This window comes from Vigna unguiculata, chromosome 3 (genome assembly GCF_037176805.1).
Source record: "Vigna unguiculata cultivar grain cowpea cultivar isolate G323 ecotype 2 chromosome 3, ASM3717680v1, whole genome shotgun sequence".
NCBI classification, from domain to species: Eukaryota; Viridiplantae; Streptophyta; class Magnoliopsida; order Fabales; family Fabaceae; genus Vigna; species Vigna unguiculata.
The window spans coordinates 63,002,628-63,108,375 of NC_140794.1; the positions used below are offsets into that span (position 1 = coordinate 63,002,628).

The 105,748-nt window shown below is 29.6% G+C and overlaps 9 protein-coding genes across 13 annotated transcripts; 4 read left to right on the forward strand and 5 right to left on the reverse strand.

Annotated features, from left to right (window-relative positions):
• Nucleotides 1-8,574: 8,574 nt before the first annotated feature.
• LOC114178139 (protein CLAVATA3 INSENSITIVE RECEPTOR KINASE 2-like) lies at nt 8,575-13,997 on the forward strand. The gene is made up of 11 exons (XM_028063870.2): nt 8,575-8,971; nt 9,046-9,178; nt 9,269-9,340; nt 9,531-9,674; nt 9,940-10,011; nt 10,137-10,196; nt 10,309-10,409; nt 10,498-10,629; nt 10,722-11,066; nt 11,820-12,199; nt 12,969-13,997. Exons 1-11 carry the CDS (start codon nt 8,863-8,865, stop codon nt 13,359-13,361), a joined length of 1,941 nt encoding a protein of 646 aa, XP_027919671.1. The 5' UTR covers nt 8,575-8,862; the 3' UTR covers nt 13,362-13,997.
• A 5,779-nt stretch (nt 13,998-19,776) lies between these two features.
• On the forward strand, nt 19,777-25,402 carry ATG18B (autophagy 18 B-like protein). 2 transcript variants are annotated; one of them, XM_028064604.2, is made up of 11 exons: nt 19,777-19,945; nt 20,031-20,104; nt 20,185-20,258; nt 20,349-20,458; nt 21,382-21,473; nt 21,672-21,784; nt 22,225-22,344; nt 23,686-23,834; nt 24,277-24,390; nt 24,610-24,675; nt 24,825-25,402. In XM_028064604.2, the coding sequence occupies exons 1-11, from the start codon at nt 19,887-19,889 to the stop codon at nt 24,943-24,945; spliced, it is 1,092 nt and encodes a 363-aa protein (XP_027920405.1). In that variant the 5' UTR covers nt 19,777-19,886; the 3' UTR covers nt 24,946-25,402. The 2 variants fall into 2 exon arrangements, with proteins under 2 accessions (XP_027920405.1, XP_027920406.1); XM_028064605.2 differs by having other exon boundaries at nt 23,689-23,834.
• Nucleotides 25,403-30,094: 4,692 nt separating this feature from the next.
• Nucleotides 30,095-31,626, forward strand: LOC114175540 (aspartyl protease UND-like). Its single transcript, XM_028060295.2, has one exon. It carries the CDS (start codon nt 30,189-30,191, stop codon nt 31,509-31,511), a length of 1,323 nt encoding a protein of 440 aa, XP_027916096.1. The 5' UTR covers nt 30,095-30,188; the 3' UTR covers nt 31,512-31,626.
• Nucleotides 31,627-31,916: 290 nt separating this feature from the next.
• On the reverse strand, nt 31,917-34,175 carry LOC114176440 (uncharacterized). The gene is made up of 5 exons (XM_028061483.1): nt 34,000-34,175; nt 33,701-33,894; nt 33,289-33,373; nt 32,413-32,478; nt 31,917-32,280 (listed from the first exon to the last, which is right to left on the reverse strand). Exons 1-5 carry the CDS (start codon nt 34,081-34,083, stop codon nt 32,188-32,190), a joined length of 522 nt encoding a protein of 173 aa, XP_027917284.1. The 5' UTR covers nt 34,084-34,175; the 3' UTR covers nt 31,917-32,187.
• A 5,083-nt stretch (nt 34,176-39,258) lies between these two features.
• LOC114179082 (AFG1-like ATPase family protein) lies at nt 39,259-44,854 on the forward strand. 3 transcript variants are annotated; one of them, XM_028065291.2, is made up of 15 exons: nt 39,259-39,581; nt 40,063-40,354; nt 40,450-40,535; nt 40,718-40,812; nt 40,940-41,062; nt 41,249-41,318; nt 41,735-41,821; nt 41,918-41,983; nt 42,087-42,179; nt 42,389-42,445; nt 42,531-42,659; nt 42,744-42,834; nt 43,102-43,190; nt 43,807-44,000; nt 44,405-44,854. In XM_028065291.2, the coding sequence occupies exons 2-15, from the start codon at nt 40,117-40,119 to the stop codon at nt 44,499-44,501; spliced, it is 1,515 nt and encodes a 504-aa protein (XP_027921092.1). In that variant the 5' UTR covers nt 39,259-39,581; nt 40,063-40,116; the 3' UTR covers nt 44,502-44,854. The 3 variants fall into 3 exon arrangements, with proteins under 3 accessions (XP_027921092.1, XP_027921094.1, XP_027921093.1); XM_028065293.2 differs by having other exon boundaries at nt 39,261-39,581; nt 40,456-40,535; XM_028065292.2 differs by lacking the exon at nt 39,259-39,581 and adding an exon at nt 39,704-39,856.
• Nucleotides 44,855-47,626: 2,772 nt separating this feature from the next.
• Nucleotides 47,627-56,675, reverse strand: LOC114176711 (HAD-superfamily hydrolase, subfamily IG, 5'-nucleotidase). Its single transcript, XM_028061839.2, has 14 exons — nt 56,467-56,675; nt 56,356-56,389; nt 56,013-56,183; nt 55,785-55,921; nt 55,556-55,705; nt 55,171-55,272; nt 52,504-52,668; nt 52,129-52,239; nt 50,602-50,699; nt 50,090-50,213; nt 49,838-49,927; nt 48,765-48,809; nt 48,067-48,387; nt 47,627-47,985 (listed from the first exon to the last, which is right to left on the reverse strand). Exons 1-14 carry the CDS (start codon nt 56,515-56,517, stop codon nt 47,956-47,958), a joined length of 1,629 nt encoding a protein of 542 aa, XP_027917640.1. The 5' UTR covers nt 56,518-56,675; the 3' UTR covers nt 47,627-47,955.
• A 4,980-nt stretch (nt 56,676-61,655) lies between these two features.
• On the reverse strand, nt 61,656-65,512 carry LOC114175837 (Metal-dependent phosphohydrolase). Of its 2 annotated transcripts, none has more exons than XM_028060658.2 (8): nt 65,201-65,512; nt 64,790-64,914; nt 64,625-64,662; nt 63,903-64,013; nt 63,728-63,807; nt 63,249-63,285; nt 62,465-62,501; nt 61,656-62,061 (listed from the first exon to the last, which is right to left on the reverse strand). In XM_028060658.2, the coding sequence occupies exons 1-8, from the start codon at nt 65,387-65,389 to the stop codon at nt 62,046-62,048; spliced, it is 633 nt and encodes a 210-aa protein (XP_027916459.1). In that variant the 5' UTR covers nt 65,390-65,512; the 3' UTR covers nt 61,656-62,045. The 2 variants fall into 2 exon arrangements, with proteins under 2 accessions (XP_027916459.1, XP_027916458.1); XM_028060657.2 differs by having other exon boundaries at nt 62,465-62,506; nt 65,201-65,510.
• An 11,088-nt stretch (nt 65,513-76,600) lies between these two features.
• On the reverse strand, nt 76,601-78,558 carry GAE1 (UDP-D-glucuronate 4-epimerase 1). Its single transcript, XM_028063504.2, has one exon. The coding sequence runs from the start codon at nt 78,223-78,225 to the stop codon at nt 76,930-76,932; it is 1,296 nt and encodes a 431-aa protein (XP_027919305.1). The 5' UTR covers nt 78,226-78,558; the 3' UTR covers nt 76,601-76,929.
• A 19,003-nt stretch (nt 78,559-97,561) lies between these two features.
• On the reverse strand, nt 97,562-98,338 carry LOC114176628 (glycine-rich protein). The gene has a single exon (XM_028061727.2). The coding sequence runs from the start codon at nt 98,238-98,240 to the stop codon at nt 97,830-97,832; it is 411 nt and encodes a 136-aa protein (XP_027917528.1). The 5' UTR covers nt 98,241-98,338; the 3' UTR covers nt 97,562-97,829.
• Between the last annotated feature and the right edge of the window lie 7,410 nt (nt 98,339-105,748).

Below are 105,748 nucleotides of genomic sequence, written 5' to 3' on the forward strand. Positions count from 1 at the left end.
AATCTATTTTATTTTAATTCAAAATCCTTCTAATTCATTTCTTTGATATTCCAAATTAAACCCTAAGCAGAGGATTTTCAGCCACGAATAAATATGATTTTAATGCAGTATCTGTTAATTTTTAACACATGTTTAGGACTGTGATGAAATGCAGTTGCATTTCAAAAGAATTTGTCAGGGCATTAAGGATCCATTATTGAATTTGTTGAGCTAGTTGTCATATCCTAACTAACTTTTACTTTACGTCACTTTTTGTTTAATGAAATGTTTGCTTAGAGAGATTTATGTTTAAAAGAATGAATCAACCTTATTTGTTTTAGGACTTCGAATTTATTTGTGTAAGAATTTGAGGAAGAATGGAATTTCATTCTTATGAAAAAATGGAAATGGAAAGACAGTTTAGCAATATGTATTTATTTAAATATCTTTCGGTTTTTTTAAATTATAACTTAATAAATATGTCTTTACTTAATAATAATAATAATAAAATTAATAATGATTATATTTTATTTTATTTTATTTTATATATCCAGCTTGAATAAGCAGTTGGATGAACTACCTGCATATAGTAGATATTAGAACATGCCTAATACTATGTGTTTTTCGGAATATATCATATAACAACTAATTTATATATTAAAGATGCCTAATACTATGTGTTTTTCGGAATATATCATATAACAACTAATTTATATATTAAAGATGTTTATGTTGATCATTAAGAATGTTGTTGAATAATATTTTTATCTTGTTAATAATACACCGGTAACCCGTTATTTACTTTCATTGTGTTTGAATTATTTATTACATATATTGTTATTAAGATATGATATTAATATATGAAGTTAATGATTGATGTAATTGTGCTTCATACAAATATATATAATATTTTAAATGATAATGACATGTTAGCCTAGTAAAGAAAAAAATGATATTTACATTTTGTATTAATATATATATATATATATATATATATATATATATATATATATATATTTATTTATATAGAGTAGATAATAAACATTTTCTAAAGAGTGCATAATTGTATAATAAAGAAAACATACATATATTAAGAGTTATGTGAATACTGTATTATTAGTCATTAGTCATTAGTCAATATATACAAAGTAATGGCGGAACATTTACAATGAACTTAATCAAAATAAAAGGAAGACTCCAAATTAATATATATATATATATATATATATATATATATATATATATATATATATGCTCACATATTATTTATTACATAAAAATATTTAATTAGGAAAAAAAATCTTAAAACAACTCATCATGTAATGATTTTATATCAATAATTTAAAAAAGTATAAAAAAAATAAAAATATTAAGAAAAGAAAAATTATCCAGCTATTTAGTCGTTTATTTTCCTATATTTTTATTGTGTTATTTATTTTGATTTCATAACTCTCGTTGATGGAATTAGAAAAAGCAAAAGAAGAAAGAAGGAGGGACCCACTGGACGGAACAATTGGCTGCGCAATGCAGTGAGGGAGTCTTTGTCCAATCAAAACAGCTTTTCTTTATCAGTATCATCATCACTTCCCCATTCCCCTCTCCATTTATTTTTCTAATTTACTTCAAATCTTAATTAATTTATTCGTCTATTTCGTTAAACATTATATTCATTTTTAACCATTTTTACCAAGCTTCTATGTCAAGAATAAGGATGAAAAACTTATAATTCACCTCACAATAATTTTAATCCTCATTCTCATTCATTTCATCTTTATCTGTTGTTGCTATCTACGCTTTCTCACACAAACACACACATATACATATATATATATATATATATATATATATATATATATATATATATATATATATATATATATATATATAATAAATGAATAAAAATTATTACAAGGTGAAGATGTAATTGATTTTTGTATCTTAGACATAGTACTACTAACACCATATTAAAATAATTTTTATTAACGCACATAATATATTTATATTTTTTGTCATATTTGAATTACGTGCGTATAAGTATTTGTATTTTGTAAAATAACACATATTATAAGAAGGAGCAAGTTAAAATATTTTATTGGTCCATGTTTTTATTCAAAAATCTCAATTAGATTATAAGATTTTTTTATTTTCAATTAGGTCTATATTTTTTTAAGTGTGTAATAATTAAGTTTCGTTAATACGGGGTAGTAATGATGTTAATGATAGGTCACGTGTTAGTTCCTCATTCTTTCTTTTGACACGTGTCAAGTTATTGTGTGAATCTCAATTTAGTTCATATATTTGTTATTTTGATTACATTTCAGTTCATTTATTTTAAAATTTTAAATATGTTTATTTTAACTTTTCACAAAATTGTTTTAAAATTTTATATTTAAATTTATAAATTGTTATTTTTAAACCAACTCTAACATTTGTATATAAATTATTTAAAACAATTTTGTAAGAAGTTAAAATAAATATTTTAGGGTTAAATATGTTTTTGATCCCTTAACTTTCAGTAAATTTTGGAATTAGTCCATTTTGAAACTTTAGACCAATTTAGTCCTTCATCTTTCGAAATACGTGGATTTAGTCCTATTAATCAAATTTTGTTAAGTTTATTTGATGTTTCGTAAGCATTTCAGAATTGTATTTGAGTTGTTTATACTTTTTGACACATTTTTGCTTTAAGGATAAGTCAAATATTATTATGAAACGCGTTTGAAATGTCAATTAAACTTAACAAAATTTGATTAAAATGACTAAATTCACGTTTTTCAAAAGATAAATGACTAAATTGGTCAAAAGTTTCGAAATGGACTAATTTCAAAATTCACTGAAAGTTAAGGAACCAAAAACATATTTAACCCAATATTTTAAAACTTTAAAACAAAATATAAGTAAAGTTGAATGTAAAATAAAAATTTAAATAAACTAAATATTATTAAACTAAATATTATTAAAAATTTTAATAAAAATATCATTATAAAATTTATATAAAGTTAAATTTGGTCTCAATTTGGGGAGGATGAAATTGAAAATTAAAAAAATTGACTGAAATATAATCAAAATAAAAAATATATGAACCAAATTGAGATTCCGACAATGACTTGACACGTGTCACCTTGACTTGACACGTGACACAATATTGACGTGACACGTAATATGAATAATTTTAAAAAATAAAATAAAAAAAAATCAAAAAAACAAGGAGCTGACACGTGACACACTTTAACACCGTTACCACCATACTAACAGAATGAACCTAATTGTTACACATTTTCAAAAATATAGATCTAATTAAAACTAAAAAAAATCTTAAGACCTAATTGAGATTTTTGATCAAAACCGGAGATCAAGAAATTATTTTAATATAAGGAATACTAATTAACGTATGAAAAGAAAATGTGTTTTAGGTAATCATATGAACCATGTTTCATGCGATGACAATGCTACCTTGCTATTTTAAAAGTTATGATACTTTAGTTTGTTAAAGTGTATATAAAGAGTCATCTTACAATCTGTATTTATATTTTTATCTGTGTAGTTTGATTAAAAAAGAAAAAGTATTTGAAATTTTCAACCGATATAAATTCTTCACCTTCTCAGGTATAGTCAGTTTATGCAGATTGTTACAGAGCAAAAAATGGTTTGAAGAGTGAAAAAGAGTAGCACAAACACAACACAACTCGTTCTTTTTGTGAACCTTAAGATAAGAATGAATAAGATTGACAGAGGAAAAAAATGATTATATAAGATTCAGTTCAAGAAATCCAATAATTTTAACGGTTCTGGCAAGATTGACATGTGATTTGTTATCACAAGGTAAAAACACTTGATTTTTGGGAGAGTATGTTTAATCATATAAATATTTTTTAAGTTTTAAATTGATCTATTAATAATTTTAATTGAATAAATTAAAATAATTATTATATTTATATATTAAATTATTTTATTATAACTAATAATTAGAAATTAATTATATATCAATTATTTAAATTATATAATATTACATATTTATATTTGTAAAAAAAATTAATATAAAAATTTTAATTTTTTAATTATTTTTAATTTATTTAAAAAAAAAAACAAGACAGTGGGTCAAACCAAAATGAATTGGTGAATTAAAAATTTTAACCCGTCCAACCGGTTCCTTTTTCTTAACTGGTTAACAGGCTAAACTCACTTTAACACACCTACTTATGAGTTAATATTGTTTATCGCTTGTATACTGTTTACTAAGACTTACATATAATTGAGATTTATTTATAAGTAAAACAAACTAAGGAATGAAAACCGTAATAGGATTTTCATTACGGTAAATGTAATATGCCGTTGTTGGAACATTCAAATGTCCTATTTGAATTACTATGTACCTAATCCCTTGAGGAAAATGATAGTAAAAACGTTTATGAACTATAATTCTATAAAGTTATGATATCATGTTAATAATTTATTCTTCTACAGTATAAAATAATAATAAATAAATAATATATAATAAAAAAAATTATTATTTTTCATAAAGAGTCAAAATTGTGCTTTTATTGTTTATTAAAATAAAGATGGAAACAAAAACAAAAATATAAGATTCTCTCCTTATCATTACATTTAAGGTATTTAGTGACCAATTTTGACCAATATTTTTTAAGGAACTAAAATGATATATGTAAATTATATATTTCATTGTTTCCATCAAGATAAAGATAATGAGTATACAATTTAGTACAATCATAATTATAAAATAAATCATAAATTTTTACATGATTGTCATTCATTCCTTTATATTGTTGAACTCACCGATAATTAAATCAAAACTAAAATTTTTAGTTATTTATTTTTTAATGTAAATAACTATATTGTCAGAAATAAATTCATCTTTCATCTTATTATGCAATATTGTTTTGATAACAAAAATGACGCACTTGTAATCCTATGAACCTTACGAAAAAGCTTATATGATTGAACAATTTGATCATTAGTATCATGGTTGAGAAAATATGTGAAGAAGTTGAATTTGTCCTCTTTTCATCTCACCATAATAATACAAAAAATTGAAAATTGAGACGTAAATACTAAAAGATAAATTTATGATAATAATCAGGCCACAATTAAAAATCGGTTATGAAAAAAACACATAGTACATTACTTTTACTTCTGTATTCATACAAATTTAATACAAAAAAACTCATGAGAAAAAAAATGTTAATTATTAAACTAATATTTCAGTATCAAGTGAGAAAAAATATTTTTTTTTTCAAGAATAAAAGAGAACAAATGAGATATGAGAGTAGAAAAAAATGATTTTTTTATAACTTAGAGAAAATGAAAATGAAAATGAAAGAAAATATAAAAAATATTTTGATAATTTTTTTATTCCTTATTATATTTGATTATATATTTTATTATTAAGTAACATTAAATATTAAGCTTTATTAAAAAATAATAATTTAATTCTTATCGATTCTGGTATACTCTACACGTAATTTTTTAAAATTCAAAATGCTATACATAAATAAAAAAATTTCAATAGTTTTAAATACTTATAATTAAAAACAAAAATCAAAATTTTGGGAGGCATGACTCCTCCTATCCCTCTTAGGCTATTGTCTATTTTTAACTATTGGATAGATAGGAACAAAAATAAAATTTAAACTTCTAAGATTTTTTAATGAATGCTAAAAGTATCTAACTTTCATTCATATTAGTTTAAGAATATTTGAGATAATGTTTAATTAGGAGTTGTATTTCTTCGTTTTACATATAAATTATGAAGTGCATTATTATTTGGAACGTGTGTGATTTATTCATAATATATATATATATATATATATATATATATATATATATATATATATATGTTGAAAAAATAATTCAAGATAACTTAAATATGATTGTAGTTATTTTGGAAATAATATAATATAAAGATTGAGATAAGAGTTTAAAGTAAATGTAAGAACTTTATATTGATTTACTTTGTAATTAAGAGAATAATTTGTAAAACGCACACACACATATATTGGTACTTAATATAATTATATATTATTGATGGTTACCATCCATAATATATAATTATGGATGTTACAACCATAAATATAACTATATAAATTTGAATTTTACTTTTTAAGTCTGTGTTTGATTATTATCATGTCATATAAATGTGAAACTCTCTTCAACATTTTATATATATATATATATAGGGTTTAAAGTAAATGCAAGAACTTTATATTGTTTTATTTCGTAATTAAGAGAAAAAATTACAAAATGTACGTATACATATAATCATGCTTTATACTAGTGAAAATGTATGTGTAACATGTGTGCCAATATTTGTTTATATTAATAAAGAACAATAAAACTATTATTATAATTATAAAAAAAAATATAAATATTTTTTTTAATTTTATTGTAAACGGTTATTTTAGTTTAAAAAATATTAAATTTAAAAGAAGTCAAATAAAAAAATAGTTATAAATTGATTAAGAAATGATAAGAGAAATGTGGGTCATGGATTTAGAGTGTGAATGGCAATGTAAACCGATTCGGTTTATTTATACATGTTTTGTATTAGGCTCACAAAATTAGGACTGGATTGTTCTATTTTACTGTATAAAAATGGGTTGAAAACTCTAATTCGTTTTCTCATTATAATTGGTGGATTTGTTGGATGACTCGCATTTCTGCTACATCATTAATTTAATTTTTTTTTCTTCATTATATATTTAATTGTGTCTCAATTTAGCACATTTTTGTTTAGTGTACCATGAATCCAATAGCCCGATTTAAATGTTATTCTATATAATGCACCATGAATCAAATAACAATGTGGTTTTTAAATTAAAACTTTATAAATTATAGTGAAAAAAATGGCTATTCATTTTATACTAATGTCCTCCCAAAAAAAAATTAATTTTACATTTTTACAAAAATTATACATCAGAGGAGAGAAGTTGAGTTTGTTGTTGTTGGAAATTAAAAATCTTAAATATAAGAAATTTTTTGTCAAAGTGTTATTTTCCTAAATATAATATGGAAGCCTAGATTGAAAAAAACCAAACTTTAGGAACCATGGGTGATTAATATTTTTAGGTGTTATAAACAATGTTTTAGTTAAGCAAACTCAATAATAATAAGCGGTTAAACATGTTTGTGGTGTCTCAATTTGGACTCGGTCACTTTTTGAAAATTTAACTCAATTTAGTTTTTATATTTAGAAATTCATAGATTTAGTCTTTTTTATCAAATTTTGTTAAGTTTATTTAACGTTTCATAAACATTTCAAAATAATATTCAAGTTATTTACACTGTTTGGCACATTTTCGCTTCAATGTTAGTTGAAATGTTATCATAAACACATAGAGCCATCAAAGTGGATTAGAACCAGTGGGTCAATCCGACCCACCACGAGTTTGGGCTGTGTTTGGTTGAAATTTGTTTACAAATGTAAGTACGGGTCAATTTTTGACCCGGTCCACCAAAAATCCGGCTCACCCGGGTTGAACCCGTGGTGAGGCGGGTTGGCCTACCAATTCGTATGGTCATACATGATATGTTGGACTGCTTTTTTAACTAAACACATTAGTGGGTTGACAAGTGGAAACCTAGCTTCAACTCCAAATAGATGGGGATAAAGAAAATGCTTCAAGAGATGAAAATGTTGTGAATTTATCCATTCAAAACTCTAATATTATAGTTGGATAAGTGACAAGAATGCTTTGATCTTAAATAGTGATTTTTTTTTGTTTGTATTGGAGTTTAACATCATTTTGGATTGTACTTAGATTATCTTGAAGTTTATTTAAATTTTAATCTAAATTATAATTTACGACTTAAGAAAAAAATTATATTTTATTTTAATTAAGTGGGCTAGTGAGACAAATCGTTTAACCTACCAACCCGTAGTGGGCCGATTCAGGTTCAAAATTTTTCGGCTCGCTTATAAGTGAGTCGGGTTGGATTGACCCACTAAGTGGCCAACCTGTGGTGGACCAGACGACTCATTTTGACAACTCTATAAAATATAGTTAAATTGACTAAATTAATATATTTATAAAATTTAAAAACTAAATTATTTTAAAATTTACAAAATGGACTAATTCTAATTTGATTTATAGTCAACAAATAAAAAATATATTTAATCTTAATATAAATAAAAATAATTATATTTAATATGCGTGATTGTTTTTTCACAATATATATATATATATATATATATATATATATGCGACAAATTCAAAATAAAAATATATTACGTAGTTCATGAAATTAACACCAAAATCTAATACTTGTTCAAAGATTGACTTAAACATGCAAAATACTTAAAATATTTTAATGTGATTAAATAGGTTACAACAACAAATCCTCATGATTGAACTTGACATAAAATTTCATTGAATAGTTTCCCAAAGCAATCATAAAAATGAAATATGGTTTATTTTAATTTATACTTACACAGTAAACAAATAAATTTTTATAGATTATTGTAAGTAAGTTGGTTATATTATAAAAAATATCACAGAGAGTGAGTATCGACAAGACAAGAGCAGTGACATATATATAAAATAGTAAAATGAAAGTAGAAAAAGAAAAAGCGGAAGAAGGAAGCAACGCACAGTGTAGGCTGGGACTGCACTGCAATGCAACATCTGATGGACGTTTTGATTCTCGCGGCCTCCTTCACGTTCTTCTGCTGAGTAAAAAAGCAATCTCACGGAAGAGAAGAGAGAGAGAGAGAGAAAGCAAAAGGGGAAAGAGATATACCAAAAGAAGGAAGAGGAGAGAGAAATCCAAACATAAAAAAAGATTGGTTTGGTGTTGTTGCCTTCGTCTAGTCTCATTCCTAGCACCAACCTTTCTTTCATCTCAACTCAACCTTCCTTTTCAAATACCATGCTCTTCTCTCCCTCCTCTTCCACTCCCCCGCTCATGGCTCTGCACTTCCTCTCTCTCCTCTTTTTCCTCTCTCTCTCCTCTGCTTCTCAGCCTCGCAATCCCGAAGGTAATAATAACTAACCATTTTTAAGCTTCGCTTAATTCATATTGATTCTTTGTACCGATACCGGTGAATTGCAGTGGTGGCTTTGATGAACATAAAAGCAGCTCTCAATGATCCTCACGGCGTCTTGAATAACTGGGATGAATACTCCGTCGACGCTTGCAGTTGGGCCATGATCACTTGCTCTTCCGATGACCTTGTCATAGGCTTGTTAGTGCTTAACTAAACGCTTTCTTTCGCCAGCTTTTTTTTTTCACTTTTCCTGCATTTACTTTCTCACTTTCGTTTTTCTTTCTGCAGTGGAGCGCCTAGCCAATCTCTCTCCGGCACTTTCTCTCCGGCAATCGGAAATCTAACAAATCTTCGACAAGTGTTAGCACCTTCTCCTCTTTGCAACCTCTACAACTTTTTTTTTCGTGTTTTTCGTGTCTCTAATCGTGTAACGGTCATCTAATGCTAGCTGGATAGCTGGCGTGATTATCTTTTAAGCGTGTTTTTAGTCTCTTTTGCTGTGTTTTATGTGGTTTGAGTGTTCTAAAAGCGGTTTGGTGGTTGAATGCAGATTGCTGCAGAATAACAATATCTCAGGCAATATACCACCGGAACTTGGAGCGCTTCCCAAGCTTCAGACATTAGACCTTTCCAATAACCGATTCTCAGGGGTGATTCCTGCATCTCTTAGTCAATTGAATAGTCTCCAGTACCTGTGAGTAATTATTGTTTCCTTGATTTTAGTCCTCTTTTGGTAAAGAAAGTGCGGGAAATTATTTAAGCAACGATTGGCTAATGCCCACTATCTGTTCTTTAGTTGTTGACTTGCTTTCTTCTTTTTTTTGTTGAGGTGTAAAGTTTATTATTTTATTTTTTGTGTTTTTGGATTCTGTTACCTCTTTTTCGGATTCAAATCTTGTTGTGTAAATTATGTAGTGCAATTTATTAATTTACTGTTTCTTTGTCCATAATGGGAGCAGGAGGCTCAACAACAATAATTTGTCCGGATCCTTTCCCGAGTCACTGGCAAAAACCCCACAGCTTGCTTTCTTGTGAGTGTAGTTCCCTCTTCTCACACGTCAGTGTCTTGAAAATCGAAACAACCTGCCACTTGGTTCATTTCTTACTGTTTGTCAATTTCTTTGCTGAAACTGATATGCTAAATCTATGCACTCAGGGACCTGTCTTATAACAATCTCAGTGGACCATTACCTAAGTTCCCAGCCAGGTCATTCAAGTATGCTTCTCTCTTTATTGCTCATCTGTTTGTTTTGTGGACACGGTATTAAATTATTTCACAGTGTCAACTGTGCTTCTGTCCTGATTCACTGTTTCTTCTGTTTATTTAGTATTGTGGGCAACCCATTAGTTTGTGGGAGCAGCACTACTGAAGGTTGCTCTGGGTCAGCGACCCTAATACCAATTTCCTTCTCGCAAGTGTCATCAGAAGGTACGTCCTTTTACCCTCCCACCTTCTCGGTTTCTTATATTTTCTTTGCTCAACGTTTTTATAATATGTATTTCATTTTTGTTTACAGGAAAACACAAATCCAAAAAACTAGCAATAGCACTTGGGATCAGTCTTAGTTGTGCTTCTGTCATCCTCCTGCTTGTTGGGCTATTTTGGTATAGAAAGAAACGACAGCTGGGAGCCATCCTGTATATCAGTGGTGGGTAGTATTGTAACTAAGGTTCTTAAATTATATGATACTGGATTGGTATTATCAAGGTATTAATATTTATGGCTTTGGTATTGTTGCAGATTACAAGGAAGAAGGAGTTCTTAGCTTGGGAAATCTAAAGAATTTCACTTTCAGAGAGCTTCAACATGCAACGGATAATTTCAGCTCCAAGAATATACTTGGTGCTGGAGGCTTTGGCAATGTCTATAGGGGGAAGTTTGGAGATGGCACGATGGTGGCGGTGAAAAGGTTGAAAGATGTTAATGGCAGTGCTGGCGAATCACAGTTCCAAACAGAGTTGGAGATGATCAGCTTGGCAGTTCATCGCAATTTACTTCGCTTAATTGGCTATTGTGCTACTCCTAATGAAAAACTTTTGGTTTACCCTTATATGTCTAATGGCAGTGTGGCCTCCAGGCTTAGAGGTTGGATATTCTCTCCATGCCAGCGCTCTTTCTGTGACCATATAATATGATATATTTTATTAGGTGCAATATCATCTACTTGTCATCTTGCTTGAACCCTGTTTTAATCTATGATCTGTCCATATTTTGGCTTTCTTATTTTTGTGATCGAAGGGCCTTAATTTTCATTTCAAATTGCAATTTAATATCGCTTGGGACGTTGGGCATTATTTCTTTCCTTTTCTTTTGTTTTAGTTAAGTAATTTGCAATGTTACGCCTGCTTTTTAGTGTTAAAACATGTAGTCATGCATTCATGCTTACAATATGTCATTGGTGTTCGCTATGTTGGTGCATTCTATCAGATAAACATTCCCAAATTGTTGTAATTTTGGATGATAGGCTAGAAAGGTTCTGAATAGTCGATAATCAGGGGTACGCCTACAAACAGTAGTTGGGTAATTGATATCCTAATAAAGCTCTGATTGGATGATTTCTTGTCAGGTTTTCAATAATGTTTATCTAGGCTTCAGATCCCTACTTTTGTTACAATGATAGATTCAATATTACTTTTTCTTTGTGGCTGTTAGCAAGAGTGGCTATAAAGCCAATGGTGTTTTCCTTTAAATAGCACAATAAATGAAAAGTGTGGGAGGTTTTTCTTAAACTAACTGTTTTACCTTCAAGTTTTTCTTTGTTACCAGGGACGATTTAGCTATTGAATCTTAGTACTTTCAGACTCCTTGTGGTTTAATATCATGTATGTTATATGATAGGCAAACCAGCTTTAGATTGGAACACTAGAAAGAGGATTGCAATTGGAGCTGCCAGAGGCCTTCTGTATTTGCACGAGCAATGTGATCCAAAGATAATACACAGAGACGTGAAGGCCGCCAATGTGCTTCTGGATGACTATTGTGAGGCTGTTGTTGGAGATTTTGGCCTTGCAAAGCTCCTTGACCACGCTGATTCCCATGTCACCACTGCTGTCCGTGGCACTGTTGGGCACATTGCACCTGAGTACCTCTCCACCGGCCAATCATCTGAGAAAACAGATGTATTTGGGTTTGGCATTCTCTTGTTAGAGCTCATAACCGGAATGACAGCACTCGAGTTTGGGAAAACGGTGAATCAAAAAGGTGCTATGCTAGAGTGGGTAAGTCTATTCTCTCCAACCTAAACAAAACAATCAGCATTCTAAAACATTTGACATAATAATCTGGTAGTTAGTAATATCTTTTAGCTTATTCAATATTTAACTCTCCATTGGAAGTTCCTCATGCATGGTTTTTTCTGAACATGGTCTTTTTAATAATTTGCTATGATCTGCACTGGGCTACAGCTTCTACCAAAATGTCTTAATTTTATTTATGCATTTCTCTTAATGTATTGAATGCCCTAGTATGGAAAGGGAAAGGAAACCCCGTTCTTAAAATTTGTAGATTTGTTTACTGAAATGAGTAGCAACTGTGATAAAAAACCATTGTCTACACTTCTGTTGTGTGGTATGTGCATTGTATTAGACCTGGCTGTTTTAACTAATTGCTCTTAATAACTCAAACAACATTGTTAGTTATGTGTCGCTGTGACTGGTCTGGTCCAATATATCAGTTATTGTTGTTGAGCAGTGGATGACTTCTGTGCTGTAGTTACTAAATTACGAGAGGAACTTTTCTATCTGCAGCTGATGATGAATGATATTCGTTTTTTTCTTCAATAGTTAGTATGATATTATTGGAATATATAATGAATATAGTTAGTTGCTACCTGTAAACCAAACTTCCCGGTCCCCCCTTCTCTCAGAAAAATAAAAAAAAAGCTACTGAGTGTTGAGTAGTTGTTGAAATAGGTATCTGAAGTTTGGCTGAAAGAATTATGTACACTTCAGAGACCAGAGATGAATATTTGTCCGTATGTTGTGACAGGTTAGGAAAATACTACATGAAAAGAAGGTTGCAGTGTTGGTGGACAAAGAGCTAGGAAACAATTATGATAGAATAGAGGTGGGGGAGATGCTGCAAGTTGCTTTACTGTGTACTCAATATTTGACAGCCCACCGCCCTAAAATGTCTGAAGTGGTTCGAATGCTAGAAGGTGACGGGCTTGCTGAGAAGTGGGCATCATCACATAATTACGGTAATCACGACATGAACCCCAGCCACAGCAACAATAGTTGCAATAGTTCATCCCTCCCTATCTCTGCTTCCAAACATGATGATGATGTTCATGACCGTTCCAGCATGTTTGGCATGACAGTGGATGATGATGATGAACAGTCTTTGGAATCCTATGCCATGGAACTCTCTGGTCCTAGATAAACAATAAATGGGGAAAGGAAAACAGGAAGAAGATAGAAAAGGAGACAAAAGGAGTTATATTGGTCATGAATCTTAAATTAGTTAGTTTTGGTTATTCTAGGATAATATAATTAAATCAAATGTATATATATTCCAAAAAGTTTTGTCATATTGGGTCTGTGTTGTAAATAAAGAGGTTAGTACCAGTGCAGTTGTACTCGTGTTCCTGTGTATTTGGGTGCAAAATATATTTATAATGGTGGAAAATGTGGTAGGTGGGTGCGCAATACGCACATTAGACTTTTTATAGGGTTGGACAGGGAACATCATCAGATTCTTTGCTGTGGAGTGTGAAGCAGCAGAGACAAGAGGGTGTGTTCCGCAGAATGATATTTGACTGAAGATGAAGATGGGCATGCATATCTCGTAGAGTCCTCTCACATGTCTTGTTCATGTATGTTCAAACTTAGAAGTATGAGTGTGTGATGGTCACAGTCCGAGCTTTTGAGCTGTTAGAGGTCATTGTCAATCTGATGCTTTGCAGGGTCACGCTTGCTCTTTTTCTCCATTTAGTGTCTTTTCGTGTGTTCTTTTTTACCTTTCTGTCTGTCTTTGCTACTCCTATAGTATAGTGTTGGAAATTTTCCTTTTTCTCCCTTTGTATGATTTTCTTTGACTCCAATACCTGCTCCAAAATATATCTCTTACTAACATGGTCTAAATGAACATGGTTGATTCTCAAAGTATGTTAATTCTAATTATTGAGGAGTTTTTGGTTGGTAAAATGGTGCTTAAACACTCATTCTAGCATACAAACTCAAGAGACAAGAGAAGGACCAGAAGACAACCTCGTTAATAGAATCTCCACCTCCTCATATACTTTTAAACTTTAATAAAGAATCAGCGCCATTGTAATGCAATTTTCTCGCTTTTTGCACTGTTCCTTTTTTAAAGTGACACCGGTCTATGTTTTTAACCGTTATCTAAAAAACAACCTTTATTATTTTTGGTACAATGCTAGATTTTTTTGAGATTTTACTCTTCCTTAACGTTGGAGATTTTACTTCTGAAATTTAATTCCTTAATTAATATAAATTGTTTTAAAAATTGTAATACTGGGTTAAATTCTCATTTAGAAATGTGATTTCTATAGTGACTAGAATGTCATTACTTGAAATATAATTTTTGGAATGTTAGATTTCTGTTTCAAAATGTCAATTCATTAATGATTTAAAAAATTAATTTCGGATGACCCTGGTACACTCCAAAATTAAAATTTCGGAAAAAGTAAAAGATCCTTTAAACGGCTATTTTTGTTATAACAAAAAAGAAAGCAAGTATTAAAACCATTACCAGAAAACGGAGATGCGAAAGTCAATCTTCGGTCACCAGATTGCAACAGGTTGAATTTTGTTAAAAAATGGGAAAATAATATTTTATTTTTAAACTAAAAAAATAACGTTGATAAAAAATAAATAAATTTAACATATCAAGTATAGAGAGAAAAAATGTTGTGTACTGAAAATGTAAAATAGTTTTACATTATCATCAATTACAAATGTATAACAAAATTATTATTTTTATTAGAAATTTTACGTTTAAAAGAAATTATAAGAACAAAACGAGCTCTCCACTTTTTTTTTTTTAAACCTATTAGTTCTTCTTAAAAAGTAGTGTTGGAAGTTCGAGACTAAAGTAAAATTAGTTCACCATATATAACTGGGTATAAACAAGATTGTTTTATATGATTGATCATTTTGTTTCTTCCGATCCATCCATTAATTTTTGCAAATAAATTAATAGTTATTATTAACATTTGATATATAATCCCTATTTTTTATGGCTTACTGTTCACGTTCTTATATTCCTCTTTACAATTCAATTTTACTTTTATGCATATGATATAGTGTTTTACTAATAAAAGTACAAACACGACAATCCTGTGTGTCCATTTCTTCAGGCCGTAATAAAATAAAATATTTAGCACAAATAAAAAAATCACCACAATACATAAAATAGTAAAACAATACCTATAAACATGATAGTTTTATCATCTTTATTAATTGTATTCACTTTCTTTCATAATAAAAAAAATAATGAAATTATAATGATAAAAATAAATATAAATAATTATTACAATATAATTATGAATATTTTTATTTATTTTGTAGATGATTTTTATAATTTAAAAAATGATTAAATTTAGAAAAAAATGGTTAAATTTAAAAATGTGTTACTTACAATATAAAATTAAAAAATAATATGCACACCAAAGAGAAAAATTCTCTTCATACAATAATTTATACAATTTATTATAAGAATCTTCATCTATTTTTTTAATTATTTTTAAATCACTTTTTTTTGAACTAAAATTATTTTTGTATTATTTTTAATTTTTAAATGATAATTAATTTAAATTTAACAGTTTCTTAATGTTATAATTTGAGTAACTTTTTAAAATTAAATAATTAATTATTATTTTTATTCTTTAAGTAGTCGTTAATTATAAATTTAACTACTCTTAAAATTAAATTAATTATTTTATCATTTAATTTTTGTAATGGGTGTTTATTTATATTTAATAAACTTTTAAAAATAAATTAATTATGTACTATAAAAAAGAATAAACAATTTAATAAATGACAAGTAACAATAAAAACTTGATTTCAAATATATATATAAAGATGGTTAAAAGCAGTGGTGGAGGTTAGAAGGGGCAGCGGGTCCACGACCATCTCCCCAAATTTTTTTAATTTTTTTATATTATTTTTATATTTTAAAATTTTTAAAATTATTTAATTTTTAAATTTTTTAAAATTGTATGCATCTTTTTAAATTAAATAATATTATATTAAAAATTAATAAAAATTAAGTTAAGTATTTATTTACATATTTTATAAAGTACAATAATAAATAATAAAATATAAAATCAAATATATAAAGAAATAAAATAATTAAGATATTTTTTGTTTTTTGTTTTTTCTTTCTATTGTCTTTTGAGTTTTTCATATCTTGTATTTTCTTTTAATTTTATTTATTTTCTTTTGTTATTAAAAAGAAGTTAGACAAAAACTCATCATTTCTGTCATCATATTTTCATATCTTCTCTTCCATTATTAAATAAATGAAAAAATTATAAATGAAAAAAAGAAGTAACTTTCTCTTGTTCACTTATAGTGAACTAATAAGTGAACTATTTGTTTAATATTTAACATTATTTTTTATTTCATGACCTTTTTGTATATTAATTTTTTATTAATATAGAAAAAGAAACTTGTGAATTTATATACTCACCGAAATTAATAAAAAATGAATATACAAAAAGTTCACGAGATAAAAAATAATGTTAAATATTAAACAAATAGTTCACTATCAAGTGAGACAAAAGAAAATTACTTATTTTTTTCATTTATATTTTTTCATTTATTTAAGGGTTAAATATGTTTTTGGTCCCTTAACTTTTAGTGAATTTTGGAATTAGTCCATTTTGAAACTTTGGACCAATTTAGTCCTCCATCTTTTGAAATGCGTGGATTTAGTCCTTTTAATCAAATTTTGTTAAGTTTATTTGACATTTCAAGCGCGTTTCATAATAGTATTTGACTTAACATTAAAGCAAAAATGTGTCAAACAGTATAAACAACTCAAATACAATCCTGAAATGCGTACGAAACATCCAATAAACCAACCAAAATTTGATTAAAAGGACTAAATCCACATATTTCGAAAGATCAAAGACTAAATTGGTCCAAAGTTTCAAAATGGACTAATTCCAAAATTTACTAAAAGTTAAGAGACCAAAAACATATTTAACCCTTTATTTAATAATGGAAGAGAAGATATAAAAAAATGATGAGTTTTTTTCTAACCTCTTGAATATGTTAAATAGTCATTTTTAATAAAAAAAGTATTAATATAACATTTATATAAATAATAAATTTGGTGTAAAATTGGAGAAAAACAATGTAAATATCAGTACTCAATTTTATAAAAATATTTATACTTAATTAGTTTTAATCTTATACAAAATGGATTAAAAAATATTTTAATTATTAAAAAAATTGGGACAAAATTGAATCAAAAATACATAAGTAGGAACTAAATTGAATCAAAAAGACATATATGTGGACTAAATTGAAATCAACACAATGACAATGATATTGGAATGTCACGTGGCATTGACAATGTCACATGTCACACAAAGAACTGTCTGAGTAATTAAACCTAATATATAATGATATGTACATCGAATTTGGTAGTTTATAAGGACTGATAAATTATATTATAGTATTGTTAAGATGGCTAGGTGGATCGATCTAACCTGCAGTTCAAAAACAGTTTTACTTTTCGGGCCAATCTTGTTCCGTAAGTTGAACCGCATTTGTGATGAGCAAAATAAGCAAAATACAAACTTTTTTATTTTTGCATAATAATTGATATTCATTTTCTATCGAAATAATTCAAATTAGTTTAACGAATCAAAAAATAAGAAATAATAACACCGAAGATTATATAGCTAAAGTACAATAACAACATGTCACCTTACAAGACAAACACAAGTTTATTAACCTAAAAATGTATAAAAAGATATTTCATATTCAATAACTAAAATCATTATCTTACATACAATGATTATACATAATAATAATAATAATAATAATAATAATAATAATAATAATAATAAAAGGAACTTACATCAACAATAATAAATGATACAATGAATGATGTAGGGATTGAAAAAGAAAAATATTAATTTTGTAAACAAATCAGTGGACTAGCCTGTTCTACCCCACCTTTAACCCACATAAATTGTAAGTCTCTGCGGGATAATGAGTTTAATATCTCAACTTGTCTCATATCTTTTTTTTGTGAGTCTACTCAAAAATATTATATTAGTTTTTTAGATAGTTTAGAACGGTAATAATGTACAACTAGACATGTCAAAGTGAGCCAATCCGGCTCACACGGGTTGGCTAACTACGAGCCGGGTTGAAAATAAGTGAACCCAACCAGGCTCACTTTATGGTGAACCAGAAATTTTGTAACCCGGCTCAACCCACCACGGATTGATGGGTTGAGTGGGTTGGCTCACCAACCCACCTAAAAAAAATATTTTTTTTTTAGTATTCAAATATTTAAATAAATTTTTAAGTAACCCATGAAATGACAATCATAAAAATCAATAACCAATATTTTGATCATGCTCACCACCAATATATGAAGAATTATTTTCAAGAAAATATCCATATAGTCTAAGAAAGCATGACTAATATTACAAATTTTCTGTCATGCTATTCAACAAAATATAAATAAAAAAACTATACATCTTTTTCATGCTAATTTAGAAAAAATTGTTTATGAGACGGTTATTTGAGTAATTTACTATAAAGATTATGGTTAAAGATTAAAGTATCAACATATATAACTTGACAATCAAATTAATTAAACATTCAAACTATTCAAATATAATTAAGCAACATTCTAGCATTTAAAAATATGAAATTGTGAACAAATATAATAGAAATAGTAAATAATTATTAAAAAAATTAAAAATAAATTAAAATAAATTAAAATAAATTGTAAAAAAATGTTGATAGGTTAAGTGAGCCAACCCACCTTCAACCCGGTTCGAACCCGTTTAACCCGTGGATTAAGTGAGCCGGGTTGAGTTCAACCCACTTTTGAAAAAGTTAAATTTTTCTTAACCTAACCCAGCTCGAACCCGTGATGAACCTGATTAATTCACGAGTTAAAATCCATTTGACATCTCTAAGTACAACCTTATTATAGTGTAGGAAATGTGATGCAGAGGTAATTTTAACATTTTGGATTAGATTGGTATTTAATTATTTGGTTTTTAATGCGGATAAATTTTAAAAAAGTTTAATTGAGCTTTTATTAAATTTTTATATCTATCGACTATTTAATATTTAAACTTTTTTAATTGAACTCAGTTAAATTGTTTTCTAAAAATGTAAGGTGACTTTAATGGGTGATATAATTATTATCTGTACTCATCACCTTATTTATTATCTCGACTCACTATTTTATTTAATTTTATAACATGTAACTTTATAATTTTATATTTTTATATAAAATTAGAAAATTAGAAAATAATATTTGACGAAATAAAATAACAACAACATAAACAGCAATGCTTAATTATCAGAATGAACTAATAACAAGAATTTAATAGAAAATTTTAAATTTAAAAAAAAAAACTGAACAAACTAAAAAAAATTAATGATTGAAAATTTTAATATTTATGAAGAACTAAAAATTAATTAAACTTATATTTATTAAAAATTTATATAAACTTACAACTAACGTGATATATATTTGATTTGAAGTGAAAGAATATATTTTAAATCAGAGATTTGCCTTAACGGTAAAATATAAAAATTGTTAACCATCATCTATAAATACCTATCAGAAAACAATCAGAAGAAGCGAGTGGGACAAGGTACCTATTTGTTTTGGGAATGATGATCATAGGTAGGGTTTAGGGAAGCTTCGGAGCAGCACTTGTAATTGAAACTCAATTCAATGGCCAACCACTCTTCTACTTCCTCTATCCTATGCGCTTCTTTCAACCAAGACCTTAGGTCAATTCATGCTCTTTCAATTTCTTCCAATTCCTCCAAAATCCATTCAAAATCGCTCACTTCATGTATACATATTTCGTTGTAGTTACTTTGCTGTTGGCACCAGGGATGGTTTTAGAATATTTGAGACCAATACAGGAAAACTCTGCTATGAAAGAGGTAAATTCCATTTAATTGATTAAAAACTTCTTTTTTTTCTTTTAATTCAATCTCTTAATATTCATACTTCTTTCTTGCAGCTGTTGGAGCTTTTGTTATTGTGGAGATGCTGTTTAGCTCCAGTCTTCTTGCTATCGTTGGTGCTGGTGATCAGGTACTATACTCATGATTACTCAACAAGCTTTGCTATTGGGCATGGACTTGAGCTTCTGCTTTTTTTGTTTAATTGTCTATTTACATGCAGCCATCTTTGTCCCCTCGCCGTCTCTGTTTGTTCAATAAAACCACGGGTGCTGCTCTTAGAGAATTGAACTTTCTAACGTCCATACTTGCTGTTCGCATGAATAGACAAAGGTCAAAACTCCATCTTCACTGTCGGACATTTTCTTTTTTTGTATAAAATCATACTATGCTGTGTTTTTAATATTAGAATATGAAATGGGCATCAAACATTCTTGAAGCCTGGTGGGGGGTTGATCACTGAAACAATGATTATTTATGCATACATGTGATGAAGGCATCATGATATTTTCCTAATACTCAGTGTAGCACTGCCAAATGCTTATTTTTTGTAAGGAAGTATGTTGCTGTTATAATTATGCTGACTAGTGATATCTGTGGCTTACTTTATGAGGTTGCGGTTTGTGTTGGAACTTATATTTCATATTGTTGGAACAGAAAGGGGCAACTTTTTGTACATTAGTTAGAAAGATTGGTTACATCTGCAGGGGAAACTAAGACTCAGATTAGGGGCTTCATTCTGAATTTGATAGTTTGTGAGTGAATGGAGTAATCCTTTTTGAAAGTGGAAATCGTGCTGGATAGACTCTCCTCTGTTCTATTTTCAATCATCTAACAAAATCGTTGATTTCTTTCCGTTTGTTTCCATCTATCATTCCCTCTCTTCTCACTTGGTTTGTAACATATAGAGTAGAACTAAGGAGAAAGTTTGGGACTTGTCTGTGGGTTGTTTTTGTCCAAATTTGCTGATCATTCAGGTGACTCAAATGAGAATGTTTAACAAATTGGTGTTCTGTCTGTTTCTGGAGCTTTGTATGTGTTCATTGTGTAGTAGAGACATACGATCAGATTATTATTTTGTTAGTTTATATTTAACATTAATGCATGCTAGTCTACAAGTTTTGGATTCAGCCACTTTCCTATATATCTGAATTTCTTTAGTTATTATTCTTTTCTCAATAAAGTTTTTTGTCAAGTCCTATTACCTTCTTTGACCACTAATATTACCCTAATCTCTCTGTTTCTCCATAATGCAGACTCGTTGTCATTTTACAAGATAAAGCATATGTATATGAAATAAATAGTCTCAGTATTGTGGACATTATTGACACAGTGCCAAATATTAAAGGTGAGGGTGGAATCACTGTGGGCCTTAATTTCATTTAATTGGATACTTTAATTGTTAATTGTAGTTCTTACTTTTTAGATTATGACTATATTATTCTATTCTCATCGGATTGCCACAAACACGGTGAATTAAACTTTTAATCATGCCAACAAACTGCTATATCATGATATAATTTTCTGAGGCAATTTTTCCCCACAGGGCTTTGCGCTTTTTCCCCTTGTTTGGATGCTTGCTATTTGGCTCTTCCTGCCAGTACTACCAAAGGATCTGCATTGTTGTATAATGTCATGAATCGTCATTTACACTGTGAGGTTATACATAAATTTCCTTCTGAATGCTAAACGACTATGTTACTATAATTTCATGAATTTTTACTTTTGTATCATCCTATCTTGTAGCCTCAAACTAGTGAGATGATAAAACTTACAATATTATGCTTTACGTTTTTGAATGTTTAGTAATAATCAATTTTATTTACTGTCGTCATGATTTGGCATATCTTGTTTGTTCTAATATGTTTAATATACTAACCAGTTACATGCACGGTATGCTAATGCCTACTTGCATTATGGGATTTCCTTCTTTAGGGAGCACAGCAGGAAAAAGTTTTGAGTTTAACTACATATCAGCAATTGAGTTATTTTATCTTCTGACAGTGATATTTTCTTTTTAATGGTTGACATATGAGCTGGTATATGGTTGTTTATATTTTTTACCTATATTCATAAGCATTATCAAACATGATTTACAGATTGAGGCTCATCGTTCACCATTGGCTGCAATGGTTCTTTCTTCTAATGGAATGTACATAGCTACAGCATCTGAGCAAGGTACCATAATCAGAGTTCATTTGGTGTCAGATGCAACAAAGGTGATGAATAGAAGTCAATATTTCTAAATATTAATTGGGAATATTGGTGGTATAAATCATTGTTTCTTACATCTCTCAGTATTCTTTCTCCTTGAAATTATGGTCATAATATTGGTACTGTTCTCTGGTAGGTCCCTTCAAGTCATATCAAAACACAGTCCCTTAACTAAGAATGTTGGCTCAAGTGTGTGAATTCTCATAATATTAGCTAGTGTTCCTAAACTGTTTTTGCACCGTGGACATATACCCTCCATTTTATATTTTGCATGTGTACTTTCTCATAGGAAATTTATGCGACGAGTCTTTACATAGTTATGCATTTGTGCGGCGGTTTCTGTATTCGATGGGCATTTGGTATTGATTGTGTTTGAGGGAGAAACCCTATCTGTTAGGGGGCCTTTATATTTGTAAACTGAGAGAGTGGTTAATTGGTCTTGTGCAATTCCTTGATTCTAACTCTCTCGCTTCTCATTCTCTGTTCAATTGTCTTCTATGTTGGATGACTCTTAAAGATAAAAGCAGTTGTATGTTTTATGTGAATAGGCTGTCGATCCTCCTGTTGTTTTTTCATATCCTCATTTAAGGTTGTGTACTGTCTGTCTACCAGATGAAACTTTGGATAGAACACTAATTGATAAACCAATTAAATACATTCATGGACACATAAATCATATATGATACATTAATACAATTGCTATCCCAGAGACAAAGAGTCCTACCAAGGGCATTTTTTGCCCACAAACTTCAAAAAACAACACACTTGCCTAATAATACATACTATCATGTTGGTTTTCTTACGACTCAATGCCTCGGCTATTATTTTGTTAAGGTTTTCTGGATCACTTAATTCGATTTATAATTCATCAACACCTATTTTGGTAATATTTAGAAACTTAATGATGTTTTGACTGCTTTCTTGCTTCATCGAGAATCTCTTTTGCTTGACACAAATCCTGATTGACAATCTCAAAGACATGACTATATTTGGTGGCGTGTGTTGAAATTTTGGTTACATTCAGTAGATAGTAGATGATATTCATAACTTTGGATTTTTACTGAATAATATGTTGACACAGATGTGGTGACCAAAGACTGGTTACATTTTTTTTCTAACCATGTTAATGAAGGTAAACATGTAAAGTGTATAGCATTAATTGAACCATGAAATCAAATATTTTCCTCTAACGTAATGCTCTTTTTTTCTCAACTGTTATTTCTCGGAAGTAATTCATACATGAGTTATATTCATTGTGGATTATAGACCTAGTAGCTATTTTTATGCTTTTAATTTTATGTGTTACTATTTTACTTCAACTGTTGAACTGACATGTTTTTTTTCAGCAGTCATATAGCTTTAGAAGGGGGACATACCCGTCTACTATATTTTCACTGTCATTTGGACCATCAAAGCAGCTTCCAGATATCCTTGCAGCCTCAAGTTCTTCTGGTTCTATTCATCTTTTCACTCTTGGATTTGCTTCACATCCAAGGCGAGAATTGCAACTTAAAATATTCTTCCCCACTTTCCATCTTTTTGGCTACTTTATTGTTGTATTCAGTGAATATTGTCATATAAGTTTAGGTTTCTTAAGATCACTGATGTATTGCCAGCCTAACTTAAATTTAAAGCAACGTTATTTATCTTGCTTGACTCAGTCACCACTCAAATGGACCAGCAAGCATGAGAAACCTCTCATAATGAAAACTTCAAATTTGATTCTGATTCATATAAAGGAAGATGTGGTTGCATAATAGTGATTTCGTGATAAATGTGTACAACCTCTGTGGCTGATTTTAGTGTTGCATATAATCTTGATTACCTTCCTTTTCTCTTTGAGAAAAATTATTTCCGATGTTTTTTCCCTTAATTATCTTGCTTTCTCTGAAATGGATTTTGGAAGTCATCTCATGCATATTTGGTGACTTTAGCAGGAGCAAGAGTTCAAGTGGCTTTCTAGGATCAATAATTCCTGGTGCTGTGAGTGATGTGCTTGATCCTGCTTATCATCACGTACTTCATGATACTGTTCCTGCTGGGGTGAAAAGGTGAAGTATTGTTTGGCTATGTAGCTTTTTATTATATTGACCATTTTAAAACTTGGAATTTTTCATATGATCTTTATTTTCCATAATCCGAAAAACTTTCTATACCTTGACATCTTATGGTGTTATCCAAACGAACCTTGTTGAGGATTTATGATTTCGTATTTGTATGAAATTTGCATATTTAGAATTATTTTTTAAAATCTTGTGTTTGTCTTTCAGCTATGTAGTAATTCGCAAGGTTGAAAATATGACCAACTCCTCATCATCTGACCTCCTAGCTTGTAGGTGAGTGCTCATTATTGATCTTGATCTCAGATGTTGATAGTATTTGATCTCAGCTGTGTAGCATTAAGAATTCATCACACATAATTTTTCCAGAAATTTTCTTCATAGTTTACCTTTTCCGTGTTTCATATAATTTTTCCATTTTCCAGGGCAATTTTGTCGGTAATAACATCTAACGGATTCTTCAAGGAATACAACATAAGCATTAATGCCCGTAATGAATTATCTTGGGCCTTAGGTCGTGAGTTCAATCTTTTGACCGTGACCTAGGACAAGCTACCAGGAGTGACAAAACACTGTTTATAGCGAACCATCTATAACTCAAAAGCTTGATTGAGGAATTGCATTCTACACTCAAACTTCTAGAACTACCACTGCTACCAACATTCAAGTGTTACTCAGAAATTCTCAGAGCTGTCATGGCTGCCATCAGACGAATCAGTGATGCAAAATTCCGTATAAGTTATGTGTACAAGTAAGAACTTCATTTACTTTGTTTCTGGCACAATGCAAGGGAAATACGTTAAAAGTATATTTAATCTGGATCTCTAAAAAGTGTTTATAATCTGAGTCTCGTATGTTAAATTGGTTTATCAAGTGGCAAGTGTCTTGCACAACCCAAATTAGTACTCATGTTGAACATACTGACTATTTAGGTCATCCTCGAAAATGTAATTATCAAAATTTGAAATAAATGGTAATTGGAGGCACAGTTAACTTTGTCAAACTCTTTGACGTATTTGTATTTTGTAGTATTAATTAATAACAAAATGAATAGGTTAAGAAATATTCTTAAGAATGTATCAAAAGTTGTGCGCTTAATTTTTTTTCAAATAATAATAATTCAAACATTTTCATCTTAATTGAATTGATACACTGACCAATTACATTTTGTAAAAATGATACTTTAATTATTATATTATGATCATGTCAATGAGACTTTAATTTGAGAAACACTTGCATGTACATGTAGGGTTTTATATGGAATGACGCGAGCAATAAATGGTGGTTAATCACAGGAATGTATAATTTGGAGTATTTATTCCTCAGTTAGTTCCACATAAAATTGCTTTAAGAAAATGATTAAGATATCGGTGTACAAAAATCAAAATAAAGATATACAAAGAAATATTTTAAAATTCATGAATACGTTTCAAATTATGTATTTGTTATTATACGTTCTGTTTAAATTTGTGGTACTAAAAAAATATGCAACTAAAACTATATTTGATATTTAAACAACATAAACATATTACTCACGAAATTTCATCCAAAATAATAAAAATAGTATCTAAACGTATCCATGTGAACAATTTTTGAAAACAATCTTAAACTCATCTAATATATGCGCTTTTATTTTATATCTAAACAAAAAAATCTTTGAATGTTAAATGCGCCGTAATTAATTTGATCAAATTTTGTTTAAGATAGGAATAACATCAAATTCAATATGATTCATAAGAGGATTGACATTTTCCCGTGACATGACCAGCAAATTTCAAGCAATTAGTAAAAATGTTGACAGTACTCTGATGTTTTGATCTCAATATATTTATTTATTCATTATTTTAAGGTAACCATCATTTTATTTAATATTATTACTTTGTGATATTTGGACATTTTTTTATTTCCTCAAAATATACTATTTTTTTTTACCATCTAAAGACTAATATATAATTAAAAAATTCTAACAACCAAATAAATCTGTGTACCACTCTGGTCGACTAATTGGTTCATACGAATAGAAAAAAAAAATTACAATGATTTTTTTGGCCTAATATTGTGATTCTTTTCTATTTTCATTTTCTAATATTACTCTCAATTTAAATGCTCATTCTTTTTTAATTATGCTAATACAATAATTTTATGATTAGATTCTCAAATATAAGACAAAATACACTTAAATACAGTGGCGGAGCTTAGGACCAGAAGGGACTTTGACCACATCCCCCAATTTTTTTATATTAATTTATATATAATTTAATTTTTTTTAAAACTTTAATATATTTTTATATATTTTGTATTTTAAATTTTTTTATATATTTATATAAAAGTGTTAGTATTTTTAAATGTTTTTTCATAATCGACTTTTAAATGTGATTAATTATCGTATATTTTTTTTAGTAATTACATTTCATAAATTATTGTTTAGTTTCAATTTTTTAAATAAGTAATTGATGAAAGTTAAAAGAATAGATTTATTTTTTAAAATTGATCATATATTGAAAATATGACAATACAGTTATGTATAATGAAAGTTTGTGAAGACTTGTTGAATCAATATATTGACATTAGTAAAATAAATGATGAATTTCTTGTCAACAATATAGTTATGTACATTGAAGAAAAAAGTAGCTGAAATTTTTAATTTTGATTCAGTTATAGATGTGTTAAAAAATTTAAAAAAACGAAAGACAATCTTTATATATGTGTGACTTAGTTTATAGTTATAATTATATTAACGTATATATTCGTTTTTATTACATCAGTGTATTTAAATATGTAAATTTTGAATACATTATTTTTACTCTCCAAAACATATTGTTCAAGATCCGCCTTTACTTAAATACAATAACTTTTTAAATTAACAAATATTAAATTTATGCTAATATAATTAAATTCACGTTTTGTTGTTGTTTAAGTTTCGAGAGACTTGTCGTCAATCCTAATATTATATATATATATATATATATATATATATATATATATTATGATTATTTCTAGCTATATCTTTAATTACAAAATACGTGCTAAAATAAAATATAAAAAAATGAAAAATAACTGTGGAAAACGGAAGCAACTCTTATCAAGACCAAGTTTCAATTCTGGAACTGTGGGTTATGGGCCACCACATTTTCGCTGTTCCACAGTTAAACATTATTTATCATCTTAAATAATTAGCTTACAGCGAATTAAGGTCTATTTCACCAACCAAATAATAATCCTGACACCCCTGCACATTGACGGAAAATTATAGAAACTATCGAGAAAAAGTAAATTAAGATATTACTTGTTAATTATCATCTTTTTAACAGTATTGTTTCGTCTGATTTCTTACTCTTTTTAATTATATTCTTGAGAAGTTTTTTTAGAATATAACCATCAGTTTTTTTAAGACTACTTTGTGATATTTTAACATTTTTATTTCTTCAAAATATACTATTTTTTTTTTACTGATATATAATTAAAAAAATCTAACAACCAAATAATTTTGCGTACCACACTGGTCGCCTAATTGGTTTATACGATGGTTGTTTTTAGTCTAATATTGTGTTTTTTCTATTTTCATTTTCAAATATTACTCTCAATCTAAATGTTCATCCTTTTTTAATTATGCCAATACAATAATTTTATGTTTAGGTTATCAAATATAAGACAAAATATACCTAAATACAATAATTTGTAAATTAATATATATATATATATATATATATATTAAATTTATGCTAATGTAATTAAATTCAAATTTATTTGTTATTTGAGTTTGGAGAGATTATGTCAATGCTAATACTCTATATCATATTATGATGATTTCTAACTATGCTTTTAGTTACAAAATACACTAAAATATAACAATTTTTAAAATCAATATACGTTAATATTAATATAATTTAATTAATTAATTTACGTAAATTTATGATAGTTTTAGAAATCAATACTGTTATCTTATGTTATAAGAAATCCATTTTAAAAATATTTCTTTAACTTTAATTTTTGAAAAATTATTTAATTACTTATGAAATATTTCATACTGGTTACAAGAGGGATAATAACATGCTAAAATACGTATAATTTTGGTTATATTTGTTGTTATCCACTAATTAAAAGTTGAGATAAAAGGTATATAAGTGATCATTCAAATACTTATTAAATAAATAATTTATAAAAAAAATAAACATCAAAGTAAGAAAATATGAGAAAATTAACGTTCAAGTGTATGATAAAAAAATATGCATTTGTTTCTTCTCAATGTATTAAGTGATTATAAAAATAGTCAACTGATTCAATTTTTTTCTTTAGTTTACATTATAAAAATAAACTTAATTATAAGAAAAACTAACTTCAACCTATATTAACAATAAAATTATTTAGATATAAAATTATTATAATTTATTTTATCTATTTTGAATTATTTTCTATCAATTTTTTAAAATATAATGTTTAAAAACAAAATTTGAAAAATATTATAAAAATGGAAGCTACTCATATCAGAGCCAGGTTTCGATCCTGGGACCTGTGGGTTATGGGCCCACCACGCTTCCGCTGCGCCACTCTGATTTGTTGAAAATAATTCGTTCTCTTTAGTTTTTGATTATGTGTATTTTGCTGGCAAAGAAGTTTTTTTACCAGAAAGTCCTTAAATTCTTTATCAATTGGAAGAAAGTTTATTGTGAAATTGTATATCTAACAAGTTAAGAATAAAAATAAAAAAAGAGAAGAAGAGTATGCTGAAATAAATTCTCACACACAGTTATTTTAGTTAAATTGTTTAAATTATCATTAAGCTGATTAGAGAAACTGCAAGAATATAAATTCTACAACAATGATTTTTTTTTACAATCTTTGAAAAATTACTTATTTAAGTAAAAAATTACTATTTTATTTCTTTATTTTGGTTAAAAAATAAAAAATTAATATATTTTAATTGTATTTATAGAAATTTTGTCAAATTTATAAAAAATAAGATTGTCCAAAAATAATTTTCCTAAATTCTTAGAATATGTTAGAAAGGTAAGGTTATATAATGTCAGATTTTAAATGAGTTAGAAAAATCCATGTTAGAGATTATAAGAGATAACATAGCTCTCAAAATGGGTCTAACCCGTGAGCCAACCCGGCTCATCACGGGTTTGGGTCGGGTTGGGTTGAAATTTTTTTACAAATTTTAATACGGGTTGATTTTTGACCCGGCTTATTTAGAGTCCGGCTCATTCGAGTTGAACCCGTGGTGAGCCGATAAAAGGGTCACACAAGTGTTTTTATTTATTTTGATTAAGTTGGACTTTACATTTGGATCATGTTAGGTTGTTTTTTTATCCAACACATAAATAATTTGTATTTTTTTTTTATTTTGGTTTGTATTTGGATTGTATTAAAGTTTATTTAGATTTTAATTAAAATTACAATTTAGTTAAGTGAACCCGTGAGCCAACCCATTTAACCCGCCAACCCGTGGTGGACCGGATCGAGTTCGAATTTTTTTGACTCGCTAAAAAGTGAACCGAGTTGGGTTAACCCACTAAATCATCAACCCGTGATGGGTCGAGCCGGATCGGCCCGGATTACTCATTTTCACAGCTCTAAGAGATAATGTTAAAATATGGAGATAAATTTGACCATACAAGTGATTATGCTACGGATTCAATACAAAAAGAATTGAGTAACTAACCTTTTGAGTCATGTAAAAATAGTTCAGCAACTGTTTTTGATTCATGAGAAAGGTGTTTTTCTACGTAAGGGTCAAATAATAGTCACTACTCCCTAACCAGTCAAAATAAGCAAATTTCTCCATAATGGATTTGAAACTTGCTCAAGAAATTGCAGTCATGGCGGCAGCACTTGTTTCGTTGCCTTTCCTTTTTCATTTCACCTTAACCATACATTTCACCACTGCCACCACAGCTTCATATAACCTATTCATTGTTCAACTCTCACCATTATCTCCCCACAATTCGAAACACACCATTTGGGATCATAACTCGGATAACGTGTTAAAGCAAGTTCCCACCAATGATTACGTTTCCAATCTCGTTCCTAGCTCCAGAAATGTAGTGTTCTTGATGAATGTCTCCATTGGTGAACCACCTGTTCCACAACTTGCTGTGATGGACACTGGCAGCAGCCTTACATGGTTTATGTGTGAACCTTGCACATTTTGTTCACAGCAAACTATTCCAGTATTTGATCCTTCAAAGTCCTCCACATATGCTAGCTTGACATGCAGTGAATGTAACAAATGTGATGTGAAGAATAATAATGGTGAGTGTCCATACAATTTAGAGTATGTTGGGAGCGGTTCATCACAAGGAATCTATGTTAAGGAACAGTTAACTTTAGAGACAACAGATGAAGGCACAGTGAGAGTACCTGGTTTGATATTTGGCTGTGGTCGTAAGTTTACTGTAGCTTCCGACGGTTACCCATATCTAGGAATCAATGGGGTGTTTGGACTTGGAAGTGGAAGGTTTTCTCTGCTTCCTAGTTTTGGTAAGAAATTTTCATATTGTGTTGGAAGTTTGAGAAATAGTAATTATAAGTTTAATAAATTGGTGTTGGGGGATAAAGCCAATATGCAAGGTGACTCAACTGCTTTGCATGTGATTAATGGTTTGTATTATGTTACTCTAGAAGCTATAAGTGTTGGTGGGAAAAAGCTTGATATAGATCCAAGTATATTTGAAAGATCAAGGATAAATAATAACAGTGGAGTGATAATAGACTCTGGAGCAGACCACACTTGGCTTACAAAATATGGATTTGAAGTGCTGAGCATAGAAGTTGAGAATCTTCTTGAAGGGGTTTTGGGCGAAGATAAGCACAACCATTATACTTTGTGCTATGATGGGGTAGTAAGCAGGGATCTAAGTGGGTTTCCGGTGGTGACATTTCATTTTGCTGAGGGTGCTGTTTTGGATTTGGATGTAACAAGCATGTTTACCCAGACATCAGAGAATGAATTTTGCATGGCTGTGCTTCCAGGGAACTATTTTGGAGATGACTATGAAAGTTTTTCTTCTATTGGAATGTTGGCCCAACAGTATTACAATGTGGGTTATGACTTGAATGGGATGCGTCTCTACCTTCAGAGGATTGACTGTCAACTTCTTGATGGGTGAGTGTAAATTAGTGTTAACTCTCTCCACCACCCACTGTCTTCTTTTTTTATTCTACTTCTAGCAGTTTTCAGGTCTTAATGTAGTTTTTTACAATCTGACAAGTGCAATGACAAGTTTAAACATATAATTTTACATACAAACTACTTTAATTTTCGCACTGACTTGAAAGAAATTAGTACCGTCAAAAGATTAATGTTAGTGGATTAATGATTTTGAACATTGAAAATGACACACAAAATAGTAAAAATATTTTAAACAGACAACTAAAAGGTGACTAAAAGTGAAACATGAACATCTTTGTGCTATGTAGTTTTTATGTGCAAGCTACCAGTCACACATGATACTAATTTTTACACGCACCTAGGATTTCAAACACCACCGTTCAAGCAATTCCACATCGTTCAATTTAGAAAATGTTGAGACGTTTGATAAATATGATGAATCCCGAAATTGACAACTCTTAATCTCAATATCCCACAAAGGTTAGCTTTTCCAAATACTTCTTCTAAACTGTGTAAAATTACATGTTCTTGGAGGGTATAAAAGCGGAAAATAATGTTATACATGAAATACAACTCAGACTTTGTGCAGCATGTTCTCCCAATAAGGTTGGAAGTTTCAGGGCTATCTCCATCAATATTGGGTTATAGTAACTGGGTGCGTACACTGAAACAAACTATCTAGTTCTTGTCTTGACAAACTTGGGTCTCGATGCCTTCTTCTCCATCTTTTCCCTCTTCTTGCGGGTCTTTTCATCTTCAAATGATTCCTAATTCACAGAAATACAGAATTTACGTTATTATGGTCTAGTTCTTTTGTGGTTCGAAAATAAACACTGATCAACAAGGTCTATGGTTCTCTTTTTGGTCTGAAGTGAACATTGATCATCAGGTGACCGTACCTCTGAACCTTGTGGCAAAAATCCTTTAATGAAGCCAAAGGACTTGTATGCTCCAAAAGCCGGGATCTAGAAAATGCCGAGCAAAGGCAAAATTACGTCACACACTTAGTTATGTTTGATTTCAAATTTAAGAAAATGTTTGATTTATATACAATTAAACAAAAGTTGTTCAGATAGAAAGAGATACAATTCAAGAACACGAAGCCAGGTGTGGAATTGTTGAGAAAAAATGAAAACTGAAATTAATGATAAAACACACCTGCTTTTGATTTTTGGTATCTAAAATACTGGCTTTGGAAACAATGTAGACTTCACAGATTTTGGATGAGAAGAAAATGACTGATGGGTAGTGTAAAATTATTTGTGTATGGGCACCAAGGACATCGTTAGCTAACAGTTGTAGACTAATCTTTGCAGAGACAGAGACCACCAAAGTGAACTTTGTCTCTCATAACAGTGTTGTTTTCTATACACATGACTAGGAACTGAACCTTGGCCAACCTGCAATTATTTGCCAATGTGCTTCGTTGGTGGATTAATGATAAATGACACTATTTTTGTCAACTCTTCTCTCTAGCATTGATTGTTTTCAGGTATAAAGAATACACAACATGCACTTAAAAGGAACTTGTTCTCTCTGGCTTCCTCTCTTTCTTGGAAAGTACTCTTCCCTAGGGTATAAGCACTCCTATGTCTAACTACAGAACAAGATGGCGATAGTACATACAAATGCACACAACTAAGGATAGAGTACAGTAAATCTCTCTTCACAGATACGAGACTGTTTGAAGTAGCTCTAGCGCAAAAACTATATAACATTAAAACTTAGAAAGCCTATATTGTAAAGCTATGACACATTTGAGAGCAGAGTCTTACCACAAGATATGTATACCAGAACTTTCCAGAGATAATGGACATGACTTGCACAAAACATGTTATGTAGATAACATCGTGTAAATATCTGCAAAAGATTAATGAACATCATACACCAACTCAGAAGATATAAAGAGAGTGAATTTAATGGTTTCACAGTGACAGCGTAAAACAATTTTACCCATATCACAGTTCATGTACTTATACTTTTAGGTCGTTATTATAAAAAGTAAACAAACTAAGAACACAATTTGTTCTGTGATCGGATGACAGTGTATTTTTTAGTATCTAAGAGGGGCCTAATCCCAACAACAAAAAACACAAAACTAAGAAGAATCATGAAACATAGCCATCCCAAATACATCACCAATTAACAACGGAAGTAGTTGAAAACGATACAACAATAAAGACATACCCACAAACTCCACCGGTAGACATATCAAACCCACCATCTAAAAGTTCACCATCTTCAGCGTAAGCAGGAGTTGCCATCCTTGCGAGCTGTTGATAGGGAATAACATATGCCAAAGAAGTCAAAATCAACCCAATCCAGTGCTTCCAGGTGAAACTCGAATGAAACACCAACATTCTTAGCAACACATAGATAACCTATACATCAATTCAAAAGTAAAGATAGAATTAAGTCCTCAATCGACAGTATCGAACAAAAAATTGGTTGCAACAATCACAATTTAAGAGAATAAGAGAGAGCACGTTGCAGGCGATGATGACTTGGCGTAGCCTAGCCATGTGACGAGCATTCTCTTCCTTGCGTTTCTTAGCGCCCTGATTCGCCATTGTTCTCTTCCTCTTCTTCCCCAAACGACCACACGCTACTGCACTTCTGATTATGTTTCTGCGTTTGCGTTTGCTGGAACAGAACACAATGACACCCGAACTTCGATAGTGGGCCTTCTGGCCCATCACACTGAATTGGGCTCTATAATTAAACAGTACTGCCAATTGCTTCCTCCACCCAATCATTTTCTTCACCCCATCATTTTATTTAATTCCGCTTTTGTCCTTGGGGATTTTATTACAAACTTGTTTCTACCAAGGAAACACAGTAAAGGTTTTGTGTGGCCGTGCCGTTTGTGGAGCTGTTCCATTTTCTGAAAATATAATTTCGGAAAATGATATCCGAAATAGTTGGACGGTGGAAAACGAATTCCGGAATATGGTTTCCGGAGCAGAAAATTATTATTCTAAAATATTGTTTTCAGTTCCTTTGATTGGGTGGAGTTTATCTCGTTGCAGTCAATATGTTTATTCTATTATTCATAAAGTTCAATGATGCCAGACCTAACCTGCATTTGCATTTCATGTTTATATCCTTTTAGGACATGCTTTTATTACGAGTGTAGTCGTCTCAAAGAATTTTGACATTTTTTTTTTCAAACCCACACCAAATCTTTCTCTTTTCTTTTCATGTCATGTCAATTTTTTTTTTCACGTAATTAGGTGTTGTCACGCCAACATTGTTAAAAATTTGTCAAAAAAATATTGTTAGAAAATAATTTTTGAGTGTGAAATTGATTCATCATGAGTAGGGTTAAAAATGAATGAGTCTAACCTAACTTATTGTTTGGTGAGCCAAAAATTTTACAACCTGATTCAATTCATTATGGGTTAGCAAGTTAAATGGGTTGGTAATTAAGTGGGTTAACACACTAACTGATATAAAAAAATGTCTTTTTAATTATTTTAAAATATTCAAATTTATAGGATGGAAACAAATTTATTCCTTTTGAGATATTGAAATTTACATGATCTCAAAGATATTGAGAAATGCAGATAAATACAATGAAATTAGAGTTTCTTCTACTAGTTCAAAGATATAAAATAGGTTTAAAAAAATGGCTTGTGGGTTAAGTGAGGCTAACTCGGCTAAACTCGCGTAACCAATAGGTTAAGTAAACTCAACCCATTTTCGCTCATAATAAAAAAAAAAAAGTTCTCATCCCAATCCAGCTTGAACCTGTGGTGAGTCAGATTGACTCACAAATTCTTACCCATTTTGACATGTCATAGGCATGCACTTTTTTCAAGAGAAGGGTGGGTGGGTGGTTATTAAGGATAATGATACTTTAACTCACTTTTTTGACCCACTTTTAACCCACCACTCTCATCACCCTTAGATTTGTGATGTCAAACAATCCAAGATGAAAAAAAAAATAAAGGTTTGGAAAATGAATTATGTAATACACATTCACATATACTTTGTTTTCAAGCATGACGAAAGGATGGAGTTCGAGTAATGTATAGTAGATATACATATGATTTTAGTTCACTTTCTTAATTTCATGTTAACAATAATAATAATTTATCATGGCTATAATAAAAAATATTATTTCTAAAATTATTATTAAAAAGAAAAAAAAAAGTTTTCATGTAAATTAATTATTTTCTACATTATATATTAAATTTATTTGTATACAAAATATATTGTATCATTCATTTTTTTTAAATATTTTTTCCTATTTTTAGTTATTCAATAAAATTTATAAAATTATTTTAAATTATTTATATATATTATTATATTACTTATAACATTAGGGACATTTTGGTAATTTAACTTTTCTTTTTCTACTAAAAGTTTTTTTTAATATATCACATCAGTCAATTTAGTCACAAACTTCACTCTTTTATCCACTCTAAAATCACCTCTAAATCACTTAAAAGAAACAACACCAACTTGACCCTCTAATCCTTTTGATCTCTTTCTCTCCCTCCCCTCTGATCATTCATCTCAAAAGAACATAACCTAAAATTAAAATTTAATTCATTTTTTATGAAGTTAAATTTAATTTATATTTTATTAGATTAAGTTTAACTTAATTTAATATTTGATTTATATTTGATTTAATTATTTCTTTTTTTTTGTAATTTTATTTTAAAAAATTATATTTTCTTTTAAATATTTGCATGTATTTATGGGTACCTGCAGATTCTAGATTATACGTGAATATTTTGTAAATAGATATTCGATAACAAGTAAATTTTTTTTGTTGTATATCAGATTATGAATAAATACTTTTTGTGTTCAATTCGATCCGTTGAGACTTAAGTATTAAAATATCTTTTACAACTTAATTTCCTTCTCCATCACACTAAGAACAAAATTTAGATTACTCTGCAAAGACTCCACCTTGAATTAAATACATATTGTCAAAATCCTATATATTTTTAAAAAAACTTAACCAAATAAATATTAATCTGATAACCTGAATTATCTCTCTCAAACCGTTCATATAAATAATAATATTTCAGTTAATAAAACTTGTTAAAATTCAAAGGAAAATAGATTCATTAAGACCAATTAATATTTCATAAATCACTACTTCAACTATATATATTGTATTAAAAATTAAATAAAAGATAAAAATCACTTGTGTACATGATTTGAAAAAAAAAAAGAAAACTCTTTCTTATCTCTGTCACGTGTTCCTTGATTTATGTCCACGTCACGTAAGCGTAAACTACTACGTGTTGGATTAGAATATGAATAAAAAATGGATGGTTGAGTTGATGGTGACAAAACAATTATAATTAAAGATTTGAAGCAACGTGGATTGTAGGAGTTGTTTTTTTCGTAGGTGTCGAGAGAATCTGGCGTTAAAACATAACCTGCGATTTCAACTCCTAATAGTGGCCGGAGTTGGAATCCACTTTCAAATCCATATTTGATTGCTTCCGCGAATTGCTCATTTGTCATTCTATAGAGCACACGCTATTATCCACTCCCTATTATCATTCAAAACAAATTTAAATACTACACCATCAAAACAAAAAAGAGACCTTCATTTTTTTTTATTAAAAATATATACTCAAAATGAAAAAAATAATGCCCTAAAAAATTATATAATACATGTACTTAATAACATAGAAAAATAATGTTTATTTTTTAGAATTAAATATATTTTTATCCCTTAACTTTCACTAGATTTTAAAATTAATCCATTTCAAAAATTTGTACTAATTTTGTCTTTTATATTTTGAAATATGTGAATTTAGTCATTTTAATATAATTTTGTTAATTTTATTTAACATTTTAAACACGTTTTATAATAGTATTTGACTTAATATTAAACAAAAAGTATGTCAAACAATATAAACAACATAAATACAATCCTAAAATACGAACGAAACATAAAATAAATCTAATACCTAATAAAATTTAATTAAAAAATTTAATTTATATATTTAAAAAAATAAAGGACTAAATTAATTTAAAATTTTAAAATAAATTAATTTTAAAATTCACTTAAAAAAATTAGGGACAAAAACACGTTTAACGTTATTTTTTATTTTAAAAATTTAGTAGTTGCGGGTGACGGTGAAAACGAATTCATTGGACCACGTGAAAGATTGTCATCTGCAAGTTTTTGGGGTCTATTATTAATTATTGTACGGATTAAAAATGAAAAAAGAATCAAGATGATTATAACTATATGTTTAAACAAATGCATCATCTCCAATATAATTTGGTAAGGATATTATATTATTATATATATGCCTTTTACCAGCTTTATAAAGACCATGCATATAACAACATCCAAACACTATTGGACATTCTTTTGTATAATATCAATGCTCAACACAAGTGGTATAAAATATAATAAATTCAAACTATCCAGTTATAGGACTTACACCTATGGTAGAGATAAATATAACCAATGCTAAGCCTCTTACAAATATATTAATAAAAAAATGCCTATCTATAAGTTTTATTATATTTTAAATGTCTGTATTTTTAATTGATTTTTTAATTTTTTATTAGATATTTGAGAATTTATATTTTTTAATTAACCTTTTTTAATAAATTCACGTGATTATAGTTATTATTTATCTTATTTTATATTATTGTTGCCTTATTTTCACAAATTAAGAAATGTAAAACTTTATAGTTAATATAGAATAATATTAAAATACTAAAACAAATAATTTTATCTTATTTGTAATATTACTTTACATTAATCATAAAAATATCATCTTTCTTCATCTTAAAATGATACAAGATATTACTTAATTAACAAATATAAAAATTGAGCAACAAAAATTTAATTAAAAAATTAAAAAATTTGAGTGTTTAATAAACATTTTTTTTAGTAAAAACTTAATTAAAAATATATAAATTTATGAAAAATTTAAAACTTTAACCAAGTCTAATTGAAACATACTAATGCTGACCATTTATACAGTTTTACTTTTAAGTATTTCTAAAAGCGCTTATATTTTTTGAAAAATATTTTTTCATAAACACTTTGAAGAGATGAATATATTAAAAATAGTTTCTTTATAAGTTAACAATAATTTAAATGAATTAATTAATAAAAATTCTCTAATACAATTTTTTTAATTTAATTTTCAAATTACTCATAAATTAATTTTAGTTTATTTAATTTAATTTATAAACACTATTTTACACATTTTTTTTTTAAATTATTAAAAATCATTTAATTTTTTTTTCTTATGGAGATATATAAATAATACAAAGATACTCTTATTGTATTAGATTGCATAGCATTTTAAAATTAGTATTAAAATATTGATAAAAGTAATAATGTGTGAGTCCTCTAAAATACAGGTATCAATTAATTTCTTTGTTGATATCAAAATCAATTATTGTAATTATAGTTAGTTTTACATTTTGTAAAATATGAACCAATCTTATCAGAATGTTAAACAAACAGATAATCTTATAGAAACAAATTAATATCATTATTAAATTATAATTCAAACCCATGACAGATTAAATTACATTTTAATAATATCTTATAAAAGTTAATCTGAAAGTAGAGATATAGATTATTTGGATGAGAGCTAACTTTATGATGCAACTGTAGGGATTGAAATAAAGAAGGAGAAAGAAAAAATGGTGGGGTCAGGTCAGGGGTTTAGGGGAAAAGAGGGTATACAAACCATATTGTCATTCTTATTGACCTTAGGTTATACCAAAAAAAATTAAAACCAAGCTGACATTAGCTTATAGACTCCGTCACATGTGAAAAATTCCCACTTTTCATGAACAAAATTAGACCAGACATTATTATTTTTTCAGAATAAAGTAAAGGAGTCTCTTTGCATTACCATTGCAGCTCTTGAGCAAGCATCTTCACTTTTTCTGAGTCTCTTTGCATCTTCAATTCAACTTTCTGAACCACTAGTATCATCGTAATCAGAGATCATCATCTCTCTCTTCCAAACACTCCCTTTTCTTTTTCTTTATTTTCTTTACTACTTCTGTTCCTGTTTAGTGGGAGAGCTCTTTTCAGGTCATTTTTTAGTCCATCCAGGTGAGGTTTTTTTATCCTATAAATAACTATAGCGGGTGTTCAGTTTTTTTTTTTTTTTTTTTTTTTTTTTTTTTTTTTCATCGGAACGAATTAGAAATACGCGGTTTTATGGGGTCTTATTAAGTTAAGCTTGTTTTGCATCATGCATGTCTGTTACATTTATTTGTAGATTCAATCGGTGCTTTGTTTAGTCGGATATTGTCGCAAAGTCAGGAATTTACCCTCTAATTTTGGTCAAAGCGCAATACCTTTTTAATCCTGTCTCGAGATTTTTGGTAATTTAATTTTGGATTTTTATTTATACTGAGAAAATTGTGGTGAATTATCAGTGTCTTGATTTGGGATTTCTTGAAATTTGTTCATTTATAATTCTTGGGAAAAGTCGGAGTTCAAAGACCCTTGATTTAATTTTGGTTTCTTTGTTCTTGAGGAGTTGCATGATTAAAAATTGAGTTTAAGCGAGTTGTGTTTCTGAAATCAGGGACCGTTAATTCTTTTCGTGGGGGTTTATTGGAGGAGTTGGGAGTTGTTGAGGATGAGAAACGTGCTCCGTTGTCTGCGACAATTGCGACCAGCCTTTCAGAGGCTAGATTGTGTTTTGTTCAGTGTTAATGTTGCAGAAGAATCCCCATGTCATTTTGGAAAGAGCTGTCATATTCACAGTTCAGCTTATAGAGTTGTTGGTCCTTCTGAGACCAACTTTGTCAAAAACGATTCGTTTGTAGCAATCACGAGAGCTCTCTCGACTGATGCTGCAAAACTCACAAATACAGGTTCTCATCTATTTTTCTCTGGGTGTGCTGGCTTCGGGAGGGTTTGAAATTTATTCTCTTCTTATGCCTTTTTGTATTTGAATTTGTTGCCTAAGTTACAGAAACAACCAAAGCTGGGCCTCTTGTTGAATATGAACGAAGAATTGCTAATGGTGAACTTGTAGAAGGTGATGCTTGCCAGGTAGAGTGTCAACATTTCATTTAATGCCTAATTTCATTGATGAAATGGATTTTCTTGCTTATTTTAATGGTAAAAGGTTGTTGGATATTACTATGTGGATTATATGTTGTGGCACTTATTCCTCAGTTGTTGCACTTATTCTTTATTTCCTTTGTTCATTGTTTTCTTTCCTTTTGAAACAGGTTGACACTTTGTCAGAACTTCAGAGACTATATGATGAGCTTGTTGAGTCTGCTGATGTCTGCCAACTGGATCGCAATTCTGAAAAACCTGTAAGGTAAGCATTGCTTACTTCCAGTATAGATCTTGCCTCGTGCTGATATGTCTGCTTAAATCTTGAAGCTTGTTTTCCACATTTTGTTTGCCTGTTTGGTTCTGAATTTATTGATCTTTTGATTTTGCAGGAGTGGGTGGTTGTGGTCTAGGCTCTTGTCGCATCCTTCTTACTCACCTGTAAAAGGTTTATATCTTTTTGGAGGAGTGGGTACTGGTAAAACTATGCTGATGGACTTGTTTTTTGATCAATTGTGAGTTTGAATGAATTTATTTTTTAGTGATTTTTGTTTTCTCATTTGATGTTGTCTTGCATTAGTTGCCATACCTTTTGAACTTTCAATATAGGAAGAATATGAGGCATTTTTAGAATATACTATGGAAGTGTGTTCTTATGAGGATTTATAACTTTACTGTCTTCACCGGTTGTCTCTTATCAGGCCCTCTAATTGGAGGAAAAAGAGGATTCATTTTCATGACTTTATGTTGAATGTTCATAGCATGTTACAGGTAAGTTTACCCAACCTGTTAATTTCCTGTCAAATGTTTTTCTTTTCTTTTCTTTTTGGTGGATGAAAGGGGCAAATCTATTTACTGTGATACGTCTTACACTACAGTTTTCCCAATACAGTTACTGTTGATAATAAATCCAAGTAACCTACAGTCGAATTGCTTTCCTTGTGTCTATTTTTTCTTTTTTTTTTGTTTGGAATTCATTACCTAACGTAGGGGGACAGTGCCAATAATTATGTATGTTTTTGCGAAGGATTTGTTTGAAAATCTTCATAAGATACAAAAGATGTCTTATGCTTTGAGCATTAATTGTTTGTTGCCAGTTTCCAGAATGATGTTGTCTTTGTATGTTTAATTGGCCAACAGAATAAAATGAAACCTATCTCAGATTTCCTATTGTTGTGTCCTTGTAGAAGCACAAGGGGTTGTCAGATCCACTTGATGTGGTTGCAGGAGAGATTTCTGATGATGCAATTTTATTATGTCTTGACGAATTTATGGTAAAGTTTTAGCATAACATTTATTTATTTTGTGATAATAGATCATGCATATTTTTTGATGCTATGTCTTGGGATTTTTGTTTGGTTTTTCAATAGGTAACAGATGTAGCAGATGCATTGGTACTAAATCGCTTGTTTAGACATTTGTTCAACAAAGGCATTGTAAGTAATATAGCTGTGTGGTCTGTCAAAACAATAATTGTGGGATTATTGCCTAATTAATTTTTCAAACATTCGTGTGTTTTGTGCTTGAACACAAGTATAGATTCTAGTAGCCACATCGAATCGTGCACCAGATAAGCTGTATGAAGGTGGATTGCAGAGGGATCTCTTTCTACCCTTCATTGCAGCACTGAAGGTATGTTTCTAGATGTTTATTAGTTGGTAGAGGTGTTAGATTGGCTTTCCAAGTCCATTGCTAAATCTACTTTGTGGAATTCGGGTGTGTAGTGTGGAAGAAAGCAAAGAATCTGGACATATTTATATTTTTCTCTTTGTAATTGCCTATTATATGTTTTCTTATATTATTTTTCCCAGTAATTTCCTAATACATGTATACTCCTGTAGGAAAGATGCGTAGTACATGAGATTGGTTCATCAGTTGACTACCGCAAAATGACTTCGGTATGATTTGGAATCTTTTATATGTAAGTGCACTAAGCTCAAATTGTTGGTTTTTTAATTTATTTCCTGCAAATTTGGGTTGTAGGGCGAACAAGGATTCTATTTAGTTGGGGGAGATTTATCTGGATTTCTTAAGCAAAAGTTTCAACAGTTGATTGGAGAAGGTACACCTACTCCCCAAGAAGTAGAAGTAGTTATGGGAAGGAAACTGCAAGTATGTACTAAATTGACACTGGACACATTGAGCACACAACCATGGTTATAATCAATTTTAAGCTGTGTTTGTTTTCTGCATTAGGTTCCATTGGGAGCTAACGGATGTGCCTATTTTCCTTTCGAGGAACTTTGTGATCGACCTCTTGGGGCTGCAGACTATTTTGGGTTATTTAGTAAGTCATTTTTGAGTGAACTTTCTCATTCATGCATACATACATTTTTTTGTGTCCTATCCAAAAGACAGGGTACAGTTTTATTGTTTGCTATGAATTGCACATGGTAATGATAAAAGTAACAATGCTTTGAATATGTTAAAAGTAAAAAATGATTTATTTTTTGTGTAACTTCATTTATTCTCATTGTGGGAAGTTTGGTTTCCTAAGCTTCTAATGTAAGAACCATAAACCGAAGTTCTCACTGGATATCATTTTTGTTTTCAGAGAAGTTTCACACGCTGGCTTTAGAAGGCATTCCAATTTTTGGGCTTCACAATAAATCAGCTGCTCATAGATTTGTCACTTTAGTTGACGTAAGTCTCTTACCATTCTAAATGGGTTTTCCGTATACGAAATTTTGTTTGTTGTGAGTTTCACTAGCATATTTTATCAAAACCTTTATACAGTAATATTTCATTGTGCCCACGGAATGACCTTGGTATCAGTTGTTCCTTTGCTTGTTGACTCTAGTATCATGCAGAGACGAATGCTAGAACACATTTTGAATGTTGCAATCCACTCTATTGTTGAGTGGATTTCATGGGGGGTCCCATTACAAATTATGTGGATCTCACTTACCATTCCATGTGATAGTAGTGTGTCAGAAATGTATTGTAACATTTCTCTTATGTATATTATTCTTACTCAGAATATCTGAGTGTGTTTTTCTCCATCTAGCTTAGTTTGTTCCTGTGAATCTTCATATTTATAAATATGCCTTATATGGCAGAAAATGTGGACTTCTGACTAGAAAAATAAAGAATAAAATTCTGCTTGTGTTTCCCAAATATCCAACAGCCAAGGATTCCCATAACGTGAAGCTTGGGAATAATTACATTTAAATGAATGATCATATTCTTTTCTATTACCCTCTAGCTTTCTTTTTCCCAGTGAGAGAAGAATAATTTGCTTTTTTCACTGTGATTACAGGTAATATACGAGAACAAGGCCAGACTATTATGTTCTGCTGAGGGGACTCCTCAAGATCTCTTTGAAAAAATAGTAACAATATCTGAAGCTAAAAATATGGCACCCAGAACCTCTTCAAGATCAAGGAAAAATGATGATTCTAATCTTTGCGTTGATAATGAATTGGGGTTTGCGAAAGACCGCACCATTAGTAGGTATGGTATATCTCTACGCAAAAACAACTAGTAGTATTATTTTGTAACAATTTTGATTTAGTGATTCCAGTTGGAATATCTCGCCTTTAAATATTACTGACAATGCAATTAAAGTTGTACCCTTAAATTTGTGAAATAGAGAAGAAAACTAGGATGTTAAAGAACTGGATAACGGTTGATATGCAATACTAGGAGCAGACAGCCCCCTTTATTCATTAGTATATTTTTTCATAGAAATATTCAAACACTAAATCTCTTACCTCAACCTACGATTGACATTACCAAGAGCTAAAAGCAATATAAGAATGGAAATATAACATAAAGTTACCAAGATAACCACAACTCTTCCTTGTAACAGGTGTGTATTTGTTACAATTATTGATTGTGATATACATTTAATGCAGATTGACAGAGATTAACAGCAGGGAATATTTAGAGCATCATGCTGCCATGTTATCAGAAAAGAAGGAACGTATGGATCAGAATGCCATTGAAGCCTGAAGAAAAGCATCGGAAACCTCTTTTCATTTTGGTTCCTACTGCTGTAGCATATAGTGTGAAAGTGGGGTATATTGATCGTGAGCAACCAAAAATTTAAAACAAAGAAATCCATATGCAGCGCATTATGATTTGGCTCAGTTTGGTTCTTATTGTTGCCTCGTTAAATTTTCAATAAAAAGAGAGTGTAGAGAGCTTTATATTGCCACCTGCACTGGAATAGAGGTGTTAGATGGTATCAATTAGTTACTAGCATATCAAAAAATGTTGTATAATCTGTGTAATGCAAAAATTCAAATAATTTATATGGATGATGATCTTCCTAACTACATTCATTTATTTTTAATTTTTTGGAAGTTTCCCCTTGTCAAGTCAGTTTGTCCTGACATGCTAGATGAAACCTTTGATTCCCAATCAATCGATTTATTTCTCATTTGGCTTTGCATTCCTTAACAACTGCCTGCACTTTCTTCTAACTGTAAAAAAGTTAAAAGGGTATAACTTAATATTGAGTCCTAATTCTTTTCTGCTGTTGTTGTCTCTTTTGCATTCTTGAGTGACAGTGTTTTGCTTCTTCTCTGAAGAATATATATTCTTTTTCCGAAATCACTGCACACAGTTGTAGGTGATTTTTTTTTTTAACTTCCGGATTTAATCCAGAAAATTCCTAGATTATTCAATCAGTTAACTTTTTGGATTATGAAAGGCGAGAGGTGTTTCATTATGGAGCATTCCCAGTTGGTCATTCTAAAATAACTTTCTGGATAAATGCATAATGTATATAAAATATTTTGGAATAGTGTAAGATATATGTTCCGGAAGATTTTCAAATATATGTTCCAGAAATCTTGATTCCGAAGATCTTCGGAGTAAGTAATCCAGAATACCGGTGTGTTTGTTCATGGATTTGAAGCGGAATAACTAGATGGATTTGAAAGGATAAATATAGAAAAAAAAAATTATTTATTTGGTGTTTGTTTAAAAACATGGATTTGAGGCAGAATAACTAGATGAATTTGAGAAGATAGATACAGAAAAAGAGATTATTTGTTTGAAGGATAATGATATTTTAATTTTTTTTTCATTTTTAATTCACTATTTCAATCACCATTAGATCATCTCTTTTGATTTTTTTTAGTGATGTAGTGTGATGATTTAATGGTAATTAAAGTACTGGGTTAAAAGTAGGTAAAAAAAGTGAATTAAAAAGGTGAATTAAAAGAGTGAATAAGTGAAAATCAAAGGATTAAATTTGTTGTGTGAACGGTGTGATGAATGTGATAGATAATAATTTAGTAGATAAAATTATTAGATTAAAATTTTACTCTTATGGTTAAAATTAATATAAAATAAATTATAATTAATAATAATAATAATTATTAATAATATTATCAAAATTGTAATAATAATAATAATAATTACTAATAAAAACACATGTCCTAGTAAGAAAATAATGAAATTATAATTATAAAAATAAATTTTACAATTTATTTATTTTATTTAAAAAATAACTAGATTTGAAAAAGGTTTATTTTAAAAAATAAGTTAAATTTGAATAAAATGGTACTTGAAGTGTAAAAGTGAAAAAAATAAACTGAACACCAAAAATAAATTCTTTTATATATAAATATAGATTAATATTATTATTGTTATTAATCATCCAAAAAGGTTTAATAATAATAATAATAATAATTATTATTATTATTAAAAAATTCAATAGTTTTAATTTCATAATTAATATTATTATTATTGGAATTTAAGAAAAAGCATTGAACATTTAAATAAAAATGTAGGTGTTGATTTATCATTCCTTTATCCCTTCAATATATGAATATTTGATTCTCCTTCAAATTCATCCATCTATACAAGTCACATGTAATCACAGAAACAACTGAGTTTATCCATTTTAATCATCTTCTCCGGGAAATAACCGAAAGCAAAACACGGCATAAAGCTCATTGCAATCCTTAAACTTGAAGTCATCCAGAACAAACTTCTAATGAAGTAAAAAAAATAAAATAAAATAGAACACGCCAGCAAGTAAAAAAGTAGGAAGAAGCACCATTGAAATAAAACATAAACAGTAACATAATCATTTGAAAAAACTAAGGGTGCAGGAAGCTAAAGTCTCCCTTCTAGTTTTTTAATAAGTGCAGCCTGACGTAGATACACTTTTAAACATTTGTTCTTCTTTGTTCAGATTTTACATATGTAAATTTATAAGTATTGATAATTTATATTAACATTATAAGGAAAATATGTTTGACGTCCTTGTAATTTTTTTTTCAAATTTATCTTTGGTCAGTTCTCTAATTTTTGAAAGTGTTGTTTTAATGTTTGTTAAACTTAAAATTTAACATTTACATATACTTTTATTATTTATTACAAATTGATAAGAAAAAAAGTTAAATTCATATACTATATTAATATTGTCATGTCCGAAATTAACATGTTATGATAGCTTATTACTGTCATAAAATCGTTAAATGTCTAATTTCACACAGTTACAAGTTTGAGATCTATAAATCTATTTTTCAGAGTACCGAGAAAAAAAAATTAAAAATAGATTAAAAACATATTTATACATTATTCACAAAAATCAAGCATAATCTAAGAAAAGGTAATTTTATAAGGCAATAATACATATACATAAACACACATATTAACATTTTAGTTTTAAATTTAATTTTTGATTTTTTTTTCAATTTTAAAGAATACTTTTGAATAATTCCAAACAAAATATTTACCCAACAAAAATATACAACCAAACTAATAATAAAAGATTTATCTAATACAAATTAAACATAAAATATTTATTTTGTTATGTTATTCTATTTTATCGAGTCAAAATTTAATTGTAATAATTTTAGTTATCTTACATATTGATATATATTAATTCTAAATTTAATATTTCTTTAATACATATATAATTTATTCATTTTTTATGTATTTTTTTTAACTTGAAATATTATTTAAAAAAAATTAAGATAAGAATGTAAAGTCATCACAAACCACAAATGATATGCGCAAGAATGAATAAAAATAAAAGAATAAAATTTAAAAAAAAAAGTGAAAAGAAGTAATTTTTACTTATATTAGAAAGTAAAACGTAAGAAAATCCACTATCATTTCTGTGATCACTATAATAATCATGGTCACTGTCATTATATATTATTTTTAATCTCGTTAATGAATTATTTTTAATATAAATTTAATAGTTATAAGTTGTTTTTGCGTAATGAATAGTTAGCAGATAGAAATAATGAATTGAAGCATACGAGACAAAGTTAGCAGTGGCAAGAAGAAATTAGGGAAAGAAGAACAAAAAGAATAAAATTGAATGGACGTTTTCACAGCAGCAATTGTCTTCCAGTAGTCCCTCTCACAAATTAAATGCTTAGTTGATTTGTCACCTCATTATTCCGTTATTAGAAGTTTGAATGATTTGGAGTGCAGTTCATCCAGTTTTCAAGAAGGTTGAAGGAACCTAAGAAAGAGGATAAGCAACAAGTTATATAAAGAAAAAGTAGGCTGAAGTGACATTAACTACTATGAAGAAATGGATTACCTTGACATGATGAGGCAAGATCTTGACATCAAATGGAACATAAAGCCATGCTTCAGGTGAATGCAAAAGAAAATTCTCTGGCTTACTGGTATAAACATCTGCATACTGGTGGATGTGATAGGCAAAAGCAGATTCTTGTCCTGTGCTAGTCTGGAAGGTTGCTCCAAAACATCTATTAAACATCGTCTTCATCTTGCTGCGTGCTTTTTGTCTCTCCCCATTAAGTTCTTCCAGAAGTGAATTGAAAGCTGGAGTTCTCAAGCTACTACATGCGGTTGCGTGCAATTTACCAAGTAGTTCTTGTATTATATGAAACTTTGCCTGCATTTTTCATCAGGATACAATCCATAAAATGTGAGACCTCTAACAGTAGTTAAAGAAATAAATTATACTGTTAGTCTGTTACTCAACCAAACAGACCTTTTTTACTTTTTACAATTTGAATTTTATGAAATCTCTGTATACAAGATAAATAACAACATTTGCATGAACTACTATTGATCCCAAAATTCTCCAGAATCACTTACACCTCAAGCTCTTAACATAAGAGTAAAATAGTTTTTAGTTGATGAGTCACCGAGTCTTCAATACAATACAACCACTCAGGGAAAATAACATGAAAACATCTACGGTATATGAGCTAAAAAGTATGAAATTGTAGAGAAGTAATGTCAATATGAACAAAAACGTGAAGTTACCAGCTCAGAACGGTAGGTATCTTCATTTTGCATTTGAATTTCGCTCTGCATTGTTAAAGAAGCAAATTCATAAATGTCTGTGTTCTGATGTTAACTATGACAAAAAGTTCTACAGGCATCAGATCCTAATTAAGGAACATATAAATTTGAAGGAGAGCATTCAGCAAGCACAATTTAACTTCAAAAAACATTACCAAGCACAATTATATTAATAATGTAGCAACCGCATAACCAACAGGAATTCTAAAGATTGATATTCGTCTTTAGCAACTGTGTAACCAACAGACGTTAAACACTCAACTACTACTGTTCTTTACATTCATAACGACCATCATCACATGTACAAGAATGGTAAATTAAATTTTACTTTTGATAAGGTCAGTTTTCATATAGATGACAGAAAAAAAAAAAAAAAACTTCAACAATGCAAATAAATGTCTTCGTCATTGTCTAAGTTGACAATATAATAATAAATGAAGAAAAAAAAAGCACAATAATGCAAAAAACCTAGTAACTATTTTCTGAAGCTAGGCCTATTGATTAGAGAGAACTCACTGCCAATGGAGTTCTGTGTCTTACAGCCAACCACTAGGGGACTTGCACTACCGCTCAGTATGGACAAGTAAGCAAGGGGCTTATACACACTGGCAATGGTAAACCAAGCTATGGTGCTGGTGCAACTTATGAGGAGAACCAACACTCGCAAGCCAGGCCGATAAGAGGGAGAGACTCTTATGTAAATTAGAGTTCATGTTTCACACTTACAGCTCATTTAAGACTCAGATATTAGTTTCACAAACTCAGGCAAGTATAATGAGAGCCATCACGAATGCTGTTAAATGAATTAACCTCATTGGAAGCCCGACCAACAAAATATCTAAACTTGTACATATTTGCCCTCAGCAAACATAATATGATACAACATTTTCATGCCTGTTTTTTAGGGAGTCATATTTAAGAACCCATAGAAGGAAGGAGGAATTTCAACTCTGATCTATTTATCAGAAGTCATGAGAAATAATGACAAGCAAGCTCTAAATTCTACGAGAAAATGGATTAGATGGCACACATGCCTCTAGTTCGTGGATGATTGCTGCTGTACGCCAACCTGCCTTTGATGGCCCTCTCAAGTCGCTAAATAGATGATCTCCAAAATATATCACCTAATTAAAAATGTGAATATTAGGATTTTAGGGACTCCATGTGAAAGAATATTTATGTCAAATTCCGTATTTGCTTTATAATTAACAATTATCGTAAATTCATGTAAGTAAATGGAAATATTGCATACAATGGTTTATTATCAGACATCAAATAAAGCATACCTCTGGGCCGTTCCACTTGGTTATTTTGAGAAAGGATTTCAGGCATCCATGATAATAAATTTTACCGGGAAGAAATTTATCAACCTTGGTAAAAGTTAATGTGTCCTTCTCCGTGTCGTAACAACTGCGTGAAAGAGCATGTTTCAGGACCTTTGCAAAGAATTCAAAATTTAAGAATATAAATTCAAAGAGATAATAATGGAATTAAATAATTAGCAAAAAATGATTCTGAAAAGAAAATATCCACGTTAGCTACACTACCTGTCAGAAAAATTATTTGTTTCTACTAGTCCTTCAATCACTTAATCCTAATGAAAGCCACATTTAAATGATCTCGTCCCGAAATCAATTTTATTATGTTCTTAATAAAAATAAATAAGTCTATAGCACAATGTGACTCCCAAGTATCCCTTACTAAAAAATAGACCAGAATCAGAATAAGAAAAATTAAGTTAGAAAAGAAAACAAGCACCATATCACATATGATAAAATTACATGTAAGGGATACAAACCGGAATGGATGCTCAGATGTATAAAATTGCGGTTTATTGGCGTTAGCAATCACAACATCAAACAGTTCCGTCCAGGAGTCTCTACAATCCATAGAATCCTAATCAAAATTCAAGAATGAACTCAAGGAAATTATGTCCAGAAATGATAAGTGCTAAATAATCATGAACCACAAAAATTACATTTAAAAAAAAGTAGGGAACTTTCAAAATAACAATTTAAGAGACCTGACTGTCAGTGTCAGTGTCAACTATCTAAGTAATACGTGTGCTATACCATAACTCCACCATACACCTTCCCTTCCCTATAGAAAAGTTCAGGGCAAGTCTATAGTATATTCCATATTCTCGTTCATGAGCACAGGTAGATTTCAGAACACGATAATTTTACTCAAAAACACTAAAGGATTAAGAGTGAGATAATTGAAATTAGGTCATAGAGAGAAACCCAGGTTATAGTCAACGGCTACAACAAATGACATCGTGGACAAACGCAGAACTGATGTATGTGACCCTCATAACAAACTACAATTAAATGTAATTGGTTTTCCACATTTTAACCTGATAAAGCAAAATCTACTAATAAACGTGAGCACCATGCTAAGGTTTGTGGATATATATGCCTTACAATAAAGTAGAATACCATAACTCCTTTATCCTCCACAACATTCTGACGTAATTTGATATATATCTTCACAAGTTACTAAAATGAAGTAGTGCACGCAATCAGCAAGAAAACTGAAAAGTACAGAGGATTTCCATTCCAGATTCCGTCATCATGTCAATGTAAATTACATTAATCATAATAACTGACCACATTCATTATTCTACCAATACTGTTTTTGCATTCTTTGAATAATAGTTTGCAACAGGATGAAAGAAAAAAACGCATATGTATTTTAGAGATGGAGCTTTTGAAGCTGTTGAATCAATTGAACCATGTGATTTTCATGTGTGTCGACAATAATTGGGCAACATCTCTTTCCGCAAAAGAAACAAATACTAAACAGCAAGTGGTAAAGTGGGAGTGAAGTCATAATAAAAATTCCTAGGTTTTGTTAGAAATAGAAGCCTTTACTGTTTATTATCCTTCAACGTATGTTAGAAACTTGTGATACTTGAATAGTTCTCTTGAAAAGTAGTACGTATTTATTATCTTTGTAACCATTCCTATCGTAAATAAATCAATATTCTAAGTGAAAAATACACTTAAGCACATTCAGGAAATTTCTTTTCTCATTTTCTCATATCCTATCGTAATTAATCATTTGGTACCTATAGTTACAAAAATATTTCCTTCTAGTCCTTATCCTTGAAAATATCCTCGTTTAGTCCTTATACATATAACTTTTAATACCTTTTAGTCCTCTCTATATAGACTAAAAGGGATTAAAATGATATGTGTGTAGAGACTACACTAAAAGGTGATTTTTTAAGAATAGGAAGGAAAAGTTTTATAACTATAGAGACCAGATAAGTAATTACACCAGAACACAAAATGCATGATATAGTTTCTTTTCTATCAAATACCTCTAACATAAAACGCATTCCTCCATCCACAAAGTAATAAGGAGAATTAGTCAACAAGAAAAGCTTCTTCCCCCGCTCCCTTAGCATCTTAAGAAAATGCAATATCTTTCCCTGAAATATTCATCACAGGAAAAAGAAAAAGCTACAAAGTCTCAATAGGAGAATAAAATAATTCAATCTGATAATAAGACAACACGAAAAAACAATGTCTACCTTGATAACAGATAGTACGACTGTCAAAATAAAACTTAAATGGATTAAGATAATAGACCCTGAGATAGCATTTTGCTCATATTATGACCACTTATTACAGCATCCATTGAACACATTCCTTCATACCAATTAAAGGAAATCAACAAAATGGTTGGAACTTACATTTTTCACCATGTATCTACGTGGATCAGATAGAATTCCTCGATGTACCAGGCCACTTCGATGGACATGCTCAATTGCACGAACAACATCCTCATATACATAGGAAGGATCAAATTCTAGCTTAGCATCAACAAAGTACTGCACTATATCTGCAAGAAGGCATGCCTACAGAGTAACAACGCAAACAATCAGTTCTCAGCCCTAGGATAGAAAGAGATTTCGTAAGTCAATAGACAGTCAAAGAAGAGGCAAATGAAATTGGAGGAGATTTTTTTAACTTTCAGTAGATTTTTCAAATTTCCAAGGGAATCAACTCCATAAAAGGAGCTTTCCCTTAAAATGTAAGTTCTATAGTTTCAAAAAATTGGCAACATAGTTCTTGCTTGGCGATAGTGGTATAGCTTAGCCTGACAGTCTAAGAGATGTGCTTTAGCTTTGTTTGGATACAGGAGTGAGAAAGGGGAGTGTTTGACCACTTCTGCCTTCTTGGAGGGTTCTTTTCTTAAGTAAAGACTCAAGTATCCATCTTTCTCTGTTTATCTCATGATGGGTGACACATACGTTTGTTATCTAAAATTCCTTGTTGAAGCTTATGATCGAAACATGCTGGAAATCCCACATCAACAAAAAATAAGGTAATATTTGAATATATATATATATATATATATATATATATATATATGGCTGTATATTAAGAAGTAAACTTTAACCCTTACTTAACCTCACAAAACTGCACTCATCTATATATTGTAAATTGACTTTATCTCTAGTCGATATAGACTTCCAACACACATTCTCACACCAAAGCATATATATCTCAAGCGTAGGTCTAGACATTAATAGTGATCCTATAACAGGTGGAATAATAAACCCAACAAACAACAAACTTTGTTAGGATAGGCAACCCATGACCCTGATACCATGTTTACAACTCAATAGTCTCTTATGTGTACGGGAGACTTTGGTAGTTGTGTAGGTTTACAATTTTGTCCAAAAAAATTGCACTAGAAATGTTTGCAATCTTTTCCAAAAAATTCTATTTGCATTTTTAACTAGAAAAATTGCACATAAAGGTTTACAATTTTGCAAGAAAAATTATACGAAGATTTGCACTTTTTGCCAAAAAATTGCAATATTGATTAATAATATTTTGTTGACTATTTGTAGACATAGAGGTCTTGAGGTGTCTAATCACGTTAAATTTATGATGTACTTATATTTCTGCTAGTACTTGTGGATGTGCTTCCACTAGAAGATATTATTTTCCTATTGCTTGATTCCCTTGTCTATAAGTCGTTTTTGTAAGAGGCTATCCCTAATTAAGTTCTTTGGAGCTATGGAGCTATTATATATATATATATATATATATATATATATATATATATATATATATATATATATATATATATATATATATACACACGCCAATGTTGTGAAGTTGAGTTATGAACCCACGTACTAAGAAATCGTTTTTTTTACAAGGTAAACGTTTTTGTTTAGTCTTGTTCTTTCCTCTTTTCTCCTAACCATTCTTGGTTTCCTTCTGCTCTTGCTCTTTTGAGCTTGTGCACACCTCCTCCTTTAGCCATCAAAATTCATCATTCTTGCAACCAAGAACATCACCTAACAAACCAAACCTCAAGGCCAAACCTCATAAAGAATCAAAGCCTACTTTGTCTTTAAAGAACTTTTTTCCTCCTAAACTAAACTCAATCTTCTCGGCCTCCTTAGATTACCAACATCATACTTTCATAATTAAAATAATTTTCACCTTATGCTTTTGTTGCTTGGCCGAAATATCAAAGCAAGTTAGAATCCAAGAATCCTTCAAGTATTCAAGAAACATTATCCTAACCTCTCCCAATAGCTTCCACAACCTATGATTGTCCTTACCTCTAAGTACCAATCAAGAAATTCAACATAGCCGACAGCAACCTCTCCTTGAACCATCAAGAATCCAGCCAAACCATGTCCAACCAAGAAAACCTTCAATAACTCACGAAGATTCCCAACTGGTGCAAATTCTTACATCCAAGAAGGTTCTCTAAAGTCTTGAAGCTTGAATGGAAGATCCAACCCCACAAGAGTCTAAGAAGGTCTCTATCTATCACTTTGAGTGCAACAGTGAACAACATAATAATAAATGATCAATTAAAGAAGAAAGCGCAATTAGGATTGAATATACTTGGTCAAGTCTCATTAAGGGTGCGTGCAATTTGATAAACTTTTGAAAACGGTACTTCTGCTTTGATATTAGCTTATTGGAAAAGCAACTAAGCACCAAAACTATTTTTTTGGGTTTTTCCTTTTGTTTTTCAAAAATAAAAAATATCTAATCACCATACAAATATTTAAAAATTGTGCCCCGGTAGGAAGTAACTTTTTTTCGTACAAGATTTAGTTTTTCCCTACATCCTATGACTGCTTCATATGTTGTAGTGGCTCAAATTAAACACAGAAAGATACTACAGTATGGCCATTCTGGATGGCAGTCAATTATTTGTGCCCAATTTTATGACATGCATACACGGAATAATGATAATCTTCTTTGACATATGAATAAGAGTACAAACCTCACAGCATGATAGTTCACTTAGGTAAAGCTCTAATATTACACAATACAAAAGCAAAAGTTATTATTTATTAACAGTATAACAAGGAACTAACCTCACTAAAGCAGAAGAAATCCATCAAACCAACAAGTGATCGAGCTTGATCACGACCAATATGCCGAGTGCCATATATGTCATGTATTTCCCTTTGATCTAGCTGTAAAATTATTCAATAGAAAGAAATCGACGCAAAAAAAAAAAAAAAACTGTTACTGGCGCTATTTTAATTTATGTAAAAACAGACAAACCATGCTAACTGACGTTTGTCAAATAGAACTACCATTTAATCTGAACTCGTGCAATCTATAAAATAAAACTCAAAGTGCCAACTGTGTGTGAATTTTCAGAACCATGGAAACACTTCATAGAGTTTAAAACCAAGTAAGTTATAAAGAGGTGCATTCAACTGCCAATGAAACAAAACAAGGAGCTCCAAATACCTTCCGTCTACCATAGAAGCATTCATCCAGCTCAATCGAACCAAAGAAATCCAGCTTCATGAGGCACCCTTTTACCTTATCATAGTATAGGCCTCTAATGGGGAAAGTTGGATCATATTTAAAACTCAAGCAAACCTCCGGATACCTAAGCTGAAAGAAGCAACAAGACGAGTAAGCAAAGGAACCACAGCCATGAAAACACACAGCCAGAGCGGTTGTCAGAGCTAACCTCACCAACCAAATACTCCTTGGCAAGGTCATATATCAAAGTCTGCAAATGCGACGAGTAATGCGCCAAAGTGTAATCATAGTCGAACCCATAAACTTGCAATTTATCCAATCTCAAGTTCCTATTCACATATGTGCCTAATCAAATAACATAAGATTAAAAATAAATAAAAAATATAAAATAAAAACTATCAACATAATTCCGAAAAGAAATATTAAAGCAACAAACCTTTAGGATTCATTTTGGGCATTCTTCTGAGCGCATCAGGAATAGAGAGAAAACTCTGTTTGACGGCTTCGAATTCGCGACGGAGCGCGGATATCTCTTCCTCATCGGACTTCAGTAAACAATGTTGCGAAGATTCAACGACGCTGTAGCTTCGGGAGCTTCCCGAAAACCCTGAATTATACACGTCTCAGCAAAACGGTTTGTGACGCAGTCGTTAAGCGCGATTCGTTATTCATTTTTTTTCTATTTCTACTATTACAGAATAAAAAACACAAACAGGTAAAAGGCATAACAACTACTACTAGGTAAAAGTGAAGAAAAAAAGTGATGACAGGGAAAAGACCTTGGTGGAGTGGAGAACGTGAAAGCAGCGTCCCCTGTGAAGAATGAAAGAGAAGAATGAATGAGTGTGGTTGAAGGAAAATGAATGAGAGTAGTGTAGCGTCATACGTACGTGTATGGAGAAACAGAGAGGGAGACGGGTACGAATACGAAGAGAGGCCATTTGATTGTGCAGGGTTGAATCAAGATCGAGGAAGAAAAAGGAGATTTTGTATCCGTATTGGGAAAAGTATGTGTATGTGAATGTGAATGTGTATGGCCACAAACTGCGAAGAATCGTACCCTTGCTTTTACGCGCCCATTCCCAACGAATTTTAGTTTTTATACAACCACCATTGATCCTCTCCGGTTCCTAGAAACTCAAGTGTCCGGTTTAAACATCTCGCCGTTCATTTATGTTTTTATCTTTCATATCAAAGTGTCAAAATTAATATCGATTTAGATTTTATTTAGTGTCTGTGTAATTGTAGATGACCTTTTTCCTGCCACCAAAAATTAATTAAAAAGACAAGAAAAAAAAAAAGAATAATGATATTACGCACAACGGAGAAAAGAAAAATAAAGGAAAAAAACTGACAAATCATAATATAACTAATATTTTAGCAGGATCAGTAATTATTTGTTTGTTTATAATTATAATTATAATTCTACTTTAAAATTAACGTAGATTCTAACATTAAAAATTCTACTGTGTTTAAAAATTAAATATATAAACTATATTTATATTTGACAAACAATTTAAGTTATAGTGTGAAGTTGTTTTTAATATGAAATGAATACATAATTAAAAATAAATATAAATAAAAAATAAAGATAGTTTAAAATGAGTGGAGGAAATTCTTTTCACCTAATTATAAACAATGTGTATGTGATATCTCTTTTGATAAATAAAAAGTTAATAGTACTAAAAACTTTAGTTAAGAAACAAAATTTAAGAAATAAGTCGGGAGATTGAAATCGAGAATAACCACATGAAACAATGAAGATATTGAGCACAATATTAAGAATGGTTACACAGAGAATCAAAAGACAAAAGTCGAAATAAATGAGATAGATAAAGCTAGCATAGGAATGGAGATTGAAGAATGGTCTAGTACTAAAAATCAAATTGAGAAAGACGTTCACTATACAGATCTAAAGGTAAATTGTGCGAGATCGAAAAGACATTTACGACGTAACCACTATAAGCATGGCTTAGTAGTCATAACTGATGTAGAGGGGACGATTTTTAAACAATGAAGGCGACTTATGTAATTTTGTTTTGTTTTAGTTTAGCTTAACTTCAGAGAAAAAGGAGAAAACATTTAAATAAGTTGTTTATGTAAAAAATGTGACACAAATTATATTTACAAGTTAAACACTCTAAAAACGTCGTGAATAGGATAATGACAAATATAATGATTATTGCTACAAGTTGGATCATTACTTTTGTATATTTTTTTCATCAATTTTTTTTTTATCTTTGGTAATTTACTTTTTCTAATTTACTTTCTTACATTTTGTATTTCTGATATGTCAAATGTGACATCCAAAAGATTCAGTTTTTTCATAAAACTCTTTTCTTCTCTATAAATTTAGATCTTCCAAAAACTTTATTTTCTCTTCTAAAATTTTGAATCAGTTTCCATCCTTTTAGAAGAATCAACACTATTAGAGTAATATACGCGAAGAACCCTATTAAAACCCTCAGTCAAATTTTTTTAGTGGTGAGTTTGAAATTTCTACTCATTCTCTGAAAGCAATATGTGTTCCCTTGCATGCAAGCCTACGATTAATTTCATTCCACATCTTTCGTTCTTAATAAATTCTTATCTATTCATGATCCTAAAAAATTAGCCTTCATCCTTGGTCGGGCTTTGATATCGTAGATAGTGATTTTTCATGTGTCATGTTGTTTAGGTCAGGGGAGCGGAGTTAGATAAACAGTGAAGTTATTTTCATTCTTTTATAATCTATTTTATTTTTGGAAAGATATTAATTGATGGTATGATTGTTTTGATTGAATGTTGTTGAAAAAAAAAATAGAACTTCTTAAGAGAAGTATAAGTTTAATGCATAATATCTGTAGTGGTAATATTTTCCTTGGACTAGAGAAAGTTTAGAATTTGTGAGAGGAAGGGATTTTTGGGTTTGTATTGTGAAGTTCCTAAGTGGGGTGAAACTACCAGTGCTATTACATTATGAAATTGGTATGAAAGTAGTAATGTAAAAGTTATATAAGTAGAAACTTTATTAATTGAATGTGATTTTTATAATTGCATGACTAAGTGATTTCTTTGAGTTTGATGGTTTATGTCTCTGATGCGGTGAGGTGATTATACTTATGACTTTATTGTTATATGAAGGGTAAGGCTTAAAGAGAGTAGAAGCATAGAGAAATTGGTATATAAAGATATGAGAAATTGAATTATTAAGGAATATGAAGTTTATTGAGTATCTATTGTTGAGAAATTTATGAATTTATTTTGGCATTGTTTGATTTGAGTTGCATAGTAAGAATCTGTGACTTTGAAATTTTGTTTGATTGATAAGTTAATTAGGAACATGGATACATATGTTATCTTCTTTGGTAATTGATTACATGTCGAGCATAATTGATTGCACGCGCATGATTTTCAATAAATGTTTAGAATTTGAAGATTTTATGTTAGAGAAATCTATAATGATGCTTTCATACCTTGATTTGAAATGATGATTGGATTGAGTTGTCTGTTGATGAATGTTTGGTTGAGAAGTTTTGGTTGTGATATAATAGTTTAGATTAGTTATTTCCAACGAGGAGTTACTAGTATAGGGTTAGTCAAAGTGTATCGAAGAGAATTTATATGAGACTATCTTGACTTGGCATACTCAGGGAGGTAAATACTTAGGTGGTGAAAGTCGAAGGAAGCTTTACTTGGCATACTCAGGAAGCTAGCAATGTTAACTCTATCATGATTGGATGAGATAAGTGAGTTCCATTTGATAACAAGTTGTAAAAAAGAATGAGATTGTGGTAAGTATGACATGTGCAGAATCTCATGAGTCTATCTTATACACTAGTCTTCCAGAAGCATAGTCTATATTTATTTTGTTGTTGATTCTCTTTGGAATTATGTTTGTTTGAGCCATTGGGCTTAGTCATGTGGACTAATACATGTTAATTGAATTGATGAATGTGAACTAATTACATTTTTTGCTGATTCATGTAATGAAATGTATTGTTGAATGGGTTATTGGAATTAAGTAATGGAGTTGTATAAAGGGAAAAATAAAGAAAGACTAAGTTAAGGATTGATTTCTAGCAAAGATTTGTTTTGATAATCTTTATTATAAGTTATTATTTTTTTCATATTAAGCTTATTCTTTTAAATGCATTGTTTGTGTTTTTATGTTGGTCTTTAAAAATTATAGCCATTGAGTGAGTATTTGTGTAGTAATATATGGAGAAACAAGATAAGATGATTCAAAAGCTTATTTTATATCAAATATACTTCGATATTATTCATAATTAGTTTGATATGTTACTATATTTTTGTATATGATTGCTCATCATTTTTTATACATTAGTTTACCCTTGCAATTGCGTGTCTCTTGTTTTCTTCCTAACGCGATGATGCTATATTTTTATACACGGAAGATGTGTTAGGAGCTGAAGGTGACAGTAGCACATAAACTGGAATGAGAAGCTAAAGGATTAGTATAGAAATATCTTAGATTATCCATTTAACAAAAGAAATATTAAGTTCATATTTTATGTTTTGTATTTATGAGTTTATTTTGAATGTATTTTAAAATACAATGTGGTCTAATATATATTAGTTTGATCTCCGATTATTAATATCACAAAGTCATTATGATTAGTAAGAACTTAATCAATATATATATTAGAAGAAATTTGGATTGTTACGTAAAACAATTCAAATTAAATATATCTTCATCTTTATTTCTTTCTGCCATATTTGTCACAATTCCATTTCTATAAAAATACAAAAATATAACTATTGAAAAAAGATGCATGGATTTTTTATTGAACTTCGAATCAAAAGAGAATTCAATATCATGAATATATTTATGAAACCGATGCAAATAGTTTATATATTAATTTTTATTAATTACGAAATATTAAGTTAAGAGACTGTATTTTAGATCGACAAACAAATGTTTATAAGTCTAATCGATAAATAGTTAAAGTTTATTTGGTTAACTAATTTTCAAGAAATACCGAATAAAACCTTTAAGAAATAGGACCTCACTTTTTAAATCAATGATTTATAATATAAGGTTGTCTACTAAATTAATAACGTAATAAGAAACAAAAAATAGTATGCTGTAAGACGATTATTAAATTAATTATTTTGCATTTTATAAATTAAAAGTAAAATAAATTTAGTAGTCTCCATCTACAATAAACATTAGCATTCTACCTAAATTTACATTTTAAAAATATTCACTTAAAATCAGTTGACTTTATATTATATATATATATATATATATATATATATATATATATATATATATGATAAAAATAACTTTTTAATAATTATATTTTGAAAACTTTATTTTATAATATTAGATGGAATCTTTTAAATAGCTTTTTATTTTTTCATTTTCTCACTCCTCTATATTCTAAAATCATGCAGAAGATACTACCTCAATTCATAAGAAAAAGTTGTTAAATTTTAGTTATCAAAATATCACTGTCCTAAAATAACTGCTAGGGCTTCCTCTAGAGCTAACAAAACCGGTAACCCAGTCCAACCAGACTCGACCCACCATGAATTAATCACTTAATGAGCCAACCCAACCCGACTCACTTATTAGTGAGCCAAAAAATCCGAACCTGACTCAGCCCACCACGGATTGGTGGGTTAAAAGTTAGCTCACTTAATTAAAAAACTAATTTTTAATCCAAATACAAACTAAAATAAATAAATAAATACCAAATTATCTATATATTGACTAAAAAAATAACCTAACATGACCCAAATGCAAAACTCAATTTAACCAAAAACACTTGTGTAACTCTTTATTTGCAGGTTGATGTGCCAACCTGACTCACAATGAGTTCAACCCAGGTGAACCGAGTTCTAAGTGAACCGAGTCAAAAATCAATCCATATTAAAATTTATAAAAAAATTTAACCCAACCCGGTCCGAACCCGTGGTGGGCCGGTTGACTCACGGGTTCCGACCCACTTTGAAAGTTCTAGCTTCCTCATTGTATATTCGTTTCCTAAACCATAAAGTCGCCAGTAGCGTGACTTGTCCTACGCCATAAGGTGCTTTTCGCTAGTTCCAAACTTCTCCAACGCAAGCTATATGATGTGTCCAATGAGTCTATCTTTTTAAAGAACATTAGCTATAGATCCACTGTTTGTAATCAGAACTAATGAAAGTTAGACACAGTTGAACAAAGTTGATTATGCGACACACTAAATTTCCTAGGGAAATTAACCATTTGCTGCTTCATGCACAGCTTCAACTTATTAGGTGGTCTCAGACTCAGCTTCATGCACCACTGGTCTGCAGTTCATGCATACCTCTAACCCCTGTTACCTTTCTTGCCAAGTGAACAAAAGAACACAAGACTCACATAACAAACCAAATACAACCTCCTATCTATCCTTTCCCATTATTGAAAGGGCGATCCGTAATGGAGAATTTATTCTTCCTTCTCGATACTATCTCTGATGCCCAAGCTTTGCCAGTTTCAGTCTGGAACTTCCCTGCACAAGGGTAAAGTTTTCCCAACACATTATCTAACCATAAAAAGCAGAAATGGATACTTCGTAAACAAGTGAAAAATCCATCCAACGTCCTCCAATCCAAGATCAACTCCTTACCAAGTGAACAAAAATATGCAGCATATCAAAGTCATGGGATAAACTCACAAATCAAGTAAGCGATTTAGAAATGTCGATTTTGAGATGTTATATATGACATTCAATATCATGTTAGCAAGCAGTTACTGCTGAGGCTTAACATCATTGTTCCACACACAAAAAGGAGCAGGTAAGAGAAAATCATAAATGTGGGATTTCTTCTTATTCACAAATACCAAAATATCTAGCCTCATTCATTCAATTTCTGAATACAAAGTAATAAACCACACTTTGAAAAAATTCATACCAGCAGTTGACCGGAAGAATTCTTCCAAATCTTTTCCCTGCTCTGCAAAAAGTCAAGGAAGAAAATTTCAGAAGATCTAAACCATGAGGGTTATAACACTGAAAGAAATAACCAAAACACCCCTTCATTTCAATGTTTACTAATATAAAGTTTTAACTCTAAATGCAACATGTACTAGAATTAAAAACTAGTAGGAAGCAACCTGTATAATTCCCGACAATATCATTACAACTGAGAAGTCAATCCATCATATAAGTACATAGTAAAGGATATTCTATTCAATCTAACGGAAGAAGAAACATATAAGGCTATTATTTTTTAAATTCTATGAACAAGGACCAACATTGCATAAAATTAATGATTAGAAACATTTGTATAAAAAATATATGAATGCGCAGTTAAATAGTTGTTGGCCCTCATCATTCTTATTTTAATATAACATATCATTAATGATATCCTATAGACAACAAATTCTGAAAAATTCTAGCCAAAATATTAGATATAGTTGCTCATTTGTTGGCGAGCATGATAAAACTCATAAGTATACGTGCCTCTCCAACAAGCTTGTCTTAATTATTGAGGTGATCCACTCAGTCCAGGAAAACCATGTGCCCAAAACTCAACATCATTTCACTTAAACAAATTCCTTGAACATATATAGATTACTCTGTAGATATTTATTATAAGAATTGCCAAACTATCCAGATGATTTAAAAAGGCCTGAATATAATCATCACAAAGTGAAAAGATGTGAAGAAAAATAAAATTCAAAAAATTGTCTCACCATCTTCGTATTCCAAAGCTTGGAGTATCATCTCAACCTGTATAGAACAGAATTTAGAGAATCAGGATAACTAGTTGTGAATTTGGCGAGACCCAAAGGCATTCAGACAAAAAAGTGACAATAATTTTAAATAAATTAAAATCATCTGCCTGACAATAAATCCAATAGAGGAACAGCATTACACATATTATACCATCTTTCCCCATTCAATGAACATAATTCATGAATCACAATATCTCATTAAAATGAATAAAAAAGTAATCCTAAGCAAAGCTCACTTGGATGGGACATGGCAAGTTCTCAGGATAAGTTCAATACCCCCCCAAATGGAACAGCCCTTTCCCATTCCCCCAATTTCTCTCTTCACTCTATATATACCCCTCATGAGGACCTCTTGATCATATACGCACCAAATTACACACAAGTCAAAAGTTATAACCTATGTCTCACTGAAAGACACTAGCAAAACAGCCACCAACCTTGTCAAGGTCCTTGACGAATTTAGCTTCTAGAGAAGTATTTGATTCATACTCCATCCACAACTCAGTTATTTCCGTCGCTTCAATATGAAAATTCAATTAAAAACCAAGGGGTGTGAGTTTTCTCCATCCTCACATTAACAAAGTCATGTACAGACTACAGACTGAAAAATACCTGCAGATCCTCCTCCAAGTACTTTACACATATGATCTAATGCTGTTTGTTCGAGATGACTCTTTTCTTGTTTAGACACCCCATCCATTGGCGTTATGTCTCCAACAATTGCTGTTAAACAAAGCACCAAAGTGAACAAATGAAACTGCAGACCTGAGCTCTGAAGAGAAGGCATGAGAAATATAATATTATTGTAAAACACTTATATTAAAGCTTCTAATAACTTGAAAACCCAAATTATGCCTCCGTAGTAAACTCGATGTAGGGGTTATGAAAGCATTGTGAATTTGCATGCATCAACTAACACTAAGTAAAACGGATTTACAAAGGTGGACTTCTAGTGGTTTTGGCATTTATCAAGTTCTCATGGAGTGAAACATGGAAACAGTAAAATAGAGGGCAGAAATGCATGCGCATGAATGTATATTAGTTTCTAAATCACTAATCGCTTGGCATCATAACATAACTTGTTGCAGTTAGGATTTCCATCTAGAACACACTATATATTGTGTAACGAATCTATTTCAAAATTCAAACCTAAACTTTCCCTTGTATTCCACTCAATCTCGTCTACTGTTTCAAGTTTATTTACATTTCTAGCAGAAGTTAGCCTAAATTGTCCACAATATTATATCATTATTCGTAAACAATACTTAAGGCATGCAGAACCACTATAACCAGGCACAGACAATTATGTGAAAGCAAGTGGCAGATTAGCATACCTTCTGCAATGTCATGAACAATAGCCAATTTAATGCACCTGAAATAAACAAACACAAACAAATTTCAGAAAACCTACCTCCCTTCATATTCTTTCCAAGTTTATTACAAAAATAAAGTCATTAAGAATCGTATAATCATCTAAGGTAAAAGGAACGTGAATTTACTTGTTTCGGTCAAAACCGGAAACATCTGGTGCAATTAACGCCATCAAGCCCATTCGATACATGTGATCAGCAATAGATTCTGGATTCTTAACATCTTTTCGTAACCACCCTGTTCTCTTTGTTGTCTGTTTCACATACCACACAGAACTCAAACAAGTTAAGCACTACAAATTAAAAGCAGGCAAAGCACAAAATACGAAACGAAACGGAACAAGTGAAATCTAGCTTTTATTGAAGTCACTTAAAGTCAAACAATACAAACAAATTTCATTCTGAAATTAATCTAAGGTTAACTAGTTCTGACAGTTTTAGTAAGCGAAATTAATCGGCGGTTATCTGGATAATTTCTCCGGTACTTCTGAAAAACGAAGTACTACATTACAAAATAGAAAGCTCGTTAGAAATAAGCACCTTGAGGCGTTGACAGATGGAGAGGAAGTCAATGACGGAGGAAGCAGAAGGAGTGTCATTGCGAACCGCATCGTCGGAAGGTGAAGCGGCCATGTGACAAACCCTAGTGCAAGAAGATGCAGATTTGAACTTAAAGAAGGCAGTAGAAAGAAAAGGAACGGGGGCGCGGGAAATAAGAGGGAATCGCATTCCACTTTCGCTAACTAATTCCTTTCGTTCGATTCGCAACTCTCCAGATTTTCTGTAAAGTAGTAGCGATTTGTACAAGTTAGATGGAAGGATACATGATGAACTGCGAAGAGAATTATCACGGATAAAATTTGGATTAAATATCTTTTAGTTACTTTGTCACGTGAGAATTGAAATTATTTCTTTTATAACTTTTAAATTAATTTAATTTCTTAACTTTAAAATTAAATTTATTTGTCATTTTATATATGTTTATTGTATTATTTTATTTTATTTACATCATTCAGATAAAAAAACGTTAAATTAATTTAACAAAAATTAATTTAAAAAAAATAAATTATGCATAAAGATAAAAGATTAAATTAGTGTAAAGATTTTAATAAAAATTAAATTAAATTTTCATTAAAAATTAAAAAATAAAAACATATTTAATTCTAATTAATTTTATAATAAATTTTAAATTAATTTTGAACATAATATATGCCGAATTATTTCAAATTGTGTATAGACTATATTATTAAAAATATCTAAAATATTTAGATAATTCAAAGTTTATATAATGTTTTTCGTTGAAAACATAGTTTAGTTGATAACTCATCTTCATTTATTTATATTTTTTTATAATATCTTAGTTTATGGTGTGAACTGCAATTTTTATTTTTATTTGAGATTTGATTTATAATTTATTTTTTTATATTATAATGAAATTTTATATAATAATAAATGATGGATGAATTTTGAAATATGCAAAAGATGTTAAATTTGGTGGTGATGGTTTACTTCACCTACCTTGTGAATCTCTGATATTTGGGTGAGCTCTGTCCTCAATTTGGTTACTTAATCCAACCATATAAACAATACTCTAACAAAACCTAAATGTAATATATTTTAAATATAACTGTAGGAAAACAATATACTTATTATTTTATAGGCTCTCTCTCACTTCTATTTATTATTTTTATTCGATCAAACATTCACACTCACATCAAACTAACTTTTAATTGTGTGTTATTCCATTCAACCTCGATCACGATTCACAATTGATATATATTAACAACAAATTTTAAACATATTCTTAGAGTACTAAGAATTTTTTTCCTTTTAATTTTAGGCAATATTCTAAATCTTCTCTACCTTCTTTTTCTTCTTTTCAAACATAACAACTTATTTAAACATCTTTATAAAGAATCTACTTAATCACTAACATAATTTTATCAACACGAAAGATCTATTGACTTTGATAGATTTGTCGTGCAAGAAGATAGGAGAGCGAGGAAACATTATGTTCACTTCCACTTATTGGTAGAGATTGGCGATGACAGATGTGCAGAATTTCACCATTCACTTATCCACCCTTCAAGGAGAATATTTGAAGGTGTAGATTTTTATTTTACACAATTACCCTATATGTTGGGATATTTCATGGTGGAGGAATTAATTAGGAGAAAAAAATAATAATTATGAGAAGGATAATGATATTTAACCCTTTTTTTTACTCACTTTTAACTTAGCACTTTGATCACTCTTCACTTATCTATTTTGATTTTTTGTAAGTGATGTGATATGATGATCTAAGGATGATGAGAAGGATGGGTTAAAAGTGAGTCGAAAAAAGTGGGTCAAAATATCATTATCATTACGAGAGAGAAGGATGCAAGCATGATTATGGAATAAGAAGGATTTTGGAGAGAGAAAGAAACTAAACGTTTATTTTTAACATTATTTTAATTTTTTATATATAAAAGTTACTCACTTACTCCAAAAATTTTCATTTAAAATTATAACAATTTATAATAATATTAATAATTAATAATGATAATAATAATAAATTGATATTAATATTAATAGTAATAATATTTTAATTTTAACTATAAGAACAAAATTGTAATCTTACATCTATTAAAATTTTATTTTATATCTATCACATCATTCAAATCACTTACAAATTCTTACATCGATTTACTCACCTTCACTCTCAAATTTCTTAAAAAACACACACACACACAATTCACTCTCTAAACCACTACAACTCTTCATTTTCCTCTCTCCCAAACCTATCTTCTAAAGTGAACAAAGCCTAAAATTAAATTTATTAGTGAATTTTATTAATAAATTTTATATTTTAATTACTTATACAAAGTTTTATGGTTAAATTTGTTGACAAAATACATCACTTGATTAAAATTTTAAGTACAAATGGATTTTTTGTCGATAACAATTATATCGGTAAAATTCATTGATAGATTAATAGTTTTATTGTTGTTTTTTCATCGATGATATATAGGTGTCAAAAATTTTGCTTTAGACATGATTAAATATGTTTATAATGATTTTTTTTTAATTTGTTAAATACTTAAATTTTTGAAAATTATTTGACAATTCATTTGTAATTTTATTTTTTGAAAATCTACTAATAAATTTGTCAATTAAATTAGACGTCAAATTTCCAACAAAATCCTATGAAGTATTTTTATACATTAATATGAGAGAGGTGAGAAGAGAAAGGAAATAAAAAGGATATAATGACAAGGTGATAGAGACAACAATGATAACAAGTAGTAGTGGTGGAATGACGAATAACAACAACAAAAGGTGTTAGTGGTGGAGGAGGAAAATAAGGAGGAAAATGAGGAGGAGAAAAATAAGAAGATGAAAAACGAGTAAGAGGAGAAAAATGAGAAGGAACTATACTGTAATACTTATTAACGATTTTTACTCATAGTCAAAATTTATTAGTATATACGGATGATTTTTTATCGAGGAATAATTATTAAATGATTTTTTTTCAATAATTACAAATAAATAATTATTGATGAACGTGTGGTCATTGATAATTACCGATAAATTTGTATATTTATAAATAAAATTTATTGATAAGTGTTTTACAAAAAAAATTTCACTAATTTTAATTTACCTTAGTAGTTTTGTAATTATTGATGAATTTTGTCCATCGTTAATTTTTATTTTCTTCAATGATTGTTTTTTTTTACTAGATATGCTCAACAATACTAAACATGAATATATAAGTGGGTAAAAAAAAAAAAACAACTTTTTAGAGTGTATTTGGGCTATTTAAATTATAATTCCCTAAACTTGTATAAATAATGCAGATTCCAAGTCAAATGCTTATAACTTGACCTCAGAGACAACTTTGTTTTATTTACGAAGAAGTGTTAAAAAGGATTAGTGTATAAGTTAAGAAACTCCCACGTTAAAAATCAAATAATGTATGAAAGAAATAAGTTCGTGTGTAGATTGTTCATTACCCAACCATCATCATGGCTTGATAGAGGGTGACCATTGGAGTGAGGCTATTTAATTGCTTCACAAATAGGTAAGTCTATGCTTTGCACATTAAGAAGCGTGCTAAGATTATATATGTTTGGTCAGTGTTTAAAGTTTAAAATGTGGAAAAGAAAAAAATATTTAAAATAAATTTAACTTTGACACTAAACTAAATATCAACAATTATGTCTAACTGGATTTGTATCAAATTAGTAAAAGTAATTTTGACGAGAATCTAAGGGCAACAAAATCTCGTTTATTTTCATAGACCCAATGGTACTAAGAAAATAAAATAATGCTTAGTTATTTTTAATCAAACCTCATCTTCTCGTCAAATTATTTTACATTAAATGAAAATAAAATAACATAAAAACACCTTAGACAATTCCTTTCATTTCATGTTTATACAATAAACTTATCTTATGCATAAATTTTCATAAGCATTAAGAGCCTGTTTAACTCTTACTAGGTATATATTATTTCGATATTTTTTTCATTTTAAATACAATATTCTGAAAATCTCTCATTTTGTTTATTTTGTTTCCGGATTTAAAGATAAGTGTAACAAATATTGAAAATATATTTTTATGTTTTTACTATTTTATATTCATTTGAAATTAAGAATAAAAATAAAATTAAATAAGTTGGAATCTTTATATTTACTTGCAAAATTGAAAATAAGAACGTAAAATATTTTCTCAACCAAACAGGCTTTAACTAGTTATTTTTTTAATTGAAAAAAAAATAAAGTAAAATATTTTATTACTAAAGATAGCTAATAGTAATTCATTAAGACTTATTATGGCTATAAACAAACCAAAAACTCTTTTAATTGTGACAGCCTAATATACTTAAATATAAATAGGGAATTTTATTGAAATATGTTAAAATCATATTCTATTGCCTTATTCAGATGTATACGTCTTTAACTTGTATAAAAGCTTGATCCTATTGAACCTTGTAGATATAAGCTACTAGTCTGCCACATAAAGTTAATATAGTTAACAAGATTAAGAATATTCGGTAAAATTTAATATTAAAATATTTTGTATGTGAAGAATAAGGACTTCCTTTTATAAGTGTCTTAAATCATTTAAACAGTGGTTAATTTTTTTTCTAAATTCTAATTTATTTATGTATTTAATGTGGGTATGAGATGTAAGTAGGATAGTTTAAGACTTTACTAGAAAATAATGGTTGTCTTGGATTTGATGGGGTAAGAATAATAATTACGGATGGTGTACATACTAAAAACAAAGTGTGGTTTGTAGCATAAATAATTTAAAAATAGAAGAATAGTGAACTTATTTCTTATACCACATTTACCTCAACTCTTCCTCTCTTAAGACTCGTGGAAAGTATAAATTAAGAGAAATTAACTTCATTCTTATATTTCAACTTAAACTTTCAAGCAATAAATTAAGAGTGTATTTGAGGGATATATACTGAAATTAGTTAACTTGACACTTTAATCTTATATTTTGAATTGATGAATTTTAGCATAGTTTAATAGGGGTGATTTCTTGTGCAAATTTCATTTCTCTTCTATCAATTGAGAGATATAATATTGTAGTTTTTATTTGAGTATTAGAATATTAAGTGAGTAAATGGATTTGGTTAAACTTCTAATGTTATATTGTAAATTGATGAATATTTAGTATGATTAGAGAATGGTGATTTTTTTTCTAAGTTCTATTTCTTGTAACAAACTTACAAATTTTAGTGTGTATAAATGCACATTAATATAAATAAAATAATCTAATATTGTAGTTAAGATCATCACAAAAGTAGCTAAAGGTTCAAAGTTTTTCAAAAGACTTTGTCTAATCTAGATACATTCAATCTCAAAAAGTATAAAACACTATTCCTAAGTCAGCTCCCTATACACACTATATATGACCATCACACGAATAAGAGAAACAAAATATACAAAATGCGTGATTTAAATATCAAAAAATAATCTATAATCGAAAGATATCATAATTTTCACCAAAATCTTAAATTTAAAGTCGCTTAACTAAAGTTCAAGCATCAAACTACAAAGAAAATTTTAGACTCTAAACTCTTGTTTATGAAAAACTAGTTATATTTGATAGACTTGCGAGACTTTGCACCTGTCATGCCTGCGATCAAATCCTACATTGATATTTCAACACTTATGACCAATGTCTCAAACAAAGCCATGACAAGGTTAACCCCACTAGCTCCCTATACCATATTGTATGTCATGTGAAGCCTCTCTCGACTCATATTACCTAGATGTCCTACTATATGTGAGTTAGACACTAATTGAGTCAGGATGGTGTCACATCACAAGTCTCCTTCAATATATTTGACTTCATCGTAAATTAGTATTTCCCATGGAAATGACTAATGTAACAACCATAACACACTAGACTCTAAAAAATAATCTTACATTCAAGAGATATAATTGAGTTTGTAATATGACTCTATAATAGATACTCTATTTATAGTTTAGCTTTTTATTAAAAAAATATTTATTTTCTTGGTATCACAAGTTATACAGATAATTGTACAAAGATTTAGATGTACAAAAAATTAAATTTTGTACAAATTTAAATGTATAAATTTTAATTGCACAAAATTTATTTTTATTCTGGAAATTAAGACTTTGTGAACACTTCATATTTCTCTCATTCCTATACTCAATTTACAACATTTACCCACACATACAACATTCTAATAACCAACCCAATATTGCCTCTTTCATTATTATGACTTCAAATTTGATTATTCCGTCTCTATTCTTACAAGCACAAAGAATAAATACTTGAGTCATGTTTCCAAATAACTCATCAATCCAACATGTTTCAAATCATATATTTTAACATTAAATTTTCTAAACCACTCTGATACACAGAAAATCCACAATTTTACATAATTAAAAGTTTCAATCAACCATATTTTTCAGAATAATTTCTTATCTTTCTCATATTTAAGTCAACATGCAACTACAATATTTGTACCCTATGTTTAAATTCAACAATATGACTTTAAAATTTGAAAGAAATTTAGCTTCTCTTACCTAAATGAGAGTATTCACTGGATTTTTGTGTTGATCATCGTCAATTTCATCCAAACTATCGAAACAAAAACAATCTTCCGAAAGGTTGGTGTTCCGACACTCATAACCAATGTCCCCAACCAAGTCATGATAGGGTTAATCACACCAACTCCCTGAGTATGATACTTTTTCATATCATATCATCTGTCATGTGAAGCTTCATTCGATTCTCACCGCCTATATATATTTCTCTATGTGAATTAGATACAAGTAGAGTTAAGAGGATAGTCTAACCCCACCAAAGTTCATTCAATACATTGTGACTCCACAAGCAATAATATTTTCCCATGAAAATAACTATTGGGACTCAGCCACACAACAATACTTCAACCAATGATTTAAGATTATTCATGTTTAAGTCTCACAATATCATTTTCACACTTATACTATAAAACTTTAGTAGATTTCGCTTCATTTAGAATTCTATAATATTTTTCATTTCGTTTAGTTTTCATTTCGATTTATAAGATTTTTCATTTTAAAAAAGGAGTTTTTATGTCACGTTGTAGAGGACCTCGTTTCAAAAAAATACGTCGTCTAGGATATTTACCAGAACTTACTAGTAAAAGGCCAAATGTGAAAAACGAATTTTAGAAATTAATTGTGCAGGTCATCATTCAAGTCAAAATTTCATCTCACTCACTACAATTTTCATATATTATTTATACCTCTTCCATATTTTGAACATAATTTTGTCCAATAAATTCACATCATGAAACAAATCATGCAGTTCATCGTATATATATATATATATATATATATATATATATATATATATATATATATATATATATATATATATATATATATATATATATATATATATATATATATATATATATATATATATATATATATATCATCAACCAAATAAAAACACATTCAAACTCAATCACACAACACAATTATATGCCTCATAGTTTCACAACATTCACAGCCTAACCCTTCATAAATGAGTAACATCAATATTATAATATTTTCCAAATCCAATACATTTCAATGCACCAATTCTCAACAATGAAAAACTCATATTTAGTCTAACATTTTACAATTAAAGTTTAAGCAATAGAACACCACAATACACATGTTAAGTTTCGTCATCCAAATCTCTTTCTCATTTATGTACAATAATATCCTTTCACAAAGATTTCATCACAATCATTATGATTCACAACCATAAATCATTATACTGCTCATTCACAACATTTCCTTGTACTTAAATGCTTTATTCTCATTTCTCTCATTCACCAATGGTTTAAACACATCTCAATTTCATAGCATTCACATATTACCATCCAAAACCATCCAACATTATCATATTTATAAATTCACTCATAAATCCACCCACACCTACATCTAGACACATTCTAAAATACAAAATCGCTCAATTTAATATCAAGATAAAGACTTAATAATTTAAGAAAAATTAATCACTTCTAAATGATGGAAGAGCTCACCAACGTTTTCATTGAACACCACTACCGTACTACTCAAACTTGACTTATATACACAATCAAAACTTTAATGATAATCAAATTACAATTTTATGACCACCATGAGATAAAGGTTTTACCTAAAACATAAAAAAAAAAAATTACATGCAACTCTAGAAAATTGCATGCATTAAAATTTTGGATCATTCCTGAAGAGAAATAGATTTTCACTCACTTAGTACGAATGGTGGTAAATAGTATAGCCCAAGTGCAAAGACGACCTCTATTGCTAAGGACGAGGGGTATTAGCCTCTAGGAAAAATAGAGAAGGAAAAAAGAAAACTCTTCAAATAGAGTGGGTAGTAATGGTTTTCTAAAAATTTCAAGAAGTCACTCTCCCATCTTCCACATCTTTATAGTTTTTATTGGAAAAAAAAAGCATTTAATACTCTAAATATATATATATATATATATATATATATATATATATATATATATATATATATAGTGGCGGATCTTGGCCAAAAGTGTTGGAGGGGCCAAAGTAATATAATTTTTAGATCATTAGATTGGATCATTAGTATAATGTTTCAAAAATGACTTCTCTAATCGAATATTTTTAATCATTAGTATAATGCTTCAAAATATAATATTTGAAGAGGTAGAATCATCTTGTTTTAGTCAATAATTTCATTTTCATCACTCTTAAACGATTAATTATTCTTCCATTCTTTATCAATATACCTATTTTCTAAATAATACTAAAAAATAATTGATCATAATCTAATAAAAAATTAAAACACGTAATTATTAAAAGAAAAAATATATTCATTATTATTAATAATACATTATTATTTTTTTCTATATTCATAAAAAAGTGAATACACAAAAAGCTCATGAAATTAAAAAAATAATGTTTTCATTATCAAGTAAGACAAGAGACAGAAAAAGAAGAGGATAAATGAGAAACATAATAAGTTTATGTCTAACTTTTTTTTCTTTAAAAACAAAAAGAAGACATATGAGAGTGATAGATTATTATAATTTGTGAAAAACTAAAAAGACAATGAAAATGAGAATAAAAATTATGTTAATAAATATTTGGTTTAATTACTCCTTTTATTCATGCTTTCGTTTAACAATGTTAAGTTGGTCCTCCAATTTTTTTTTTTAATCTCAATTTGGTCTCGATTTTTGAAAAACTGATGTAATTCGATCTTTTACAATAAATTTCATTAAATTCCTCGAAACAGATCAATGATCTTTTCATTAAAATTGAGACTCTTAATATGAATGATTTACTTTGTTGGTGTAATTAACTTAATCCTAGTATCAATTTTTAAATAAAAACAAGGACCAAATAAATATATATATATATATATATATATATATATATATATATATATATATATATATATATATATATATATATATATATATATATATATATATATATATATATATTTTGGATTCTCACATCTCTTATCAAGTGAGAGAAATAATGTTGTATTTTTTATTTGAGTGTTAAAATAGGAATTAAAATAAATCAAGGAAAGTATTTTAGTTTTGTCACATACCAAATTTTTAATGTGTTGATATTTGCATTCTTTACTCACCTTTTATTAATCTTTATAAAAAATTTCCTTCAAATAAACAATACTAATTTTTAATTTTAATATATATATATATATATATATATATATATATATATATATATATATATATATATATCATAGAGATCAAATTTAAAAAATAGTTAGAAAAATATCGAAAATATTTACATTGTTGCACTTGTTTTAATATTGGGTAAAATGTATGTATGATCATATTTAAAAATGATTGATAAGTTTTTGATAATTCTAGAAAAAAAAAACCTGAAAAATTAATATTTTCAAAACTTAATATTTAATAAATATATAAATTTAGTTGTGCCGAAAACTTTATTATTGACATATATTGTAACTAAATATTTGTAAAATATAGCGGCATCTAACCATGTGAAAATAAGCGTGTGAATCCCCTTAATTAAAAATGAAAGAATAATTACTGGGATTAAGTTTACATATTATTAAATGAGAGATGCGATTTTAATAATGTGAGTAAAAATATTTAATCCTGAAAATATCGTTTCAGTGTTTTGTCCTTTGGCATTCTTATGGAAGGAAAAGCACAAGCTGTCTGAAAAAAAGACTCCTTTTATTCAACGGGCATCTCTTCTGCAACTGTTTCTTAATACCTATCAATAACGCCATCAACCGCCCAAACTCCTTAATTTTGGCAAGTAGGTGTTAAAAACATCCCAAAACTCCCATATTTCACTTTATAAACAAACAACAACAACAAATCAGAAGATGATAGCTTCTGGTTACTTGACAAACCATTACTTCTGTTTGTACCTCATTCAAAATCGTCTTAATTATTAAATAAATCGTTTATTTTGTTTATGCTAATCGACAAAGCAGTTCACATGTTGATTGGGCCCACGAGGCATGTCGGTGGATAATGAATTGGATTAAGTTAAGCATGCGACTTAGAAAAGATAAGATACGCTCCAAACACCCAAACCTGCAACGATTAACAACCAAATTAATCACTTCTGCCCCTAGAAGGGCAACGGCAACGGCCCCATTTGAAGCAATTTCGCACAGCATTTTTTCCCTCATAATAATTTTGTTACTCCACACTCACATCAAGAATAACAAGCAAGAAGAAGAATGGTTCAGGACCCACCAGAAAAAGGGCTTTTGCACATCCACTTAAAAATAAAAATAAAAAGTAAATTAAAAATAACTCCATCCATTCACCGTGCTTGTTTTCTTCAGAGTGTCGGCAAGCTGACACTGTATTTGTGGTGAACCCACCATGACATGACCACCACTGCACTGCATTGCTACTTACTACGTAAGTACTTTACAGCTGGACAAATCCATCAAATTCCTCAAAATCCAACGGTCATTACTGTCTGTCCCACACTCCCACCACTTTGTGGATCCCACCACAACCATTTCACCACTTGTCCCTGTCATCCTAGCTGTCTCCACCCTTTCATATATCTCATCTCTCCTACAAAATCATCACATTACCAAAATTCCTTTTTTTCAAAATTCATTTTTCTCACCTACCAAAAATAAAACCTTTTATTCAGATTGCATTCAATATTATAGTTTTAATATAACCATACCTCATATTTTTACCAAATACAACACAACAATTCGCTCGCAAACCGTATCCTCCTTATACCTGCACTGACATTATTGGATTCATCAAACCTTTTAAATGCAGTTCAGTTGTTAAACCGACCATTCACAGAACAGCGACCATTCACAGTGCTACGCATTTCGTTCGACTATAAATAAAACCGCAGGGGAAAGTAAAAGTAATAACAAAATGAAAAGAGGAGGCAACCAATGAAGGATGAACTTGAACTTTCTTTCTTTACAGAAAAAGAAAATGTAAAAAAGAAAACACCAATTAATACCAAAAAAAGAAAAGAAATAAAGGAAGAAACAACAGCTGCTTTAGCTGGCCTCCTAAGTAAAGAATCTACTCTTACTCTTATCCTTCTCCTCTTTTCTTCTCTCTCGGATCCATTAAGTCTGGTTTCCCTTGTTCTTCTACCACACCAGGGGTTCTTTCCCTTTTTTTTTTTTTTACACTGTCTGTTTTTAATCTGTGACATAAAAGACTACCGTACTAAAAAAGAAAAAACCCTCCCGAAAAAAAAAAGGGAAACAAAATTAATTTACAGATTTGCCGTGATTGTAGCCGTAATAGGAAAGGTACCACTTGACGAACTTTTTCAACCCGGTTTGCAAATCGGTGGTTGGCTTGTATCCGAATTCTCTCCGGGCGGAACTAATATTCGCGTGAGTAAACGGAACGTCGCCGTTTCCAGGCATGTCCACGATATTCCTCTTCGCCTTAACCTTCAAATGTCGCTCCAAGATACTCACAAGAGTGGGCACGGTAACGGGCGAAGTGTTCCCGAGGTTAAATATCCGATAAGGAGCGGGTCCCCGTTTCTTCCCACCCGACCCGGTACTCTGGCCAGCGGTATCCAAGGAGCCAAGGCACCCCTTCACGATATCATCAATGTAGGTAAAATCGCGAGCGAGGTCGGCGTGGTTTTTACCGCGGTAGACGGTGATGGGTTTCCCCTGTAAGATATTGCGGGTGAAAGAGAAGTAAGCCATGTCGGGTCTCCCCCAGGGTCCGTACACAGTGAAGAACCTCAAACCGGTGATCGACAATCCGTAAATGTGATTGTAAGTGTGGGTGATTTCCTCGCCGGCTTTTTTGGTGGCGGCGTAGAGGCTAGCGGGCTGGTCGGTGCGGTCCGATTCGGAGAAGGGGACCTTCTCGTTGAGCCCGTAGACGGAACTGGAGGAGGCCCAGACGATGGCGGGCTGAGGGTTGGCCGATTTGCAGGTCTCGAGAAGCGTGACGAGGCCCGCGATGTTGCTGTGGACGTAGGATTGGGGATTCTCCATGGCGTAGCGCACGCCGGCCTGTGCGGCCAGGTGCATGACGTGCGTGAAGGCCACGACGTCGAAGAGCTTGGCGAGAAGCTTGGCGTCGTTGACGTCGCCTTCGACGATGAAGACCTCGTGCGTGTTGAGCAGCGATTTGCGGGCTTTCTTGAGGGAGGGGTCGTAGTAGTCGTTGAAGTTGTCCAAGCCAACGACGCCATCTCCGCGTCGTTTCAAGGCGAGGGAGACGTGGGATCCGACGAAACCGGCTGCGCCCGTTACCAGTACAGACATGCCTCCCTGGCGGTGGATCTGGGCGGATGTGCGGACCTGCTTCTCCCACTGGATCCCGCCCCAGGAGGCGGAGAGATAGCGGCTACCGGAATCGACGAAACCCTGGAAGCTGAGGTAGGAGGCGGTGAGGGCGATGAGAAAGAGAGCCCATAGAAACATGGTACTTGTGGAGGCGAAACAGCGGTAGAGCTGGCGGTTCATGGTGTGGGCACGCTCGATCTTGAATTTGCCCGGCGTTGAGGGGAAGGTCTCGTCTTCCAGCGGCGGCATTTTAGTGTTTCCTTTCCTAATCGAAAAATGGATCTTGATTATTGGTGGTGTTGGGGTGATTTGCGTAAACGGAAAAAGTGGTGGTAGGGTACAGATGCAGAGAACACAAACAAAAGAGAGATTAATTCTCCTGCACCTGCTGAATGAAGCAATGGGAAGGGTGGTTATATATAGTGGTCACCCACGGACAAGCGACAAGCTAGTCTACGCGTGAACGCGTTAAAGGAGGGACAGAGGAGAGAGAAAATAAACCGAGGAGCCCAGCGACTGAACCACCAGGAATTTAGCCCACCCTCACCCTCTCTCTCCACTTTTTTAGATCCGTAAACCAACCAACTGCGCCTCATGACTTACATCAGTTGAATCTCGCATATAAAACTCCAGCATTCTCCATTTTTTTAATGCTCTACAATTTCTTATTTATTCCTCATTTTTTCCCTCATTTTTATCTTCATGCCAATCAATTTTCCATTCTTTTTCTTTTCTTTATTTCCTCCATTCACATGCCACCTAAAAATTATTATTATTATTTTTAGTATCAGATAATAATAATAATAACAATACATTCCACTGTGGATGGATGCACAAGACCGGACCGTAAATGCTATGGTACCTAATATAACTAATGCATTTGGCGGTTTGAACACTTTTAGTTAAAGATCAACTGAATTAAATTATTTTAACTTTTTTTTTTTGGTAAGCATCAACTGAATTCTATATTTTACCCATTAACTCAATTACCACTGGTTTTTTATATAAATGTTTGGAGTCTCACCTACGTAAGATGTACCATTTATGATATAGTGTCTAAACTACTGATTTATATATGCATATGCTTAGTTAAACATGTATTAATGGTTTATTAGTATATCATTGAAGTCCGATATCACACATAACTAAATTAGAGGAATTAGAGAGGGATTGAAGTTACAATATTTATTATTCTTTCATGTTATCACAGTTAGTTATTCAAGTCTTAAATATATATTGGTCCTAACTTTAAAACCTTAAGTTTTATGGTGGAAAAGATTCAAAGATAAGATAAAATTGATTCTCTCGTCAAATTTATAAATGATAAACAACCCTCCCCCATTGAATGTCAAAATACTTTTACAAATATCTAATTTCTCTTTATCATGTGAAAGAAGGTTTGAGCAAGCAAAATAATTGTGGATACTTCAAAGTGAAAAAAAAAAAGAACAACAAAGACTTACATAAATTTGTAAAATGAGATAATTTTTTTATAGTTCTATGTGTTAAATTTATTTTTTCTGGTAAAATATTTGTTATAAAAAATGTGATATTTAATAGGAAAATATAACATATATCACATGTATAACGTTTTTTTTTTCTTTAAAAAAGAACAAACACGTTGCAGTTCGTCGGTGTGTTAATTACTAAATTAAGAGAAATTGAAAAATAATTCGAAGAGGTTGATAAAAAAAATCTAACTTCAGCTATATAATTTTAGAAAGTCAAATGTGGATCTCAATTTTAATTTATTTAAATAAAATAGTCCATTTTGAAGTATCCAGATTTTTATAAATCAGTCTTAAGGTTTAACTTTGACTTTTTGCATTTATTGAATATAGCTTTTATTAAAATTGAAAAACATCGCAAAACATGGAAAAATATCCTTAGAAGTATCGACTAATCAATATTAATAATAGTATGAATATGATCCTTATCATGTTTCCATTTTCTCTAAAGCAGATCAATTTTAAGCCATTTTTTATTAAGGTTTCCCTTCATATGTCTATCCATCATTTGAAGTTTTTCTCAATATTTAATAATAGAATTAATATGGGATTATGAAGGACGTGAGCCCCACGACCACATGCAGCTTAGGGGAATAGCATAACTGTGTGCTATTATACTATCAAAGGTAAGGAATATTTTATTTTATTATGAGAGGAAAATAAATTATTATGTGAAACTAATCTTATATAATAAATTTATATAAACTAAATTTTTATTAGTGTACTACCTATATCCCAATTTGAATCTCTCCCTCTCCTTCACTTTTTCACTTTATTTGTTTCACCATATTTTTCTTTGACTAAGTAGGCGTTTTCTTGGTTTCTCTTTACAATAATTTTGTCATTTCAATGTTTTTATTCTTTTTATTGCTATTAAAAGTTATGTGTGCATTTTAATGGTTAATTGAATAGGCAACAATATGTTGTGGATTTTATGTAAAAAAAAAATTGACAATAAGATTATATTATGTTATTTATGTTTATATATATCAGCACACTGATAGTAAAATGTCTAAAATTAGAAAACACTATTGTAATAATAAAAATCATAAAAAAAAATCTAAATAATGAAAGCACGTGTTCAGGAGACAAAGTTTACCTTGGTACGAGCCCGAACAGCAAAAAACACATTAACAGATAAAGACGCCGATTTTTTTTTTTTTTACCACTTTGGTTCTTGTGCCAAATTGAATCCTGCATAATTATGTTCCTGTTATAAAATAAAGGTAATAAGAGAGACAAAGGAGAGGAAGAATAGAGAATGAGAGAGTAGGGAGCAACTTCTGTTTTTATGTGTGTCTCATTACTGATAGGACGAGTCCTATTTATAGGTACAATATGGTAACCCAGAAAGGATATAAAATCAAATAGTAAATACAAAATATTACATCATAAAGAGTAATGAATAATATGATTATCAATCATATGAGTGATTGTATAAATCAATGGACGACCATTAATTCATAACACTCCCCCTTGGGTGTCCATTGATAAAAGAATGTGCCTCGTTAAAACCTTACTAGGAAAAACCCTTTGGGATAAAAACCTAGTGAAGGAAAAAGAGTACATCATTCTATATAATATTGTTCTTTGCATCTTCTAATTTCTCCCCCTCATGTAAACTTACATCATTAAGATGGCGGAGTCCAATCCTATGAACCAATTGCTCAAAAGTTCTCCTTGGCAAAGACTTTGTAAATAAATCTGCTAGATTTTCACATGAGCGAATCTTTTGGATCTCTACATCACCATTTCTTTGAAGATCATGAGTGAAAAAGAATTTTGGAAGAATATGTTTTGTTCTGTCTCCTTTAATATATCCTTCTTTCAATTGAGCAATGCATGCACTATTGTCTTCATATATCGTTGTTGGTTTCATTTTTCCCAAGGATAAACCACAAGTTTGTCGCACATGTTGAATTATAGACCTTAACCAAACACATTCACGACTTGCCTCATGTAATGCTAAAATTTCTGCATGATTTGACGATGTTGCTGTTATTGTTTGTTTCACAGATCGCCATGAAATCGCTGTGCCACCACATGTGAACAAATATCCTGTTTGTGATCGACCATTATGAGGATCTGATAAATAACCTGCATCTGCATAACCCATTAGATCTAATTTTGAATCATTTGGGTAAAACAAGCCCATATTCATAGTGCCTTTAAGGTAACGGAGTATTTGTTTTACTCCATTCCAATGTCTTCTTGTAGGTGAAGAACTATATCTTGCTAACAAATTTACAGCAAATGCTATATCGGGTCGAGTATAATTAGCAAGATACATTAGTGCTCCTATAGCACTAAGATATGGTACTTCAGGACCAAGTAGTTCTTCATCTTTTTCTTGAGGTCTAAAAGGGTCTTTATCAACATCTAATGACCTCACCACCATTGGAGTGCATAGTGAATGTGATTTGTCCATATAGAACTTTTTAAGCACTTTCGTTATATAAGCTTCTTGATGTACAAGAACACCTTTGTTTAAATACTCAATTTGTAATCCCAAACAAAACTTTGTCCTTCCAAGATCCTTCATCTCAAATTCTTTCTTTAAACAATCAATTGCCTTTGTGAGCTCATTAGGAGTTCCAACTATGTTTATGTCATCTACATAAACAGCAATTATGGCAAATTCATTCTCGGATCTTTTCATATAAATACAAGGACAAATAGGGTCATTTTTATACCCTTCCTTTAATAAGTACTCACTTAGACGGTTATACCACATACGTCCTGATTGTTTCAATCCATAAAGGGACTTATTCAATTTTATTGAATAATCCTTTTTAGAATTTGCTTTGTTGGGCACATTAAATCCTTCAGGGAGTTTCATATAAATATCATTTTCCAAAGAGCCATACAAATAGGCTGTAACAACATCCATGAGGTGCAAATTCAAACCTTCTTGTGCAACAAGGCTAATTAAATATCTAAATGTTGTTGCATCCAATACTGGAGAATATGTCTCCTCAAAATCAATACCAGGTCTTTGTGAAAAACCTTGAGCAACTAACCGTGCTTTGTATCTAACAATTTCACCATTCTCATTTCGTTTTTGTACAAAAACCCATCTGTACCCAATAGGTTTTACACCCTCAGGTGTGCGAACTACAGGTCCAAAAACCTTTCGTTTAGCAAGCGAATCTAATTCTGCTTGGATTGCATCTTTCCATTTTGGCCAATCATTTCTTTGCCGACAATCTTCAATTGTCATTGGTTCTTGATCATCATTGTCACTTATGACATCCTTTGCTACATTATATGCAAAAACCTCGTCAATATTGACTTTATTTCGATTCCATATTTTATGATTCATGACATAATTTATTGAGATCTCATCATTTTCAACAATTTCAGGTACCTGAGGTTCTTCTGGAACCGAATCATTGATTATGTCAAAAGAATCTTTTGGGACTTTTACCCCCTCGATTAGGCCATCTTGCCTTTTTTCCCTTTTTCTCACACGAGGATTTTTATCTTTGGAACCCAAAGGCCTACCACGCTTTAGGCGTGTTTGAGATTCATTTGCTATATTAGATTGTCCAACAGGAATATCAATTCTGATTGGAGTATTAGCAGCGGGTATATGCGACTTAGTTACCCTTTTTGTGTCAGTAAAAGCATCTGGTAATTGGTTGGCCAATTTTTGTAAATGAATTATCCGTTGAACTTCTAGTTCACACTCTTTTGTACGAGGATCAAGATGAGATAATGATAATTCATTCCAACCAATATCTTTTTCCAGTTTCTTTCTTTCTCCCCCTAACGTTGGAAAAATTGATTCATCAAAATGACTATCAGCAAATCGAGCTGTAAATAAGTCACCTGTTGATGGTTCAAGATATTTTATTATCGATGGAGAATCATATCCAACATATATTCCCAAACGTCTTTGAGGACCCATCATAGTCCTTTTTGGTGGGGAAATTGGGACATATACAGCACACCCAAAAATTCTTAAATGAGAAATATTTGGTTGTTGACCAAAAACCAACTGTAAAGGAGAGTATTTGTGATAACTTGTTGGTCTGATGCGAATCAATACTGCAGCATGCAGAATTGCATATCCCCAAGTAGTCATTGGAAGATTAGCTTTCATAAGTAAAGGTCGTGCAATCAATTTTAGACGTTTTATCAATGATTCTGCAAGTCCATTTTGAGTATGAACATGTGCTACTGGATGTTCAACTTCAATTCCAATTGACATACAATACTCATTAAAAGCATGAGATGTAAATTCACCAGCATTATCAAGACGAATTTTCTTAATTGGATAATCTGGGAAGTGGGCTCTTAACTTGATCAATTGTGCTAATAACTTAGCAAATGCTTGATTTCGAGTTGATAGTAAACAAATATGTGACCATCTAGTGGACGCATCAATTAATACCATGAAATATCTAAATGATCCACATGGTGGGTGTATTGGACCACAAATATCACCTTGTATTCGTTCTAAAAATGAGATTGACTCATTTCTAATTTTTTCTGGTGATGGTCTTATTATCAATTTTCCCTGCGAACATGCAGTACATGAGAAATCATTGGACTGAAGAAGCTTTTGACTTTTAAGTGGATGTCCACATGAGTTTTCAGCTATTTTTCGCATCATGATATATCCAGGATGACCCAACCGATCATGCCAAACAAGAAATTCATTCTTATTTGTAAGCTTCTGGCTTACAATAACATGCGTCTCAATCGCATTAATATATGTGTAGTACAAGCCATAAGAGAAGGCTGATAATTTCTCCAATACACATTTTTTATTTGACTCAATTTGAGTGATATAAAGATATTCAACATCTCCTTCATTATTTGTCTCAATATGATATCCATTTAGACGAATATCCTTGAAACTTAATAAGTTTCTATTGGACTTAGGAGAATAAAATGCATTTTTAATATGCAATCTTGTACCTCTTGGCAGAAGTACTGTAGCTCTTCCAGAGCCTTCAATTATATTTGTAGTACCAGAAATAGTACTAACATTGACTTCTCGCATTACCAAAGTAGAGAAAAATTTATTACTCTTGAGAATTGTATGAGTTGTTGCACTATCAGCAAGGCACAGATCCTCATCATTGGTGTTAATGCCAATATTCATTCTTCATATAAACATAAATATCAATATTAGAGATTACTTTGTAAGAGGAGAGAAAGAAAAAAAAAAATAAAATAGAGGATTTTATTCATAAAAACATAAAAACTTGTACATATAAAAGCAACATGAATTAAATATAAAACATTGTCTTAAAAATTAATCATAAAATAAAACTATTTTCTAACACTCCCATCACCAATAAGGTGATCAATGCTTCCATCGGGTTTAGAAAAGAAATCACCAATATCAAGATGAGTAGTATCCATATGACCATAATCAGAATCACCATCTTCATAAGCAAAGTGTGTTTCTACATTCTTCTTTTTAAGTGATTCTTGGTAGAGTTCAACAAGATGCTTTGGTGTATAACAGGCACGGGTCCAATGACCTTTACTATCACAACGGTAACATATATTTTCAGCCTTTTTGCCATTATTTTCACCCCTTTCTTTTTCCTTTTTCGCATTCTTGTTCCACTTCTGTTGATGAAGTTTCTCTTTGAAAATTTCCTTTATAACCATGTCCACGACCATGATTAATAGCACGACCACGACCACGACCATGGCTACGACCACGGCCAAAATTACGACCACGATTATTATTATGGTCTTGACCTCGTCCATGATTATATGGATCAGATGTTGCTGCATTCACTTCTGGGAATGGAGCAGAACCAGTTGGTCGGGCCTCATGATTTTTCATCAAGAGCTCATTATTTTGTTCAGCCACAAGAAGGCATGAAATCAATTCATAATATTGATTGCTCCATTCACTTCTGGGAATGGAGCAGATTAGGCGGATCTCATGATTTTTCATCAAAAGCTTTATTGCTTTGTCCAGCCAGCCATGCATAGGCATGAAATAAATTCACAATATTTGTGAAGTCTCTTTTCACAATATTTTTGTTATGAGCAAATTAGTTGCTTTATTTCTTTATTTAATGGTATCCCAATATCCATTGCATCTAAATATATTTCAACATTTAAAATCCAATATAAGGAATTCTTCCTTACAATATCAAGGGTCACAAATCCAAATTTTGCAACGTTTCGCGTGTTTAAAACTAACACATAAAATAATAATATTAATAATAATCATCATCATCAAAATAATAATATTAATAATAATCATCGTCATAATAAAAATATTATGACAGAGAATTTTGCAACGTTTCGCGTGTTTAAAACTAGCACATAAAATATTAATATAATCAAATTTCATGTATGAAATTATTAAAATCAAATAATAATAATAATAATATGACAGAGAAAAATAAATCAAACAATTATCATTACACAAAAAAAAGAAAATGAGATAAAGTTTGTGAATGAGAAAAAGATTAGAAAGAACCTCGGTTAAGGAATATAGAGCGTTGTTCTTAGGGAGAAAAATAAAAAAAATATGCCTTCACGCTCAGTTGGATAACCCTCGTGCTGATAACGTGTTATAAAATAAAGGTAATAAGAGAGACAAAGGAGAGGAAGAATAGAGAATGAGAGAGTAGGGAGCAACTTCTGTTTTTATGTGTGTCTCATTACTGATAGGACGAGTCCTATTTATAGGTACAATATGGTAACCCAGAAAGGATATAAAATCAAATAGTAAATACAAAATATTACATCATAAAGAGTAATGAATAATATGATTATCAATCATATGAGTGATTGTATAAATCAATGGACGACCATTAATTCATAACAGTTCCTATTTGACAAAATGTTAAAATTATATTTTATCCAACACCTGTCACGCGTTTGAGTATATAACATTTCTTGTTGACAATATCATATGAATATTAACTTTATATAATTAAGGATGTAATAAATAGTTTAAATACACAGCTTATATTTAATTAAAATATAATAAAGGAAATTATTTAATTTTTATTATAAATAATTTATGCTATGATTTATGTGATATCTTAGTGTGATGATTGTAATATTTAAAATTCAATTTTAAAATATTAAAATGGACAGATCGATAAGGTTAAATGATTATGAAAACTTGGTAAAAAATAGCTCAGTGTTATATATTTAACTTTTATAATAACTGTTAAAATACTAGGTGCATGCCTGAGAAGGTTAAATTAAATGTAAATAATTTATTTTTATAATTAAGGAATAACCTTGTATGTTTCGTTTGTAGAATTTAAAAAGAGTAAAAGTAAAAGTTTTAAGTTTTAAGCTTTAAGTTATATTTTACGGATCACATTCTTTTATAGATTTGTTTTCTTCATAATCTTTGTGAAATTTGAAGACACTTATAATTGGGGCTTAGTGTCAACCAGTTTCACTTTTAAAGTAATAGCAATAAAATATTAAAGGTTATTTTTCATGCTCACTGTTAAACGTATACATATACTTTATAGAATATATATAATTGTTATAAATACAAATTAGTAAATATATTAATTTTATAATATTGCCTGTTATCACTATCTGTCAAACAAACACTACTGTTTAAGAAAAAAACGTGTTACTCAAAAACAATTTGGGATTATTTTTATCTTAATTAATCCCTGTGGTTTATAGTATTTAATTTAATAACTCTTTATTATTTTGAAATACATTGCTTGATTTCAGTTTTGGTTGCAATTTGTTTTTAACTTTGAATCTTGTTCGCCATGTCCAACAAAAACACATTTTAATGTAAGATAAACTAAATTCTGACATTATTAAAATCTTAGTGAATTTAAATTTAAATTTAACGACCGAAATATAAATTTCAACATTCTATATCAGCAGGGACGTTATGTTTCATTCAAAAATATATTTGTATATTTGTTAATTGTTATTATATGATAGAATAAAATATTCATTAGTTTTTATTTATTACATTATTGTTTGTATTTATAACATCGTTAGTAATAAACATACAATTTCCTTACTTTGTTTTCACTTATAAAATTATACAAAAGATTTAAGATTATAAATATCCAAACATGGAAAATTTATGAATTTTGAAACTAAAACCTAATGTGTATCATGTTAAAACTAGATTTTGATTCGACATTCTAAAGAAAATGCCGTGGTTGAAATGTAAAAAAAAATAAAAAAAACGCTGACAGAAAATACTTTTTTAATGTCAAAGTTAAACTGGACTCTGTATTTTTAGATAAATATTTAACAAATAATGTTAGAAAAAAATATAATACTAATTTTTATATTCAAAACACGAGACTTAATACCACATGATTTCAGTTTTAGATTTATATAGATGCTATTTTGTTCTTATACATTCTTATATTTTACGGTGACAATATAATTGTAATGTAATATAATAATGGATACATTTTTTCAAAATCTCTACCAATATATAATGTTACCTTTTCTTTTTTATTTTTACATATAACGTAGTATAATAAAAATATTTACAATAAATATTTCTTACGTGTTGTATGTTGTATGAAGATTTATTATTAAAGAACTAGGGAGATATGGTGTAAATGTGACAATTATATTCACCTCAATATTTGAGAATGATAGAAGGAGAAGAATCGTTAAATTGACTTATTTTTTAATCTTTCCTAAACTGTGAGATTTTAGATTGATTATTAATAAAAGATTATTGTAACCTCAATTCATTTTCACTTCTAAAATTAGATTACAATAATAACTAATATCCAAAATTTCTAAAATGTTTACAGAAAAAAATTCAATATGTAAATATATATTGTATTTTTATTATTTTATTAAAATAATTTTTTTTTTTTGTAATTTATTCATTTAAATATCCTTTTATAAAATAAATATAACCCTTTTAAATATAATTTTAGATTACTCTCGACATCAATTTAGTAATCTCGTTTTATTTTAATTAAACTTAAATTTTAATTTATCACAACAACCAAATCACTCACTCACTATCTTACAAACTTTACTTCTAAATTCATTCTCCTTCACCTCCAAATTTCTCAAAAAAAATATACAAGTTTATGCTTTCTAATCCACTCAAATCCATGATCTCCTTTCCTCCCAACTTAATCTTCATAGGTTAACACACCCTTAAAAAAATCAAAAGTAATATATTGACACTATAAAAGTATTTAAAATTTATTTTTTCTGATATGAAAAAGTTAAACATTTCACACAAAAAAATTATAAATTTATTATTTTAAAATTTTATATTAGAATATAAATTAAACTCATGTTTTGTTATTCTTGTAACAAATATTTCTTAATGATTAATTAGAAAGAAATATTTCTTTCAATTAAACATAATCTTTATATACAGAAACTAAATAATATGCAATGCGATTTTGGTAATCTTGATATTAATATGGAATATACACTATAAGTAATTTATGGGAGAAAAAACGGTTGACTACTATAGAAATAATATTGATTATTATATTTAGTTTAAAGAAATTTAAAAAAATGGAATACGTTTGTTTGACCTAATTGAAGCTTCCATTGCATGCCAATTGACAAGAGAGAGAGAGAAAAAGACGGTGAAGTTGATGGTTTTATTTTATGCTAGCTGGCGGATCATGGGAACATGTTTTCTTTCTGATTTGCATTTTGGAACCTTCCCGATTTTTCTTCTCCACTTTTTCAAATAAAAAACTAAACAAAATTTCAGATTTATCCCATTATTTTTCTCCACTATCATGCATAGAAATATTTATTGCTTCAAATTTAGGACCGCTACAAATGGATCAATTTCCTCCCCTCTTAATTGCTTCTATCACTGTAATTATCACCTCATGATTTTAAGTTTTATCTACTAATTTTTTATAAGAATAAATCTAATACATACACATACTTGATATTAAATTATTTTTTTATAAAAATATTTTAATTACAAAATGTTTTCTAGTCTGGTAAATAATAAGTGTAATAATAATCAATACTTTTAGGATTCTTGATTTGACTATTTTATATACACAATGAATAACAATAAATATAATATAATATAATACATTTATCAATAATGGGGATATTTAAGGAATTAAAATGAATAAAAATGTTTCAAAAGTTCAATGACTCCTTAATACGGGGAGTATATTTGAAAAAAAAAATGTATAGATTTAAAACAACAATGAAACATGAATAGGCAGTAACTTTGAGTTTATGAAAAATTAATTTGAGAGATTGAATTCGACTGTTGACTCACACAGTTAAAAACAAATAATAAATGTACTAATAATGAAAAATACTTTAGAAATTTTAACTAATATAACTATTAGGGAAAATTCAAAATGTGTTTCATTGAGTTAAGAGTATTCTTGGATAAATATGTAAATATAAAACAAAAAATAATAATAGCAATTAGATTATTTGATTTCATTAATTTTAGTAATCATAAAAAGAAGAACAATAGACTATTGAAATACAATTCAAATAAGTGTCAATAAAAGATAAATCTTTAGGGGGTGTATCGTTAAACATGGGGTCTAAGTAGCAATTCCGCGCTTATTATATTAGAATGTTCAATGCATTTGGGTCTTGAACTGGGCTTAACTCATCAAGTCTGCAACTTGAACATTAGGATACAAAGATGATGATTTTCTACTTCTTCTATCAAAAATACTTGATAGATGGCAAATAATTCGAAAAAAAAAAGTGATATAAATTTGGTATAACCAAGCGGAAACTAAAATGAAAGCGAATAAATTAAAGATGTCCCCTTTAACGCAAATAATTAAATAGACCATGTCCAACAATTAAATAACTAATTTTACTAAACATGTTTACCAGAAGTAAACAAAAATTTAAAACATATTATGCCTTTAAGTTGAATTAGCAATGATCTTTTCTATTTCATTTAGAAAGTGGAAATAATTGATCTTTCTTCTGGGCGCGTACCTTCCACTCATGAAAAACTCATGCATGGAGCGGAGGAGAAAAAACAGCAGGTTTTTGTAATGTGCATTCGTCAAAAAAAAGAAAACTTCTATTTATTACGTATACATGACGTATGTATGTGGCTCACATGATCAAACATAATACGGAACATTCACATGGATATGATATGATTATGATTCATAAATGGTTTTGCGTATCCCTCTGACTATACAAGTATTCCAACATAATTCCTCGTATACGTCGGTATTTTGACATCTTTTTTTTTTCACATTTTTTTTATTATCATTTGAAACTATTTTTTATTATTATTTACTTTTTTTTTTCTTTTAAAAATATAAAAATTAATTTTTGTTAATACTATTTTATCTTTATATAAATTGTCAAATGGTGTGAAACAACATTTTTTCTTACTCAAATCTTAATAGAAAAAAATTATGAATAAAACTTGACTTAAAAAATAATAATCTCATGCTTATTTTTCCTTTTTTTTAATCTTTGAAGTCAAGCAACTCATTTAATAGCAACAAATCATTTAAGATTTGGCTTTTGAGAGGAAAAGAGTGTCTAATAATAGCCTCAACACCCTTTTTAATCTTTCAAAGCAAGCAATTTGAAATAATGTTATACATGGTGCGTGGCTATAAGAGGATTGGTCCCAAGTTTTGTATTATATTCAAGCAAGAACTTAAAAGCAACTCCTTTAGGTAGTTTGACATTAATTAAAGAATGAACTTTTTTTATTGCATTCATGATATGTTTTACCAGCTTTTAAAGAAATTAATATTGACAAAGTCATTGGCTTAGCCTAGAACCCTTGTTACTGTCCTATAATCTCTTTAACAGTAAAGTGAGTATTAGTATATACCAAATATAGGAAATTCAAACTAAAACTTTTGCTACTTTCTTTAGCCAAAGGCTGAGGTTAGACAACTAAAGAGGTTTTGATTCTTAACTAACCACAACAACATCTCTTTGGTTGAAAACTTTTTAACAATTCACATGCAAAATTTGCGATAAATCACCACCAAACTCAAAATAACCTCTTTGAATCCCAAAGGAATAGTTAACAATTTCTTTGGAACTTAAAAGAATGATAAAAATGTAAAGTCAAACTTGAGATATATAAATATATCACAACAATTCAGCCGTCCAAAGATAATTGATTTCCTTTCCTAAAATGCTGTTCATAGATGCAGCCACTTCACTCCTTTTGGTAGCAAAATTAGGCAAATCAAGAAATTGATAGGGAGAGAACAAAACAACAATGAAAAATTTCAAAATATACAGTAAAAATAATTTATTCAAGCTTGTAAGAATTTACTAAGAATAACAACGATAAAAACTGATAACAATAATCACAAAAAAAAAAATCAAAAATTTTAACTTGGAAAACTCTTTTAACGATAGAAGTAAAAACTCATGGATTTAAATTAATAAATCAAATTTCACTAAAATGAAATATGAATATAAGATAATCTAATAAAAAAATATAAATAAAGTGTCTATAACCAACCAATATATTTAAACAATAATATTCTCAAAATTTTGAAAGAAAAATCTCAAAATAAATATACCAACAAATTTTTCTCTTATTTTTCTTTTCTAAAGTTTGCAAAAATAACATTCTCTCTTTATCCAGAAAATCCATCTTCACTTACACTATAAGAAAATTCCTCGTTGACTACCAATTTTAGTGACAAACAATTGTTAGTCACTATAATGAACAATTTATAAAATAAAAAATTATTTGTTACTAAAATAATAATTATTATAAATAAAAATTTATAATTGATCTCTACATTAGTTTCTAAAATTTATTTACCAATGTTTTGGTTACCAAAATAAATTGATCACTAAAATTTAGTTACCAAGATTTTTTATACTAAAAAAATTAATTTATAAATTAGTGATTAATTAGATTTTTTTATTCTAGTAAATATTTTAATAATTAATAATATTTTATTTTGTAAATTAATATCTAAATTTTAATATTTGGTTAATCAAGACATATTAAACTTAATTAAATTTTTTTTTAACATACTGGGAGTCCAACTAGAATTTCCGAACCCACAAAAATATTTCAGTTTGACTTTCCAACCAAAATTGTGTCATCATCGCAGTAAAGAAAAATGATTTCCTTTTTCACCAACTTAAAAATTTGAGAAATTTCCAAGTTCGAAGGTATAGAGACCCTGAAACATTTGAATCCTCTTGAATATTTTGAGAGTCATTCACTGAGGTAGACACTATACTACAGAAAAAAATGGTAGCTTCAGTTCAATATATGTATTATTATCATAAAAAAAAGGCATTTCACCCGTAAAATGGTCTAAAAAATTTCAGTTAAGTCCTGAGCCCTTTCCATGTCCACCTTAAAACTTATAAATACTGTTCTTTTAATTTAGATTAAAAAGTTAAAATTTATAAAAATGGTTTCCTTTAAGAAATATAACAACCTTTCTACCCATTTTCTTTCATGATTTTTCTTTTCCATTGCTTCTCCTAGAATCCAACCCTTCCTCATCTTTTAAATATTTAAAGATTGAAGCAGTAAAAGTAAGATTTTTGTGACAAATTGTACAATTTGTATATGTTTTAGATTTATATGTGTAGGCAAGTGCAATTTGCTTTTTTTTTTTTAGGAGTCAATTCTGATTTTCAATGCAAGCAAAATTCTTAGATTTGCATGTGATTTTTCTGTGTTTTAAATGAATCCTCGTCTCTTGATTGTAATGAAATCGCAATCTAATTTTAGTAGAGTAATGGGGGTGTCCAAGAAGAACCTTGGTAGATTCTATTTTCAGGTAAGAGAAACTAATTTAATTGAAATTTTAAGGTCTTATTGTTAATTTAAAAAGAAAAAATTGGTATGAATGTTATCTTTATATGCCTGTTGAAATTTGGGAATAATCCTTACGAGAAAGGTGTTTTGATCTGAATTGTGAAATTATAAAGTGTGATGAGAAACTACTGATTTGGATAGATGAATTATTGTTTGTGCTATTTTTTTTCTTGATGGGATGAGTATGAATGTGATTATAGAGAGATTGACTTACTTGAAAAATTGATACTTAAGTGTGTTTGATAATGTATTAGTGTGAAATACCTTAATTATATATGGAAGAGTTAACCTATAAGATGATAAAGAAATATGCGTGACTGTGAAGTTATATTATGGTAAAACTATTATTTGGATTTGTAGGATTGAATGTTTTTGGTGTGGTATAATAACTTTTCCTTGTAAGCCTTAAGTAATTGAACACTTTAGTTTAAAAGAGATTAAAAATTGTAAATTTGGAATATTGTGGTAAAAATTATGAATATGTTTGACAGAATGTTTGTATTATACTAATGTAGTATTGAATGTAGCATTGTATTTTCATTTCTGAGATTTGTGGTATGTCTATATGATTGATATAGAGTGTAAATTAGTGGTGCTTATGTTGTTGCTAAATAGTTTCCTTTTATGCTACTTAAAATAATTATGATTGTCTGATTTTATCTTTGTTAGTGAGTGATCGGAACTCCGATCACAGTTGAAGGTGCAACAGTAAGGCACGGTGGTGCGGACTCCAACACAAGGACTATCTTGCGCGGGAGAAGAAACGAGAAGAGAGACAATTCGCGAAGTTGAGTTCTCGTCGGCGATGCTTCCGGTGGTGACTGGCGTCGAGACGACGTGTCTCGCCGGCCGTGGGACTTGCGACAGCGGCACCTGCTGCTGGAATCTTGGTGGCTCGAGGCAATGGGGAAGGGTCTCGTGCATTGGAGAAGGAGGAAAAAAGAGATGTGGTGCCCGTTAGTGGTGGTCGGCGTCATCGCCGGCGTCCCTGATCCGCCAGAATGGGTGCGGCGTTGATGATGGTTGTTGTTGATCTTGGTTTCGTGCGTGAGAGGGAATTAGGAAAGCTCGTGGTCTCTGTTTTGAGAAGAAAGGAGTTGGGCTTGCCTCCTTTTCTCTCTTCTTCCACACCCTTTCAATTTTATTGGATCTGTTTCCTTCGTGCACCCCTATTTTCAATCTCTGCATCTCCATTATCTATGTGGCATGCTGTGTATTTCTTCTTTGTGCAGCATCCTGTTTTATTGTCATTTTTGGGCTTGTTTTCTTTCTTTACTTCCCGCACCTTTAACTCTTTTCTTTCACCCTCCTTTGCTTTAGAAACTTCTTTCCACACCTCCATAATTGCTAATCTCGCACCCCATGTTTTTGCTGGTCTTGTTTTGGGTCTGATTGTATTTGCTATCTGCACCACAATTTTCACAATTTACACATTTCTTGTTTTTTTACTCTATTTTCACCTTTTACTTACTGCACCCCATCTTTTAATGAACACACCTCATTTACTTCATGCATCTCGCACATTACTCATGCATCCACATTGTTTTTCACTTTTATCCTTTTTAAATAAATTTCACCTTTTTAATCTTTTTTCCTAAAAAAAATAACAAAAATATTTGAAAATTACAAAAGATAGAAAAAATCTAAAAAAAAATGATAAAATGTTTTTTCACTTTAATGTGTCTGCCATAGTTTTCTTTATCTTTTAGTGTTTGTCCGCGTCGTATGATACATATTTTCAAGTAATTTAAAAATACCAAAAATATAAATTTTCAAAATATAAAAACATCAACATTTACAAACAATAGTCTTTTTTTAGAACTATGTAATCCTTGATTCATTCTCCACACTGAGATATGTAGGAGCAAGGTCAGTCTTTGTCAGGTTCATCTTCAAAAAATCAAATCATTTTCTCAATTGTTTTCCAAATATCTTTTAAAGAATTACGTAATCCTGATTTCTCACTTTAAGTGAGAATACGTAGGACCAAGATAAATCCTTGTCGGGCTCAAAAATTAAAAAAAATATTTTTGTTTCTTTTTAGTATTATTTGTCTCATTATTTTTGGAGAAAATTAACATTTTGAAAACCACCTCAACTTTGCTCATTTAATTAAAGGTACTACCTTTGGGCGGACGCGATAGGGTGCTAACACCTTCCCTACGTGTAACCAACTTCCGGATTCAAAATTCGGTTTTTCGCAAACTTGTCTTATTTGTATGGTTTTCTAGAATAACTATGGTGGCGACTTCAAATCTATTTACAAACTCGTTTTCTTTTTTGGTTCGTCGTCCCCTCCCGATTCTGGTTGCGACAATATCTAAAATAAGTTCTATAATGAACTGGTTATATTTAAACAAATATTTATAATAATTATTTATGTAATATATTGAGATAAGATATCTAAAATAATAAGAGAACTTATAACATGATTTTAATATAGTAAAAAACAGATCAAAATTTAAATAAAAAGGAACACAAAACATCATATTGTGTTATTTTTATGTTTAATTATGCCTTTGGTCCCCATTTTCATAGTAAAATCTCAATTTGGTCCCTGTTTTGAGAAATTTAATCTCAATTTAGTCATTTCCGTTAGTGGTATAGTAACAACGTTAAATAGGGTGCCACGTGTCAGTTCCTAGATTTTTTGATTTTTTTTATTATTTATTTATTTCTTTGATTTTTTTTAAATAAAAAAATTGCCACGTGTCAAGCTGTCATCATGCCACGTGATAGTAATAATGCCACGTGTCAGTATTATGACAGATGTCATTTCCTCATTCTCAATTTGGTCCTTGTGTTCTAATTTTTGTCTCAATTTAGTCGCTATTTTTGTAAAAATAATGCAATTTCTTTCCTCTCCAAATTGAAACAAAAATTAATTTTTATATAAATGTTATACAAATAATTTTATTATTAAATTTGATATTTTTATTCAAATTGATATTTTTATTATATATTTTTAACATAACTAAGTTTATTTAAATTTGTGTTTCACATTCAACTTTTCTTAAAATTGTTTTCAAATTTTAAATTTATATGTTTTTCATTGTTACATGAACTAGTTAAAAATTATTTTTAAAATTTTTATAATTGTTATTTTTACACCAATTCAAACATTTGTGTACAAATTATTGACTTTTACACATTTAAAAAATATACAATTATTTGAAATATAAATTCAAATAAAAAAACAATATTAAGGTACGATGTAATAAAATATCAATATAATTTATGATTTTTTTATTAATATTATTTTCTATTAACAACTTTAAAACAATTTTAAATAAAGTTAAATTTAAAATATTAATTAAATAAACTTAATTTTGTTAAAAATATTTACTTGAAATATTAATTTTGATAGAAATATTTGTGTACAGTTATATAGAAATTAAATTTGATTTCAATTTGGAGAGAGACAAAATTGATTAATTTTTACAAATATTGGGACTAAATTGAGACAAACATTAAAATAAAGGGTCCAAATTGAAAAAGTGGAAATGACACGTGACATATAAGTGACACTCGTGTCATTGACACGTGACAAATTTTTTATTTTTTTTAAATTAAAAAAATCATAAAAAAGTTAAAATATTCAGGAACTAACACGTGACACCCCTCTAACGGTGTTTTTGTACCACTAACGGAAATGACCAAATTGAGACATAAAAAAATATAGAGATACCAAATTAAAATATTATTACGAAAATAGGGACTAAAGACATGATTAAATCTTATTTTTTTTCATGCATATTTACTATTCAAGCCGATAGCGAATAGTTTAGTTGATACTTTGAGCGAATTTATGCGTTGTTTGTATTATGTGTTGCAGGTATTTTGAAAAGTAAATATGTAATTGCTTTTATCTATTAAAATATATATTTTTATTTATCACATCTCATCAAATTTTTTTATTTATTAAATTTAATTACTTTCACATATCTATCTCTAAATATAAACAACATCATAATTCTTTCTTTATTTTTTCAAATTCATTTATTTGGTCTTTTTTAAATTCATTTTTTGAAATAAACAAAGTCGGGATGATGATGTGTGAGATAGTCTAATTTAGAACCAATTATATAATACCTCTATCTCTAATTAAAATTTATATATGTTTTAAAATTATATCTATAGTAAAATTAATTTCCTTTAAAGTGTGAGTTCTGAAAAGTTTTCATAATATTATATTTTATGTTAAAATCCTTATTTAATATATACTAATGAAAATGAGACAAAATTGCAATACTAAGGATCGGTTGAGATCAAGAGAGCTTAATGATCCTTAAAAATGAAAATTAAGTGTATCTATTAATTAATCTAAAAACTATTTTATTATAAAGTAAAATATTAAGTTCACACTAATGATGATTGGACAAGCACTACAAATTTTAGCCATACTTAATAAGTAACAGGTCTGTTACTTCAATATGACACGTATATATTGAACATAGCAGTAACAACAGACAAAAAAAGAAAAAGAAAAGACAGACACATGCAAAGGAGACATAAGCTTATTTTTTTGACACTAACATGTTCCTTTCACCATCTCATATACTTAACTCTCATGCATCAGCATCACTTTACTTTCCGTTACCACCGTAAGATCCTGAACCTGCACGAGACCCTGCGTATGAACCTGCTTCAGACCCCGCTCTGGAGGACCCTGACCCAGCACGGGACCCTGCATAGGAACCAGCTTCGGAACCTGCTCCGGACCCTGATCCTGATGAAGAAGAAGAAGAACCAGAACTTGAATAAGATGAAGAGCCGGAGCCAGAACCAGAACCAGAGCCAGAGCCCGAGCCTGCACCTGCACCAGAACCACCACCACCACCGAGGCCAATTCCAACCCCAGCACCCACCCCAATTCCCAACCCACCAAGGTCCAACCCCAGGTCCTTTCTTGCCACTCTACTTTCACACACTATGCCATTGATTGCAACAACCAAAGCAACAAGAGCCAAAACCCTCGTAGTCATAGCAGAAGCCATTGCCAATGCCAAGGATCAATATAAAAAGTTCACAACTAATGAAAAACTAGGGTTGATGAGTTAGCTTAAGTGGTTGATAATTTTTGTGTGAAGAGGCTATGAGGATGCATGCTATTTATAGTTGAGAAGAGGCTATGAGGATTCAAGCACGTGTAAAAGCATGAGGCGTGCGTAGTAGGACATTACGAAGTGGGGGTGTCACTTGCAGCCTTTGTCCCAGAAAATGTTTGCACCATTTTTCATTTCATTATATTTTTGGTACAAGTGGACTTCTATCATCCACATATTTTTCAATTCAATCAAATCATTATAACCATTTTCCTTACTAAAATTAAGATTAATTTATGCTACCCTAAAGTTCTTTTCATAAAAACGCGTAACTAAATAATCATATTATGTATAATAAACCTAATTGTCGAAGTGGAAGTGGAAAGCTGTAGCAGAAAGACAAATATGCAGTTTATAATTATGATATGATGAGGCCATTAACAGCAGCAAATCCCACTCACTTAAGCACAATGATTCGCGGGATGTATGATTGGCACGGAATTCAATTTGTCAGGGATAAGTTTTCCTAATAGCAAAACCACTAAAACATGTTGGAGATATAAAACATACGAGGAGAACAATCTAGAAAAGCAGCCAATAACCTTTATCTCATAACTACATAAAATTCTTCAAAATCTTTTATTCAAGTTCGGATGGACTAAAGTTTTTCGTTTGTCTCAAACCCATGCCATTGCTAATGAATTGAATGTGTACATATATTTGTTAATTTAAAAATAAAAATTGAAATGTTTTAATTATGATATATTTTTTAAGCATTAAAATTCCATATAAAAGATGGATAAGAGAAAGTATTTTCAAAAAGATAAAGAGTAAAAATAAAGTCAGAATAAACATAAATCTAAGGTTTGAATTGATAAATTGTTTTCTATAATTACAAGTATAATACGTGAATTACGCACTAAGCTTGTTCTTTTTTTCATGGTAGAAAGTAGAAAAGATAGATGCTCTTTGTAGTTACTTAGAAACCTTTTATTCCCATGGCAGATACAAGGACAAGAGTAAGCAAAGAAGGTGCAATACTATTTTTGTGTTGTATGTTATATCAATTGTCCTGTAATGGAGGTTAAGTGGGTCAGATTACAATAGAATCGTGGCATTTTGCCTGTTACACTTTTAAGTAAAAATAATCTTGAATAAAAGTTATAACTTTTGGCCTAATAATAAACACTTTGTCCTAACACTTTGGTATGGTAAAACTTTTTTATTTTACAAATCAGACTATAGACTATAGTGTTATTTGCTTTTAGAATAAGATAAATGACTCACTAATACGCCTTCCACTATATTTTAATGTTAAAGTTGAAATAGTATTATACAAATTGAGTAATGCTGGTAAAGTATTATCTTGACAATCTAGTCACATAATCTACTAAATTTGAAGAACGTGATGAAGTTATATCACATTTAGTTCTTGTAGTTTTCACTTTATATCATGATAGTAATTTTTTATTAATTATTGTAAGTTTTAATATCTTTTTTATTTTTTAGTCATATTTTATGTAAGTTATTGTTAAAACAGATCTGTCTAATACTCAACCAAGAAATAGTTATTGAATCTTTCACTTATTTTAATTGAATATTGAAAGTTTCTTTAACCCTTATGACCCAATTGACCAGTTTTATAGTTATGTGATAATAGATTGTGTAAAGCAATTAAGAAAGGCATAAGAGATGAGAGAAACAAAGAACACAACAATTTATACTACGTCCAGTCTTCTCCTAAGTAACCCACTTAGGAAGATTCCAGTAAATCAATAGAGATTCAAGAATTACAAGAGCATCTATATAATTCAAGACCCTAAAGACTAAGGAGTTTGATCTACAAATCAAGAACTCCCCTAGATGCAATGCATCCACACAATTGCACATAGACCTTCACTTCACACAGTGAATCAACTGTAAACAAAAATACAATAGAAAAGAACCAAGGAAAGAATACACCTAGTAGTTGTGCAGATTTGTCACTTGATTCCTAGATTCAAGCTTGATCCACCAAGGTTGAATCCACCATCAATCTTCTTGAAGGCTCACTTGAATGATCTCTCAAGAATGCACAAGAACTTTGTAGATCTCAGAAAGACAGTCTCTCAAAATGTTTCTCTGGAATTCAATAATTTTTCTCTCTGTCTAAACTGATTTCAGAAAACAACTTTTGTAAAGAGTTCTTGCTGCAGTTATTAATAGATTAGGAATTTGACCTAATAGATTATCGTGAGTGTATTTTCACTGCATTAGTGCAATGCTCTCAAGCTGACAACACCCAATTTCGTCCGGGTAAATAAATTTATTTTCAAAAAAAAATAAAAAAAATAAAAAAATGTGAACTTCTTCAAAGATTTTCAAACTTTAATTTTAGAAAACAAAAAGAGAGATGGACAAAAAAGAAAAAAAAAAGGAATAAAGAGGGAAGAGTCCAATTTGTTATTAATTATCGCACTCCTTCTCATGAGCCCAACAACTCAACCTGCTTTCTACCCTTGTTCCTGGAAGTGATATGATTCTAATCATTAGAAGAAATATTTCTTCAAATGATTATAATGAATATTATTAATTTTATTAATTAGAATTGATTTTGTGCTCTGATTTGTTAATGGTTAGAATCAATATTACTAATTTGGGATTGATTATGTGCTCTGATTTACTATGATTTGATTCTCATAATGTGTTGCTATCATAACCAATTTCTTCCTTATATTGTTCATTACAATTAAGACTGAGATTGCATTGATATTGTAAGGTGCGAGTATAAATACGCACTCTATCATGATCGAAAAAAAAATTCTCTACACTTTTCTAATTCTTTCCCATCACCACTCCCACACACACCTTTTTTATCTCTCTTTCCAAAAAAAAATATATTGAAGGAGGTAGAAAAAAATAGAAGAAAACATTCTCTACTTACTCTCTCATTACCACGCACACAAACGCATCTCATTTTTATCTCTCTTGAAAAGAAAAAAAACACAAAAATATTAGAAAATGAGGCAATTTTTTTTTAATTTTCATTATTTTTTTAAAATCATAAAAAAATATTTTTTCCCATTTCTTTGGGGTCTGTTCGATCGTTTGCGTTGCATGACACCCATTTTAGACTTTCGTTCATTTTTTTTTTCTAAAAAATATATACCAACCTAAGAATAAAAAAATAACTGTCTTTGTTTACAGTTTAATATCTATTTGGCTGCTCTCGTCGCAATGACACTCACATTCACTTTTAAAAAACTAAAAAAGTATTAAAAATTTATAAATGATTAAAAAAAAGATTAGAAAAAAGAATTTGTTTCAAGTGTCTAACCGGCCGCTTGTGTCACATGACACCAATTTTAAAATAATACTAAAATTTAAATAAAAAGGTTTTCAAAATTATAAAATAAATTAAATCATTTTTCAAATAATTTTCCAAATAGTTTTTCATAAAGAACTACGTAACCCTGATTTTCTACTCACATGGAAATACGTAGGAGCGAGGATTAATCTTCGTCGGGCCCAAAAAATCAAAAAAATATTTTTGTTTCTTTTGTAAATTCATTTATTATTATTTTTGGGAAAAAATAATTATTTTGAAAACCACATCATTTTGTACATTTAATTAAAGGTACCGTCTTAGGACGGACGTTGTGGGGTGCTAATACATTCCCCACGCGTAACCGACTCCCGGACCCAGAATCTGGTTTTTCGCATACCTTGTTTTATCTTTTTTGGTTTTTCCTTAGTTTTTCAAAATAAACTAGGGTGGCGACTCCAAACTTTGTTTTTTTTTTTTTCAAATTTTATTTTTTTGGTTCGTCGTTCCGTCACGATTTTAGTTATGACAGATGACAACACAATATAAGGAAGATGGTTAAGTAGCTAATCTATTTACGAATCACATTCAAGAGTTTGATAGTTGATACAATTTAATGCAAGCTTGTTTTACAAGTAATTTTTGACCTACAACATCTAATGCACAAACTAAGAAAGCAGGACTAATCCTAAACTAGTAATTCACATGATGCGTAGCCTTGGACATCATTAAAACTATCTTCATTTGAGTTGAAATAGCTTCCCCTTTCAACAGCTATATTATCAAGTTTTGTTTTAGTTTATATGAGTTTTATTACGTCACATTATTTTTAAATTTTAAATATATTTGTATAATTTATATTTATATACTTTAATATGTATAAAATATTTTTTTATTTATATAATCAGAGACTTATTTAACATTCGTAATGTTATTTAAGGTTTAACGTTTTTCTAAGATTCATGTATATTTGAATGAAAATTTCTTTTATTATTTATTTACATATTTACCTACACAACTCGGTTACTCATTGTTTCTTTTATCTCACACTGATTGTCATTAATCATCCTCAACGAATATCTATTAATTACCATTAACTTCAAAATTATAAAGATAGCATAATTGCATCCATTTAAATTTTTATTTTTTTATTTTTATGGAAGGGAAGAGAGAAAAAGGTGATGGATTCCATCTCCAATAATTTAAACAAACAAGATTGGCTTGATGAGTTTGGAATACAGGATGAAAGAAGTTATGGATTCAACTCTTCCCATTAACAAAAATTAATAACTAAAATTTGTAAATAAAAAGAAAACTTAATTTAAAGCTTGAAAAGAATGTATCCCGAACTTTTTCCTATTCTTCCTATAAACTTTTAGGTTTAAATACATTTTTCGTCCTCATTTTTGTAGTATTTGTTACGGATGATCCTCATTTTAACAAAATGTTTAAAATGGTCCTCATTTTTATCGGAATGTTTAAGTCAGTAAAGGAGCACTGTATAGGTGACACTGTTTGTATTACGTTGCATTGGGATGTGTTACGTGTACTGTACATATGGTTCCATTACTTATTTAAACGGCGTCACAGAAAAGGACCAAATAAAATACGAATTGCGAAAATAAGGACCACTTTAAACATTCTGTAAAAATGATGACCATTTTAAACATTCTGTCAAAATAAAGACCATCCACAACAAACACTACAAGAATGAGAACGAAAAATGTATTTACGGCAAACTTTTAATATTAATAAAGTCAACAATGACTAATAATATTCCACTTGAGTATTGTAGGAATTGTCATTACAATTGGTATTGTTTATAATACATTTATTTAAAAAATAATAGGCATATTATCTTGTAATAGAAAATTGTTAGATATTTGTATTAAATTATACTTTAAGAATACAACATCTCATTCACATATCCATTATTTTTCTTGATCTGTTTTGTCCTCGTATCACTCATCCCATACATTTCCCTTTTTTTTTCCTGCATATTTACTAGCACATGGTGTGCATGCAATAATTTTCTATTTTGGAACTGTTTTTACTACTACGTTTTTATAAATACTAAAATATATACTCAAGTAAGTCCACAAATAAACTAATAAAATTTTATTTTAAATTTAAATTGGTCGTATATGATAGATGATATTCTTTTACTAGGATAGTTCATCGAGGAAAGACGTGAGAAATACCAGACAAGCCAATCGAAATATGAACGAATTAACCATCTATGTAATTCTGCTAATGTAAAAAAAAAAAACAATTAACTTTAGTCTATAGCTTAAAATAAAGGTTAAAATCTTATTTTGTTCATCTGATCTTTATGAAAAATTTAATTAGATCCCTCATTTTTATTTAATTCAATTTAATCTTTTAATTTTTAGAAATGATTTAATTAGATCATTTTTGTTATATAGATGTTTAAATATTTTTTATAATTTATACATTAAATCATTTAAAAGGACTAAATTGAATCAAATAAAAATTAGAGATCTAATTAATTTTATTTTTTAAAGAATTAGAAAATTAAAAGAATATTTTAACCTAAAATAAAAGAATTCATTGACATCAATAATTACTATTTGACAACTTACTAAGGATAAATTATCCTAACAAAACTAAACTATTGTATTTGTAAAACAATGAAACGAAAGATATTGAATGATAATGTTAAATGGAAGTAAGAACTTTTTAAGTATCAAAGTATAATTGTCCACATTAAAATGATACTATATATCATAAGTGATAGAGTTGACGAATATATCATAAATGATAGAGTTGAAAAGAAAGATACCATAAGTGATAAAGTTGGAAAGAGAGAAATAATAAATATATACTATAAGAGATAGAGTTGACAGAAAAAGAAATAATAAATATATATTATAAGTGATACAGTTGACAAGAAAAAAAAAGGTGATCATAAAAATATTTTATAAATTTATGAAAAAGATAAAAATATGATTCGTGTTTTTGATAATATATATATATATATATATATATATATATATATATATATATATATATATATATATCATTCTATTAGTCATTCAAAAGAATAAAAATAAAAAAATAATTAAAATGTATAATATAATCTATAACAATATATAAAAAGAATTTTCTCTTTTGTCACATCTCAAAATACTAATTTTACCCTTTAAAATATAATTATTTATTAAATTTTAAAAATTAACCGTTACTTTTACAAACTCTTTAATAAAATCGTTTATATATGCTCTTCTTTTTTATCCAATTTATCAACAATTATTCTCTCATATTTTCTAATATATTTTACTTTATTTTTAATAAATATAATTTTATTTTAGATACTAACTTAATAACATTACATTATCATTACCTACTAATATAATATCACGTATATTTAAAAAATGCGTATACACATATACGACAGTGTCTCTGTGTACGTTAGTTAAGGATAATGATATTTTGACACTCAAATATAATTTACTTTTTAGTATCTTTTATTTACTTTTTTTTCTTTACAAATATAAAAATATATTTTTCTATGATCATTTTACTCTTAAACAAGTCATCGGTGTCAAATAATTATTTTTCTTATAAACAATGAAAGTGCCTATCTAAGAAAAAAAAGCATATGACCGGTGACTAATGAATCCAATTTGGACATTGATTTGTAGTTGGCTAGAAAACCATTTTTAAACCCTCTCCTAAGAATAATGTTATGAGAAATTCTTATGCAAGTTGGATAGTATATAAGAAAGAAACGGATAATAATATTTTGACTACTAAATTTTGATAACTTTATTTTATAATATGAAATGTCATTTTTTAAATAATTTTTGAATATTAAAGTTGAAAAAATAAAATACTATTTAAAAAATATCACTTAAGATAGTAAAAAAAAAATTATCAAAATTTAGTAGTGAACAAATTTTTCAAAAGAAAATTATTATAAAAAAGAAAAGCATTGTGGGAATGATGATAGCTCGTGCTCACCTATAACCGGCCATGAGGTGGCCACATACAGAAATGAAATTACTTTAATGGGCAAAACACAGTCAACAACAAAACAGGCTTTCATCCTCCACTATGAGAGTGGCCATAATGGGAAGCTATTGCATTGGCACTTGCCCTCATACATGTGATGTGCAAGACGCTTAATCTTTTG

Bases quoted from the DNA above. Each gene is read 5' to 3' on its own strand.
- LOC114178139 (XM_028063870.2), top strand. From the start codon at position 8,863: ATGCTCTTCTCTCCCTCCTCTTCCACTCCCCCGCTCATGGCTCTGCAC. The intron at 8,972-9,045 runs GTAATAATAACT...GGTGAATTGCAG, and splicing joins TCAGCCTCGCAATCCCGAAG to TGGTGGCTTTGATGAACATA. The intron at 10,197-10,308 runs GTATGCTTCTCT...CTGTTTATTTAG, and splicing joins TTCCCAGCCAGGTCATTCAA to TATTGTGGGCAACCCATTAG.
- ATG18B (XM_028064604.2), top strand. From the start codon at position 19,887: ATGGCCAACCACTCTTCTACTTCCTCTATCCTATGCGCTTCTTTCAAC. The intron at 20,259-20,348 runs GTACTATACTCA...ATTTACATGCAG, and splicing joins TCGTTGGTGCTGGTGATCAG to CCATCTTTGTCCCCTCGCCG. The intron at 24,391-24,609 runs GTGAAGTATTGT...TTTGTCTTTCAG, and splicing joins GTTCCTGCTGGGGTGAAAAG to CTATGTAGTAATTCGCAAGG.
- LOC114175540 (XM_028060295.2), top strand. From the start codon at position 30,189: ATGGATTTGAAACTTGCTCAAGAAATTGCAGTCATGGCGGCAGCACTT.
- LOC114176440 (XM_028061483.1), bottom strand. From the start codon at position 34,083: ATGGCGAATCAGGGCGCTAAGAAACGCAAGGAAGAGAATGCTCGTCAC. The intron at 33,895-33,999 runs GTGCTCTCTCTT...ATTGATGTATAG, and splicing joins AAGTCATCATCGCCTGCAAC to GTTATCTATGTGTTGCTAAG. The intron at 32,479-33,288 runs GTAAGACTCTGC...GGCATTTTCTAG, and splicing joins TCTGGTATACATATCTTGTG to ATCCCGGCTTTTGGAGCATA.
- LOC114179082 (XM_028065291.2), top strand. From the start codon at position 40,117: ATGAGAAACGTGCTCCGTTGTCTGCGACAATTGCGACCAGCCTTTCAG. The intron at 42,180-42,388 runs GTATGTTTCTAG...ATACTCCTGTAG, and splicing joins CCTTCATTGCAGCACTGAAG to GAAAGATGCGTAGTACATGA. The intron at 42,660-42,743 runs GTATGTACTAAA...TTTCTGCATTAG, and splicing joins TTATGGGAAGGAAACTGCAA to GTTCCATTGGGAGCTAACGG.
- LOC114176711 (XM_028061839.2), bottom strand. From the start codon at position 56,517: ATGGCCTCTCTTCGTATTCGTACCCGTCTCCCTCTCTGTTTCTCCATA. The intron at 52,669-55,170 runs GTTAGTTCCTTG...GTTACTCTGTAG, and splicing joins ATTTCTTCTGCTTTAGTGAG to GCATGCCTTCTTGCAGATAT. The intron at 50,700-52,128 runs GTATTTGATAGA...AATTTTGATTAG, and splicing joins GAATGCGTTTTATGTTAGAG to GATTCTATGGATTGTAGAGA.
- LOC114175837 (XM_028060657.2), bottom strand. From the start codon at position 65,389: ATGCGATTCCCTCTTATTTCCCGCGCCCCCGTTCCTTTTCTTTCTACT. The intron at 64,915-65,200 runs GTGCTTATTTCT...TATGTGAAACAG, and splicing joins CCATCTGTCAACGCCTCAAG to ACAACAAAGAGAACAGGGTG. The intron at 63,286-63,727 runs GTTGGTGGCTGT...TGTTCTATACAG, and splicing joins TCGTCAAGGACCTTGACAAG to GTTGAGATGATACTCCAAGC.
- GAE1 (XM_028063504.2), bottom strand. From the start codon at position 78,225: ATGCCGCCGCTGGAAGACGAGACCTTCCCCTCAACGCCGGGCAAATTC.
- LOC114176628 (XM_028061727.2), bottom strand. From the start codon at position 98,240: ATGGCTTCTGCTATGACTACGAGGGTTTTGGCTCTTGTTGCTTTGGTT.